At 37.4% G+C, this 144179-nt stretch overlaps 8 protein-coding genes across 10 annotated transcripts; 5 read left to right on the forward strand and 3 right to left on the reverse strand.

Annotated features, from left to right (window-relative positions):
- Positions 1 to 7349: 7349 nt before the first annotated feature.
- LOC102808616 (uncharacterized) lies at positions 7350 to 45925 on the reverse strand. Of its 2 annotated transcripts, none has more exons than XM_085499190.1 (5): positions 45634 to 45925; positions 11028 to 11387; positions 9382 to 9726; positions 8142 to 8589; positions 7350 to 7685 (listed from the first exon to the last, which is right to left on the reverse strand). In XM_085499190.1, coding segments are annotated over exons 1-5 (1170 nt in total). In that variant the 5' UTR covers positions 45650 to 45925; the 3' UTR covers positions 7350 to 7684. The 2 variants fall into 2 exon arrangements, with proteins under 2 accessions (XP_085355316.1, XP_085355315.1); XM_085499189.1 differs by lacking the exon at positions 45634 to 45925 and adding an exon at positions 14196 to 14510.
- LOC100374783 (uncharacterized) lies at positions 18054 to 20426 on the reverse strand. Its single transcript, XM_002737257.4, has 3 exons — positions 20294 to 20426; positions 18895 to 19290; positions 18054 to 18475 (listed from the first exon to the last, which is right to left on the reverse strand). The coding sequence occupies exons 1-3, from the start codon at positions 20358 to 20360 to the stop codon at positions 18447 to 18449; spliced, it is 492 nt and encodes a 163-aa protein (XP_002737303.1). The 5' UTR covers positions 20361 to 20426; the 3' UTR covers positions 18054 to 18446.
- Positions 45926 to 47626: 1701 nt separating the features above from the next.
- Positions 47627 to 62626, forward strand: LOC102808167 (uncharacterized). 2 transcript variants are annotated; one of them, XM_085499191.1, is made up of 12 exons: positions 47627 to 47733; positions 50797 to 51135; positions 51583 to 51888; positions 52396 to 52781; positions 54239 to 54325; positions 55226 to 55682; positions 56069 to 56188; positions 57607 to 57794; positions 58117 to 58239; positions 58737 to 58948; positions 59546 to 59645; positions 60218 to 62626. In XM_085499191.1, the coding sequence occupies exons 1-12, from the start codon at positions 47688 to 47690 to the stop codon at positions 60299 to 60301; spliced, it is 2448 nt and encodes an 815-aa protein (XP_085355317.1). In that variant the 5' UTR covers positions 47627 to 47687; the 3' UTR covers positions 60302 to 62626. The 2 variants fall into 2 exon arrangements, with proteins under 2 accessions (XP_085355317.1, XP_085355318.1); XM_085499192.1 differs by lacking the exon at positions 59546 to 59645.
- Positions 62627 to 69313: 6687 nt separating this feature from the next.
- LOC146745842 (uncharacterized) lies at positions 69314 to 77000 on the forward strand. Its single transcript, XM_085499591.1, has 4 exons — positions 69314 to 69475; positions 71112 to 71564; positions 75218 to 75295; positions 75659 to 77000. Exons 1-4 carry the CDS (start codon positions 69454 to 69456, stop codon positions 75763 to 75765), a joined length of 660 nt encoding a protein of 219 aa, XP_085355717.1. The 5' UTR covers positions 69314 to 69453; the 3' UTR covers positions 75766 to 77000.
- An 8364-nt stretch (positions 77001 to 85364) lies between these two features.
- LOC100374634 (cationic amino acid transporter 4-like) lies at positions 85365 to 90679 on the forward strand. Its single transcript, XM_002737256.2, has 4 exons — positions 85365 to 86945; positions 87513 to 87596; positions 90173 to 90281; positions 90507 to 90679. The coding sequence occupies exons 1-4, from the start codon at positions 85365 to 85367 to the stop codon at positions 90677 to 90679; spliced, it is 1947 nt and encodes a 648-aa protein (XP_002737302.2).
- A 17181-nt stretch (positions 90680 to 107860) lies between these two features.
- LOC146745843 (uncharacterized) lies at positions 107861 to 112053 on the reverse strand. Its single transcript, XM_085499193.1, has 3 exons — positions 111774 to 112053; positions 110568 to 110843; positions 107861 to 110421 (listed from the first exon to the last, which is right to left on the reverse strand). Exons 1-3 carry the CDS (start codon positions 111982 to 111984, stop codon positions 108272 to 108274), a joined length of 2637 nt encoding a protein of 878 aa, XP_085355319.1. The 5' UTR covers positions 111985 to 112053; the 3' UTR covers positions 107861 to 108271.
- A 12424-nt stretch (positions 112054 to 124477) lies between these two features.
- Positions 124478 to 126520, forward strand: LOC146745844 (uncharacterized). The gene is made up of 5 exons (XM_085499593.1): positions 124478 to 124644; positions 124897 to 125313; positions 125574 to 125647; positions 125784 to 125899; positions 126384 to 126520. Exons 1-5 carry the CDS (start codon positions 124485 to 124487, stop codon positions 126499 to 126501), a joined length of 885 nt encoding a protein of 294 aa, XP_085355719.1. The 5' UTR covers positions 124478 to 124484; the 3' UTR covers positions 126502 to 126520.
- A 6550-nt stretch (positions 126521 to 133070) lies between these two features.
- LOC102808390 (uncharacterized) lies at positions 133071 to 135985 on the forward strand. Its single transcript, XM_078011368.2, has 3 exons — positions 133071 to 133182; positions 134918 to 135301; positions 135567 to 135985. Exons 1-3 carry the CDS (start codon positions 133131 to 133133, stop codon positions 135752 to 135754), a joined length of 624 nt encoding a protein of 207 aa, XP_077867494.2. The 5' UTR covers positions 133071 to 133130; the 3' UTR covers positions 135755 to 135985.
- The last annotated feature ends 8194 nt before the right edge of the window (positions 135986 to 144179 follow it).

A 144179-nucleotide genomic window follows, 5' to 3' on the forward strand; every position in this document is an offset into this window, starting at 1 on the left:
ATTTGTTAGAATGTTGAAGTATTTCCGATATACGGCCCCCTAGCTTATATACATTCATCAATCAACATGTCCCCTCATGTTGCTGCTTTTTATTCTACGCCTCAATTTGATTTGCCTCAGTTCCACACAAATCACTACTGTACTGCAGTTGCATCACTCATAGATTTACGACCGAATTGTTGGCTCAACGGATCATATTGCGTCTTCCTCAGCCTTAGTTAAATTGGCTGCTCATTTCCCGGGGTGGACTGGTTTGCTCGGCAGTGAAAGATGAGTACATTCTGCCAACATGCCAAATCTGCTCCAATCATGGCCGGGAGAACAGCGGTTCTGGGCTCATACCACTAATTGAATTTCCATAGACGACAATGTTAACATATGACGAGATTGCTATATGAAAATGACGAAGAAAGTTGAAAATATGGCTCAAAAATGGGAAATCAACATGCCAGTAATCAACCATATGAAAAAAACTAACATGTTGGCCAGCTCAAACTCTTGCAAATCTCAGGTAAACAAGACACACCTACTGTATTTGGATTGCACCAAGAGAAATCACTGGAAAAACACCAAGATTAGAACATCCATTAACACACAGAATAAACCCACAGGTACACAGCCGCTAAGTAGTAAACAAAAGACCACATGTTGGTCTCACCCAGGTGATTACGCCCTCAAACAGGGAGCACCTGAGAAAAATAATATTTAAAAAATTTCATTGGTTCTTGCTGGGCATTTAAATTGACTACGAGCAGCCATTGGTTAATTAGTGGCATGAGACCTTCAGTCACAGGGCTGGTCAAGCCGTCTATCCCGTGTTCTGTTCTTGTTCTCAGTGTGGGTGGACATTTCCGCTCACATAACTACTAAAGCGTGGGGAAAACTAAGGCATAGGAGTCGAATGTACATTTAGCATCTACGATAGTTATCGCTATACCTAATGGGCAGCTAACTTTGATTACGACGACCAGTCTCTATTTATATAAAAGAAACATTGTTTCACATTTTAAAGTGGTGAGATCGTCATCTGCGCACGCGCAGGAATTGAGTCCCAAGCGACAAAAACAACGCACGCTAAAAAGGCAAAGGCTCACGGGTAGACGTTTGTTTGTAAACAACGACACACTATGGTCGTTTGCCGCATGCACAGGTGTTTCCGGGGAATATTCGTATTGCTATAGTAATATTTATTATTCACGAGTCGCAAATGACTACATATCTCATGAAATGTTTTAAAATAATCGATTGTAGATAGTATCATCACAGACACTGCTGGTTCAGAGAATGGTTTGGGCCGACAATATCAGATTTGAAAAAATCATCCGAAAAATCACCCTGGTCTAACTGTGAAGTGCACAACTGTATGAATATCCAGGTTAATACATTGAATTGTATTTTACTTGTAGTACACACCTAGAACGATGTATAACGAGGTCCAATGCTGCAATAAACAGTTATATGCTAATTTAAACATTTAATTTCGTCAAGAAATGGGTTTCTAGTGTTCCTGTCTTTCTAATTTACTTGGTCAAAATTGTGAATAGCATCAGCCTTAAGCTTTTCAAACCTGTCCAAAATCGTTATTACAGATTGCACACAAACCGAAACAGGAAGAATTAGAATCTATTGTACTTACATTTGAAAGACGCTAATTAAGTAGGTATATATTACGTGCAAAGGATATTAGAATTTCTTGGGGAATGAAACGATGATAACAAGGAGGCTTTTAGATGATCCAGGGTAAGGTACTAATAAGTGGTTTCTAGAAGGTACAAAACATGATGGCTTGTGTAGTGAAGAACAGATTAACGATAAAAAGCCAAGATACTGCATTCTTGACGATCACAGTTTTGTGAAAATGTGTGTACTATGGGCAAATACTTGTAAGTATATTTATCCGTCAGCTGAACGGGCATTGGCTATTATATTGTCTAATGGGAGCGGACTGAATGTTCATCTTCTTATTTTACCACTAGTTAGGAGCAACAGGTGGTTGAACCAATGTCCTCACATTGATGAATACATCAGCACATCACACTACAAAGGGAGTATAAATGCCTTAACCCTTCGAGCACGATATTTGGCGCCACATTTTGTCTAATTTTATGCATTTTGTCATTTTTTTTCTGGATATTTTTTGGACCAAATGGACAACGTTTTCTATTAGCTACGTGCCGCAAGCAAATTTTTGAACACGCATGAAAAAAACTGTGGTAAAATATTTTATTTTAGTTAGAACTAATTTTCGCTGAAAAGACTTTTTGGGTATTTTGTATGGAATTTATTTTCACAGATTTTTGACGAGTTGAATGTAAAATATAGGAAAAAAGGTATTTTCACTGGATTTTATTTTTACTGAATTATCCCTTCAGCGAAAATAGCGAAAATGAATTCCAAGCTGATTTTGGTGCTCAAAGAGAGAAATAAAGAGACGTGTATTCAACCTACGTTCTGCCTATGGGGTACACAACATTAAACGATATGCATGTACATGGAGTGTCAGACCTTATGTATGATTGAGTATGCAGAAAATGAGGAAACGCAGTCAGGAGCGTTCATAAAAATGTGTCTACTTATATATAAAAGCTTTGCAAGCAACAACACCAGTGTCAGTTTCTGTCGATGGATGGCCAACCATTTCATGAATAAAAAGTGCGAGTCAATGCGACTTCAGAACCATGGTCTTCAATCTGTGTACTAGCTTCGTAAGCCTGGCAACACTGGCTTATTTACACATACAAAACACACGCTGGCAATTTCCATCTACCAATCAGTGGTCTATTTACATACGAAATCGAACTGGTTGCACACGATGGACTGCAATATGAAATTCCTGTTTCTATTCTCTCACTTTAAATAGAATATTTTTTAATCATAGCCAGGCGAATGCTACCCCTCGCTGAGTACACATATGAACACAAAACACGAACTGACACTTTGAAAGTACAACACGCATATTTTAGTTCCTCTGCCGGTATTCCCCTTGGTGATAAATAGTCTTATATTTTGAATCCGAAATACAACTATTCGCAACTTTAGGCATAGTTGACTGCTATCTAAATAATGAAGGGGTAACTGAACATGTTTAAATAGCTACATTTGTATCTATTGGTGGCGACTTCTGCAATGCTTTAAGGGTGAGACACAACCCTGGTAATCACGTGATCGTGCCAACGACTGCAGCGATTGGCTGATCGCATGTTTATTCTGTCACGCCTTAGAGTTAATGGTAGAGTTTGTTAGACTTTGCAAGGAAGAGAAGGAGAGAACTGGAGAGAGAGACATTACCTCAGCTTACAGTTTGGATGATTAATGCTCGATTATCTGTAATGAACTAATGTGTGAATTCCTTTGGGTCGAATCTAGTATATCTACGTGTAGGTCGTATCAGCTAAGTGGGCTAAGTTCTCTGGACACAACGCTAGTGTATACAACACGAACCTGGGTACATTCTTTCGCGCTGAGTGATTGTCTTAAAGCGACTCTTGGATAGCCGATACTATCTCAAAACAGTTGAATACAATGGCCCCTGCTGAATTATTTTATAGGGGAATTCTATTTTCTTCACTGTTTACTTCCCATGTATTGCCAACCGTGTTTTATACTGTTTTACGTACCTTGACCATACGCGAATTATAGCCAAATCCTATAAATATATTGCTTTGGAATGGAAATATAACATAAAGTGAATAACTATTTAATACAATGAGGAAACATTAATTTGACCACATGTATTGTTGGGAAACTGAAACATGGGAAATGATTGACAGGCAGGTGATATTACGCTGGGCGGTCTACTGACCCGTACGTCATACACAATGGTCGAATCGAATCTCAGACATGATACCTTTGAATTCACGTATATGTACTAATTGATACTGCTATGGCAATAACGAAGCAATTTTGCGGAAGCATTGAACAGTCTAATATACATATATATTCGGAAATAGAACACATGCCTCAATTATAGAGCAAGTGATGCTTTATTTCAAAGCTTCTCAAATGACAGACTCGTAAAAGTGGGTGTGATACAACAATGTAACGTATGATACTACTAGTACAATTAAAAAAAACTTATTTTTCAAAACATTTTTTTTTTGTATTATATATAACAGTGACACGTGTTAAACTATAAGTAATGCGTGCCTCTCTATTCATTATGTGTACAGAGTCTGTCACGACATAATTTACGCTTCTTAATTACTAGCTTAATAGAGCAATATCTAGATTTACTTTATGTTAGAAAGTCAGTAAAATGAAGATGGTATGATTTTAGTAACCAGTGTGTGTAGGCGAATACTGACATATAAAGTAACGAGCAAACGTGTATACGATTATAACGAGGGTGGTTTTAGGTGATCCAGGGTAAGGTCTTATTACCGATGAATAATTTCTAAACCCACAAAAAATGGCTTGTATATTATGAGTTATAACGTGTTATGCCTAGTATGCCCATACGGGTTATACATTTTAAAGTTATGTCCGGGCCTGAAGTGTGTATGTGTTTTAAATGCGGCACTGTTTTGTCTAAATTATTAAAGGGGCACCTTCCAGTTAAGCCTAATCTCACAACAAATTTATTTTCTGTATTAAAATAACAATGGATAATAAAAGATAGATTGTAGCAACATAAACAATAGTGTCCCATGATTCTTTGGTGCAATCCATTAGATTGAGCGGTTCCCCTTTAAACCTGGTTATAACATTTAAACGATATCTGACAAACATCACGTGGTTAATATTACACAGTTGATCTCGGGTGTCATCAATGTCCTTTGTAAGATTACCTCTCAGTCAGAAAGCAAGCGTTTGAGTATGACCCGGAAATATAAATGAGGAGTGTTACAGATGAAGCGGGATGTGCTCACTCTTATCGATACACCTGGGCCCTGGTCTATTCTTTCACTGATTTAGCCATGTTTTGCAATGTATTATCTGTATTTAAGTTGTAGATGTTCTGCGATTTCAATGGTATTTTCTTTATGCCTTTGGTCAGTGGTTGAATATGTTATTTTCACTTTTAAAGTGCAGTTGTCGTCGCGCCACGCATGCGTGAGATATATGGGTCTAATATAAACAAAGATGGCGACTTTGACTGTTGCGTAGATCGACGAGTACAAACTGGAAAGTTACCAAGCTTTAATTACGTTATTTTTAGGTGATTGGAAGGTGTCGACGGAGTCATCGGCGGTAAATAGGGCAAGCCGCGCCCAGGTCAACCCTCGAATTTGTGATTTCCATTAGAAGAGCACATTAGATTGTGGGAAAAGTAATGCGTAATATTGTTGACACGAGGAAGTCCCGTGCTAGTATAACCAACGAAACTAAGATGAGTGTATAGTACATCTCACGATGCTTAGAGTATCAGCCAGCTTTACAAATATGTGATACCAGGTGATCTATTTGTTTATTGCATCGTTGGGCTTATATACTTATTATTATTTTTGTAATACTCTCATATCGCTGCATTAAAAACGGTTCCTTCACATGATTTTCATTTCCTCGTGTGATGATGTTTACCCGTAATGTGCATGTGGTATCTTGCACCGTATCAAATAAGCAGTAATATTTCCTGCTAAACGTTTCGATTGGCATGCAGCATGGTTATTAAATACTCTCATGAAAAATCCCGTTTATAGATATACAAATATTTTTTTTTTTTTTTTTTTGCGTAGGTAGTGTTTTGTTCTTTACTGCAGAAATGTATATGAGCCACGATGTATATTAATGTTCAAATTGCCGCAAGTGTCTACATGAATTGGTTATCAGTTTCGGTTAATCAAGTTTTCGGTATGGACTTCCTTTTTAAAGGTAGTATTATGGGAAACCCGGCATTTTGATTACGCCAGTATTTACTGTTATATTATGAAACTAAAATGTAACTTATTTCAATTCTATAATTATCTCTATGTGAAATATATATACATGCTAAACGAAAGATTTATAATGTTGTTGTTTTTCAAATTCGAAACAACTAAATGTACAAATCCTACCTTAGGCTGAACATCAAAGGGTCGACCCCTACCCTGGGTGAGTGTGCCACAGACTCAATGGGAAGGCCAATTCCACTGGCCGAGATTAATTCACTAACGAATGCGACTTTGGGGGAACCTTGGTTAAAGTCCGCAGGTACTTGTGTTCGACCGGGCCTGGTTGACGCCAGGATAGCGCATTACAAATTGCCATTTGGCAGAGAGATGGCCACACTGCCCTGTCATGTAGATCCAAACATGAATAAGACTTCTGTGGCAAAATGCACTATGTGTCGTCACTAGCACTTGCAATTTGCAAATACAGAAACAAAAGTCAGGAGAGACAACAGTGACACTCAATGTCCGGAACTGTTGCCTGGCACAAAAAAATATAAAAAAAAAATTAAAAAAAATGTTTACTGAATACAAAGAAATTCTGAAAATGTTGTCATAATAATGCCCTGTGAAAATAAAATATTCTGTATTTTTATGAAAACAAAAATAAGCACATAATTTTTAGTACTGTAAAATACTTAATTTTCGCTTGGAATTAATTTTCGCTATTTTCGCTGAAGGAATGATTCAGTGAAAATAAAATCCAGCGAATATACTTTTTTCCCTATATTTTACATTCAATTACAATTGGTATATAAAGTAAGTTGAATTTATAAAGTTATAACACGTTTTCGTGTAACCAGTTGAAATGAGTGGCGTCATAAGCTAGTATTCATCATCTCCAAGCACTCCTTGAACACACACAAATCGTAAGGCGTAATGCCAGACGCTTACCGTGTCATATCATCTGTATTCTAAACTAGACCTGCGCCATGGTTGTACAGGAATATATCAAATGTCACTTAATATTAAAGCGCGGTGGTCGTCGCGCAGCGCGTGTCCGAATTTCATGTAAATAAACAATGTATTTTACACGGGTTATATAAGTCGCTGTGAGGCCCATATCGAACAGGACTCGGCACGACGACTGCCACGCTTTAATTATATGGGAATTCAAAGAGCTTTGGGCCAAATTAAAGCAGGTGACGACCCTCCCGCTTCAAGTGATATAGTTTACCTCTTTCGTGCTCTAATTAGTAATGTCATCAAGATATAAGATCATCGTACAGTTTTTTTTAGAAACATGACTCCAACATTTTATAGAAAAGAGCATACCGTATAAATAAATTTTGTTCTATGCGCATGCGCATTAAAATATTTAAAATGCAAAGGTATACAATAATAATAATATATCTTTAACTTTGAATGGGTAATAATTTTATAGCCAACAAATTTGAACCATATTTCAAATCACAGACATGTTATATATATTCTTTTAAATAAAATATTTTAGTACGTGCTACAAGAATATCATCTGGTAGGTGACTGAGAACATACCATATTTATTCATCGTATACAACAGTTATTGCATAGTATATTACATGTATAAGTAGTATGTAATGACAACACGAAATAACACACTACTACAACCATTTGGGATTATTTGGCTCATTAATACAATAATAAACATTCTTTAAAAATAGATATATGTATAATAAAGTTGTAGCATCTTAAACATTAGAAGAAATGCTGACATATCTTTGGCATACAGGTGGCGTCTGTCTTCTTTGTATTTAATGGGATTATGTGGCTTGCATTTCTTTAGTGTAAATATAACGTGACAGTGTGACGACAGCTTGATGTCGTAAAATAAATGCCCTGAAAAAGAGAGACAACAACAACAAGTAAATAATTGATTAAAGTAGATATTGAGTAAGAATGACGATGAGGCAGTTGATATGTACGAACTTATTATTGGTATGGGAGCCTTTGGTAAGTGTGTCATTTATTCAGTTCGAAGATCAGTGCCCCTGGAGCCCTGTCAATGTACCACTGTATCGCGAAAATGGCACTTAGTAACATAGAAGATCGTACCTACATGCTTTACAATGCAATGCGAATATGTTATTCACTGCACAATGGATCACATCACTCAGTATTATTTTTATTGCGAAGTGTAAAGGGCGGTGGTCGTCGCGCCGCGTTCTGTTCGATATGTGACTCATAGCGACGTATGCAACGCGTGTAAAATACATCGTTTGTTTACATCTTCAAGCACGCGCTGAGCGACGACCACCGCCCTTTAAATCAATACGATAAAGCACAGGAACTCACTATGTTTGCAGGGAGTAATACATGTCCGCTTCGGCCTTCAACGTAGATGTTTTGTGACGTTTGCTATTCACCGATATCGACACATGTCCGGGTCCAATGTCTTCTTCACGGACTGTTGAAATTTTAAACTCAATAGTGATACGTTTTCTCCCGCGATGGATGAAGATACAGGTGTTTTCCTCACATTGACCGTACCCCTTTTTGTCGCTGAATTTCTGAATCAGTTCACCATTCATTCGTTCCACTAGTACCGTAATATAGTCTCTCTTTTTCAGACGACATTCAAGTTCAACAGATACGGGAATAGTGAAGGATCGTCCTGTAGTCACAGTGTAAATGGTGACATTCTGTGGTGGTAAATTGGCTGGCTTACGTCGTCGTTTCGGATGGGATGAATCTGCTGGCCTACGTCGCCGTTTTTTCCTATCCCGTCTATTTTCTGTATTTTCTGCCAATTAGAGTAACCGTTTAGATATGCATATGATATTTATTAGATAATATTTAGTAATTATTATATTATATTTATGCAAATAAAACCGTATCAGCTGATATTGACATATATTAATATGTATGATTTGGTTGGTTATACGCACAGTCGCCGAGTGAACATATAGAACAAAACGATAAAGACTTTTCGCTTTCGATATTGTGATTTTTTCTTCGTTTTTATGCAGAAATATACAGTATTTTCAAAACCAAATTTATTTATGTTAGTCTTCACGTGAGCTGTTGAGCACTCCACATATTTTGTGATTTCACTCAGCTTTTTTCTGTCATAATTCAAGACAAATAAAATGCAAATATATTGAGAATATATTTCTGTAATATTCTTGTGTAAACGCTGATTATGAAAATTATCATTGATGTGAATATAAAAAATACATTTCGTATTTTTTAATTTTCTTATCAAAATCAATTGTTTTCACAGAAAAAAAACACGAAAGAATTTGCCATGTCGGAAACGGAAAATCTTTATTTTAGTGGTATACGTAACACAAAAGAGAAAGTTCCAAAACGTGTTTAGCTGGCTCCCAGCTGAAAACCAACATACATCGAGGGGGAGGGGCGAATTTTCTTTTTTACTTGAAACATCTTTGTCTATGTAAACCATGTCATTACTTCAGGTATAAATTTCAAAACTAATTAACTAAAATGCAATTAATGGAAATGAGACATGGAAAAATCAATACATAAATTTGAATTTGAAAAAAAAATTAAGAAACATTGTGGAAATAATTACTTTTAGTCTTTTTCTCAGATGGCTTTATCAATTCCACTGTGATGCTCGTGGTCATTGGTGGTAATGGAGGCCGGTTCAAGGAACACGTGCATGTAATTATTCCTGTTTCATTGTCAGCCAGTATTATCAGCCTACTGGTCTTTATATCCTCTTCGCCGTAAACGATTACAGTGTTCAATATCGACGGTTGAACGTCCCATACGAGTTGTGTTTCTCTGTCGTCGTTAGCTGCACTACATTCGATCACGTGGTCCTTAGACTGGTCCAGTTGTATGGCTGTGCCATGTGTTACGTTTTGTCTCTTTCCGGACGGTTCTAAATGTAGATAAACTTCACGTTTTGGACCTGTAGAGTGAACAGTTGATACTCAGTTGATATCTAAAGAATGTGAGAATCAACTTATAATGCGTGCGTGTTAGTTAGATCCTAATTGATCAGTGTTTATTGCCCAATAGATTGTTAATTGATAATTAGTTAATGGTGCTCATTTAAAATTGTACTTGAATCGCTAATATAATAGACCATTTTCCATTCACTGCGAGAATCACGCGTTATGCGTGAAATCGAACGTAAAAATAGGACAAACGAAGGTCATAGCGTCGTAGTGGCGTCAATCATCGCGTGGAATTCGACAAACGCGAACATATTTTGGGGGACATTTCCATGCTTAATAATGTGCTGTACACATTTGATGATATGCAATTTCAATTAAGTAAGGGTATTCGAAAGCAATATTCCTCTGTCTGTTTAAAATCAAATCGTTCGATTTTTGCGGCAGACGTTCGACGCTCGTCTTTCATGCATCTCGCGAGATCTCGCAGTTAAACGGAAAATCACCTACTGTTGCATTATAGTGTATCGCGAGAAGAAATGGCTGGAGTGTAAGACACATTGAGGGATCTGTAATGTCTTACTAACTACTGTGTTGTGCATCGTACAGCACTCCTGTGTACATAGGGTGCACTTTTGTTTGCAAAAAGCAATTTGAACTTCGGTTAGTTATGTATGTAAAAAGACAAAAGGGAAAGAGCACCTGAATTTGTTTTAGAATTTATATTACAAATCTTCCTAATGTAAAATTGTGTGAATGGTATTGCTTTATTTTTCGCTTTAAAAACATCAGTGAGGAGATAAAACCAACTATTATTTCCGATCTCAGTCATGTACAGGTTTGGCTGGATCTGAATATGAATACCTCAAAGTATGCACGAAGACAGTACAGCGGAAGTATTGACCGATGCGCAGCGGAGGTCGATGCGCGGCGTACTGTCTGAGTGCATACTTTGAGTGCATACTCAACAAATTTATGAACACACACACAAACAAATCTGTGAACCCTTTAAAAAAAGGAAAACTATTCCAATTCAAAATCGAATATTTAGGTAAAGGTCCCAGATAATAAGATAACAAATAGTTTTACTAGTTTTTGTTTCAGGTTATTAGATGTTCGAATGCCTCAATTCCGAATATTTAAGATGCGTTTTATCTGCTTGACTCATAACACATTTAGAATTCTATGACTTGCAGCTCGTGTACTTGTATTAGGAAGCGGTTGACAGATACCTAATTAATATGCGCAGCATACCAGCCTGAATTATCTGAATAAACCGTCACAAAATAACAATTAAAAACATTGCGGTACTTACTTAACACTCTCAAATTCACTTCTGTTTGCTGCGTTATGTAATAGTCTTTCATATCCCAGTTTACCAGACACAAGTACTTTCCTTCGTCTTCGATTGTAACATTGTGTATGACCATGCGCCCATCATCGTCAACGCTGTATTTTTCGACACTAAGATAACTCGCCAAACTTGAACTAAACAGTTTCAGTTCAAGGAGAATAAGTTCTTCATTCCTCCACTGCAGCCATACATTGCCAACGTCTACCGATCCAGCTGGTTTATCGTAATAACATGGCAGATGAACAGATGCATCACCCGCTATTGCTGTTTGGGATTCTTTTGCCAGAGCGGCTGAAGACTCTCCATATAACAGTATGGCTTCTATAGCAGCAATATAAATAAAAAGAACGTGAGTATCTAAAATTATTTGAGCAGCGCAAAACGACTTGTAGTATGTGTCGTGGGTGCAGAGTAAGTTGCCACTAATATCAATGGCAAAATGCCAATGACAGAATGACATTCATTTTCAAAAGCCCGCTTCTTGTTTTTTGACAGAATAAGACTAATTTGTATTATAAATTTATTGAAACGCGTGAAGAACTACAAATTCTGCCGTGCGTCAGGTAAAACCTTTCGTGTCTGGTCACCGTCGTGCAACTAAGCAGTACAATCAGTTATTATTGTTTATGGTATAGCGTCTAACGCATGTTTAATTTCAGAAGATGTGTCGCATATCAATTTCATCGGTCGTGGGTCAAACCTATAGGAAGGTATACAAGAACATGTACACACTAAGGAGTAACAACTTAAGCGTGAATTATAGCGTGTTTTATCGTTGTGGCGATCGTCTGCTAAAATGTTTTTTCGTATCGCCTGGGGTGGATTTTGTCTCTGCAACAATTTATATGCTGACGAGCGCAGCCGTGATACCGAGTTCCAATCTAACTGTCGTCTTGTTTAGTAAGGACATAGGCGGCGGCACGAAATTTTGCATGGAGGGGGGGGGGGTCTGCTCACCAACCTCGCACCGAAAGCGCAACCTTATTAAGCATCTCTCCCTTAAATTTTTTTCTAATAATTATTTTACTCGAATAATATCATTATTTAAGTAAATTAATATTTAATATGCCAAGATGATTGTTATGGACCATTTTTTTTGCCGATTAGTATGTATAAGCATACGCCACCTAAATGACAAGTACACGAATAGAATATTATCTACTCACATTTTTGGAATAAATCTAAGTCCCAAGCGACGATAACAACACACGCTAAAAACGCAAAGGCTCACGGGTAGACGCTTGTTTGTGAAAAATGAAACGCTATAGCTATCTGACGCATGCGCAGGTGACGATTCCCCTGCTTAACATCCAGTCAACATATCATGTGTCTCGATAACTATTTTATTCAGCACCTAAATTAGTTATTACATTCTTTGTATGTTTGGTATTATTTTAACTTAGTATATCATTGAGACACAGTGAAAAAGTGTAGTCTCTTCAATCATCACTACAATTATTGTTACGTGAGTGGTGTGGTTTGGTTATTGCCTGTCATCGACAGTTGAACTGGGCGCTTATTTTTTTAGTGGCAGCGCCCTCAGAATACGTAGTTTTAATCTTCCTCAACGGTCACTGATGCTGTTATCGAATGTGAATAACGCCCTCAAGTGTTGACTATTTTTTTTTTGGTTTTGTTTGATTTAACTGTGTTTTGATTGCATGCATTGTAATTGAATGATAAAATTATTACGTCACAACATACGTCATTATTTCAATGAATCTACGTATGTTACGGATGCTGTTCACAGGATCCCATATAAAAGAGTATATGTTTTTTATGCATGTTAGCACGAGTCTCGTTTGACTAAATTTTCATTCATGTTTTCACCCGACTTAATTCTCACAAAATTCAGAATTGACCTCGAAGAGAAAACCGTTTCGGGTTCAAAGTACTACAGAAACATGAGAAAAATGTTGGGGAAAGAAAAGTAACTTGCAACAGCGCATACATGGCATGAATTATAACATTACGATTACGACAACCATGGTCAAAATTTTGTTTGTTTTTTTGTTTTGCAATGAATTCAATTGATTTAATGCATTTATAATAAACATATTTCAAAAATGTTTTCGAACAACGCCGTACACACTAAATCGCGCAAGCACTGACCTTGGAAGCAGTCATGCACGCTCGTAGGTACCAGAGCAGACGACAGTGTATTACTTTAGTTTGGCTTACTAAATAAAGTCACCTCCCGTTGTAATCACACTTCCTGTATATCTAAATGTTTAACTTTTCAGTTCCTTTTTCCAGAATAAAACATATTTAAAACCAAACTTTATTATTAATTTTTGCTTATTGTAATTTAAGACCTAAATTAGAAGATCATGGGTGCCGCTGTGCATTATGTCACGTGACCATGACTCGCATACATTAAAAATGGTCTCGTCCAATGATAATGATGAATTCATGACACTGATACACTGATGTATTTAAAATAGTATTGTATTTTGATTAAATAGAGACGACAGCATTGCTTGAGATAACCGAAAGCAGAGTTTATGGGTCTGTCAGCCATATCGCAGTGCCATGGCGACCACCAGAGAGAAGAGCGTCATGTGGTTTCGTATGTAATATTATTACTATGGAAAATGCAGTTTGTCACGAACGCGATGTGTTGAAATGACAGACCAATTTAATTTTTAATATTTAAGTCAATTATTCAAGACGGTAAATTCGATTGGTTCAGTGTGTTTTGAATAATGTCTATCTTAAAATGTAGCATACAACTATCAAATAAGAAACCTCTCTCTCGTTGTAGTCTACGAGTAACTGCGTTGTTTTTTTTCTAAATTAACTTCTGCAATTGACGGAACAAACAATATTTTAAAAGGTTCTCTTCTATCGCAGCGTGATATTAATATACAAGTTCTGAATCGCAAAGCTAGTTTTGAATTCGACATGTTCGTTTTAGGATTTATTTTATATTTCTCAATCATGTTTTTCTAGATGCTTTAATTGAATACCCAGGATAATAAATAATATCGAACGTTTTTTTTTTTTTTTTTTGTCATAAGACGAGTCACGCAATTGATACAAATTTATACGTAGAGACAAAAATGATAACAAAAAAAGAGAAAGCGCCCCACGGGTGAATTGAATGCTGAAATGGTACATAGTACTCACCTATAAAAGCGATCACATAAACACCAAATGCTAAGTGAAACGCCATGACCACGATACCAGGGCGATCTGATTTATTTGGGTAAACTTCTCTTATTTTTATGTAGTTTACTCTGAACACGTGACATCATGGCGAAAGGTACTTTGGGAACGCCTCTGAATTTCAACAAGTAGATTTATGCATAACTAATTGTAATTATTTGCCGCCTCCCACACCGATTAACAAAGAATACAATTAATGACGTTGTTGTGACGTAATATTTCTTGATATATTCTTTAAAAAAAACTTTACTTCTGCTCTTTATGGCACGTTAACCTTGCCAGTTAGCCACTTGATATTATATAAATAAAACGCTATATTTAACAATTCCAGTTCAGGATTTACATGATTTTTATATACCATACATATGATTTTGTTTTAGAAATTTAATGTCTTACCTCCTTTGGTCATTATTACCGGCAGTTTGCCATAAACTTTATTATCTAAAACTTCATGAAGTTTGGACGAAAATTGATCGTTTTTTTTACCTGGTTGGCTTTGTTTTATTTTTTTGAAAACGCAAGATCGATAGGACTAGCTTTCCAGGTGATTTGGATCAAACATTTTTTTGTTTTCCGAGTATATGCCCAGAGACGCGAGAAAGCGAATTTTAATGAAAAAAAAACAGTTTTATTAATCAATGTAATCATGGGAACGACTGTTGCATAGATACTTAATACTCGAAATAATAATACTCATTAATACTCGAAAAGCTTACAATATGATAGATACTCTGCTACAACCTTTCTATCCATGAATCTGACAAAATCGCATGTTTTGAAATGTACATGTATATGGATATGTGTAACCATTATTGCACATTATCAAAACTTCTAAGCGACATACGCTGTTATCGTAAAATTCGGGATTACATGAATCTCGTGTACTGATTAATTAATTGTTGCGCATTAGAATTCCAAGTAAAACAATTTTGTATTTTACATGTTGTATACGTTGTACACGGAGCCTAATTTCAATGCAACGCGAAGCATATCACCAACTAAACTGCTAATAGTCAGGGGTTCCATTGCAAACACTCGCATACACCTAAACAATAATTAATGTTAATTAAATAATTACTATTTTACGGGAATAGTCATGAATATTATGTCAGTTTCAGTATTCTCGTGTGTATTTAATTTGTATTAATGCCTGTATGCAGTGAATGCATTTTTCTCGGCCATAAGAACAAGTATCATTTATGTTTGCGATCAATATGAAGGCATTGAAAGGACTGAACGAACGTGAACGAAAGAGAAGGCAATAACGAACGTTATCCTACAAGAGCGAATGGCCAGCATATTACAAAAAACAATTAACATGCATCATTGAGATAGCTGGCTGACATCAAAAATATATTTCACTTTACTGATCACAGTGTAATTAAAGTGTTTACTATTTTAAAAAAATGTACAAAAGTATGATATATTTAAATCAGGAGTTAAATATTCATAAAAAATGAATTTCATTCAATTTACCGTCGGTTAAGAGTCCCGTGTCTCGAAATCTTGTTCGATAACTTTCAGTAAGAATAAGTTGTAAGATAGTTATTTCGTTAAGCTGGGTAGTCAAATATATTTCTGACTGTGTAAACATGATTTTCTAGTTTATAAGTCATTAATTACGGAACAGCGTTTTAACAAACGTGTATGATACAATAGTGATATTATAGATCATGGACTCAATATACTTAGGAAACGTATAGATGCACCGTGAATATATTGAATATGGCTAAACTAATCGTTGTGGGCTATGTTTATAGACTGGCCTTGTGTTGTTGTATTTCAAATGAACATGACGAACTCGACATGCTTGTCTGACGTAGTTAACACGTAATGGTGTTTATGCTGAGGTGGCGGCACCAAATGTTGCATGAAGGGGCGAGATCTGTTCACTAGGGGGATCCAGGAGCATACTTTCCCTTAGAAATTTTGAAATCTAGATCCTCTGAAACGCTATTTCCTGCAATTTGAGGGGCGACGTTTGCTGACACAAAAGGCTTCAGCTTGATTTTCGAGGGGGCGACCGGGCCTCTGCCCCCCCCCCCTCCATGTGCTGCCGCCACTGTTATGAATCCAGTTATGACACTAGTGTTCAAAGTTATTCAGCAGCTGTGTTATAATTTAACAAAGTCGTTTGATTATCTGACATTTGTGCAATGTTTACGATTCTATTGCGGTAAAACGGGGGATAAACCGGGAGCACGTCTTTTCTTACACTGACAACGCGCATGCACACTGATAACCCTTGACCTCATTAGGAACTGTGTGTACGTCTCGGTTTTTAGAACAGCTACAACAAAATAGGTTAATTGTTGTCAATCGAATGTTCGTCTTAACTTGGTAATCGCTCGTGAAGATTGGATATAGTGCTGCCCACGCCGCATGACTTTGTATAGAATGCATAACTTCCCTTTTAATCGAATCAGTGGAGTCTCGGTCAATGACTGTCATTTTTTCGTCAACACGGGTTGTGGTGTTTCATTTATTACACACAATATACAATTCTGTAAGTCGGAACATCGCGACGATTGGGCACTCAGGACACTGGGAGTATTCAGATCTGACTGGCAAGACAAAATAGGATGAAATTGGTCGACTACTGGCGGAAGAAATGACATATTCTATCGAGGTCACCAAGGTCAGTAAAAAAAATGGCGGACGCCAACGCGGGGCAGTACTGACAGACACCTGTTGCCAAGGGAACCAACTTTATATGTATATATTGTAGAGAGATTATAGGGAATGAGTGTGGTAATAAATATTGACAGTTTCTGATTATATCCTGTTATTTTGCTTGTGTGTAATATAAATAGCCTCTTGTATAGTTCTTACTTCCTATTCGGGAATTTCCAGTCAGTCATTCATTCTTGGGAAAAACCTAATGTCGTCACTGCAAGCTTTCAGGTCGCTTAAATGTGCTTCACCTATTTTCAAAGCCATTTCGAGATCACAGTAATAAGCGAGGCCACGGTAGTTAACGTTCCAGTATTGTATAATATCATAATAATTAAATATCAGTCTCCAACCTCGATTAATATTATGGAAATATTTTTCCATGGCAGGACGTGTGTTTTGCCTATGCAGTCGAACATTTAAGATTATGTATATGTACGAAGCTTAAAATTTGTATAGTTGAAAATGTTGTAATGTTCTTTCATATAAACTGTAAATATCTAAGTCGATGTTTAAACAAATACAACGGTTGGTCGTATCACGATACAACAAGTTTGTATGGCTGTACGATAATTTATGTATCTTCGATTCCCTGTACGTAAATTAGTAAAAAGTGAATAAATAATAATAAATTAAAAATAGTATAAATTAATTTAATATAAATATAATATGTACACAATATTCACACTTATGAAATTATATTCACGAAAAAAAAAATAGTGTTTCAACATTTACACCTTGTGCAAAAATTACATAAATATGAGTAAATATACAGTGTATATACAGCAAAGTTTAAATGGCGGTGTTCGTCGTGCAGCGCGTGTTCGAATTTCATGTACTGGCGTTGTATACGTCGCTTTGAGTCCCATATCGAATAGAACGCGGCGCGACGACCACCGCCCTTTAAGATAATATATCTTGCCAATTTGTTTCCTAAAATCGGCGCACATTTTTAACTGGCCTAAATCACAATTTACATTTTTATTGCATTGATCGTTGCATCTCAGGCCACAACAATAGTCAGCTTGTTTGTCTTCTTGAGCTCCTCATTGCATTGACTTTATGTGCAGATTTTGACAAAGTCGAACTTCGACATACTGGAACTATCGTTAGTATAATAGTAAATATTAGACAGGGAATACATGCTACTTCTAAAAACACATTGTAATACTCAATGAATATCATGAATTAGTTCCATGCACACGGACTTTAATGCTCCTTTGAAGGAGTTGGAGTTAAAGCGGGAGGGTCGTCACTTGCGCACGCGCGGGAATTGAGTCCCAAGCGACGATAAAAACACACGCTAAAAACGCAAAGGTTCATGGGTAGACGCTTGTTCGTAAAAAATGACACGCTATGGCCATCTGACGCATGCGCAGGTGACGACTCCCTCGCTTTAACCACTCACTGGCTTTTCACGAATGTTTTTTTTTTATAATACTGTTTTTTTGTTTTTTTAAGTCAAATCTCCTTACGATGGTGATCATAACATAACCCATGGCCTGTAACAGCTTTGTAGTGCAATTACGTGTGCCCCAGTTATAAACAGGAACGTTTCTTTTCGGTTTCTGTGAACAAAGAATAAAGGTAAAATTAAAATAAAAAAATATGACCGATCGTCACGCCGGTGGCCTTAACAAGTCGTGTTACTGTATATGGTATATTAAAGCGCGGTAGTCATCGCGCTGCGCATGTGCGAGATATGTGGGTCTCATATAAACAAAGGTGGCGACTTTGACTGATCAACGAGTACAAACTGAGACGTTTCCAAGCTTTAATTAGGCAATTTTCATGTGATTGGAAGGTATCGATGGAGTCACCGTCGGTAATCAGTGCAAGACGCGCCCAGGTCAAACCTCATACTTGTGATTTCCATTTGAAGAACGCATTGGATTGTGGGAAATCAATGTTTATCAACACAAATGTCGCACTTGCGCAGCGCGACGACTACCGCGCTTTATAACTTTGAATTGTGGGAGATCCTTACCATTCGTCTGTAAGGTAAAATGTCCAATGCCATGAGTCATATTTCTCCGTTTCATCCTCGGTTTGATCAAAATGTCAATTCGCCGGGGGCCTAAATCCGGCTCTTTCACATTCAATAGCTGGAATTCCACTGTAACGTGCTTCCTGCTGCGGTGCACAAACACGCAGTTGCTGGGTGTGCACGATTCTTTATCGTCTCTGTCGCTGTATCTGCGAATTAACACACTGTCTGCATCCTCCACCCCCACTATGATATCATCCGTTCTACGCAGTCTATCGACTGCCATGGACACCGCCATAGTGAATGGACGATTGAGAGTTGCCGTGTAGACAACATTGTCAGGTGCTAGCCTGAGTGGACGTTTGGGTGTTAAATCAGCCCTTGTCCCGGCAGCTACTGTTGAATGCAACAAAAAATATGATTCTAAAATTTGTTAATTACAGGGATGTGAGTAATTATTTGTTTTAGTCGTGTTGCTTTATAGTGTGGGTTCTCATGAAATCTAAATTTAAAGCGGGAGGGTCGTCACCTGCGCACGCGCGGGAATTGAGTCCCAAGCGACGATAACAACACACGGTAAAAACGCAAAGGATCATGGGTTAACGCTTGTTTGTAAACATCGACACGCTATGGCCATCTGACGCATGCGCAGGTGACGACTCCCACGTTTTAAACTGGTCTTCATAGCTATGTGTAAATTGCAAATGAGAGAAAGAAGTAGTATACTTCTGGGGTCAAATAAAGCAGGGGAGTCGTCACCTGCGCATGGGGATCGACAAACACGTACGTAATTTCGCCCAGATGCTGCGATAACATGAATAGCCAGCCACCACCAGTCGACCCACCAAACGGACAGACAACTTTGATTTTGGACTGGCAACTTTTTCCCATTTTTCTGTTTTGTTTTTTTCCCAATTGTTGTTTGATAATTTTACCAAAATCTATCCAAAACCATCTACATTTTCATGATGTTGATTTTTTTGGGGGACTGGCAGTTGCAAATTCCTGGCTAATGGCCTGCAGGCTTTGGTCGTCGAACAAAAAACTCGGTGACGTCATGACAAAACAGAGCTGAAAACTCAATCAGAAATGAATCCATGGAAATGATTTATGCTATCTGCAAAAACACAGATGTTTTGCGAATAACCGAAACTATTGCTTTCATTATATTGCGCATACACGTATTACTTAAAGGTAGTCGTCGCACAGCACCTGTTCGAATTTCATGTAAACAAACAATGTATTTTACACTCGTTGTATACGTTGCTCTGATTCCCGTATCGAACAGGACGCGGAGCAACGACTACCGCTCTTTAACATGCCCTAAGCATTAAACAGAATGTCGATGGCAATAAAACTTTAAGAAGTTCGTGTTTAAAATGCCAAACACATAGCTTACCTAGAAATATTGATACAAACAGACAGATCATTCCTTCCATCCAAAGAAACACCAACGTTGGAATCATTTTGCACTTGTAGAGTAACAACCACCTGTAATTGAGCAATGTTTGTCTAAAAGAAAAGCGAGAGCTAACTGGTTTTTATAGGCTCCCAATACTAGGTTATATTTACTTCTAAGGGACTATCCCCGGTCATCATCGACCTGATTAGCTATTGACGTCACCATGCAGGGAATCAGAGGAATGCATTATTCACTTACAAACCATGGTTTGCTATATTAAAAGAACAATAATATTGGTAATTTGTTCAGACATTGTGTTCTTTGATATTGTGTCATTGATGTTATGTCTCGTTAACGATTAAGTGTGTACTATTGTTTCAATGGATTTAGTAGTAGGGGGTCAATGGATCGTGAACTCTTTAGTAAATAATACTGCACCCCACTAAAAAAATGCTTTGGCTGAAAATTAATACTTTTGTGGAGTTTTAACACAGTGGGATGGGGGGTAAATATCCGCCAGAGGGGGTGGCAGTTGTCTTGAAACCGAAAATGCATATGTTTATGTGTTGTGTATGAAGTCATTTCAACAAATGTTCGATTTAGTTGATAAACCTTTTACGAGTTTAGGCTAAACATGGATGACGTTGTTCATTTCACCTTTAGCGTCTGTGATGAGTCATTGTTATGGGTGGTACCAGTAAATGTAGAGTTTAAAGATGTTACTTTGACCTTCAATTAACCGTTCTTCCAACGTTAACAAATGTGGTATTATAGCTGAACGTATCGTGCATAGAAGAATGTTTCTGTGTGTCTGTCAGACAATACTATCTATCGCACAACTAAACGAAATAGAGTTCGGTTATAATCGATATACATTTCTTGACCTAATTTGCAAACTCATTAAGCATTCTTCCACTTCCACTGTTTCAACCTGAACAAATTAAGATATGGAGTTTGACACTACAGTTTGATCTCGTAATTTGTTTATGTAGCTTTGTTTGAGTTATTGCATTAGTTTTTTTAAAACGTCAATCTTATTATTCTGTGTTTATTGTGTCGCCCTTGTTAAAACGTGGCGGGACAATTGTGTTCGCAATTTGAGAGTTTAAAGCGGGGGAGTTGTAACCTGCGCATGCGTCAGATAAACATAGCGTGTCATTGTTTACAAACAAGCGTCCACCCATGAGACTTTGCGTTTTTAGCGTGTGTTGTTATCGTCGCTTGGGACTCAATTCTCGCGCGTGCGCAGGTGACGATCCTCCCGCTTTAAATCAAAGATTCATTCTAATGGTTCAATTGCAAAACTTAATTTGTTACACATAATAGACTTTGACACTTTCAGCTGAACGACATGTTTTCCCGCCAAAATTATAGACCAAAATTTTTCACATTTATCTATAATTGTTTGATCAGATTGGCATTTTTTTTAAATCGTGGTTTATCCTTTTCTCCACCAGTTCCCTATTTTTCTATCCCGTTTATAGTCTGCATTTTCCTTTAAAAAATTGGGGCAAAAATAGCCCAATGTTTTGAGTGAAAACGTTTGTCATTTGGCTCCAAAATTAGGGCTCGTTCCCAGTAATATTAAAGAATATATGAAACAATTCTGGTGGTGAAAAGATTAACGTGACAAAATCGGAAATTTGATATTCATTACAATTTAAAATTTATTCCAACTGACGAGGAAATCGGATTCATGACAATATAGTTTCAAAATGAAAATACAATTATTTTAGAAAATCTGATTATTAGTTAATTTATTGCATAATTTTGCCCTTCCGGTTCAAGAACACATCTTGTCCTAATGATGTCCCTAAATCAATCATTTTAGTATACTGGTTTATAATTTTAACAAGGTATTCGACTTTCCACAACATTTTACGAGTACGTGAATACAGTAGTTCTCATAATGCTTGATGGTTATTTGAATCGCTTTCGACACTGTGTGCCACCCACTGCTACTCCACAAGGCCTTTAAACTTGGTATTTGCGGTAGTTTACATCATTGGTTATCATCGTACCCAAGTTATAGGCAGCAGGGTGTAGTTTCGGGTGGTCACGTGTCTAAATGGTTTCCCGCATTGTCTGGTGTACCACAGGGGTCACTCCTGGGGCCTTTGTTTTTTGTTATGTATATTAATAACATCACCTACCCTGATATCTCTGCCAATCGTAGTCTTTACGCTGACGATACCATGCTGTATAGGTCTATTACATCTCCAACTGACAGTCACACTTTGCTAACTGATCTTAATAAGTTTGTAGAGTGGTGCGACCTTTGGAAATTATCACTCAATTTAGAGAAGTGTAAATTTATCACCTATTTCAAGCTATAACTATTCTATCAAAGATATACCTTTACAGCAAGTTTCCATCATTAAAGACTTGGCTGTCTATTTGACTTCTAACCTGCCATATCAATTCTATTGTTTCTAGAGCCTTAAAATCTCTGGGTTTTATTAAACGTTCTTGTTATAGCTTTAATGATATTTCTGTAATTGTTTCTTTGTATCTTGTTTATGTCATATCTATTCTTGAATATGGCTCTATGGTGTGGTCCCCTCATCAAAAAGAGCTTTCTAACAAAATTGAAAATGTGCAATTCAAATTTGTTAAATATTTATGTAAAAAATTACGTGTGCATTGTAGTATTTCATGTTATCCTATTTATTGTAAACTTTTTGACATTCCACTTTTATCTAATAGGAGAACTATTCTTGATCTTCTTATTTTATATAAAATTCAAATTTCTTAATTCTTCTTATGACTGCCTTGCTATTCTTGTCAATATTTACTTTTATGTTCTAAATATGTGTTTGAGACGCAAACTATTTTTTAAACCTGACTGTGGATCAGTCAACTGCAGGAAGCATTCATCACTTTTAAGGTGTATGACATTATTTAATGACATTTCATTTAAATGTAATATTGATATTCTTTCATCTTTATATAGTTTTAAATCTGTACTGTATAATTATTTTTTCACTGTTGTCTCTCCTGACTTCTTTTTTGTAAGTGCAAATTTCAAGTGCTCATGCACTTGTGACACATAGTGCATTTTGCCACAGAAGTCATATTCATGTTTGGAACTACATGACAGGGCTGTGTGACCATCTTCCTATCTAATGGCAATTTCAATGCGCTATCCTATTTTTTTTTTTAAATTGTGGAAAAGTAAAGCGAAAGTCTGTTATAGTTGGAATGACGAGCCTCTCTGTGTGAACAAATATTTCGAAAAGCATTATTTGTCACGTGACATCGTGATTGATGGTGAAGTCTCCTATATATCTGTTTTACAAAACAGGAATGTCACATATGGACATAGATGTACAATGAGTGACCGTGTGATATCGGATTTATTCAACGAGTGTAGTAATTTTTATATGTTCCAAGCCTTCGGTATTCATTTGTATTCGTAACATTTTAATAATTTTGGAAGGAATTCTATTGGCGGATTTTTACATATTTTATGACAGCTCGGTGACAGATATATCGGGGAACTAATCCCTTGCGCTGCCAATGTGAGGTTGGGGATAATTAAAAAAGGGCGGATTCGGTATATGCGACAAAACACAAGTTGGTGAATGTCTGAAATTATCGATATATAACGGAAATAATAATATTCTAAACTGTGAACAAAGGTATTGCAAAGTCGTCAAATGAGTCATGTTTTAGAAAATATGGGGATGACGTCACAATCCAGAATGTACGCAGATTGAAACGTTGACATCATGACTGACTATGTGAAAATATTTCAATTCACTGTCAGTTTCACACTTAGATTTTTTGACGGATGTCTAGAAATTATGTTGTTCAAATAACAGACGTAAGTTAAAAATGCGTTCGTAATATAAACTCGCATATATGTGAAGCATTATTTCAATATCAACTTGTTCGCAGAAATCTTCATTCATCCAGTGTCAGTGTTTGTATAAAAGCGAGAGATGGAATTCATTCCAAATTAGAAATCATAATAACAATGCACCACCGAAACCTTACATAGACTATGCTGGGGGAATTCCAACTACATGATGAGAGCCCAACCCACTTTCCCCGTATATGGCTTCCGACAGAACAGGGAAGTAACTGGGTGTGACAATCTCTATCACAATCATTTATTAATTTTACGAATCCGAATTGCGTGTGATTTGTTTTTGTATTTATTCCGTATCTTAAAAGCCTTATTCCGAAACGTGCATCCAAGTGAATGGAGCGCCGAATAACGATGAACAGAATGATCGCAAAGTATTTATATTATATATATATATATATATATATATATATATATATATATACGTAGAGTAGTGTAAAACATTTTAAAATAGCTACATGCTATTATAGCGAATTTGACTCCATGCATTAATTAACAGAATCTTAATTTAGCTAAAGTGCCAACAAACTCATTGTGAGAATAGACTTTATCTTAAATAAGTGACATCTTGAATTACCGAAATTAGAAATTAGTTAAAATAATATGATAGCTAAAAAATATTTTACAGTATATTCAGCAAAATTTAATGTAATATTGAGAACACAAACATTGTGATACACAATGTGTAAATAAACGTGAATATATTAGATCACGCGGTCAATACGTAATTTAATAGAATGCAGAATATATCATCGTTCGAATAAAATGCTGCATCCGAGGCTCGATGTTACGTGTTTATTGAATAGCCCGATATGCAAAACTTTGTCTTTTGAGTGGGTGCAGTCGCCCAACGCCCAGACATGTGTTGTACACTGACTGCTCACTTCAGTTTTAGGTACGAGGAAAACGTACACATCATAACCATAAAGAAAACATGGCGATTGATAAATATATTTCCTCTCTCGTCAATGAATAAAATAGCGCTATTTCTTTTTTACGATGTATTCACTTACTGAAACATCAAATATCATAAATGTTACTGTCACACAAGCAGTGAACACAGAAGCAGTCGAGTTCTTATATAGACTATTGAACGCCGTGAGGGGAATCCCCGCATACTTGAGTTGTGACCTAGTGTGAGCCACACATAGTACGCGTTAACTGACAGTCAAAAATGTGTGAGACTTACTCTATTTCTAAAGACAGAGAGATAAGTAAATCAGGAATATGTGTATTTACATCGTTCAAGTCAATATCTCGGTTCATTGCTATTTGACTCGAGATTATGTCACGTATTATACGAGATATGTACTTTCGCACTACTCCTTATAAGTGAATTATTGACTGTGTTTAACTTTAAAAATATTTATTTAAAATAAAATATTAGTTAATGTTTGAGAAAATATCATAGTCATATCATATAAATGATTATTATTATTTGAGTAAATGTGGTCGTAGGCAACCAGTGGAACTCGGGCTCTATATCCCGCAATGGAGGAGTATTGCAAGATTAGGGGTTTCCCCCACTGACCTCGAATTTATTCGAAGGTGTGACCAGAACTGCCTGGGGCAGAGGAAGTGTAATCATCCTGCGTCTATTCATTGGGAGGTTGTCATGAAAGGCGGCTCCCCGACATCTGATGAACAGAATGATACTAATAAATTTGTAAACATTATTTGTTTTAAAACCTAATTAAGGTTTCATATAGATGTATTAAGTAGGATTCTACAAATATGCGATTTATATTTAAACTAATTTAGTGATTTTAATTTGTTTCGAGCCGTCGTGTTTGGTGAGGAACAAGTTTAATAAATCTGACATTGTGAGATTAATATCCTGTTTTTGTTTTTTTAAACACAAACTAACGCGGCAACCAAATTTTTGAACGTGTTTTCAACACTCCGTAGAGCGTCTGTCTCCACACCGATTACTGTCAGTTTATCCTCATGAGATTAAAAACAGTTTTATTGGAGCTATCAATATATTTGCGCTTTATATTTAAAAGGGAGAATTTTAGGGAGAAATAATATTAAATATCCCATGCGCATTTCACATTCACATAACACATGGTCAATTGTGTCCATTCATAGGGCAACGTGGTATAATGTTAGTAATATTCTACTTTGACACTTATAACCAATAGCAAGAAAATAACATTTACGAAATTACTAGTTTAAGTTGTTACAAATAATTAACAACAAAATTGATTGTAATGCTTTGAAAAACAATTTATAATGACAATGTTATTATTATAGTGAGACATGAATGAATAACACAAATAGAGCTACTCATTATGTTTCCCGTCACAATTTCTCTGAATTATGTACTTATCTTACGTTCACATATTTTGTGGTTGGAAAAAACGAACAAATGGTGTATTTAATGTATTTGTGACATGATCACTAATAACTACGTGAATTCAACCCTGGCCTTCATACATGTCGTGGAAAATTCCCAATAGACTTAAAAAAAGCGGTGAAGTACATTGAATTGCGGGTTGGGTGAAATTAAAAATGGTAAGCGAGGTACGTGGGGTTTATAGCATGATCACATTATCATTCATATCTGAAACTACTAGAAATAATCAGAATATGATTCTTAACAACCCTTTCAAAAAAATATATCGTAAAACCATAAAGTGGGGATGCCAAAAGGTCATTCTGCGTGCATTATGAACTTTATTTATTATTTAAAATTAGGATTACCATGCACCCTTACTTCCCTCAATCGTTGACAATGCAGCACATAACTGACTTAAAATGTTATATATTGTTTATCTTAGATATCAAATTTTATGTTGGGCCACTAGTCTTCCCTGCAAGCAAAGTTATTATATAGTACAGTATATGTTTGTTGTATACACGGGCTGTGTTCTTTGCTATGATATGATTAAATTACTATGGTAACTACATTTTAACGCTGGTAATGGTCGTTTCAGATTAAAATTAGTAGATGAAGTCCTTGTAGTTACATATCAGTACATAACTACATGCTGTGACTTTGACATTTGACCATTTGTATCTAAAATGTGAACAGCTGTTGTGAAGCACATGGGCAAACGTGTGCCAACTTTGAAGACCATAGATATTTCACTTCGAGTTATATGCTTTACAAATAAAGTACTTACTATGACCTCGACCTTTTACCCGAAAATGTCGTCGGGTCTTGTTAATGCTAGCACGGTTAACATATGTGCCAAGTTTACATGCACTGCGTGTGTTTACCGTGTAGAAATATTGTTTAGTAGACATGGTGTAAGTTTGACCTTTGTCCCCAATTTTTCCATATCTTATTTATCAGATTTGAAGACACTAGCTATATGCAAACAAGACTGGACGCTCCTACATGCACACCGCTTTGCACTAGCATACAAATCACTTGGTACGGCAACGAATCCTGAAATATTGGAGTACAGATACGAGCCTGTACTGAGGGTCGTGGTGTTTAACCATCAAACCAAAAATACGTTTTATGGCTGTAATCATTCAAGGCAACATTAGGAGTTGTTTCTAGGAAATAGTATTATTGGATAAGATTCGTCATGAACTTATTTTTCTTTTCAATTTTCAGATATTCCTTGAAGTCAGCAGCTTCACAAAAATAAGAAACTATTAGTACGTGGCTAGTTGGATAAATTTCTCTGTAACGGAAGTAACCGTCTAACCTATTGTGTAACATATATGATCGACCAATGGCCGAATTCTGTGCCTGTCCGGAACTGGAGCATAACAAATTACGTCGTTCGTCGAAAATATGAATGCTTTGGTAGTTCATATTGCCGTAATATCAGGGTTTCAGTTCCCTTTTACATGTGTCGTGACAAAACCAACCCAATTTGGTGTGTTCAAATAATCCATACGTAGTACTTATAATTAAAACATCATTATTTATCGTATTTAATCAGGCAACTAAGGGTAAACAAACTTTTGGTCATAATGACTGTCGGAGGTTTTCATCAAAACCAGTTTGCTAAGTCTGTGTGACAGAAAATGTATAATGCATTACGATATAGAGATCAAATCGTTCGATATGCACGTTAACAACATACAAAAGTCGGTATGGGATGGAATTGCGGTTGTCGATCTGGTGAAAATCTCATATTTTAAAAACAAAACACAGGTACAATGATTGTAACATTAGCTATGGTATTCCAAAAGGTTGTAACAGCCTGAGTTGACAATTTTAATTTTTAACAAGCTTGAAGCAAGTTCTCAAGTTCATTAGAAGGTTTTTTAAAATTGGAAAAAGAACATGTATTTATTTCGAATAAAATATCACCTGGTTTTGTTGGTAAAGCGTGTTGGGTTGAACTTCAAAACGAATTATCGCCCTTATTCAATACGTGTTGGTTTGTCCGTATGATTAATTTGATTGCATTGCCAGTGTGTGGGCGAGGTGTAAGACTGCATCGGCAGATATTAGAGGGTCCGAGAGTCTACTGTGATAACTATGAATGGCTGGTCTGAATTGGCGGAGAAGTGATACCATATATACGAGTCGTGACAGACATGTGTCATGTTGATTTCACTTCTTGTTTTTAACGTTCCATGTGTAACAATGGAACGTACATTATAATATTTTCCCTTGTGGAATATAAAATGGAATATATTTTCATATTCCGCATATGAAATACTACTATGTTTGTTGTAAACAAAAATATATTATGATAAATCAAATTCATTATGCAATATTAACTATAAACAGATTAAACGGTACTCCTCATTGCCTGTGTAAATCGAAGTTATAATCAGTCGTTAAAACAACAAAGGCGTTCCTTGTTTTATAACTCAAGCTGTACGTTTAACCTGAGAAAATGTTTCAAGAAATCCCGATCAAGCGTGAGAGTGTCAGTTTGTCATTTAAGGTATGCTTTATGTAGTGTAGTGTAGTGTAGTGTAGTGTAGTGTAGTGTAGTGTAGTGTAGTGTAGTGTAGTGTAGTGTATCGTAGCGTGGCGTAGCGTAGCGTAGAAAACGACTAGATTTATGCCACTATTTTATTTATAATGTTGTTACATTGTACTTAAAACGCGTTTACTCTGTCAGTTGTTATTTTGCAGCAACAATCGAATCACAGTATTAAAATTATTGATAGTGATAGTTACAGTACTGTCACAGGTATCCTTTTTATAGTTATCCTAAGTGGTAATTTTATTTTTTATTTTGTGTAAATAATGAACATATTTTCGTTCCTCAATAAATCATTATTATTATATTGAACTATTTCTAAAGTATATTCATAGATCCGTCTGTACGCCCTCAATCGCATGGTATGTGAAATTAAAATGAGTATTTCCAATAAGGTTTTATCTTAAATGAATTTCTCAGCTGCGTTTTTGTTTTCTTTTGTTTTCTCTCAGTTTTCCAGAAATGGTTCATGGCGAAAATCCCAATTCCATATATACATCGGATTGGTAGAGTTGCGGTCAGGAAAATTGCTATGAAACATAGTGTAATACATTTCATTGTGACATTATGTTACAGACAAGAATCTTTTTTAAACGTTTTTACGTCATGTGATCAAGACAGCGCCCAAAATATTCGCAGTATTTTAAAGCGCGGTAGTCGTCGCGCCACGCATGCGCGAGATTTATGGGTCTGATATAAACAAAGATGGTGGCTTCTTTGACTGTGACGGATATCAACGAGTACAAACTGGGACGTTATCAAGTTTTAATGGGGAAATATTAGGTGACGGGAAGGTCACTGTCAGCAATTAGTGCAAATCGCGCCCAGCCCAGATTCCATACTAGTGATTTCCATAAGAAGAGCGCACTAGATTGTGAGAAAAACAATGTTTATCAACACAAATGTGGCACATGCGCAGCGCGACGCCACCGCCCTTTAAGTATTAAGTATAGTTGACTCGACAAACAATGTCTGGAGGTCATAGCATTTTCCGGTTTTAGCGACAGGAATAGTTGTCGCAGCATTCGACGATCATTTTCAAAATACTGTGGTCAGTGCAAAGACAGGATGAGGACAGCTCCGCCCACGTCAAACATTACAACCTTAATCATCGGGTAATGGTATCAAAAACGGACACGTTGATATCAGTGCTGTTAGGCGTAGAGCAGTGCCGTCGTAAAACAACAAAGATGACTCAAAATGTTGTCTACAAACTCGATGCAAATGAAACTAATTGTGAAATGTTCTTAAATGTCAGACTTGTCAACGGTCGCTGATATCTGTCAAATTATGTGGTTCTAAGACTGGTCTTCAGAAATATGTTCGGGCCCCGCGTTCCTTGCCCTGTACCAAACGTATTAATGACGACCAGTCTTTATGAAACTCTAACTAACACAGTTGTCCATTTGATAAAAGGGAGATGTCTTTAAATGTTATTTATTTTGTGGGACGTATCCAGTGAATGTCTTTTTTATAGCCTTCCCTATCCTGGTGATACTGGCATTCGCACCACGGAATTCGATTCACGTGAATGCGCTGTCTGTATTTGCGGCAATCATGTATTGGAACAACCGTCAAATGAGGCTAATGCACCGTTATGCTACTCTAGAAATCTATCCAGAGAGGGGGGGGGGCTTCATACAGAGATTGTTTCTTAAGTAACTTACTTGAGTGGGCTAATAGGACAAGGGATGTGCCCGTGTTATACAGCTAATCTAATGTGACACATAGAATAAGATATTAAAGATAGTGAGTTGGGTACTCACCAAGATAAACCAGAATATAAATAGTAGAGGACACATTGATCACGTGTATTTTCGCCATTATCGACTCGGTCGTTCACTGTTGTTCCTTATGAGGCAAGTTCACGTGTACGTGTTGGTCATAGGAATACTCTTTACGCATGCGTAAATGTACGCCTTGACCTTGACCGCGTTGTAGTGGAACTGAAGGATGCTTGTTGTTTCGCGGTGGGGTTTGAAAACATGTTATTACCGTGCATAGCAACGGCAGTATATTTAGCGTTAACCCCGGTGTGATGACAGCATTATTTGCATAGATAAGAACAAGCCTGAGCCTCTATTATTAGAGATAAAAATGTAATATATGGTAAAATGTGAAAATTTACAGTAGCTCGCCGTCTTTCATCCTCAGTTTTATGCGCATGGCAAACATATGCAGTCAAACGTTTTAGAAGAATCCAATTTTCTGAATAAAAAAAAAAAAGATATTGAAATTATTTATAGTAGTGTGAAGAAGAATGTTGCAATGTACAACTCTCGAATTTTCTGAAAGAGTATTACAGGCCGGTAAAATGGCAGAAATATCAGATAGTTCACAAACACGTGAGTTCCATTGCAATCTGGCCCGATCTGTTCCAATGCGTAAAGCCATGATGGGAGGAGAACAACAAGAAACAAACAAACAAACAAACAGTCAGTCAGTCTCTTTCAAGTTCTACTACACGCTTAAATTGGCACTATGTATTGGGCTTGTTAATAGTTAAAATATCCAACCATTATTCACGCTACAAATAAATTCACAATTTCACTCAATACTGAAGGTGGCAAAGATACTCCAAGGTATCTTCTGCAAGCCGTATGTTATATACGTTCTTAAGTGATCGTACTTAAAAAAAACATGCGTACACACCATATGTTAAAGCGCGGTGGTCGTCGCGCAGCGCGTGTTCGAATTCAATGTAAACTAACAATGTATTTTACACGCGTCGTGAACGTCGCTATGAGTCCCATATCGAACAGGACGCGACGTGACGACCACCGACCTTTAATATAGATGGAAAGACAGCGTCAAACACATATATAAGCTTCAGTGGCAGTTCAACAGTTCTAACACTTCTCTTGATGGAAGTAAATACATTCGTTCTAATTCCCCTTCTATTGCAGTTAACGATACAAATTAGTGGGACTGTATTCTGGAACTCGGGACTTGGTTTGTATGTCTGACACTCCTTTTAACAATAGGGGAGACAACCCCAGGAGACAACGCCTTTCATATCAGAGGTCATTGCATTGTTCAAAGTCGGGAGGTTCGTTCATCCTTCGCACTCAGTGAATGTACCTTTCACTGGCTACCTAAAACTAAAAGTCTCATGTGACTTATTTATAAACATCGATATTGGAGTCATTAACACATTACTAAAAGTTTTGATATAACGACGGAGTTAAACCAGCATTTTTACTTGAAACATCGGGTCACCTGATGAAGGGGAACATTCTTGAATCGACTGTATAAATGATGTCACTTAAATTACGAAAAACCGTCTGAGATCATGTGTGCTGGTTTACGTAAATTCCCTAAATAGTTTTTAAAAACGTTGTTTCAGAATCATGACACGTTTTGTTGACACGACTTACGATTTACTAATCACTCTAGTATCATGCTCACATTAAAAATTGACGATCTTGTATCACGCGGCAATTCCGTGCTTCTGCCACGGATTGGTCATTCGCAAAGCTCGTGCACATAGACTTTCACTAGAAAGTGCTACGCATGGGATTAGGACGCGTGCCAATCTGAAATAGAAAATAGCATGTTAAGATTTTGGATCTGAATGTCTAGAAGTTTGTTTCCTGATCTGTGTGTGCTTATGTTGGTGTACTTAATTGTGGAGGTGAATTTTAATATCACATATACGCCGTACATTACGTATTGTATTGTGTTCGCTCTCTTCAACAAAGGGGGAAACCCCCCAAATAGTATGTGTTGTTCGGGATCATGCACCCACATCAACCAGATGATTCATCCATGCATTTCTCATAAACAAAAAAATAGCATTGGGTTCTACAGAAGTCAATACAGGTGAACTGTTTCAAAAAGCAACGTGTTTGCATGAACACTTTTTAAATACTAAATGTCAAATAAACTCTTGTTGTTATTGATTCGCCTGGTTTGAATCCCTTAATTTTTTTTAGCGAAGCACAGCACAGCATATATTTTCGCTTTTTTATTTGCGAATTTTGTTAATGTTTACGAAAAGCCGTTGTGCCAATGGCAGACTTCCGTTTGTCTGTCTCCCATCGTCTTGTAGCAAACCCGTAGACATGTTCAAGCGTATTTGTTAATGACCAAATTAGATAATACAGTTTTACATCGATGTGAACTATTTATTATCAGATTTGGTAGTACAAATATTTTCGACCTAGATTTCATTTCAATGGAACATTTTTTTTCTTTCCGCCATAATCTAGTTTATACCCGAAAAAAATCATGTCTTTATTTACATGTGACTTTTTATTTCTAAGAATAAAACTTGGAAATACCCACCAATTAAACATTAAACTCAGAAGAGATTGAACTTCCGAGTAAAGCCCATCACCTAGTTACAGCGTGAACACTGGCCACTGATTGATCATTGATGAAATTGCCCAATATTGACGTCAGAGAGTGTGCGTAATGAGAGACGATCCTCGCGCCCTCTGGTGCCAGGGCTCGAAACGTATTCTCAATATTTGTATTTAATTATTTTTTTCATTAACAAAAAAAGTTCATAGTGAAAGACTATTACGCGAATGAGTTAATTAATAAGGTGAGTGCAGTCACAGATTTAGGCCTCACCCAAATACATAATCTGAACTTTTATGAATTTAACACTCCAAAGGCATTTTCCCAGAATCAAAGTTTTTTTTTTTTTTTTTTTTTTTTTATTTACAGTACATGCAAGAAACATGTGATAATGATACTCATGGTGATCGGGTTATTTAATATGACCCGGTCGATTACATTAGCAGATAAATGTATTATAATATCAGGTTATTACGAGGACACCGAAAAGTATGCACGAAGACAGTATAGTAGAAGTATCGACCGACGCGCAGCGGAGGTCAATGCGACGGTGTACTGTCTGAGTGCATACTTTGCGGTATCCTTGTAATAACCTTATTATTATACATTTTTTTTCCTCCAAAGGGTACATGGGAATACCGAAAAACAAAAAGTTTGGAACAGTTTTAGCGAACGTCTTTGTGTGGAGTCGGGTCAAACCCGAGGGGCTGCCATGCTTGTTTTTTTTTATTATTAGAGGGCGCTTACGCGCGTAATCATTCCACACTTTGCAATTCGCATTTCCTAATATGGTAGGATGAAAATACCCAGTGCAATACAGCAACATTACGGCACGCTGTAATTTATGGCGTTACAGTGATAGGTGTATAATAATAATAAATAAGATATAACAGTTTGATCATAAACAGTTTGGTCATATACACGGACAATGTAATTTAAAGAGTACATTTCACATTAACCCAAGTAACTCCAATCACAAGACTGTATATAACCCTTTACCACAGAAAGACATGTGTCCAAAACACATTTAATTAAATTACAGAAAGACCGCATTCCTTTTCATTTTGAAATTGATTTAACATGTCGCTCGCGAGTGCCGCGCAAACCTCTATGATTCGCCTAAAATGGTCGATATTCTCGGGGGCGGACATCCGGGCATTTTCACCGCATGGCAACCATCACGGTGAAAAAAACAAAGGCCGAAAACTCCCAGAAAACGGTACTTTGAGATGGTTATTGAGACTCCCCTGAACAGTGTAACAAGATTACCCCTGCGTGTGCAACATATATACATTTAGTTGTTCAGGATTACTTCTAGGTTGAGTTTGTGTTGTTTTCCACAATTGTCACAGGTTCTTCACTCGGCGTTCCGCGTTCCTCAGCAGCGCGCACAGAGCCCATAGAAATACGTGGTACAGTGGTGCGCGTCTTAGCAACGTGGAACGTCTTGTGACGTTGCTCCGCCCCGAGGATAGGAAATACAGATATGCTACAGCCTGTTGTGTTTCTGGTGGGGCCAGGAACAAATGACGTCACGATATTTGCTATTTATCTGCTGCTGGTTTACGTAAATTCCCTAAATAGTTTTTAAAAACGTTGTTTTAGAATCATGACACATTTTGTGGACACGACTTACGATTTACTAATCACTCTAGTATCATGCTCACATTAAAAATTGACGATCTTGTATCACGCGGCAATTCCGTGCTTCTGCCACCGATTGATCATTCGCAAAGCTCGTGCACATAGACTTTCACTGGAAAGTGCTACGCATGGCATTTGGACGCGTGCCAATCTGAAATAGAAAATAGCATGTTAAGATTTTGGATCTGAATGTCTAGAAGTTTGTTTCCTGATCTTTGTGTGCTTATGTCGGTGTACTTAATTGTGGAGGTGAATTTTAATATCACATATACGCCGTACATTACGTATTGTATTGTGTTCGCTCTCTTCAACAAAGGGGGAAACCCCCCAAATAGTATGTGTTGTTCGGGATCATGCACCCACATCAACCAGATGATTCATGCATGCATTTCTCCTAAACAAAAAAATCACATTGGGTTTCATAGACGTCAATTCAAGTGAAGTGTTTCAAAAAGCAACTTGTTTGGATGAAAACATTTTGAATACTAAATGTCAAATAAACTCTTGCTGTTATGATTGGCCTGGTTTGAATCCCTTCATTTTTTTTAGCAAAGCACAGCACAGCATATATTTTCGCTTATTTTATTTGCGAATTTTGTTAATGTTTACGAAAGGCCATTGTGCCAATGGCAGACTTCCGTTTGTCTGTCTCCCATCGTCTTGCAGCAAACCCGTAGACATGCCCACGCGTATTTGTTAATGACCAAATTAGATAATACAGTTTTACATCGATGTGAGCTATTTACTATCAGATTTGGTAGTACAAATATTTTCGACCGATATTTCATTTCAATGGACCATTTTTTTCTTTCCGCCATAATCTAGTTTATTATTTATTTACATGTCACATTTTTTTTCTAAGAATAAAACTTGGAAATACCCACCAATTAAACATTAAACTGAGAAGAGATTGAACTTCCGAGTAAAGCCCACCGCCCAGTTACAGCGTGAACACCACCGATTGATCATTGATGAAATTGCCCAATATTGACGTCAGAGAGTGTACGTAGTGAGAGATGACCCTTGCGCCCTCTGGTGCCAGAGCTCGAAACGTATTCTCAATATTTGTATTTAATTATTTTTTTCATTAACAAAAAAAGTTCATAGAGAAAGACTATTCCGCGAGTAACATAATAAATAGGGTGAGTGCAATCACAGAAGTCGATGTTGATATATTCAAACGTATTTCGGACATTGCTTTTTATGTGAATGCGCAAAGTTTCCTGTTGTGATAGAAGCTAACTCAGAATCATCCAAAAGTGCGACCCCATAATTCTTGTGTTTGAAAACCAATACAACGTACAATTTTGTAAGTACAATTGTTATGCATCCGAATTTGTTCATTTTCTGTTGCGGTCATGCATTTAAATTCTCGGGCGGACATCCGGGCATTTTCACCGCCTGCAACCCTGGCGTTGAAAACAATGGCTTAAAAACTCGCACTGTGATGAGTGTTGAGACTCCTCTGAACAGTGTAACAAGATTAGCCCTATGTGTGTGTAACATATATAAATCTGGTTGTTCAGGATTACTTCAAAGTTGAGTTTGTGTTGTTTTTTTCGAATTTTCACCGGCTCCACCGGCGTTCCACAGCAGCGCTCGCAGAGCCCATAGAAATGCGTGGTACAGTGGTGCGCGTCTTAGCAACGTCTTGTGACGTAGCTCCGCCCCCGAGCATATTGGGCAAAAAACACTTACTTTTCCTATGAGTTGCGCCCTCTAGCGGCTAAACTCTTCAGAGTCGATATTGTTTTGATCCGTATTTGCGGGTCAGTGAAAAATATTTTATTTTCAGGTATAGTTACATTATTCTGAAAAACGATCAACCACAATTGTTGTTTTGAACTACCTTGCTTTCCCCCCATTTACGTCATTTTGACAGAGCCCTTTGTCGCTTGAGGGCGCAACTTGCAAGAAAGGTGGATTTGTCTCCAGTGTACAAAAGTGGTTCTTGTTTCACGTCACTTTGAATTAAAATTAAAGTAACAAACCATAGGAGGGCGCTGATATCAAACAAAGATTAAAACATTGCATTCAACTTGTATGGCAATTATCTAAGGAGCAAACGCCAAATGAGGGAAGGGGGCTTCAGACAAAGGTTGTTTTTAGAGTAACTCTACGGACTGAGCTAATAAGGTGACGGATGTGGAAATCGGTACGTGAAGGATTTCTAGAAATCTCTTTCATGTACTCTTCAGTGATCTTAGCATCCTAACAATCCTAAATATATTAACACTTGTAACTTATAATGTCCTGTGTTATATCTCATAGACTGATCTATTAAAAATTCCGAGAATGTATGAAGTGATTAATAGTATGAATCGCTTCCCTCTAACGTGCCAGTTTTTAGAAGCGCCACAGGTCCTGCTGCTCCCTGCGAATCGTCAATGTCGTTGGTTACGCCACAAAATAGTCACCCTCGGTATTTATCAATTCATACCACCAGACTAAGACTGTCAATAACATACGCTAGCTTTGTAGTGTGTTTACGATTATTAATCGTTTTCATAGAATTATTGTAAACTTTGTGTTTTTTCCTTTCTCATTTCTCTCTCCAATTCTTGCTGTTGACACAAAGCTGTGTGTTTATGGCCATGTTTACACACTGTGCAAAATAAATTAGATTACTGCAACACTGTAAATTGAAGCTTGTGGTATTTTCTCATAAATGTCAAGAACTAAAAAAATGCACCTGCAACAAGAATTTTGAAAATGCTATCGCTAGCAACACGGTATTCCGGTATAAATCTAAATTAGCTGCGCCCTCAGTCGACGGCTTGTGCCGAAGGAGCAATGTGCACGTATATGGTTTACGCTAGACTGGCGCAGTCGGGCGATTAATTTGTTTTTGTAGTTTAAATAAAATAAAATATTTTAGGAAATGGAGGCGTCAGCGCGAAATACCCTGAAACTGCGAAATCACCCCGACTGGTTTATTCTGCATGGCCCTCTATCGACACTGTAAGACAATCATCTAAGCCAAACACAACGTCTCTTCAACTGACCTCTGACCGAGAAGACGTCGGCTGATTGTAGCAGCCGATTTTTTTTTAATTCTACGACTAGTACGAGTTACTTTTTTTACACATTGTGATGAATTAGAAACGACGACTACGACAAACTCGAATTTCAACGTACCGTCATGTTGGGTCTGCAGTGTGACCTTTACCACGTTCACCTCATTATGCATTTCCGCGCCCAACTCATTATAATATGTGCATTTATGAATATTTAATAGCAATGAATTTCTCGCAGAATAAATCAGTCAGAATAAATCAGATTTAGCGCTAACACCGCCATCATTTTTTTTTTATTTATTTAAACTACAAAAACAAATAATCGCCCGACTGCGCCAGTCTAGGTTTACGGACTTCCAGTCAGCTTGAAAGAAAGAAAATCTGGTATTTTTGCGTATGAATGTAAGCTGTCATTGGTTCAGTAGTTTCTCTTGTCATAACTCTGATTCACCTGCACATGGTGAATGGTCCATGGTGGTCTCCGAAGTACCACAAAATATGTACGAGGTAACAATTCTATAAGGTGTTTTATTTAATTTCGGTTTGAATTAAACTCGAACCGAAATCATCTGAATTTACTTTGAAGTAGTCGAAATACATGGAGATGTTACAAGAATATTCTCATTAAATATAAATGTTAAAACTAGGTGTGGAAAGCACAACGCCATAGGGATGCTGTGAGGGCGTACCCCGAAGTAACTCAGTATCCGACTTCCCTTCGTTGTTAACTACATGTACGTATCCTCGGGCGCGGACATCCAGGCATTTTTACTGCCTGGCAACCCGCGGCGGTGAAAGCAAAGGCCCAAAACTCGCAGAAAACGGTACTTTGGGATGACTGTTGAGACTCCTCTGAACAGTGTAACAAGATTAGCCCTACGTGTGTAACATATATAAATTTGGCTGTTCAGGATTACTTCAAAGTTGAGTTTGTGTTGTTTTCTCGAATTTTCACCGGCTCGACCGGCGTTCCACAGCAGCGCGCACAGAGCCCATAGAAATGCATGTACAGTGGTGCGCGTCTTAGCAACGTGGAACGTCCTGTGACGTAGCTCCGCCCCCGAGGATACACTGGCTGTTCAATTTAACTTGAAGTAATAGGCAAGCTCAATATGAATTTCCCCATCAACAAATCATTCTTTAATTTCCACCATCTGTCAACATCTTTGATTGAAAATCCAGTAGCTAGTGGACCACGTCTGTCTTATGATTTCGCTGCTTAAAATAACACTCTAAAACTTTCAGGCCAGCTACATATAAGTTTGCAGCGGGGAATTACGGTCATGTCTTGTATCTGATTACTAGTATTAGTCACGGTGCAATAAATCAACAGCGGCAATTGCAACGCGGTCGCTGATTGGCTACACTGACTATCAATCTATTGACCGGCGTATAATTAATTTGAATTCGTAGCAATATTATTTTTTTCACCCGGAAAAACATGTTGATGTAAGGTAATATAAAATTAAAATCTTGTCGAATATAATCGACATCACTAATAATTTCTGACTGGATTCAAAACCTATAATCGCTAAACCGTGGAGCACTTGTTTATGTAACATGACCTAAGACAATCTTGAAATCGATATATTTCAACTATGTCGTCTTTTTGTAGTAGTAATACTTGAAGCTGTTTCTATTATTAAAATACTCATACGTTATTATTAAATGAACTATACTCAATGCGATCGCCATGTGAAATAAACCATATGCACCGAGTTTCACACATACTGACTCAGACAAAACATATCACTATGTTTGACAATTACAGAAAGACAGTACAGTAATAGAGTTTATTTTGTAGGTAATGAAATACAAATTATTTGCTTAGTTGAATTTAAATACAAGGCACCCATCATTGACCCCCTCAGCCCAACTACTGAATTCCAATTCTAATTATAAATGCGAACACTCGCATTGCATGTGTATACAAGTAAGCGTTCAATGACGCGCGCCCCCATCGACAAGTGAGTAACCACAAACGGTACTGTAATATAGGTATCACACTACAATTACAATCTTCAAAGGACGATAATGTTTAAACCAGAAATAGGCAAATTTACACACATAGCCAATAAATCTCAACACAACACAATACATTTCAACACGACTCTCTTCAACACAACACGTCAACACAGCACATATAAACACAACAAATCTCAACACAACACAACACGTCAACACAGCACATATGAACACAACAAATCTCAGCACAACACAATACATTTCAACACAAATCTCCTCAACACAACACGTCAACACAGCACATATAAACACAACAAATCTCAACACAACACAATACATTTCAACACAAATCTCCTCAACACAACACGTCAACACAGCACATATAAACACAACAAATCTCAACACAACACAATACATTTCAACACAAATCTCCTCAACACACCACAACAACACAGCACATACAAATACAACAAATCTCAACACAACACAATACATTTCAACACAACTCTCCTCAACACAACACAACACGTCAACACAGCACATATAAACACAACAAATCTCAACACAACACAATACTTTCAACACATAACTCATAAACACAACACGTCAACACAGCACATCTAAATACAACAAATCTCGTCACAATACATGCTAACACAACACATCTCAACACATCTCAATACAACATAACTCTAAGCAACACAGCGCGTGACAACGCAAGCTGCAACCGACTTATTATTAACGCAGGGGAGTCGTCACCTGCGCATGCGTCAGATGGTCATAGCGTGTCATTGTTTACAAACAAGCGTCTACCCATGAGCATTTGCGTTTTAGGTGTGTTGTTATCATTGCTTGGGACTCAATTCACGCGCATGCGACCCTCCCGCTTTAAGACGCAGCACGCAGAATCTTTTGACTCTCTAAATAAGGAAGAAGTTTTATTTCAGGGCCGTCATGTAGCGTGAAAGAACCGTCGTGTTAAATAATAATGCCATTGAAGTCACGTAACAGAGAATGGATGTTCGTTTTACGTATCGATGACTGGTAACTTCCCAGAGGCTGCGGAACGAAATGTTGCATAGGGGCTAGATCTGCTCACCAACCTCTTAGGGGGGCGGGTCATGTTCTCCCTTAAAAATATTGAAATCTAGACCCTCTGAAACACTATTTCCTGCATTTTGAGAGCAAATTTTGCTGACACAAAGGGTTTCAGCTTGATTTTGAGGGGCGACACCCCCCTTTTTTAAGTGCCTTCGCCGCCACTGCTTGCCTGTGTTTTAAAATGAAATACACGTAGCGTATCATGAGTGGGTGAGGCCAGACTTTTTTTATTCCTTGTTTCTCGAGTTTTTATAAGGCAATTTTTTTTGAGGAGGGCGGAAAAAATTAAAATTAATTCTTTTTTTCCATTAGATTTGTGTAATTCTCAAAGAATTGTAAGTGAGATCATTGATCGGAGAGAAGGAATGAAATAAAATGTCATTCCATGTATAACCTTGTTTCTCATCTGCGCGACACTTCGGTACTTTGATCATGATACTCCCACGAAAATACAACTAGGATTTGTTATGCGGCGGGCGGTAAAAAAGTGAAGATAAAAATAACATTTTTTTCAGCATTTTTTTTTGCGCTTACAAGTCGGCGGGCGCGAGAAATTACGCTAAAATAAAATTTCATTTGTATTTCATTTCCGGCTCCTGTTCATTCGGCGGGTTCGCGAAACAAGGGATAATAAAAGTCTGGCCTAACAAAACGACGCGGAAATAAATTAGCGATTCCTCCGCTATCACCCACGTGCACGTGGCGCGTTACCTATGATTGAAAAGATAAAATGCCCTTTGACCCTGAACTGGAAGCTAGTCAGTCAAATAACAACGCGGTTATGCCGACAGCTTATCTGTAAACGGGAAGTAGCGTTGCATAATTGTCATAAAGCCACAGTTTACGGGCGTCGATTTATATTTACGACGCTTCCTCATTTTGGAAAGCTAATACAGTCAGTTCTTCTATCACCACAGTGTGTTCAATATCATTTGCATAATAAATGTAGGAAGACGTGAACAACGATGCATTACTGTAAAAAAACTTTATTTTAGCTTGAATTAATCTTCGCTGAAAGGACATTTTGGGTATTTTGTATGAAATTTATTTTCACTGATTTTTGACAAGTTGAATGTAAAATATAGGGAAAAAGGTATATTCGCTGGATTTTATTTTCACTGACTCATTCCTTCAGCGAAAATAGCGAAAATGAATTCCAAGCGAAAATAAAGTATTTTACATTAATTCATTTGTGCCCGCGCGTGCGCAATAGTCGTCTTAACCGTTACCTACTGGAAATTACGTAATTTTCGCTTGGAATTTATTTTCGCTGAAGGGATAATTCAGTGAAAATAAAATCCAGGGATTATACATTTTCTCCTATATTTTACACTTAAATCACCAAGAATCAGTGAAAATAAATTTCATACTAGTACAAAACACTCAAAAAGTCTTTTCAGCGAAAATTAATTCCAGCTAAAATAAAGTATTTTACAGTACTTGAACACCTTACTTCTTGGATACGCCAATAATCACGTCGGAGGATAAGGAGGAGATGAAACATTTGAATGCCGTGCTTAGTTTCCGGTGGTTGAATATATAACTAATCATACTGGGGGTCAGGGGTAGAACATAGTTCATAAATAACGACACTTTGTCAGTTCGTAATCGCACATTGATTTTTTTCCGTTTTTTCTTCAGCCATTGGTATTACCGCCAGATATGTTTTCACGAGAACCGATTTTTTGAATAAGTGGGGGAAAGAATCGTTAACAGTGAACCCAAAAGAACTTCATTCTCCGAGTGTAAACTTTTTATTTCGGTTCATTTATTCATGCGTGTTCCATTCATTTCATTTGAAGTGTCACTTTGAGGAAATAAATACAAACACTCAGAAACCATATATAGTAATACAATGTGAATGGTTTGGGTCCCGTTTCGCGTTCACATGTGTTTAACGCCCACTCCTCATCCCGCTCTTTGACCCTTGTGGACGGCTTGCGTTGGTTTCGGTTATTGACAAGAAGGTCACCGTGCTTAGACCAAATATAAAATTAGTTCGCGTGGGCGGAATTCCCAGGGATACGCGGTGACCCCATACTCGGCCGGGGTCAGACAAGTTTCAGATAACGCACGTATACCGTGGCGTGTGTATACACAGTCCCGGTAATCAAGTATATCATGTTTTCAACGCATTAGATGTATATATGTTTTTCCTAATGAAATCGCCATGGTGATTTATACTTAAATGTTTGACTTACCTACATGATTCATAAACTTACACATCTTTGAAGTTGCTGTTGTTGTTTTGTATTTTTTGTCGTCGTTGTTGTATTTCTTTTTTGAAAATCTTGTCAAGTTCACGTTGATCACGTGCTATTTCCAGCTATCAGTTCGATGAGGTTAGCGTAGCTTAGTGAGTCGCGCGCCGGGGGGGGGGGGGGTACATAGAACTTGCCTAATGGGGACGTGCCCCTGGTCAAGATAGGTATCAACCCCTAGTTCAACCCCTAGTTTCTGATAGCGGACCCCTAAGGAGATCAAAGAGAAAGCGAACTGTTGATTCTCATTTAACTACCTAAATAACCTGAACTTTGTGTTAATAATATGATCTTATGTAAGTGACAGAGATGTTTCTATGGTCAAAATACATATTTTAATAAATCAATATACAATGCAACTATTGGGTTACATGTGTTTCTATTGGAGATGCTCTTCTGATATAGCAAATACAGTAACTGGGGCACTTTGGTAAAAATATGGGTATAGATTTTGCCACTATCCAGGTATAAAAATGAGAACACTTTTGAGCACACAGGGCCACCTCCCTACTCAGCTATGTATCAACACCCCCCCCCCCCAAAAAAAGGGCGCCTGCTTCCGCAGTGGCGAGGCACCGTCAGTCTTCACATATTGAGTTTTTGCATGTTCGTGATATTCCTGCAATTTACATATGATATTTGGATGATATCAGACATAATAACACAGACAAACTGACGTCCCCATCAAGTGAACCAAACATATTAATATTTCCCTCTGTTCGTACAATCCCTTGTGGGTTTTTTATTATCATGTAGTGGGTATTTTTTCAATATGTATATGGTGAGTGTTTTAGCACTGCACCATTCACAGACAGAAGACAGAAAGACAGGTGAATGGATGATCTTCCGACCTCGCTTCTTCTTCACACGTGTACAATAGGAAGTACTGTTCAGGCGAGGAGTCTGACATGTGTTACTAACAACTACAGTGATGCGAAGCGAGCATTCACGTCCCATGAATGAAAAATTGTCGAAAACTCGCTGTGTGTTATATTTCAATCATCCAAACGGTGTGTTATTCATGTAGTGTTAAAGCGGGAGAGTCGTCACCTGCGCACGCGCGGGAGTTGAGTCCCAAGCGATGATAACAACACACGCTAAGAACGCAAAGGCTCTTGGGTAGACGCTTGTTTGTAAACAATGACACGCTAAGGCTACCTGACGCATGCGTAGGTGACGACTCTCCCGTTTTAACGTATGTAAGAACATAGCGTAAACAAACAAACAAAAAATACGTAAATTTAACACCGGTTTGGTAATGAAGCCAAGTTGTGGGTGAAGGCTATCTTTTCCGCTCCCACGTTACGCTAATGAACAATTTGTTTTTAAAAACCTAATATGAAACTTCATTCTGTGAAAATTATGAAGTTCACTCATGAATTGTAGTGAAAATTGGTTTATATTTTATTGTAGATACCTTCAAAATACTAGTATGCATTTCTGAGTTATTGTGGTTGACCAACGTGCAACGTGGCTTCCGTCTGTTACTCGGTTTTGTCCTCCACTCTCCCAAACAAAAACACAAACAAAACGCAGTAACCGCGGTCGAATTGGGCTCACCCCTGATTTGTTGATCTAAAAACAATAACTCTGATTTACTATTTTTAAAGAATGAAATGTATCTGGGCTCCGTGTATAACAGTACAAGAGTACACCTAAAAGTGTATTTATGTATCCCCCCCCCCTAAAACAACTTTAGACAACTTGGAATCGTCCAGCCCATAAAGGAATTAATAAAGGGCATATATAAACGAAAAAGAGGAAGTCCTATTTTTAAATAAACTTCCTTGTAATGACTGACGTCGATCATGTAATATCATACAGTTTTCAAACAAGACCTGTTTTTGTTCAACGTTACAGACGGGACACCGCAAGTATCTCGATTGTTAATCCTTAGATGGTTGAGACAGTTTCCAAGAACAGTACTTGGTCAATATAACTATAACCATATGCCTAGTGTTTAGAGATTTGTTTTCAATTAGTGTAACCTGCGTGACAACACATCTGTTATTTCGATTACTATGACCGCTTTACCCCCACTACATCGATGTGTAAATGAGCTCTACAAATTATTCCGCTTGAAAATACGTGTTTGATCAATACTACTGGTAACGAGTGCCAAATTACTGAGAGTTCGGATACTGAGTTACTGGGTAATGAATTAACAAACAAATGAACACATTTTTCTTATTACTAGTATTTTCTTACTGACATATAGCAAGAGCCCTTAATACACCAGAAAATATGAAACATCTGTTGCACTTACCAAAAACATCTACCATTTCGCTGCTCTTCGTGATACGACACAACAACACTGACCCGGAAACAGTCTGATTACTCGTATTATAGTTGCCGCTGACGATGCCGTTTTTAATGAATTTGGTATTTCTCCCGCAGTTTCGAACACATTTTTCTTAAACCGACATACAGCAAGAGACCTTAATACACCAGAAAATATGAAACATCTGTTGCACTTACCAAAAACATCTACCATTTCGCTGCTCTTCGTGATACGACACAACAACACTGACCCGGACACAATCAGATTACTCGTGTTATAGTCGCCGCTGACAATGCCGTTTACTAAATTTGGTTCTTCCCCCACAGTTTCCCATTTATTTACCGTGTCTGAAAAATTCATAAAAACAAAATAACACATTACGTGTGTTGTGACGGTTAAGGGAATTTTTTTTCTCAGTGCGCAACAGGTGGGATTAAACATAAAGGGCGTTAACCAACAAATAAACTGCGGGTGTAAACAATTGGTCACGATTGCGACTGTTTTGTACACAAATGTCGCCAGGGTGATACCCGATACAACATTATTACTCATACGAATCTTGTTTTCCCAAAGTGAGTTATATAAATAATTCCAACTTGCATGTGATCTGCATATGATTTTGTGCTAATTTCGTAAATTTCAGTCCAGTCATGTTAGCAATATGGTTCCAAAAACAGCATTCGTTAAAAACAAAATGGCCACCAGTCAGCCATTTTGAATCAAATCTGGGGACAAAAAAATACCTGCATATAATCAAGGATAAAATATGTTCATGCACGACCGTGATCCAGTTATAAATGCTTGATTTTTATGTTTTTTTTAGTACTGTGTGATTTGTTGACTCAGGAACACACACAACATCAAATAAACCAGAGAGCTTTCACATTTAACTTTCTTGTTTATTCCGTACATTTTTCACTCGGAGGATCAGGTGACATATAACCACATTGCAAAAGTATGTATTCTGACGCATGCAATAAAGTTGTCCCAAAAACGTCACACACGGATCATGAAACAAATGCGGGTGCATATGTACGATATTGTGTCTGATGTATGTGTCAAGTTTGAATGTGATCGGTCGGAGCATGTATTTGTTTAAACAAAACGGCCACCAGTCGGCCATTTTCAATCCGATATGAAAGACGTGCATCAATGAACCATTATGTTCAACGGACTTACCAAGTTGAATAAAGTATGTTCATGATGACTGAGATCCGGTTCCGGATTGGCAGAAGTGCTTGATTTTGATGAATTTTAGCATCAAAATGGTGGTCATTCGGCCATCTTGAGTTGGATCATGAAACATGATATGATATGATGTGATATGATGTGATATGATATGATATGATATGATATGATATGATATGATATGATATGATATGATATGATATGATATGATATGATATGATATGATATGATATGATATGATATGATATGATATGATATGATATGATATGATATGATATGATATGATATGATATGATATGTTGTGATGTGATGTGATGTGATGTGATGTGATGTGATGTGATGTGATGTGATGTGATGTGATGTGATGTGATGTGATATGATATGATATGATATGATATGATATGATATGATATGATTCGTACTATTTTTTGAAATAACATAATTGTCTATAATTTTAGTTTAGCTGTCTATGACATGGAGTAAAAAGGTTAACCACGAGACTTGGAAAACCTACTTGTTTAATTGATAAATATTGAGTTATTAGCTCAACTAAACTAAAAAGTTATTAGCATTTACGCTGTAAATGAAAAAAAACAGATAATAAAAATTACAATAATAATCTGCATAACATTTCCATACCGTACACAACATTTTTCATTAAAACATCATCACTAACTTACCCCCCTTTTCTCCCCCGGATCAAATCGACTTAGATCATTTTCGTAGAATCACCACTGCCCTTTTTAACAACCGAATTTGCATCTGATCACGTGATTGTTGAATCGTGAGTGGGGTGAATCGTGGCTTACTCGATGTGTTAGTTCTTCTCTTTAATTACAATTAAGGCAGACATGAAGCCGTGCGTTAAAGGCAGCATTCTGGTGGTTTATATTCTGGGTGAGTATGATATTTAGAAAAATGGTAATCATATACATTGTATATACGTTTTCCTTCACCGTATGGACGGTGGGTGTCACCAGTTAGGTGTATACGGTGGAGTATCCCCTTAAACACAAAACAGTGACGTTTGTTATGCACGCCAATGAACATAGCACACGGTCTGGGTGCGACTTTTAGTGCATTTAAGGGCACGCTTGGTAGTTGTTTGGCTTCCATTCACGGGACATGATGGCAAGGAAAAACGAAGTTTTAATCCTAGCATATGCCGCATAGACCAGTCATCGATGCCAGGGTATGTTAAAAAAAACACTCGTTAGTTCCTCGTTCTTTGTTATTCAAGTTGCTCGCAGCTATTTAACGGGACTTAGAACTATGTTTATTGTACATATGTACCCACGCATGGATCGGTGGGGCATGTTTGTATACTGTGGTTGCGGTGCACAACACATTTGGTGTTGTTCACCACCAAAAATGCATGCTGAGTTAAAACATGCGTAGTGTTAAATATGCAATAATTCTTTTTGACTATGCATATATCGCAAAATCACGTAGGAAAAATCACGTCCTGTTTCGGTCGTCACGAGGTGTTTAGCAACCCAGCCCCTCTCCCCATGTGCCCGCATTACCACGTTGGCGGACGTACTTGTGGCCGAGGCATATCCATACTGTGCGCGATAAAGTTCTCTCAATGACTTCACGACTTCACGACTTCCCTCTAATGTGAGTGTACATAACGGGAGCATATCGTGCAGACAAGCTCGAGTTAATAACAAGGACGACACTTCCATGTGGTAAAATACCCGTGCATTCAACGACAGAGGAAGTGTTCCGTATCCTGTTCACGCAGCAAGCTGAATATGAAAAGAGAACGGAATAGATTAACTATGTGCCTACATGACCGGAATGTCAATTGATTCGAGTATCACGGCGTCGATTTCCACACGGGGCTTGCATATACTTGGAGGGGGGGGGAGTCCCGCAGTTGACGCATACGGTGCCCGATTATTACTGCGCAGCCGGTATGTTTGACCCCCACTTTCAAGATTTTTGAAAATGTTAGCAAAATTCCCTTCTTCTTTCCATTGACAATATCCATTCAGTGAAGCCCGACACTTGGTAACGATGTATCAAAATCAACCTAGCTAAGTGGTTCTATGCATAGAACATTAAGCCCAGCTAAGGGGTTTTACTGGCTTATTGCCTCGTTATCACGGTGTCATTTAAGGTCAAGCACATGTAGGATGGGGCAGGTGATATACTGGTACACTTCCGCTTTTTCGTATATTTATTGATTTAACAAGCAGCTGCAAAACATTAAAAATCACTTCTCTTTGTCTATGTTGCCTGTCATAGAAATTAGAGATTACTGTTCGTCGGGGGACGCGCAAACATTCCTATACCTAACCTCAGAGTACAGTAGCCTGAGACTGAGACACACTGCAGGGAGATTATGTCAGCTTTATTTGATATTAAAACTTAGCATCGATTGTGTAAGGCGACAATTATATACATGTTAACATACGAACTCGTTTGGAGGCAGCTAACCATATTTTTGTCTTTATGTTCTAAGTAATTATTATTATTATTATTATTATTATTATTATTATTATTATTATTATTATTATTATTATTATTATTATTATTATTATTATTATACATCTGTTACCGCAACGCCATAAGTTACAGCGTGCCGTAAATTTGCGGTAGTTTACCCCGGTATTTTCATTAGGAAATGCGAATTCCAAATATGGAATGATTACGCGCGTAAGCGTCCTCTAATAATACAAACAAACACTAGCCACTAGGGTTTGACAGGACTCAACCACAGTCCCTCTATCCCCGGTCTGGAAACGGTCATTGTATTAGGTGTGAATTGGTCTCCTTCCCTGGCAAAAGCGCGTTGCGAGTATGGACAAAGCATTGTCATGTGATCAGTACCCAGTTTTTTTATAATTTAGTTGTTTATTCCAGAATTCGAGCTTTTTCACATAATTTTTTAATCAGGATATCTTTATAAGGTCATATTTTAGCCGGCGAGTAGTTCTTTAATTCATCTATTTCACCAGCAGCGACACATTTTCGCAACAAATTTTCATACCTTTACCCAGAAATTTGTCGTGTTTGATTTTGCGGGTGATTGAAATGCACTCTATTTTATTTGCCATACTACTCGGAGCAAAACCAATATCTGTCTTCGATTTTGACATTTTATGATCAAAACATATCATTAAAAATTGGTGGGCTGATTTGTTATTTGTCACACCGCATTTTATTAATGTTAAATTGGGCGATTTATATGGATACTTTTTCGATCGTAAATGCGAATGGCGACGTTTTGTAATTACAATGTACGCTATTTTGTACTAAAAAAAAATCATTTATATACAAACAGATAGAGGGACTGTGACTCAACACAAAGAAGCTCGCTGATTTTTTTTGGATTTCGGCATTCGCATAATGTATCATTGGGAGGTAAAGATGTATAATAATATAACAGAAAATATGTGTCTCGCATTCCGCAACAGGGGGGGGGGGTCTCTTATTTCTGAGTCAATGTCTACAATATCGCGGTTGGTTCGTCCCACGAGCTCGATGCCTCCATCGGGAGTGACGACTTTGATTTCGAAGCAGTAGTTTCGCAATAACACACCGATTTATTAGATACATAATCGTGTTCTTGGTCTAGCGGGAATTCTTGTCGAAAATCACGTCAACCAATTTTCTCAAAGTTTGCTGTTAAAAATAGCCATTTGTCGTTCGATTTGATTTTGATCTGCGCATCTATTACCGCTATTAGTTTTGTCATGGAACTAGGGGTTTATAGTTCCATGGTTTTGTAGATAAAGATGCGCGCGCACAGGGGTGCACAGTGGCGAATAGTATGTTGACTGTTTCCAAAGTTGCATCAGCTTGTCAATAGTCTGATTAGTTTGTGCGCGGGAGAATGGTGTGATATAAAAGATGATAATGGGCAACAAAGGCGCAAATCCTATTGGCTGAAAGGACTTTGACGTATAATAATACCGTATCATACTAAACGTTTTCTTCTTGTCATGATAGTTAATATCCTGACCAGTTGCGAGTCGTCATTGGGTATCGAAACTCGTCTTTCTGAAGAGGTACAAGAGGGCGCCATCAGCGTTCGTCTTCCATGCAAGTACAAAAATCCAGTAGAGGATTCAGAACCCGACTTCTCCATTCAGTGGAGACGAAGGGAAAAGGTACTCATCGACGGCGACCACTCATCTAACCACTCCAAGTACAGCATTACGTATGAAGGGAACCTGGTAATCGTCAACATCACCGCCGCAGATGAAGACACGTATATGTGTCTTGTCAATTGGGACTTTCGAGATCATTACGTAACAGACCGAACATTTGTCACATTGAAAGTACTAAGTAAGTTTACTTATTAAACTTGTATATGTTTTCTTTCATACTAAGTTCGGAAGGCACTAGGTGTATTCCACACGAATACATCACATACTAACGAAGAAGCACATCCCAACTAAACATTAACATCATAAAGGCAATATGGGTAACTTTGACTGCATTGAGTATTTGTATCCATTATTGTGAATTGTTAGAACTGGACTGTGAACTGTGTGTTTCGATGTAATAATCACACAAATATGACATAATAATCACGTACTATTATTTCAACACGCATGCGCATTGAATCATTTATTATGCCACCAAGCGAATATGTTGTACATGATTGTTTTTCTTCTTCTAAAAAATCATTTTTTTTTCACATACACATTGTTTTAATTTTCAGTATATCGAAAAATCTCTGAAATACAACTGAAATACAAAGTGTAATACAGCATATCGTTTTTTTCCTAGAATTACGTAACTCATTTCAAATATACGCAGTTGACGGAGACGCAAGCGTCGAACTCCCTTGCACACTGACATACCCAGCCGACGTACCGTTCACGTTGGAATGGAGGATGGAAGGAGAAACTATCTTGGACTTTGATGGTCAAAGCCAGACCAGTACTGTCGGCAGATACGCGCTAACGCGGAATAGAAATTTGACAATACACGACGTCACCACGGAAGACAGGGGTCATTATATGTGCCTGGTCAGTTGGGACTTGGAAGACAGATACGAAACACAGCAAACTGACGTCATTCTGACGGTGACGAGTGAGTAATTTCATTTTCTTATTCTCGTTAGTCACGGAGGTTTGGACGCGTTACGGTCAACCTGCCACATCATTCCACACGGATCTCTTTCCGTATGGAAATCATTGTTTGTATACAAAAACTCGAACGCGTGTGTGATAAATTGATAAATACTGTAAAATGACTAATTTTTAATTTCACTAATTTAGCATTTCGGGCATATTCAGTGGGTTTTTAATTCATGGTTTTATCATTGAGATAATGTGTTGTATGCTCAATTTTACATATTCACTGGGTTTTAATTTAGCGCATTTTCCAGTCAGCGAAATCATAAGCAAAATTAAAACTCAGTGAATAATTAATCCTTCTACAGTATAAAGAGGAGGTACGAGTACAAGAAATCAATCGGTATACATCAATCACGCGTGTCCGAAACTTTTGTGACCAAAAAACCCGGGAAAGCAAATGATGCCAAAACTTCCGTTGCCGAAACTTCCATCATATTCTGTATATATTTGTTTATTATAGCAAAAATCGCCACGGATACCGAACACGTGGTTGACGAAATAACGGAACAACAACGGGAACCAATCAAACCATTGAGACGTGACCACACACCGAATACTGCGCCCACTCTAATTAATACATCCCAAGTAAAGACGACGAATACCGAAAGAATTGTGAACAAGTTACGAGGGCCAGGTACAGGCACAGTTACTCCTTCCTGGCATTTGGAATTATCATCAGACAATGTCGTTGACCAAGTTGCTGGGAACAATGGCCAATCAATTTTATCGAATTCCTCAGTTTTCATTGGAACCGTGCTAACGTTCTCGATCATTGGGCTGGTCTGTGTTGCGCCAATCGTTGGTGTTGCTGTGTATTTGTGTAAAAACAGGAAATTCCCTAACACGGTAAGTATTTTGTTGTATAACGTACAAGTAAGAAGTGCAAGTTGCAGTTTTGTTTTAAAATTGTGTTTCGTACTCTTTAAGCCGTATAAAACTTAGATGTAAATCACACAGGAATTGTGGGTAAATGTGCCAAATGGATTCGCATGTGGTAGACTGTTAAAGTGGGAGGGTCGTCACCTGCGCACGCACGAAAATTGAGTCCTAAGTCCTAAGAACACACGCTAACAACGCAAAGGCTCATGGGTAGACGATTGTTTGTAAACAATGACACGCTATGACCACCTGACGCATGCGCAGGTGTCCACTTCCCCGCTTTAATATGTACAGGACATGCACGTCACCTAGACAATTTGATAAACATTCGTAAAAAGCGCTTGTGTATAGAGTGCGACGAAACTTTTTAAATTTTAGAGTGAATACTAGTAATTTCAATAGATATATCCAGGCAATAATACTTTTATGTTTAACCATTTTTTTTTGTCGGAGATTTACATAAATTAAAGCGGGAGGGTCGTCACCTGCGCACGCGCAGAAATCGAGTCCCAAGCGATGATAACGCTAAAAACGTAAAGGCTCATCGGTAGACGCTTGTTTGTAAACAATGACACGCTATGGCCATCTGACGCATGCGCAGGTGACGACTCTATCGCTTTAAAAGACATGAAAACATATACTGAGAACACAAACCTTGACCTTTTAATCAGTACAGTTATGTTGACATAAAAAAGTTTGACATTTCTCGATATATGGTACTGCAACAGACATTCTTAATGAAGTTTTAAAAAATACACAATAAAGTTCTTATACTGTATAATACTTTTGCTTGGAATTTATTTTCGCTATTTTCGCTGAAGAAATGTTTCAGTGAAAATAAAATCCAGCGAATATACCATTTTCCTATATTTTACATTCAACTGGTCAGAAATCAGTGAAAATAAATTCCCTACAAAACAGTTAAAAAGTTGTTCCAGCGAAAAATAATTCCAGCTAAAATAAAGTATTTTACAGTATATACTGCTGCATGTATAGGTACCGTAACAGATGGAATATGGATACACGTATTCATAATACGTGTTTCTTCGTAATGTATTTCTTCGTTATCTGGTTTTACCAATTATTGAAGACAGTGTTGTAAACTTAAGACTCTTTCCATTTATAAATGTTATTAAACAATGAAAGTGATAACAAAAATGTGTACGAGTAACTAGCACTAAGTCATTTGGTGACGTGTCACTCTGCTTTTTTTTATTACAGATTCGATCCCATTTGATTTCCATTTGTAAGTGACATCAGCAAAACACTTTTGATGCGCATGCGCATTAACAGCAAAAACTAATAAAGTGGAGCAACACAATAATGGGAAAAAAAAGATGAAATACCTATGGGGACTTGAAATTAGAAGAGAAAAGTAAATTTTATACTAGTATTCTTTCTCCTTTTTTTATTACATAACGCAGAGCATAGAGGACCCCACCCCAAGTCGAAAAATATCCGAACCAGACAGCGTCACGGAGTTAATAGACATTAGTGCAGACGACGATCAGGTAAGTACAACAAGCGCATCCGTATAACTTGTTCCTTGTTCCGTATAACAGTTTGGCTCAGAATTGTCAAGTACTGGTCATTGACAATTATGGCGCCAGCGCATATTGATAAATTGTTCTCCTTAAGTATTCCTCAAAATCTTAGAGTGGGAAGGTCGTCACCTGCGCACGCGCGGGAATTGAGTCCCAAGCGACGGTAAAAACTCACGCTAAAAACGCAGAGGCTCATGGGTAGACTCTTGTTTGTAAACAATGATACGCTATGGCCATCTGACGCATGCGCAGGTGACGACCCCCCCCCCGATTTAAAACAACCTCATTGGTCAGTATTTACATTTTGACCCCTGTCCGCCAAAATCAACCTTTATCACTCGCGACCTTTGTACACGTCAAAACAACTGTATCATCATGCTAGCTACTCTCCGATTGATCTGATCTGTGTAAGATGGTGTATATGAGCATTTCTGCGATTAGGGGGATCTTTAATACAGTTTATAAGTTTATAAGATTAAAGGGCGGTAGTCGTCGCGCCACGCATGCGCGAGATATATTGGTCTCATATAAACAAAGAAAGTGACTGTTGCGCAGATCAATGGGTACAAACTAAGGCGTTACCAAGCTTTAATTAGGTATTTTGTTAGGTGTTTAGAAGGTGTTGAAGGAGTCACGAGCGGTATTTAGTGCTAGTCGCGCCCAGTTCAAACCTCATACTTGTGATTTCTATTAGAAGAGCGCATTGCATTGTTGGAAAATCAATGTTCATCAACACAAATGTCGCACATGCGCAGCGAGACGACTACCGCCTTTTAATGGAAAAGTATTGCAAGCATTATATTCGTCAATATTCTCTGACAATATAGTCCTGGTATATTTGCAAATCAATATTTTATTCACATTCAGGAGGTGTTCCAATCACTTTCGACCCTCCCTCAAACAAGTGGTATTCCAGCTACTGCTCACTTACCTGTTAGCTACTCGCAATTAAGCATCATCTTGTTGGGTGGAGGCGATGCATCTGCATATGTTGATAATATACGCGGCAGACAACGACACAATACCTACCCGCCGCCACTGCTCCGTCCAAGGGATGACTCGAGTCTTCGCGATTTAGTGAACTTCCCGCCGGGTGTAGGCTCAATTGACACCATCGACAGCGACTTGACGTACAGAACGGATAGCACGTACCCATACTTAGGAGGTGTCGGGTACGTCCCTGTGAAATCTCCATGTAACGCATGCCGTCGCCTTCGATTCATTGAGAAGATCGGGAGTGGAGAATTCGGAGAAGTCCACAAAGCGACAATTCACTCCTCGTCGGGGATGACATCTGGCGCCGTAGCAGTGAAGACGGTGAAACGTGAGTAGAATTTTATTTTAAATACAATCTAATTGCTCCTGGTAATGAATGTCAACGTCGTCTCTGGTTTTTGTTGCAAGTGAAATTGCATAGAATTTCACGTATCATATGTATTATGTTTGTGCTACACATTTTATTTTAGTGAATGATTCCATTGACTTTGAGTCTGTGTCACACTCGTTGAGGGCGGGTGTCGAGATCAGGGTTTATCCCCAGGCTGATTTTCGGGGTCTGGTTGAAAAACCAACACACTACCCGTGAACTGTTTTCTCTGATATATAAGCAGTTAGTAGGGTTATATTATGTTATACTTCATTGTGAACTTTATTATACAATGCTAAATTTTAACAACAACACAGTTCTAAGCGTAAGTCATGTGTTTTCAGACCCCGATTGTACAAGTGAGCAAGCTTCTCTCACAAGAGAATGTGAAATCCTGGCGTCGCTGTTACCCTGTTCTAAATTCATCATCGCCGTGATTGGATACTGTGTTCACCCGCTGTCCAGTAAGTGAATAAATTATCTCATTCCATGTATGAGGGTCGGCAAGGGGTATTTTCGTAAGCTGCAATCAATTTTATTTTCGTAATAATGTAATTTAAATAAATAAAAAAAAACGTAAATTCGTAGACATACACAAGGTGTAAAATGTAATCAGCTATTTTATTCGTCCGTAATTTGTACAAAGATCTTATTTTTTGTAAGCGTATAAAGCATTTTTCCGAATTGAATGTCCAATTTTGATTCTTAAACCCAAACTATAAAAAAATATTCTTAAAATGTATAATGTAATTAGGAGTTTGCTTTATCTGTAAAGTGTAAAAACCCATTTTTTTTACTGTGAATGGAACTTTCATTTTATTTCCTGTAAAAACGTAAAATACTGTTTTTAATATTAGTTGTATGAGGTGCAATAAATGAGTGTAGTAATTGTATACTAGTACATTTCAATATTACGTAATACAAATCTCCGAAAATCTGATTGGTCCATGCAAGCAGATTGAACTTTTGACATCATAGCCTAGAATCACAAAATACGCCGATACACTTAAATGTTAATTGTTATAAACAATATTTCTTGAAATATTATTATTATTACTACTATTATTATTATTATTAGTAGTAGTAGTAGTAGTAGTTATAGTATTATTATTATTATTATTATTATTATATAATATACATGGCCTTTAATGCATATAACAAAAATAAAAGTAATTTCATATTCTAGATTTTATGGAGTTGTAATTTGTCTGTTAATGTGTATCTATATATTACATTATTTGTCGATATCACGAAAATATAAAACCGACTTTATGATTGTTCTATTACTATTTTCACGTGGTAGAAATTGGTACATTAAATAAATGTTGTTTACAGTTGTTTTACCATTCCAAAATCAATGTTGAGTTTTCATAATTCTTCTAAACTTAAAGTGAAGTGTCTTCTAGCGATATTGTTGTACCAAATCTTTCGAGAAAATATTAAGTTTAAAAATATACCCATGTTAATTACACAAACGAAAGAATTATAGTGTTTTTTTAACCATGACAAGGGATAAGCTGGTCATATCTACCTCACATCACAAGTAATAAACAGTTATACACAACAAATTCAAAGTTAATGCTTACATGAAACTTGGATACTCACAATACGGCATACGTAATTAAAGCGGGGGAGTCGTCGCCTGCGCATGCGTGAGATGGCCATTGTTTACAAACACGCGTCTAACCATGAGCCTTTGCGTTTTTAGCTTTTTAGCGTGTGTTGTTATCATCGCTTGGGACTCACTTCCGGCGCGTGCGCAAGTGAGACGACCCTCCCGCTTTAATCTTATGATCAGTTTTAATACGTTTACTGGGTTTTATGTAAACTTATAAAGTAGACAATCAGTTTCTGACTCTATTTCTATTGCGCATTGCTCCAGACGCGGTTAAATGCATTATTATGGAGTTCTGCGAGAATGGGAATTTGAGGAACTATCTCCGGAAACATGGGAACCAAAGCTACCACAACCGCCGTGAATATGGTCCTCAGATAATATTGACGAGCAACGACTTGATGAAATTCGCGTGTCAGATATCTGAGGGCATGTGTTTCTTGGCGGATTCAAATGTGAGTAACGAAATCTTATCGATCGTACACATTATAATTATTTTGCGTCAAACCCTAGTCTAACTTTCGGATTTGTATTAAGTTGGGCGATGGGGTGGGGGGCTAATAAACGGATACATGTTGAATAACTGAATATTGATAACTAAGATCAACCCGAATGTTAGAGTCACTCGACTGGGGTAAATTGTTTCGATATAGGTCCCACATCACAATCAGTTTGCACCTTCTCACTCCAAGTAACGGACATTTATAAACTTGGGCCAATGGTTGTCGGCAATGTTGCCTTCATAATAAGTCACGTGTGTGTGTTTATTATTGACAGTGCCTGCATCGTGATTTGGCAGCCCGTAATGTGCTGATCACACGGGATAAAGATTGTAGAATAAGCGATTTTGGAATGGCCAAGCAGATGAATACTGATGGTATTTATCTAAGGCAGTCTCAGGTAAATAAATTTGGGAGGGAGCAGGGGAATATATATTTCAGTCTGGTATATCTACCATAGAGGTATAAATTCAGAAGAGTCTGGCAGAGGCGTGTCGGAGACGTCAATGCGGGGGTCGAACAATATGAATATAGTCCACATTTTTACCTGGAATAACGCATATTATTATACATCTGTCACCATAACGCCATATGTCACAGCGTGCCGTAATTTTGCGGTATTTTACGGGTCATTTTTATTCTACCGTATTAGGAAATGCGAGTTCCAAATATGGAGCGACTACGCGCGTGAGCGTCCTCTTAATAACAAAAACGAAGATGGTGCGCGTCGGTCGATACTTCGCTGTACTGTCTTCGTGCATACTTTTCGGTATCCTTGTAATAACCTCGTATTCATTGAATATACCGGAATAATCATGCCTTAGATCAACTATAGTACGAAGCATACAGTAATTCATCGTGTCTAATACATTGTATCTCATGCTCGCCATATTTCAGGTACCCTTACCAGTGAGATGGATGGCACCGGAGTCGATCAGGGACCATGTGTACACGTTAAAAACAGAAGTATGGTCGTTCGGCATCGTACTCTGGGAAATCGCAACTTTCGGATCCACGCCTTACTCCGACATCAAAGACGCATACGAAGCTCGGACGAAAATTTTAGAAGGACACAAACTGGAAAAACCTAAACACTGTCGGCCAGAGATGTAAGTCAAGTGCAATTCCCACTTCATCAATCTATTTTATTATTAAAGCGGGGGAGTCGTCACCTGCGCATGCGTCAGATGGCCAAAGCGTGTCAATGTTTACAAACAAGCGTCTACCCATGAGCCTTTGCGTTTTTTAGCGTGTGTTGTTATCATCGCTTGGGACTCAATTTCCGCGCATGCGCAGGTGACGACTCTCCCGCTTTAAATATGACAAGCCTAAAAACATGTTTCCTGGCTTACACGTTTGTGATATCTAGGTGAGGCCACTGTTGACTAATATGGAATGCCGAATAAACCTTCATTTTACTGACCAACTAATTATAAAACTTCCAGTCTAACACACAATATTGTTTTTCAAAAAATTGAAAACACTGGTATATCTGAGGACATGGCGCCCCATCGGCCACTATTACAACAACTATCACCTCTTGTACTAAAGCCTGGGGCAAATGCGGTGAATGAAACCACCCGTCTTCATTTCAAAGAAGATGGTGGCTTTTCGAAAGAGCTTGAAGCAGTTTTCATGTTGATTTTAAGTGATAAATAAATTTAACAATTATACAGAAAATAATACTTTGATTACTGTTATCTCAGATTCGGACTAATGATGGACTGTTGCCATAGAAACCCTGAGCACAGACCAGCTTTCCCTGAAATTCGTTCAAGTTTATTAATGATGAAAAGTGACGGATTGGTAGGTTTCAAAATACTTGTTAATTTTATTTATGTTCCATTCATTCTAATTTATACTGAAGATATACGCTGAAAATGGCGTATGTATTAAAGTGGAAGTGATGTTGTCAAAACGACAGTGACGTTAAAGCGGGGGAGTCGTCACCTGCGCATGCGCCAGATGGCCATAGCATGTCATTGTTTCCGAACAAGCGTCTACCCATGAGCCTTTGCGTGTGTTGTTATCGTCGCGTGGGACTCAATTCCCGCGCGTGCGCAGGTGACGTCCCTTCCGCTTTAATGTTTAATGTGTTTTTTTCGAATTTTTTGTTTGGAAGTCTTAGTAATATATTGAAGGATTGCGAAAAATAAACTAGTGTTATAGAGGCAATAATACGAAGACATGTGAAATGTTGCTTTATAATGTATGTTGGTGGATACATTGGGGGAATCTGAGTGTTCGTTCGATGAAACAACGAAATACTCTAAAGCGCGGGTGTAATATTTATTTTGGTTCTCCGCCCATAGAGGGCGCGTTTCAACGGATCTGTTTACTTTGTCTAATTCTTTTATGTTACTTTTTGTTATTTTCAGGAGTACATTAATGTGGCTGATTTCGATACGACTCTTTATATCAACCTTGACCTGCATTTACGACATCATCCGGAAATACTTTAGAATGTGCTGTTCTGCCAATCCACTCATTCGCCCTCTGATACGTCGAGAGTTTATGTGACGTCAACATAACGTAAAAGGGTGTAACCAGTGTCGTTAAAAACTTTAAATGTGTTTGGATGCGTAGTCGGTTGATGTTTAGGATACAAAACACCGTGGTATTTTTTATCAGATCAAACTGTATTGATGCTGTGGAAGAGAAACTTCCACTAACGTCACTTCAAAGCTTCGTCACAAGAGGGCGCTACTTAATAGAAAAGCGCATTCAGAAATTCTACACTGCCATGTGAACATTTCACGAGCAATCTAATACATACTAGTAGATATGACTAGAGTAGTCTAAGATGTAAATATATTTTTTGGTATTTTTTGATACAGTATGTTTTTTGGCACATTCCACTCACTGTAAATAACCACGCGCACAGAAAAAAAATAGAGTCAACCGGTATACATATACATATCCGGCCTGTTCTTTTACTGAATCAGAAAAGCGACATCCTTTGCATCAGGGTTCCTTGTACTTCATTTCATATTGATTTAAAAATTTGAATTTCATCCAAATTTATAAAAATATTAATTGAAAGCTTTATTGAATTTGTTGGAAAACAACGAAAATATGCATTTGCACTAAAACCAACATTATGTCCAATAAATAAACCCCTTTTTCGTGACTTTAAAGTCACACGTCAAATATCGCACAAATAGAAAAGTATTCATTAAAATATAAACAAAAATAACTTTAACTGTTAAAAACGGCAATATCTGTATTTTGGAACATTTTTTGTTTAAATATACCCATATTAAGAAGACAATATCTCACCGAAATATTGTTTTAGACAGAAATTCAAAGGGAACATACAAAAGGCTATTGTCACATAAAATGCGATGTGAAAATTAAGGGTCGAGTAGTCGCCATTTTGTGAAGAGGACTGTAGAAAATGATGACGCACGACGTATACTAATTTGGGAAAGGACACATCAGGTCGTCAGTGGGAGACCGACCGTCGGAGATACAGAGGCTTAGTTTTCCTAGATAGCGATGTATTTGACTTTTCGCCCACAGCCACCGGTGAATTGGAAACTTTTACTGTAATCCCCGGGTTTCGCTTGACAAAACTGGTGTTCAATAGATGATGATCTTTGGAGATCTGAACGCAGCCAGGCGGCCATCTTTTCCACTTGCAAGTCGGTATATTGCGTATATTCTATATCGGCGATGGTCATTTGTCATAAATTGGCACTAATTAGTACGCAAAAAGGGTGTATTACAAGTAAAAATCGAAGCAAAATTACCCATAGTTATCAATTTTGCTACTTCAAATCTTTAGTTGTTTGATATATAAGGCTTTTTTGAATTACAATTGGATTTTTGTTATCTTACTTAGACAAAGAGATGAGAATACCAACAATTCCACTGTTAGCATTTTGTCTTGTATGATTTTGTATATATAAATACATTGTACAGTATTATGGTTTATCATAACCTGAAAACAATGAAATTGTCTTATACGCATGCGCATGCGTATTAATGGTTTTGATTTTTCATATAACGAACACTGCTGTATGTCCTGAAAATGCCACATTTTTTTAGTTTATGATAAATCATAATCAGATTTGGTATACTATATGGAGTTTCGAAAACATTATTAAAAAATATATGTTTTCGTCAATATTGCATATTTAATAACACACTGTATCGCTAGGGCCAGTCAACTCGTTTTCACTTTATTAAGTATTACCTCCGACAAAAACGTGAATTACTTTATCTAGAGTTAATGCTATTTTTTCTTGGGTACATGATAGATCATGTGGGCTGACAGTATTTAGATGGCTTATCAGACAAGAAATGACATTGTATTTTATTTTCCACGTTTAAAGTGGGGGGTCGTCACCTGCGCATGCGCGGGAGTTGAGTCCTAAGCGACGATAACAACACACGCTAAAAACGCAAAGGCTCACGGGTAGACGCTTGTTTGCAAACAATTACACTCTATGGCCATCTGACATATGCGCAGGTGACGACTCCCCCGTTTTATTATTTCCATTCATGTCATTGCTAAGCTGGAAAAACTCGTCTGGCATCAGGTGAATATTAGGATACACGTACTCATGTGAAATATGTGCAGTTATTTGCATAGTATTTGCATAATGAAACGCTGTGAACTGTTACAGCGAGTGTACTCTCTCGTTACGTCAATATGCATTTTCTCTGTGAAAATTCACCACAACGCAGCTAATAAAGCATTAGGTGCACAAAGTAAAGTTTATTTTATAATGTCTCACGGGGAAGTTTACAGAAAATCAAATAAATCGACCTCAGAACAATAATGAATAGTAGTTTTATTTTTTTAAGGTGAATAAGGAAATAGACGCGGAAATATGTTATGATGGATGTATGTGTGTACAATGTATTTAGCTCCCACATCTTTAGAACGTTCATTGTGGATGGTGGGTGACTCTCTCTCTTAGCATGTAGTCATTGGATGACCATTTTCTCAAATTGAAACCGCCTGACGTCATCATTTCATTTGCATGTGTATCAATAGCCTCATCGGTGTTGTTTACACCAGAAATGACATCGTCAACATAAATATTGCATTACAAATCCCTTGCGATGGCCGAAGTGTAGTAAGTATCGACATGAGTACTTACAACAAGGTTAAGAATAAAGGGGGTGGGTGTCATCCCAAAAAGAACAGACTTAAACTGATAGGTATCGTCTTCACTCGCTGTACCGCCTGAATCTGGGAGCCACGCAACAGGGTTTGAATAAAATGTAATCAAAATGGATGTCAAGTCATGGAGCTCTGTTTAGCCACTGAATGGTAGGTTGGTAGTTTCTCAATAAAGTCATTTGATTATTGCTAGTTTCGTACCATGTTGCTTGTGCGGTTCAGAATAACCTCATAGTTGACAGGTAGTTCATCATATTCTCGTTTCCATGGCAACTCAGCTACATAATGACCACCATCACGTCGTAAGTGTGTGGTTTTGTACGTTTCATAGTCAATGTGTTTGTCATGTTTGTAAACATTGTTTTGTTTACATTCGTCAGCTGATATGCCAATAGTTTCCAGGTCCCAATATGAGTCTATAGCTTTCTCCTCATAGCGAGTATCTGTGATTACATGCAAAACTTGAGCGTTTGAGGTAGGTTGGCCATTGTTTTTTAGACCCAAACAACATATATCCAATTACAAGTAACCTGTAGAATGCTGTGTGGGTAATATTTTTATATTGATTTTTGCTGCATTTGCAGCAAATAGTTACCAAACAATGAGAAATCTATTGGATTGAATATACCTCTCAGGTGGCTTCACATGCATAGTTCAAGCCTGCCTAACCGGTGCTTATACCAGAATTTAGTTACAGCTTCATGTTCCCAGTAATCGCAATAAATTGACATGACAATAGAAATTCATGAAAGACTGGCACTCCCATGCAATTAACAGCGAGTTAAATTCTTGGGATTGAAACATATATTTTGAAGTCACTGATGTAGGCAATGAATAACTTAAAGTTGACATAAAGACGAGGTAGTTTATGATTTAATCAGTGCTCAACTAGAGGCTGAAATTATAATTAATTTGTTTATTTCAATTTCTCCTGAAGTCAAATAGAATACACTGGTGAAACACGATAGTACCCATGGGCGAAAGAATGTTTTGGGATGTAGTTTACATTGTGTATGGAGTGGTAGGGTCGGGTGTAATTTGTTCATTTCCAACTCTTATGAAGTCACGTAGAATTTCACTTAATTTATTTTTGCTGACATGTTTTCAAGTATTACATGTGAATCCAATTTTCACTGTGCTGTGTCTCAATAGAGTGTGAGGGAAATGGCATTTTCACTGGAATTTATTTCAGGGGGAAAATGTTTTCAGTGATAATGAAGTATTATGACTGAACCACATATCCTCTCCCCGTGGCTTTCATTGCGTATGGAAGTTATTTTCACGAGTGATGCGATGTATCCTGCTGCCTTTCACTTTCACGAGCGAAGCCACTGGGAGGGTATGGGGTTCTGTTATTATTACATATGTCCCATATTTGATTATTTCATATTAAAGAAAGAACGTGCAACAAATCGGGATAGAAATTTAGGTCGGGGAACCCAATTGCCCATTAATATGCTCCAAGACAGTGCTGCGACCTAGCAACGCGTGTCAGTGTAGAACGCGTGTCACTGTACGTGTGAAAATAAAATAATCAGACGTCTAAACTTGAGTCATTGTCCGAATAAATACTGCTCAAATTGACTAAGTGTTCAAAACGTCATAAAAAAGACGCCGCCGACGATGCGCGTCGCACAATCGTTTTGCTAGCTGTCAAACAACTTGTCAAGTCAAAACATCTACGCGCCAAAGTGAAAAGGCTGATTTTACTGCGGGTCCAGGCTGCGGGTGGATGTTCAGAGAGCCCTTCAAGATTGATAAAACTCAGTTTCCAGGTGGTCAACATACATTAAGTTCTCCCAAACCTAGTATTCTATGTGATGTACATCTAACATGCCAAAAATGAACGATTGGTGAACGATTTGAACCTGACAAAAATAGCCGACGGAAATGTGTTTACAAAATAAAAATAGTGATTACTTGATTTAGATAACAGGAAGGGGAGGGGGTAAAAGAAAAGTTATATAACATTTTATTATTCAATAATTTATTAAAATACATAAGTTTGTCCAATTCCCTGTGATACAACACCTCAGACATAGCTCATTGTACTCGGTTTGAGTGTGGGTACAAAGTTACTATATGAATTTTTTATATCTTTTTTCATTAATGAGAAATTTGACCCCAAAGTTAGAGTAACTGTTCACCAGGAATGGCTTTTTAACTCTTCTGTGATTTTTTTTTGGCTTGGCTGATTTTGTTCAAACTTGATAGGCAGATCGTACCATCACTAATTGGAAAAACAATCCTGACCCACCGGTACCATGGCAACAGCCAAAATCTGTTTTTTGAATACTTTCGCCCCAAATTTATTACCTCCTACCAGTCTTGTAATAGCAGTGGCCAAATGATCATGCCTTTTATTCTGGCTACGTTGCGCACTGGTAAGAGATCACTGGCGCCGACATTGTTATACTGTCAACGTAATCCCAATTGAACTTTGAATAAAATCTAAATGCTGCCTCCAATCTAGAAAATACTATCGCAAAACGGTTGGAAATAATACATTTAACGGCTGAATACGTCCTAGCAATAAAATAAAGTGACTTCTAAAGACTGAATGTTATTTTGCGAACCTCGTATAAGGTGCCTGGTTTTAGTTATAAACCGACGTTAGCTTCACGTTCATGTCCTACCATCATGGTAACAGCCGAAAACATATTGCTTGTTTTTTACCGGCTTGTTTTCATTGGCAACCGAAGTATTTTTATTTTGTAAATAAATGTTCGTCTGCTATTTTTATCCAGTTTAGCAACATTTTTTGCATATTAGGTGTACATCACATGGAATACTACGATTGACAGAACTTGGTGTATGTTGACTGAGTTTTATCATAGTACGAAGTACCAGGAGGTTTCTGCTGGCGACGTTGCGGCGTTACTCAGTTCCAAATAAAGATTACCAACGCCAAATGAGCAACATTTTAACCGGTAATCAAGATTCATTCAATCCACGGCTAGCAAGCAACATCAGAAGCGAAGTTGTAGCATGCAGTACTAGTAAGTCATCCCGTCAGTGGAGTACCACAGTAGCACGGCATGCTTGCCTTCAGCATTGTATTCAAATGAATCACGTGGTGTGTCGTTCTCGTTCAAACCCGGAATTCGATCAATAGGGGAGTTTCAGTAAAAAAAACACATTGCAAATCATGCAAGTTCAACATTTTCAAACCAATATACTAAAACAGGAATGCTCAGAGTGCAAAAGTATGATAGTTATTACTTTCCAGTATACACATCTCTGTTAATACTATCCCTCACATATTCTACTCCCAATTACTCCTGCGTATAATGGACTAGCATCTTTTCATGTTGACATTCAGACTAAAATCATGTGACAGGCTGTTAAAATTGGCTGTTGCATACTCTTTCGCCGGTCTGGGAAATGTGTTTAATTAGCTCTCATTCAAGCAACAATGCAGATTTCCCAGTGGGAGTGAAACTATTCGAATCTGCCACTAAAAAATAGGGGTGTTTTCAGCAAAAAACGAATAACCCTGGAATGCACACAAAATACTGAATTTCGGAACAAATCGTGCATTACTTACAGCAGCAGAATACCACAGAAATATCAGACGAAACATGAAAACACTATATATTGTATTTCGGCCTGAACCCTCTATATTGCAATTCAAGGAATTAACCCCTTATGTGCATCCATTTCCCACCTTGGTATCACCCACCCCTGAAAACAAACTCTTAATACCACGCTGAAGCGTTTGGTAAATAGAATTGCCCATATTTAAGACCTTGTGAGGGCGCTGTAACCGTAACAAAATTCCTAATTTTCCTTAGGGGTGGATAGATTTGCTTTTTTGTTTTGAAAACGCTACAGATACTCACCACGGAACACTGCTGCGTACCTTTATTCTACAACAACTATTCTAAAAACAACTACTGATCCTGTATCTTGAATGACATAGTCTCCGACCATCCCCCATTGGTAAGAATTACACAGAACTTGCAGTATGACTGATGTACATCGATAAAGTATTCGCCACGTAAGAAATTAGCGTGAAAGCCTTTAATTGACTGAATAAAAAAATGAAACAAAAGAACACACTGCGTTCGCACTTACGCCGTCGTGGAACTTCAGAATCCGTATTTTGAAAGAATGAATGATAAGTCAGAATACTATTGAAAAGGTATAAATCAAAATAAATAAAGCGATTAACGAACATGATTACTTCATAGATAAACGATTCAGTAATTACTCCGACACATCTTAATGTCTTAATTACAATACAAAATATACAATTTAAAAAAAAGGATATTGCTACGGGCGTCAATGTTTCGCATTCACAGGACAGATTGTATTCCGAGAGTGAAACAAAGCAACACAACCAGAATATGACAAATAAATGTTACTACATGTATTAAGACATAAATTAAAGTTAAACCATAAACAGAATAACTGTAAATTACATACTGGTCTCCAATAAACATTACCTACTAATTCACACCGTATAGTTCCGTATAGCGGGATTTTAGTGATGTGTTATGATAGCGACTTCACGTTCGCTTTTCAGTTCACACGCCGTTGTATTATTGTTTATAGTCAGCAACTTGCATGTTTAGGGTGGATATTATAAACATATATTATTGTATTCACTCGTAGCGACTTTGCGAGGCTTTAACCGTGAGAGAGAGAGATCACCAAATAATAATGATTTTACAGCGTAGAACCACTGCAGGTTGTCTTGCCCACAGGAATTGTCTTGAAACATGTATTAGCTGTCACGTCGATAGTTGCGCTGGACAGTATGGGAGCTGCACTGCAGCGCACAGCACTTTTCTGGGGCTGAGCCCAATCGATGGGTTTTCTTTCATCGCGTTTTATTTGAAGCGCAATGTATGAGGGCGTACTTCGAATACGTCAGCTGCCAGACCTGCGTGTATCCACGGAGCGGAGCTACGACACGGACTTTCTTCGTTGCTAGGACGCGCACCACTGTACCACGTATTTCTAAGGGCTTTGTGCGCGCTGCTGTGGAACGCCGGTGGAGCCGGTGAAAACTCGAGAAAACAACACAAACTCAACTTTGAAGTAATCCTGAACAACCAAATTCATATATGTTACACACGTAGGGCCTATCTTGTAACACTGTTCATGGGACTCTCAACAACCATCGCAAAGTACCGTTTTCTGTGAGTTTTTGGTCTTTGTTTTTACCGCGAGGGTTGCCAGGCGGTAGAAAATGCCCGGATGTCCGCCCCGCCCCCCGAGGATAGCTTTGTTTAGTTCTAGATCAGGGGGTCAATAGATAAGATAGAAGACGCAGAACATTGAATCATATACCAGTCGCGTTACATCATCTCCAACTCCACAACTCTACCGATACAACGTGTCAATAACTCGAAACTTGCTTGTTTTAAGCACTTGACTACGCACTATGTTACGACTACATTTTCATACTTAGTTCCGGTCAAGTATGTATGAAATGGACGTTTTTATCACGGTCTTCAGGTAGGAACTAGTTTCGTAATTATGTGTATAATAACACAACTCTTATTTTCTCAGATAGTAAGCCGTTAACCTATTTTGTGCTATTTTGTGAATTATCCCAAAATCGAAAATACAGTGAATTTTGGCCATATGTTTCATTTTGTGTTTCTTATGTGTGTTTATAGCAACCATTCCTTATCTACCGCGCGTTATCATAAATGTAAATAGTTATTTATTATACAGGTCACACGTGGATGTATAATATAATGCATTAAACCAACCATGAACAAATATTCGGAATATAGCTACGTAGACGGATTTGATATGAATATTCATTTTGGCAAATTCATCTAAATTAACGGGTAACACAAGTGGAACTATTTCGGGATGATTGGATTCGCTTAAAATGTGCTACTGTAGGGTAGTATTGTTCTTAATTTCCTCATTTCTGATATCAATACAAGAAATTATCAGAAAAAAATCTAAAACGAACAAATAAAATATTTTTGTGAAAGCAAACCATTACAGTAGCACATTTTAAGCGAATCCAATTATCCCGAAATAGTTCCAATTGTGTTGGGTGTTAACGTTGTTGTTGTTTTCAAAGGAATTGGCTAAACTGTTACAATGTGCTGATATATTGTAATAAGCCCCGAAAATAATGATTAGGCTGGCGGGAATGAGTTATTCATAGTTTGGTGCCTGTCGTCTGCGCCTAAGTAACTGCGTATGTTCATGTGATTTTCCCAGATAATTATTTTCTATTTGCAAAACTTGACTTTTGAACCCCATTCACGTGCGTCACTAAGTAGCCGTGTATGTTCACGCGAGTTTCTCAGATGCCATACCAAGACAGTGAAAGTAGTTATTTGCTATTTGCAGTACTTGTGTTTAATTGGGAATCCCCGGTGTACGTCACTAATTTAAACAAACAAACGGACTGTATATACAAGCCGCTCGCCATTCAATCAGGTGTACAACATAGAAACATCGTCGTTTTACAAGAAGTCTTCCTTTATAATAGTCAGATCGAGAATGTCAACACTTATACATTTAGGTAAGTACGTTTTTTCGATTCATTTACTATGTTGTATCCATATTTAAACTGCAACTGTTTGTTTTGTTTTTCTGTTATCTCATGGTAACGATCCGGTGTTGCTTGGAACAGAACACAACAAGTACCTATCATGTTCCCGGCAGTTCAGTGACGGTGGTGCGGGGCTGCCTACCGACGCAATGCTACTATGGGTGTTCGGGAATTTTTGAGCTGATCACCGAGCTTGAATGTGCTACTATCGAATCGAAAGAATGGTTTTGCGTGATAGTAGTCACGGGTTCTCTAGCCATTAAGCCCAGTCGGCAGTGTCGCACCTTTCGGTTTGAGGCTTTACACGGTCGGTGTCTCCATACCATACATACCGTGGGAAACCACCTATTGCATCCATAAGCCTACTCAGCTACGTTATGCGGTCGGGGAAATCCATGACTCATACGACAGGAAGTTGTCGACAGACGAAATTAACAGAAGGTGTTGTCTCTCATGCGGACGGAAACCCTGCGTACTGCTATTTGTGTATAAAACTGACGCTCCTTGCAATACTATGTCACCCAATGACCCGATGACCCGTTGTTGCGAGTTCCATGTAGCGCGTGATTATCGCGAGACTTTGATAACAATGACACTCCGATTTGCACTACTGCTTTAAAAAACGATGGGGTGTGTTGAAAAACAACTAATCGTGGACGCTCAGAACACATATAGCTACCTAGTTATCTTAATAATAATTATATTAATATAATATATTATTATTACGAGTATGCTTTCAGAAGCGGAAAACGGCTTCGAAGTAAAACAGTTTTTTCAGTGTGAGTGTTTGTAAAGCCACCGACTCCATTGTAAAACAGCGTAGCTAATGTGCGTTGTAAAAATTGGAGGTCGAATTCTTTTGTAACTAGGCGACTCGGAATTCAAAACTGGTTATTTTTTTATTTTAAATAACTGGTACTTAAAAATGTGTAGAAAAAAATGGAGTTTGGAAGCAACCTTAAATTAGACAGCTACAGAGTTACGATAAAAAACAAACTATGAGCTCTGTAATTAAAGTTTTCCAAATTCCAAGTTTCGTTTAAGTTACCATTGCCTCAACAACGAAATAGGGTGACGTAAATTAATCCCTTTAAAAGACAAAATATGCAACATGTGCAACCAAGTTCACTTTGAGGATGGATCGCATTTTCTTATGGAATGTCATACTATAAAACCCACAGCATTTTGACGGCAAGCCAACGTATATACGGTATGGTGCGTTGTGTGGGTGTGATGTTGAGTCTCTATAGGACCCCCATTTCTGAGCACATTGGGTTGGTTTAAAGGGCGGTGGTCGTCGCGCCGCGTCCTACTCGATATGGGACTCATAGCGACGTATATAGACTGGCGCAGCCGGGGCGATTAATTTGTTTTTGTAGTTTAAATAAAATAAAATAAAAAATCGCGAAATGGAAGTGTTAGCCCGTGATTTCGCAGTTACAAGGGATTTTGCGCTAACACCTCCATTTCGCAATTTATTTAATTTAATCGCCGCGACTGCGCCAGTCTACGACGTATACAACGCGTGTAAAATACATTGTTTATTTATCATTTAAAGTAATAGTAAAATACAAGCTAATGAAATATCAATTATGATTACTTATAGGTGTAATACTCAGCATTTGTGGTGCAGTCCTTGCGATGCAAATATTTCCTGATGGGAGAGATGATCCGTGCTACAAAGTGACAAAGTACATGGATATAACAGTTCCCTTTTCCGTATGTTCGACGGAGTCTTCCTCAAACGGTGTCGTAAATTGGACCGTTACTTTGACAAAGATTGACGATGTTCAAGGAGAAATAACTCTCGCCAGACTGGATGTTTCCGGTGCCGCACGGGGACGTGACGTGCGAGGGCGTCATGAATTGGTATATGACACGGGAAGCTTTGACCAGGGCTTTGACATGGCGGCCGGGTATTTCCGTATTACAAATGCCCACCCATCTGACGCTGGTCGTTTCAAGTTGACTGTTTTACTAAAAAATCCCCAAAATCGAAGGATTATTGCAAGCCAGGGTACAATGCTCAGATTGGAAGTATTGGAATCCCACAGTACCGGTGAGTCTTGAACTTGAACTTATGATTATAACCAGTTTCATATACATATTCCTGCTTTTCATAATCCAGTTGTGTACATTTAAATTACAGTGTTCACTCGTACTTTGAAAGAGCTATGAGCATCCAGAGTTATTGGGGAACCAAAATTGTTGTAATTGCCAATTACAAAGTACAGTAGAACGTCGATTATCCGGACTGTTAGGGCAGGGAGCTGTAATGAGCTCCCTGGTTAGGGGGATATGCTTTTTGTTCGGTTATGCAAACAGCTCGGATATGCGATCTTGTGTGGGCGAGCTCAAATTTACAGGCTCACGTACACACAAATTCTAACGCACGTGACTGTAATGAAATCAAACAATAGTACATGTAGAGTACGTCATTAAAAACATTTTTATTTAATCAGTAATACATTGTAATACAAATGTTGCATGCTGGAATGTTAAAAAATGTTTCAAAATGTCCGTAAAATGTAGCGATAATAAAGTTCCTTTGCTTCTTTCTTGGGAAAACCACAGTCACTCTACTACTGAACGATCGTCATAGGCTGTTTTCGTTATCTTTCGTTTCAGTCCTGCACTTCCTGACAAAATCCAGCAGCTTTTGTTTTGCCTTGATATCGGATATCGTCGATTTACCAACACCATACTCGGTGGATAGATTGCTTGCGGTTTCGCCACGTTCTAGTCGATTTATAATTGACACCTTCGCGTCCAAATCAAGCACACTGCGTTTGCATTTCACTGGGGGTAGCCATGCCAACGCAGATAAAAGACGCTGATAAAGTAAACAGGTAAAAAGTCGCTTCGTATTCGCTGTGTATAGATTGGCTTGATGTTACCAGATTGCTAGGGGATTTTCGAATAGTAAACTGCTATAAAATGTCCTGATTTTATTGGATTCAGCAAAGTTTTTAACACCTAGAACGATTGACATAATAAATTGTTGTAAAAATCCAGGTTGGCTACTGTGATCAACGGACGTAAACACTTCGACGCTGTGAACCATCAAACGGCCCGCCGACTGTGGTCATTGGTTGCCGTTGTCTGCTGATCAACCATCAAAGAGGCACACCAAGGGGTTGTCGTTTCGTCTCTCTTTTTAACTGCACTATTAAACTGGCGTCGCTTCTGTGGCAAGACATCCCAGAAAATATTGTCTTTCTTTTTTTATTCCGAAAAGGATGTGACTTCTGATACTGGACATTAAAATTAAAAATCGGAAAAAACATGGGATCGGCTCATGGCCGCGAATTAACATTATGGCACTTTACGTCTGTCAAATAACGGCCAAATAAATACGTGTTTCTCTCATGAAGTTGACGCTGAATGTACGCAAAGGAAGCCGCTCATCCTGCCACTGGATAGCAAAGAACGTGGAGATGATCCGTGCTACATCGTGACCAATAATAAAATTATTGGTTTTCCAATTGTGGGCGTGTCTTTTATTTCAATGCCAAATGTGCAACACCAAAGTCCCGCCGTTTATTTTTCATGGTTGTTCGACCATAGTCGTCTGCATCAGTATCACGAGTTCTAAGTTTAGTTTACTATGTTGGTCGCTCGACACCATAATCACCGCCTCCCTCTCGGTACCTACGCCCAACTTGAATTGGTTCCTTACCCAAAATTGGGCAATCAGCTGTATCTTTCATTAGAACACTTGGTAAATCATTCACAAATATGTTGAATAATGTTGGTGATAGTGGACACCCTTGGCGAGTGCCTAACTTACTGTCAAAATAATTAGTGTACCCATCTTCCAATCTAACACATGATTTTAACTCCTTATACATACTGTTGATGACTTTGATGAACTTGTCACTCACCCCATTTCTGTACATTTTGTAAAACAGTCCATTCCTCCAAATTGTATCAAAAGCTTTTGCCAAATCCACAAAACACATATAAAGAGGCTGTGATTTTTTAATAATTTTGCCTTTTTTCCTTATTTTGTTATGGTTATTCATAATAGACTTGAGAACAAATACATGATCAGAGGTCCTGCAGTCTTTCTTAAAGCCAATTTGATATTTAGATATAATATTATAATCATTAAGGAACTTGTTTAGCCTGTTATTCGGAATAATCGAAAACAATTTTCCTAAGCAGCTCGTTATTGTTATACCTCTATAGTTTGAAGGATCATCCTTGTTACCTGATTTATATATTGGTACAATATATCCTTTACTCCAAAGGGATGGGTATTTTTCACCTTGTAGTACTGTATTAAATATTTTGAGTAAATGATGTTTAATGTACTTAAAACTGAATTTTATCATCTCGTTTGAAATTTTGTCAAATCCACATGCTTTTCTATTTTTCAATGTTTTAATTGCCTCTTTGACATCCTTTTCCACTATTGGTTTATCCAGTGTCATGTTGTGTACTTTATCTTTCCTCTTCTTTAATTCCTCTAATTTCTTTATAATTGAACCTTCAAATTTGTTATCATAGTTTTGATCATTTGTAGAATTCAGTTTTTTATAAAAATTAAACCAGCTTTCCGGAGTTATCAAATTGTCCATACTTTGTTTTTTTGATTGTTTCTTATTGAATGACTTGATCAGATCCCACAAATCTTCATTGTTACAATTTCTGTCTTTCAGATGAGCAATTTTTTTCATAATTTGAGACTTTTGTTCATTTTTCTTTTTTTTAATCATTTTCGCAGTGTTTTCTTTGTCTTATAGTATACCTGTCTCATGTTTAATTCCTTTGGATTTGCTTTCATCACTTTCCCTAAACGATAACTTCATTTCGTAGTTCACTGCATGTCTTATCGAACCATGGTTTATGTTTGCGTTTACATTTGAATGCTGATAAAATATGTGTTAACTTATTTATGTTACAATTCAAATCTATGCTATTATCATTCATTTGATTAATTAATGAGTCTAATTCTAATTTAATATTTCCACTACTACATGTTGATAACAGCTTTTATTGAAAGTGTTGCACCAGGAAATCACACAAGACGACTGTAGTATTTATTGTTCACAGTTGACTTTTGTATTATACGGAACACAGCCAGACCTGCATACAAACTTTGAGGGACACACAGTAGGTTCGGATAACCGAACATTTCGGATAATCGACGTTCTACTGTATGGTGGGAGTGTGTACAAATCTTCTGCTATCTGAGCAGTCGCTGGGTTGGTGTGGTTTGTTTGCTTGTGTATATATCTGGTAGCATCGCTATCGAATACGAACACAACGTCCAGCATCATCAATGAGGTTTGATTGACAAACCTCAGTGACGGTGCTGAACGACACTTACACAAAACGTAAATTGCAATTGACGTCACAATGACGCATTGGTTGTGGAATATGGGCAAAACGAACCGAAGCATGCGCACTGCGTACGGAATATGCAAATAACCTTTAGCGAGGTTATGACGTAAACATATCTCATGAATATTATTTTAAAGTGCAATTTGGGTAATTTGAAGACTGTACACGCTTTCTATAATACTAAAATGGTCAATTTAACAAGCGTTAGTGGCTGTTCCCGGCCCCTATGGGGCGAGCGTTATGTGTGATTCAATATGAACGCAAAATTCCATTGGTCGCCAACTATGCACATTTGTAAATGGGCCAGTGTTGCTAATTGATCCTTTAATAGGTAGCTTACTCTTTGTTCTTTATCTTCTAAAGAACCGTTGGATGAGAGATTAATTGAACCATCGTCCGTTGCTGTCCATTTTAACAACGTGACAACAACCCAAGATTCCAGTGAGTGTTTTCTTTCTTTCTTTCTTTCTTTCTTTCTTTCTTTCTTTCTTTCTTTCTTTCTTTCTTTCTTTCTTTCTTTCTTTCTTTCTTTCTTTCTTTCTTTCTTTCTCTCTTTCTTTCTTTCTTTCTTTCTTTCTTTCTTTCTTTCTTTCTTTCTTTCTTTATTCATTAAATTTTGTATTAATTTTTTTTATTTATTTATTTATTTATTTATTTATTTATTTATTTATGTATTTATTTATTTATTTATTTATTTATTTATTTATTTATTTATTTATTTATTTATTTATTTATTTATTTATTTATTTATTTATTTATTTATTTATTTATTTATTTATTTATTTATTTATTTATTTATTTCAGTTACTAGATCCACAGCCAATACAGCTGAAGGTGTCTCACTGGTCCTGATCATGTGTGTACTTTACTGGTGGCAGCAATTTTATGGTATTAATGTCGCCATCTTGTAAATGTACGAAGGGAAACTTGCCAAAACAAATCTGCAAAATGTGTGTGTGCAATCATGAAAGCAAATGAGAGGTCGATCATGATTATGCTGCCCCTTCTGACTGATAACGCTCAACACAACCAACTAGAGCTATACCATAGTCTGACGGTTGCTTTGCGTTTTTGAGTCGAAAAAGGAAAACAAAAGAAAAAACCCACTGGCGCCGTGCTAACGTATGTCGTCACAAACATGATAAGAACCAATTACGGGTCTGTTGAACATATAAATAAGTCCGTCCACGTGCAATGTATCTTAAGTATCAATTATTTGAATATTATGTGTTCAAATCTTGCAACGCAATCAAAATTTCATTTGACAGTACTTCTAGAGGTAAACATTGAAATCCTAAAATATTTTTACAGAATTTTTACATTTAATATGATATTTTTTAATTTATTGTTGTAAATTTCAAGTATTCCATTTGTTCAATTTACTGATTGTGCTCATCCGTCCAGTATTATTTAAAGCAGGGGGAGTCGTCAGATGCCCATAGCGTGTCATTGTTTACAAACAAGCGTCTACCCATGAGCCTTCGCGTTTTTAGCGTGTGTTGTTATCGTAGCTTGGGACTCAATTCCCGCGCGTGCGCAGGTGACGACCCTCCCGCTCTAAACTTTTCTTGTTTACAGTTGATGAACACAAATGTTGAAACATTATTTAACACATTACAGCGCATCCGCAATTTCACATTAAAGCATTGCATTGGAAATGTGATTGCTTACTTACGACCACCACCAGCGAGCAATCCATCCATGTGGCTAGAACAAATTTGATATAACACAGTCGAGATATACATGACGCGTGTGGTTATATAATACATATATAAATAAATACGTGCACGCTCCTCAGCCATTACGATGTAAGTGGCTAGAAGAAATGTCATTTTTTTAATATCACAAAGTCGGTATATACATCACGCGTGTCTACCTTAATAATAGTACGCACATAGTTATGTGTACGCTATTAACCATTATCAACGCGTAACTAAGTTGTAAGTTATAAGTTATACGTGTATAAGTGGGGATTTACATTCGCTTTAGTTAAATTTATTCGCAAACATTTACATTTGATTGTGATATGATCTGCTTAATGACCGAGTTATTATTTCCACGAGTTTTAATGATAATTTACACGTGAATGATTTTGTATATGTGAGTATGAATTTATAATATTTAAATAAAGTTTGATTTCTATTTATTTATCTTGAAGCCAGTTTATATGACGCCTTGTTTCACCTTTCACCCCGGCCCGGCAGTTTATTCATAGCTAGACTCTGCCCAATTCCGATTTCGAAATATAACAGCAATCGTCGGAATCTGTATTTTGAAAAATGATAACGCAATTTTAGTGTCCAGTGTCTATTTTTCTATTCTCGCAACTAAGCGATTGAAGTCATTTAAATGGCTTGATGTGGGGTTCATAGCGACGTATACAATACGCGTAAAATACATTGTTTGTTTACATGAAATTCGAACACGCGCTGAGCGACGATCGTCGCCCTTTAAAGCGGGAGAGTCGTCACCTGCGCATGCGTCAGATGGCCATAGCGTGTCACTGTTTACAAACAAACGTCTACCCATGAGCCTTTGCGTTTTTAGCGCGTGTTGTTATCGTCGCTTGGGACTCAATTCCCGCGCGTGCGCAGGTGACGACCCACCTGCTTTAAATCACCGTCCCTCGGGACGATAGCAGGGCAGCCGCATTGAATCGCCTTTTAAAGTAGTCTGTCACGCAATGACAAATTTATCACTTTGTACGTACCCGCCAGGGTCAGGTAAATGAATAATTGCTCTCTGGGGCAGATAAGAAATTTGTATTAGTACTGAGCACAATTCCACCTATGAAAATGGTTTGACCTTTGACACGCGGCGTAACCACTTAACTCTTGCTGTATTGTAAGGGGGTGAGACCTCCGCAAACAACAGCAGATTGCACTAATTACAAAAGGAAAAATTACGTGTTTCTATATTTAGAACTTTACGTCTATGTGTCACGTGTGTATTTCCCCACTGACGACAATAAATGTGTATTTCGCCGTTGTTTATTGTATTTTGCTACCTCCTAAGTAGAGCGAAACAGCTATTGAACTAATAACAATACTGTAGAATACTTTATTTTCGCTATTTTCGCTGAAGGGATGATTCCGTGAAAATAAAATCCAGCGAATATACTTTTTTTCCTATATTTCACATTCAACTCATCAAAAATCAGTGGAAATAAATTCCATAAAGAACGCCCAAAAAGCCTTTTCAGCAAAAATTAATTCCAGCAAAAATAAAGTATTCCACACTAGATTTGAACCATGACTGGTCCATGACAAAAGCAAGAATTAACGACGGATCGGACTTCAGATCACGAAACGAAACCTGGTTCGCATTATCTTTGAAACTAACATGCGGTGTTTAGACAAGTCGCGAATCGGATCTAAAGTATATTAAAGGGGCATTTCCAGTTATGCCTAATCTAAAAACAAATTTACTTTTTGGATTAAAATTACAATGGATAAAAACAGATAGATTAACTTTGTAAACAACATAAACAATAGTGTCCCATGATTCTTTGGTGCAATCCATGGGATTGAGCGGTTTCCCTTTAAGAATAAGCCTACTAAAGCGTTGCACACTGGACTATCTGTATCTCTTCAACATCATGTATACCCTTGCCGCCGGCCGGTAACGAATTCCATACTTACTAGTACCTCTAGTTTACCAACTTATGAAGCTAATCTACGATTCCAGAACTCGGTAGAAACCCAGAATACAACAATCCGACTAAATATATGCTCTCTGTTAGTCAACACATTTCTTTCTTTCAGGTATCTTAGTCTACAATATCTGAAAGGGTCTGTATCACGATATTTGATTATTACATTCACGCAGATCAATCACGCGCACAACCATCATATACTAGCACGTCTTAAAAGCGGGTGAATCGTCACCTGTGCATGCGTCCGATGGCTATAGCGTGTCATTGTTTACAAACAAGCGTCTACCCATGAGCCTTCGCGTTTTAGCGTGTGTTGTTATCGTCGCTTGGGACTCAATTCCCATGCGTGCACAGGTGACGTCACGGTTCCTTCCGCTTTAAATCTTCTAGTTTACATACTGTCAATGATCGTTATCGTGGCGTTAGCTTGTGGGAATCTCTACCCATTAGAGCGTCTTTTACTAAATTTTATCGAGGAGCAGCTTGATCATCAGTGACTCATTTTGTTTTAGTTGTCAATTTTATTGGACTCCAAGGTAGATTAAACACATATTTATAGTGTACTCTCACTTTATCTGATGTCTATGGGCTATCCCATAATGTGTGTAATAAATAAATTACTATCATGATTGGATTCATAACTACCACCATAATTTGAAAAGTCGTAGTTTTAGCCTTGGTCATGAGAAAAGTGGACGCGATAAGGGTAGATAATAGAATGGGGAGAGGTTACTGAAAGTCTTGTTGAATTTATCGATCGCGGTGCTCATTTGCGATTAAGATATATTGAAAAATTAATTCGACTTGCTCAACTTACAATTTATCAGTTTGGATAATGTGTCATTCTTGAATTCGGTTGTTTACGACTTTAATTTATTAATTACATTATTTTTGTTTCATCACTTGTGTACACCTAGCCGGAGTGTCGAGATATATATGTTTCACATACAATGATTTGAAAATTATATTCAGATCATAAGTAACACAATTACATTTATTTAAATTAATATTGACGATGAAGAAGTTCACAGATGGACGTTCATGTTCATGTTCGTATATGTGCGATATTGTTTATGCGTGTTTTTTGTTTTTTATTGTGGAATATAATATTGGCATTACTGACATAGAATACAGGTAAAATGTTACCATGACAAAATGGCCTGTTGGTATAATGTAGAAGTAAAAGCATACATTGTTAATGTCTTGATTTACCGTGACGTATTTGGCAATTCTCATTGAATGTCAGGTTTCTAAACTGCCAAAGTTAGTAATGAATCTTTTAATGTGTTTAATGCATGACACGTTCAATATATCAGGTATATCTAGTCTACTATAAAACACTGAACTGATCACCCGTGATATAAATGATAACGTCCATTGACGCATTGTAGTAGCGATGTTTTCAAGAAAGGGTAGGTGTTAACAGAATGGAATTTTTGATATTTTACCCGTGAAAAAAACCGTGTATGAAGCATTTTATGTTATTTCAAATCTGCCAAACCACAAAAAACATCAACATATATACGATCTCCTCGGGCTCGTGTCGCAATTTATCCCCCATTCATAAAATTAGAGTATGTGGCAATGGACGCGATTTATCTATTGAGGGCGCCGGTCTTCAAGTATGACACAATTGGCTGTCTTGTTTACCAAAATTGGAGCGTTTCTCAGTGTCAAGATGTTGCAAACCTCATCATTTTGGTATTCTCATATGAAATTCAAAATTTTCATAAAGGATACAAGATGGTATCCTACTTACGTCTGGCTAACAGGAGGAGAGAAATTAACTGTTCGAGGTAAGTAATTCTCGGCAGCAAAATTGAAGTGTGTCGCCCTCTCGTTTCCAAATTTGGAAATGATGTTGTTGATAAAACAAGTAATGGCAGATCTCAGGGAATGAGTGTCCAGTATTTTGGCATATTTGGATGTTTTAAAAGCGAACTACCTAGCGAAGTTTAAGTCATGTTGGTTGTTGGAGAGTCTAATATTAAAATGAGAGGGGCATATTGAACCAAATGAATTTTTGACATGTGGCGTTCGTTTTTGAGGTATCAACTGTTTTCACGTGACGCGATAATGTATAACATGTATACTAATTTGAATATGCATATACAACATACATACTGCTTGATTACAGTGTATAACATAGCTAATTTGTGTTTCATTTCTAATAATTTACAGTCAATCGTTCATTTTCCTCAATTGTCTATGGAGATAAACGAGTTCAGACGTAACAAAGACACAACCTAGAAGACGCATGATTTAAAGAAAAAAATGTTCAAATTTAAGAAACGAAAAGTTAATCAGTTAAACAAAAGTTGTTTTGTCCTCTGTTCGTATAATGACTCTATAGACGACTTTCCCCGAAGTAAAAGAACAACATGTCGGTTTGTTGATAGCCGATAGAAGGGAATTTTATTTTTGTTACGTTGATTGGTGCACTCAGAAGAACAATGACACGCGTGCAAAATTTACGTTACACCCCAAAACGACATGCGCGCATGTGAAACACCATATCTTTGACTTTCAGGAAAGTCGTCTATCCCACCAGTTATTACTCCGCACACGCTTTCACGCTGATTTGGTCGCTGTAGCTTCAACATTAAAACGAAACATGTCAGCAGCAGAAATTTTGCGTCCGTAAACAGCGGCTTCACAAAGCTAAGTACGGGTAAAATCTGATCTGATTTTAAGACGCGGTAAGGGTCTGGCTGGCCCTTAGCGCGGGTTAACGAAGTGTACGCGAACGCTATTCCAGGGCTAAGCGCCTTCTGAGGCGACTTTTGGGTGTGAATATTATGTACGTGATCAAATATATATGCAACTTTCTCATTTCCAAAATGGCAACCGAGCTCAGTGTGTACAAAACTTCGTTCCCTCGCAAAAACTGGAGCGACGAAGAGACAAAAGCTTTACTGTGAGAATATGGAAAGACAGAGGAATGTTGAGACAGTTGGACTCCTCACCGAGGAACCGAAAAAATGTTTACCAAAATATGCAAGCTAAATTAGAAAGATTTGTTTCGTGAACAGCGGCTTAACAAAGGTCACCGACTGATGGAGCCCCTTAGCTCGTGCTAAGGACTGACCCTTCCAATTGGGTCTAGTCCAAATGCAAATATGTGAGATAAGCCTAAATCAGCTTACATCTTAGCCCATACTTCGTGCAGCGTGAACACTACTACAAAACAAGCATAATCTACCAGTGAAAACAATCTGTCAACTGTTTTTTTTTTCCGTTGAGCTCATTGTATTCATTGAATTAAATTACAACAAACGACGGTGCATACACTTTGGTTAGAGCTATTTATAACAGCTATCCAGTAATCCGCATTATAATAATATTATTTCGAAAACTGGCAGCAGGGCAGGGCACTTTAAATTTGATACGCTGTGGATGGGAAAGTTCTTTTGCCTTAACACACTGTGCACTCCGCAAATGGGAAAATGATAAGGTAAGACGAGTCACTACTGAATTCTGGCAAATTAATGTCAGCCAACTGGTCTCTCATACCAACTCGGCTAGATCCATTTTTGTGTGTCGGCAATATATAAATTCGTTAATCAGCAGCCCGGCCACCCAATAACCGCCATGTGTCCTGCTACATAGAGCGAACGGGTGAGTGTACATCCAACTGATGCGCACGGTTGAAATGTGCAACGTTATTACATGCTTATTTCATGTTTTTTTTAATGTCTGGGGCTTGCCAACCGCGTGTTAAGAGGATAGCATACAGGTACATGAAGGACCTCCAAGAAGGTAACAATAAAAAAAAAACTACCGACCACGAGTTAACGTAATTTTATTTACTCGTCTGAGGCCAACAGGCTTCATGCTCCTTTTTCCGCTTTTCAATATGTCTTAATTTCAGATCAACAACTCCGCCTGGACCACAACTGTTTTTTTTAAAAGATGTTTATGTAATTAGTGTTTTGAATTTTATGAATATTGTTTATTTGATTTAAGGGTATTATAGTATACAGATGCCATATTGCGGTGAAATGATTAGAACCTATCGTGAATGCTATGACTATATTTGATATGTTATGAACAATGTGCAAAGAGGTTCTCTATTGAACATTAAGGTCACTGCGAGGTCAGGTCGGGTCACGATCTATCAGGAAACAACAGGGGCTTATATGCGAATATATTCACCACAATTATGAGTTGTTACAAATTATTATTAACAATGTGTTTATTTTCACAGTTTTCTTTGTCTGAATGTTAAATTGTGGTCCCAAGTACAATGCTTGTTATAATATTAATATTAAATTTAGAACAAAAAATAACCACGCCACACAAAGCCATCGTACACCTACTATGTATGAATTGTGTTTTAAGCCTACTATTATATTCTACCATTGAAACTTTAGAATAGCCCATACCTAATTTGCTTATTTAGGCATAAAAATGACGCAATGATCATGGACGCGACCACTATCTCAACATAGGTTATATAAGCTATGTCTAATACAATATGACCACATTTCGAGTTCATTTCTTCTTTATACAACATTTTTTTTCAATTGTTCATACTCCCACATTGATAACTCACGATACCATATAGGCCAAGCGATAACTATTTTTAATAAATCCGCTGGAGTGGAGCTATTTATAACAGCCTATGTATATTGACAATTCGTCATCCTTCAAATTTATTTTCAATATAATGGTAATACAATTTATAAAATTGGTAGAAGAACACTCCAAAATAGAGAAGCTCTGGATGTGACTGTTTATGCTTTAATGCGCTGTACACTCGAGACAATTAACTGACGTTATTGGGGGAAATGATATGGTAATACAATTATCTAGTTAATTATAACGGGGCACATAAATGTCAACCGACTGGTCTATGTGATCTGACAAACATGCGGTCAGCCTTGACGCGTTTTCTCACACCAAACTCGATTTTGCGATCCAACTTACTTGAGTAAGTGACATTCAACCTAAGCTGAGCATTGTGACACGGGGAAAATTAATTAATGTAATTTTCCCGTGCAGGTTTTGATCCACTATTAGCCACCCATCCAATAACCGCCATGTATCCTGCTGTATAGATGAAATAGAATGAGTGTCCAACAAATTGATGCGCCATTGTTTCGCTCCAAACAAAGTAACACACATAAATTCCAATGACCGGAAACTAGATATGTCTGTAACTTGGCGCAATTCAATTAAATTCTAATGCACGGCGAGGCTCAGTTGGATAATTACAGATGATAAAAATGGTCATAAATCTCTCGTGTTATCTTTCCGTATTTAGTATATGCCTCCGAGGTTCGTCTGATTCGACATTTGGTATTGCCTGTATTATAAATGTAATCCTCCTGATTAGTGAAAATCTGTGGTTTTTCCTGTTTTCATTATACGTAGTAATGCTTTCTGAATGTGCACCTTAGTACGCCACATATTGTTTTATTGGGCGTGAATTTAACACTGATTATCGGTATATACGAAACACAAACCAGAGTCTTGATAGTTTTACCATGACTTTTCACCATATTAATATAAGAATAATATTTTGAACAATAAATCTTTTACCAATTCAATATATACATGAGTATGAAAATTGAAGAAATCCGAAATTTGTATAGAAATTATTGCAAAATCAAATGATCAATGATATTTTTTTTCAGAATTGATTCTAATTAAAATATCTTTGATTCATTATAAAAAAATTTTGGAATGTCATATATTGCAAATTACTATTAGGATAAGGTGATTATGCACTATATATTTCATTTAAAACATACATCATTATACAAACATTGAAATTTGTTTAGATAATAGTATCAAATGATCTATACAAAACACAACTATGAAAGTTAATGAAAGGTATTCCACAACTTGTTGATGCAGTTAGATTTTTTTTTCATTTCCCAAGATAATTTAAGATCGCTGGAATGTGCAGCATATAAGATGCATCGTCACCATGTGTAGGTCACACACAAAAACACATTTGTGAACACATTTATTTTTAGTTTGCACATCTTAATTGAGAACTTATCTAAGGAAGAGTAAAGTCTAACAACATAATACTCCCAGATGAAAAAAATCGGCAAATGTAAGAATATGCAATTTACAGTTTTTGTATATCACTCATCATTCTCTAAATATTCACCTTTTCATCAATTTATGTAGTTCGCCATCTTAATTATCCAGCAAAGGATCATGGGTAAAGTATGACATCATACCCACTGTTGTCAGAAATAGAGAAAATTATTTCATCTATAACTTCAAAAGTTGAACTTCAAATTGGCTGGTACTGGTACCAAACATGCATATAAAATAGTTGTCATGGCAACATAACTGAAAATATTAATTTTTGTGTTTTTCTACCAAATGCTCACATCTCCTTATATCTCCTAGAGAACAAAAAAGTGTAATTCTTTTTTTAGCGACTAAAATATTTTTCTTCGTTTTTGGCGATGTCTTCACTTTATGGGTATTTGTAATTCTATGTTCTACAATAATTATATACATGAGTAATATGCACACCACAAATTTGAACTAATTCGCGTCAGTAATTCTCACTTTATAGATGAAAGCATTTTTCTCAATTGTAAACAACAATGGATATGATGTCACCCTCTACCCACAATCCTGTATAATTAAGTTGGCGGACTACATAATACTGATGAAAAGTTGAATATCCAGAGAATGGAAAGTGTAATTTGTTTTCGTTCTTGTGACGTATGCTATACAATTTTTCCATGAATATTATGACGTCATGAATATTTTAACCTTTTATAACAATTGTTGTTGTAGGTTAACATAACTACATCTTTTACGCAGAGGAGCGACACATATTGAAGAGTTACGTATTCTTATTTTAAACAAGAATTAGCTAACATGATCTTTGGTCCAGACATGTGGAGTAGAATTACCCGTACAAAAACGTTGATATTTGATATGAACGAAACTCCCTTGAAGAGATGCCTCTCTACAATGGATTTAACTATGTTTGGCATCTGTGCTGCAGTCGGAGCAGGTCTATATATACTCACTGGTACGCTTGCAAAGAACATTGTTGGACCTGCAGTCTCAGTATCTTTACTCGTCGCAGGAATTCCTATACTTCTCACGGTACTTTGCTTCGCTGAACTTGGTTGCCAGGTTTCTCGTGCTGGATCGGCCTATTTGTACACATACCAAATAATGGGGGAGTTCCTAGGTTTTTTAGTGGGCTGGGCTACTATTCTGGAATTCGCAGCTGGTGCCGGGGCATGTGCACGTACGTTGAGTGCATACTTTGATGAGCTGATTGGATTCAAGATTCGCAACTTTAACTTAGGCCACATAACCTTCGGACCAGTAGACCATCCACCATTCGCGGATTATCCAGACTTGTTTGCCTTAGTTTTAACTATCAGTGTTACCCTGTTAGTTGCCTCGGGAGCGAGGATTACGTCAACCTGTAATTCTATACTAGTCTTCATAAATTTATGCGTTATATTGTTTTTCATATGCGTTGGTTTTTATTACATGGATATAGGCAACTGGCAGACAGAAGGTGGTTTCGCTCCGTATGGTTATAAAGGTGTTATATCCGGTGCTGCATTGTGTTTCTTTGTGTATTCCGGAATAGAAGTAATCACCACTTCGAGTGAAGAAGCAAAGAATCCGACTAAAAGTATACCAATAGCTATAGGTATATCATTTACAGTTGCTGTTCTGACAAATGTTGGTGTTGCTGTCATGGTAACGCTTATGATTCCTTATTATGACATCAACGCTGACGCACCACTTACGGATGCGTTGCACTCACGTGGTCTCACCTGGGCCAAAAATCTAGTTGGAATTGGTGCTCTGTGCGGCATTAGTGGCGCATTAATTGCAGGTATGAACGCTGTCCCTAGGGTAATTTATTCGATGGCCACAGATGGCCTTCTCTTTCCTTCTTTGGCCAAGGTCAACAAGCACAGCCAAGTACCTGTGATTGCAATATTAGCATACGGTGTAATCTGTGGTGGTCTAGCAGTTTCATTCGACATAGAACGTCTAATTGAAATTAAATCTCTCGGTTGTTTGTTATCATATACTGTGGTTGCGGTGAATGTACTAATACACCGGAGTCAACCAGCCAGTACTGGTGCAACGCAAGGTGTTATGAAGACACCACGAAAGAAAGAAAAACTTCTGCTGTTAAAGAAAAAGGAAATTTCAAGACAAGATATTACAGACAAGGGTGTAACTTCTGAGCATGTAGTTGTTTGTTCGTCAATTCTTCAAAATTGTAATTCTGGGTTAGCCATGTTCGTAATGGTTCTGTGTATGCTGCTATTAGCCACAGTGATCAACTATGCGGGAGATTTAATACTAGTCGGAAATCCGTGGATACTCTTCTGTTTAATATTACTTGGATTAATAATAGTTTTATGTCTTGTTGTAATCAATGCACATTGTAAGAAGAAGATTCAAGGTGGGTTCATGGTGAGTAAAGAGTAACTAATCTTTCTAATGATAATGTTTTTTTTCTACTTTGTGCATAAGCTTCGTTTAAACGTTATTTCAACATTGAACATCACTTTACTTCACACTTTGGCCTATTGCCCCTCCTCGAACATAGGCCATCAACGACAGTTCTCCAGCGTATGTGGTCCTGTGCTGCAGTCTCAAGCTGCCCCAGGTGGATCTTGAGTGCCTGACATCATCGTTGAGGTCCTCCGCCAGGTGTTTTTTGGCCTTCCTTGTTTCCGCTTTCCCTGTGGATTCCATGTCAAGGCTTGTCTGGTGATGTTGGATGGTTGCTTATGCAAAGTGTGGCCAATCAAACTCCATTTTCTCCTCCATGGGAGGCTGCCTGGTTTGCTTCTAGAGCTCAAGATCTTATCCAGCCAATGAATTTTTAGGATTTTTCGCAGGGATCTGTTTACAAAGTCTGTACTTTGTGGGTTGTTGCCTTTGTGGTACGCCAGGTTTCTGCTCCATATAACAGGACAGACTTTACATTTGTATTGAACAAACAAAGCTTGATGTGTCTTCCTAAATGTTCCTTAGTTGGAGGAATGCAGCTCTTGCTTAGCCAATCCGAGTTTTGACATCAGTGTTTGTCCCACCCTCTTTATCAACAACACTGCCACGGTAAGTGAAGGACTCCACCTCGTCAAGGGGTCTATCACTTGGTCTGATCGGATCCTCTTTCACAGTATTCACTTCCAGGACCTGTTGCTACGTTGGTGGTTTTATTCTGCATCTGCTTGTGGTTATGGGACAGAAGGGCAACATCATCAGCGAGGTCTAGGTCTTCAAGCTGTATCCATAATGTCCACTGGATATTATTTCTTTTGTCATTTGTCACTTTCTTCATTATCCAGTCAATGACAAGCAGGAATAGAAATGGTGAGAGTGAGCAGCCTTGTCTGACACCTTCACTTCAAAGCTATCTGTCAGCTTTCCTCCGTGTACCACCCTGCATGTCATTCCCTTGTATGAGTTACGGATCATTCTGACAAACTTCAAGGGGACCCCATAGTGCCTAAGCAGCTTCCAAAGTGACTCTCTGTCTACACTGTCAAAAACTTTCAGATAGTCCAAAAAAATTATATACAGGGAGGGGTTCTACACTGGACTGGACTGGACTGTTCAACTATGACCCTCAGTGTAGCAATGTGATCAGTACATGATCTGCCTGTTTTTGTGCCAGGCGACAGTTTCGGACTTTGAATGACCCTATTGTCTCTCCTGACGTTTTTGTATGTTCATATTGCAAGTGCAAGTGCTGACACAGTGCATTTTGCCACAGAAGTCATGTCCTGTTTGGGACTACATAACAGGGCTGTGCGGCCATCTCCCTATCAAATGGCAATTTAATGCGCTATCCTGGCGTCAACCAGGCTCGGTCGAACACAAGCACCCGCGGACCTTAACCAAGGTTCCCCTAAAGTCGCATTTGTTAGTGAATGAATCTCGAACAGTGGATTAGCCTTCCCATTGAGTCTGTGGCACACTCACTCAGGGTAGGGGTCGACCTTTTTGATGTTCAGCCTAAGGTAGGATTTGAACTTGGGTCTACCGATCATGAGTCTCACGCGACAACCACTATGCTACCAGTGATCTGTTCTAACGGAAGCCTGCCTGGTAGTCACGCATTTGTTGGTCAACCAGTCCTTTCAATCTCTCAAAGATAATTCTATTGAAGACCTTTCCTGGTACTGAGAGAAATGTGATCCCTCTGTAGCTGGAACACTGACTGAGGTCCCCTTTCTTTGGAATTTTGATCAGGTGGCCCTCTTTCCACTCTGCTGGGATTTCTTCCTGTTCCCAAATCTTCTCAAACTAAGTGTATAGCACCTCTACTGAAAAGTCCAGTTCTGCTTTTAGTGTCTGTGCTGGAATATCGTCAGGGCCTGTAGCCTTTCCATTTTAAAGTTGATTTATGGTTATGGATCTCTGCTTTGGTAGGTTTGTCACAATTAATGGGCAGGTCAGTGTCAGCTTCAGGTATGGTAGGTGTAGGTGTATTGCAGGTCTGTTGAGCAATTCGTCAAAGTGTTCAGCCCATCTACAGAGCTGTTTGTTCTTGCAAAGTATTGCATTGCCATCCTTGTCTTCAATTGGTCTCTCCGTTTGCCTGAATTTGCGTGCAAGCTTCCTTGTGGTTTTGTAAAGCTGCTTCAGGTTTCTCTTTGCCACAGCATCTTCCGCTTGTTTGGCCATACTTTCTACAAAGGTTCGTTTGTCCACTTTGACACTTCTCTTAACTCTTAACTTCCTCAGCTTTTGCTTTTGATGCTCCGATTTTGCTATTATTAATTGCTGCTTTTTTTCCTTCCTTCCATGGATATAAGTTTCAGCAGATATCCACTCTTTCTGTTGTGATTTTCCCTGTCACAAGTTGTGCTTATTGCCCTCTTAATCACATTCCAGTGGGTTTGGATGCTTGGGATCTCATTTTAACCATTGTGCAGATCAAGGAGAGATTGGTATATGTTGGCTAAGGTTAGTTTGAATTTTTTTCTAATCTTTTTTAGGAAATTGACATTATACCTTGGCTTCCTTCTATCCTCACCAGATCCGCTATACATCTGCTTTAGCTTGAGTTTCAGTTTTGCTACAACGAGGTGGAGATCTGAAGCAATGTCTGCTCCTCTCATCACTTTGAGATCTTGAAGTGATCTTCTGAAGGTCTCAGAGCTGCAGATGTGGTCAATTTGATTTTCAGTGATATGATCAGGGGACACCAATGTTTCTTTGTGTATCAGTTTGTGCTGGAACACACTGCCTCCAATGACATCTCTTCATTTTCATTCAGTTCACCTATTCCCTGGGTTCCCATTACCTCTTCGTAGCCGATGTTGTCCGCTCCAATTTTAGCATTACAGTCACCCGATCAGTCCTTGTTGCTGTCATTTGTAAGGGCATGGCATTGGACAATGTTCAATTCGATCTTCTTGATTTTAGAGTCAAAGGATGCGGTGATAAGGCGTGATCACCTTGCCTCCCATCAATCAATGCCTTCTGTTCCTCCTTTCCCAGCATGAGTGCTACCCATTTTGTATGGCCTGAGTAAAGTAGCATCTCTCCTGTGAGAAGTCTTTCTTGACCAGATTGTAACCATCTTGTCTAACAGAGTCCAAGCAGTCCCAGATTGTAGTTGCTCATCTTTTATGCAACTCGTGCCACCTTTCCACATTGTTTTAATTGTTTCCTTATTTTAGGTTCCTTGGGTACCACTCCTACCATCTCTTAGTATATTATGGAATTCATATCTCATGGTTCACGTCTCTCCTGTCATTTGGATTCAATATATATGCTGGATTACTCTAGGTAAGCTGTAATTGTAGGCTGTAATTTTTGTCGAAATGTTTGTTGAATATTTCCTATATGCCTGATATATTTTAATACCCAAGTCATTATGTCGGTAATATTTGATTCATCCGAACCATGTGTATGTACAATTTAATATGTACATTGCCACGAATTTGTTTGGTGTGTAACATTTGAAAGTTCACCCTTACAAATCTTATCCTATCTTGCAAATATTTTTTAAAGGTATGGTGCTGTATTTTGCGTACGCCATACGACATAGTAAAGAGGATCAGCAAAGAAAATGGGATGACACTAAGAAAGCTTATTATGTGGAGCTCCCAACAGTTAAACCAGGAACTTTTCAACACTCATTGGAACTGCAGAATATCGCGATGTTTGATAACAGTAACACTTAAAGATGCAGGGCGGGTCTGTCGGGTCCAAGAATGCGGGCTAATTATGCATTATTTTGTATCTACATCAGTAAAAACTACTTTCTGTTTAAAAGAAATCAAATATGGCGGACAAATCTCGTAACTAACCTCACACAAAAAAATCTCACACTTGAATGCGATTTACACATAGATGCTAAAAACAACCTTTTACGTAATTGGTTATATCGTCGCCGAAACAGAATTATTTTCTACACATGATATCCATTAATACAAATACTTTCCTGCACGATGCTCAACAGTTTGTTATTATGAGTTACCTCATTTGTTTTAATATTAGATTTAAATACACGTTCACTTCAACTTATTCGTCAGATTGGACACGTCGATTTTACGGGTAGATGAAACTTCTGCTTCCGAATGACATTGGTATTTTGAGAAATTATCTCCAATTATTAACCAATTGACGCATCGACAGTCAAGTAACTGACCATTTAACACATGGGGCATATGCGAAATGAGTCCCGTTGATACGTTTTTATTATTAACACAGATGCCCAGTTTGTCAACATAAATTTAGATATGTTTATATATGTTTATATATGTTTATATATAAATTTATATTTACCGGGGTATATGTATTATTTGTTTGTGTATTGTTGGGAATCATGCTAAAACATGTTTATCTCATAAATTTTACTTTAATTTAGTTGATTATGTGTTTCTAAATGAATGGCGAGTTTTAGAATGAAGACTTTTGCAGATTAATAATGTAGTAAAATGTTGGCACATGCTAATCAAAATTAACTTTTTATATTATACTATAGAATCTGTAAGTATATGTAATTATTATACATCTGCCATAAGTTACTGCGTGCCGCAATTTTGCGGTATTTTTCGGGGTATTTTTATCCTACCATATTAGGAAATGCTAATTCCAAATGTGGGATCATTACGCGCGTAAGCGTCATTTAATAATAAAAACAAACATGGCTGCCACCAGAGTTTGACCGGACTCCACACAAAGAAGTTCGCTGATTCTGTTCTAAGTATTTTGGATTTCGGCATTCTCATGGTGTATCCTTGGAAGGAAAACATGTATAATAATAAGGCTATAACGAGAATACCACAAAGTATGCACTCAGACAATACGCCGTCGCATCGACCTCCGCTGTGCGTCGGTCGATACTCCAGTCGTACTGTCTTCGTGCATACTTTGAGGTATCCTCGTAATAACCTCATATTATTCTACGAAAATTTCATAAATAAAATATTTAATACAGTGATCAAAATTAACAACCTATATTGTTTTGATGTCTGCACATTCACATGTATTTTAAATAATTCACACAGTCAAGTATGAAATATTTTTAGAACATCTTTAGTGGTTCGTCAATCATCTGTATTTTACTAGACGTCAATACATTAGTTACAGAGGATTTCATAACCATTTGCAGCACCTTCTCTATTCATTTATTGATATGCAAATTAGGGTATATCTTTGTTCTAATTTTAACATAAAAATACTCAATTAAATGAGTACTAATCATCAGGCACTCGTCAGATCTTTTCATTCTAAAAATGTCAGTATCTGAATGTAGAATTAGAAATTTAAAAGAAAACCGTTATTCAAACTTGTTGTGACTGTTTATTCTACATTTTCCAATAAAAATATGGTGGTATCCGTTTCATTTTCGTTACAGTACTCATTTTAATGTTCAATAAGGGGTTTATTTACTTAGCAGTCACATGACCACATGAAGATTGTATCTAACGTAACATCGATTGTTAATTAGTTGTCTGTTATGCACTTTCATAAAATGTAAAGTTTAATATTATTTAAAACATTTTTTCTGAAAATAATTAGCGTGCATTTTACTTCCTGAAAACCTTTACCTCCTACACTTTAATTATAAAAGAAGATTAAACAATACCTGGCTTCATGTTATTTGGTTCATTTACATCGCTGTATCAAAGGAAAATAAGGAATAAAACTCAATAGCAACCTTATGGCTTTACAGATATTTAAGACAGATTTGGACGAAATATAACTACCTTTGTACAGTATAGTGTATGTACCCACCATCAACATACTGAGAAATCAAAAAATATATGTCAGAAACTATTTATAGTGTCAAAGATGGCCGTTGTAAGTTAAATACTTAATCAAACGCATCAATAAAAACATTCTTTATTTTTTACAAACTTTAAATTTCAGGTGACATAAATGAAGAAGGTGAAATGAAAATATAGGGTGACCCTAAAAAGTCGAGAAAATATCCTTAAAGAATTGAGTAAATATATAATTCGTTTGATGATGTTGTATAATTTTTTGCATAGAAAGATCAAGTATAAACATGTTGATCAGTGAAATAGAGAAATAAATTACATCCGTTCTACAATAAATGTTTTGAGGTCGAGAAAAATATATTAATACATTGACACTTATTTTTAACGTATTTTGTTATTTTATGCATATTATTTGAAAGCTGTGAATAAATCAGTCTGCATAATTTGCATTAATATTAAAATAATTTAAATATAATGAATTATATATTTTGATATTATACATTCTTCATCCTGTCCAACTCCAGGCATACGCATATTTTTCCAAATGTGATTATGCATTTTCGTGAGTGGTAGGAGCCCGAAAAATGATGTGGATGCTTAATCACTGTTAATATTTTGGAGCTCTTCCACAAGAACATGAGATAAAAAAAAGTTTTCGAATGGGCATTAACTACGAACACAATTGGAACTATTTCGGGATAATTGGATTCGCTTAAAATGTGCTACTGTAGGGTAGTATTGTTCTTAATTTCCTCATTTCTGATATCAATACAAGAAATTATCAGAAAAAAATCTAAAACGAACAAATAAAATATTTTTGTGAAAACAAACCTATACAGTAGCACATTTTAAGCGAATCCAATTATCCCGAAATAGTTCCAATTGTGTTTGTAACGTCTTATTCATTCAGTTTGAGATGGGGTTACAAATAAGAATTTGTGTTGGATTTGAAATGGTTTTTCGAAAGAATGTTTTTTTATCGTGTTTTATTGCAATACAACGTTGCAAGTATTATTACACACTAGAATAGTCTTAAGTAAGTGACTAACACATAGCTATAAGTGAACAAAAACAACTGTCAACAATCCAAGACGTTCTTTTGTTGGTTGTGAAATTTTCAAAGCAAAACAAACATTTTAAAGACACTTAATATATAAGTGGTTCAGATTGAATACAAACTTTGGTTTTCCGAGTTTCAAGTCTAACTATCAATATGTTTATGACAATATTATCTGTTATTTCTGCTTCCAGAGCCACAGTCAGCTGGCGCACACGTGATAATAAAATAATTGCGATATTTACTATATGAGAGCCGCCATCTTGAATGCGGCATATAACTAAATAAGACACAAGTTGTGAAACGCGTTTTTCACATTCATACAAATCAGGACAAAAATACCAATCTTTCACAGAAATACGATCCGTTGGGGTAACATTAAGCCAACCGATAACAAAATCCGACCGAATTCGTCGTTTTTGTGTGGACACGAAGAACATAGAACACTTTCCTGGTGTATTTGAAACCAAATATTGTCATTCCAGCTCAGCAGCCAAATCAGCGACAGCCATACAGTTAGATGACAATTTCGGTTTCAAATACCCCGGGAAAGTGTTCTATGTTGAATAATTATGTTTTTCTTGAATATAGCATCAACCTGCATTAAATTATACCTGCATGTTATGGGTTGACAATCTTCCGTTTAGCAAACAAGCTCAAGAACAAAAAGTCAGTTGTGGCTTTCGGCTGACCAGTCTTGCAAACAATATCTGACCCTTTGAAGATTCTCCCACTTTCTGTTCCAGCTAAACGAAACCCATATTTAAATAATGAAGATATACCCTAGTAGAGTACGTTTCAAACACTATATTATAGCATATTTTAAGATATCGACCTTTTCCGCCCCTCTCACATATGTTAATACATATAGTCTAAAACATACATTATTTCGACAATATATTAAACAGAAAAATCAACTTCCGACTTATGTCAAGCAAGGGGTGTGTGATCTGTCATATTTAAAGTCACAAAAATTGAAATTTGAGTCCAATGTTTAAATTTCTATTTTGAATTCCACGCCCTCAGTTCGCCAAAGTGTTATTCGCTCGTTTATTAATTCACGTTGACACAGAGAGAACGGGTGATCCATGCACTCTGGATATCGGAGATATCGTTAGCAGAACAGCGCCACCACTGTCATAAAATTCAATTCACATTCATCTCCATGGAAATATAGGCATGCACCTTTACTCAAAGGCCAGAAGCAGTTGCCGAGAGTATTATAGTGCAGTTGGAGAGCCTGCTTCTAGAATTTACGTTATATGCCTCTAGACAATGTGATCCTTCGAGGTCGGAGTCACAATCTCGACATCAGGACTTGTATACAAAAGAAATGGTACCGAATACGGCTGGTGTCCAGCATGGAAACAAATCTCTCCCAAGAGATTTGGTTAACAATGAGAGGCTTGAATATGCATTCATTCATAGACCAATCCATGATGCATGAGATCAGTAATCGAAGTGATCATGTACCAGCTAATGAGATTCACTGTTGGGGTCACCAGGTTAATGAAGGTGATACTGTTTCTCACAGCTCAATGCCACCCTTTGTATGCTAGTGGACGTCGGGGCAAAATGTCTGCGGTTGAGACGTCCGTCCGTCGGTCTCGGAGGTGAAACGGCTATTTCTAGTGTAATTGAATGTATACTGCCTGGTTCGATCACCGAATAAATTCGTAGTGAGGTAAAGCATATATACATCTATACAAGGCAGAACTCGATACATGGACAAAAGTGGAAAATTAAACGTAATCTTGTAAATACCTTTGTATTTACTTTAAAACCCACTCTATCGATTTGTTATTTGGATTACTTGCCATATTTCTAAACGTGAACAATGAACAGCTGCGGAACCACCTGTTGATCATTTCACTGTAATTGCAACATATGCTATGCAGTTTATTCATGACAGCTTCGGGGTTGTATTGAAATGGAAACGATGTGAGAGTAAATATTAATAAGATTACATATGAGAATTGACTTCCCGGCTGTACTCACATGATTCATACAAAATAGTTATACAAAGTCCGTTTTAAAAGACGATCGCATCACTGATACTACACGCCAGTTACTCACAGGACATAACATAAATTTCGACAAAATAATGAATAACACATTTGCTCGGAATTAATTCAGTCTAGCGTAATAGTGTATCTAACTAGTTCATCAAATATAGGGGGCAAGGGGGATAGCTGGTACAGGTTACAGAAAATAAAAAGGTAATTTTACATTTTTACAGAAAATAAAACGAAAGTTTCATATACAGTAAAAAAATAGGGTTTTACACTTTACAGATAAAGCAAATTCCTTCACATTTGTATAACATATTTGATAATTTGTGTTTAAGAATCAATATAGAAATTTGCGTACAAATTACGACATTTAATTTGAAAAATGCTTTATACGCTTACAAAAAATATTTTTTTTTTTTACAAATTACGGACGAATAAAATAGCTGATTACATTTTACACCTTGCCCACGTTTACGAATTTACGTTTTCTATTTATTTAAATTACATTATGACGAAAATTAAAAAAAAAATAATCATTACAGCTTACGGAAATACCCTTTGCCGACCCTCAATATAGTAGATCACACTGCCATGTGAAATAATATCTTTAATTGCCAACAAGTGTCCGACAATATTTACGGGGAACGGAATCGTGGGTGATTTAAACGACTTTGAACCAAAATAGCACACATTTCATTTATGTAAATGATCGAGCGCCTAGTAGTAGCTGCGATAGTTCTTGTTCATATTGAAAAAAAAAAACTGACACGGGACGATAACTGAAAAAATTGATAGAATGATGTGATGTATCTGCACCTGTGTAGAACTAAACACTTGCTCAAATCAACACAGGTGATTGGATCAGAGGTAAATACTAATTTAGTTTGAACCCCCTTCCCCAGTGTACAGATCAGAATTACCTCTCCTGGGCCCACATGTTAAGAAGATTACATTTGCTTAGAGTCGCCCAGGAATAATACTGTACAATGGGTTATAAATATCTCAGGATTTAGGTCACCAGCAGAGTGTATAGTTCACGTGATCGTCTCGTGTATATGCAAATTAACCATATGGTGCCGGCAGTTATTTTTAGGTGTATATATTTATCGATTACGGAGGTGGTGCTGTTTTGAAGACAGAGAATCAACTAGATCACGACACGCATTGGGGTAATTCCACGGTGATGGAAGTAACATTCAGAGGGTTTTGAAGCCTTTATTACGAGATTATTACCTCATGGAATTTGATACTGTTTTATAGACTTGCTTATGCCACAGGACGTTACATCCAAAGGACATAGCTAAAAACTAAGTAACTTTATTTTTAGATTGTCTGAAAACTTTGAATTTTACATTTGTATTTCACACCTAAAAATTAACTCAATATGGTCACGGAAATGTACAAATTGCAATTTACTGTCAAACCCCAAACTCAACAAAAATATATCAACCACCAATTTGTGATGGATGTTACGTGGTTGGTGTTACAGTTTGACCTTTGGTACAGTTCTTGAATTCATTAAGGTTTTTTTTTACATATTGTGAGGTGTATTGTCCAATAATTGGCAACAAATTCTCATTAACTCACTCATACTTTTCAAATTGATGGTATTAGCATGTTAAATCAAGTAAAAATGAACCATAAAACAACTTAAATTGAGAAGCATTCAATGGTTAAAAATTACTCTTAGGGGTCTAAAGGCTTGAAAAACATGTAACATATATTTGAAGGCACATTCATGAAGGAACATTTTAGGTCTAATTCAGAACATTTTTTTTTCTAGGAGGCTAGAGTACTTGTGAATAAATTCCTACCATATATAGAATAAAGGCAATTTATTATTTTTCCTCATGTTCCTTCTTCCGTGGAATTGCCCGTTGTGGACCGTATAGACGCAGACACCGGCAGTATATTGATACGTGTATTTAATAAAGCGTACTGTACTACATGTCTAATACAAGATGAGGATAAATCCGCTAAATGGCATGTGTCTATTTCACTGTGTTTAAAGGGCGGTGGTCTTCGCACAGCGCGTGTTCGAATTTCATGGGAATAAACAATGTATTTTACACGCGTTGTTCACGTCGCTATAAGCTCCACATAGAACAGGACGCGGCGGGGAGACCACCGCCCTTTAAAAAATCGTGGAGATAGTAATAGATCATGAGGGAGAGGCAAATATTAATAATGTATTCTACGTGCGTTGTATACGTCGTTGTAGATTCCCATATCGAATACCAGTGTGACAGCTGCCGCCTTTTATCGTCCGACGTCATATATCGTCATTTTACCTCAGACAACTAATAAATGTATTATTTGTCTGAGCTTTTACACACTGTGCACCCAGTAATGATTGATTTTCAAATGTTAATCCTAAATCATTTTTGACTCCCGTGTGCGAAGCAAAAAAGGGAGTCTTTGCAGTTACCCTGTCTGTATGTCTGTATGTATGTATGTCACTTTTTTTGTTCCACCGTTATCTCAAGAACCACTAATCAAATTTTGGTGAAACTTGGTACATAGATGCTCTGGGATAATGCGCAGAGCTGATTAGGTTTTGGTAAATATCTATGAATATTAATTACCTAATTTGCATGATAATTAGCAGATTTTTAGCTGTTCCAAGACTGTTCCACTGATATCTGAAGAACCACTCATTAGATTTTGATGAAACTTGGCACATGGATGCTCTGAACTAGTGCGCAGATTTGATTAGTTTTGGGTAAAAATCTATGAATATTAATTACCTAATTTGAATGATAATTAACTGATTTCAAGCTGTTCCATGACTGGTCCTGTGATATTTGAAGAACCACTCATTGGATTTTGATGAAACTTGGCACATGGATGTTCTGAACCAATATGCAGGTTTGATTAGTTTTGGGTAAAAATCTATGAATATTAATTACCTAATTTGCATGATAATTAACTGATTTAAGCTGTTCTATGACTGTTCCACTGATTTTTGAAGAACCACTCATTGGATTTCATTGGATGCTCTGAACTAATGCGCAGATTTGATTAGTTTGGGGTAAAAATCTGTTAATATTATTAATTACCTAATTTACATAATGATTAATAAATTTTCGGCTTTTCCACTGATATCTCAAGTACTAATCATAACATTTCAATTAAACTTGGTACATAGATGTCATATGACACTGCACAGACCTGATAGTTTTTAGGGTAATATCAGTACATATTAATTACCTAATTTGCATAATTAATTAATTTTCAGGTTTTGATATTTCGAGTAAAATTGATCACGTTTCAATGAAACTTGGTACATAGTTACTTGAGGACTGTGCAGAGACCTAATTAGTTTTGGGTAAATATTTGTGCATATTAATCACCTTATTAGCATAATTAGTTAATTTTCAGCTTTTCACCTGATATCTCAAGTACTAATCATCACATTTCAATGAGACTTGCGACGTAGATATTCTAGGACTACGCAGAGACATTTTAGGGGTCAATTCTGCAGACACTATATTCATTCGTTTCAGGCCTTCATAAATACCGTCGTCACCTGCGCATGCGGCAGACGGCCATAGTATTTCGTTGTTTACAAACAAGCGTCTACCCAGAAGCCTTTGCGCAGGTGACGACCCTCCCATTGTGTATGTTACAGATGAAGTGCATATATTTCATGAATTTACGCAAGCTCTGCGATCATCATGTATCACTTCTCCGCGGTTGCTTTTGTTTTCCAATAATATGTGAATAATTGAATAATGACGACTCTATGTATTATTGTATGCATCAAATAAACGAGAGCTTATCTGGGATATAAATTACTCGCCAAGACGTCGTGGTGGATTTCATACTCAGCGGTTGAGAAGGCTATGCCTGGCTTTAAATATATACCCAGACCATTTGAGTATTGAAGGCATTCAGTAAGCCCTGCCCAATATTCTGCAGAATTGTTGTACTAGGGAAGGGTCACCAAACCCTAGCACTGGATCCACATCATTGCCAGAGTGGAGCGTGACAATATTCATTTTTGACTCCCATGTGCGAAGCACAAAATGGGAGTCTTTGCAGTTAGTGTGTCTGTATGTGTGTATGTGTGTATGTGTGTATGTGTATGTGTATGTGTGTATGTGTGTCCGACTGTTCCACTGCTATCTCAAGAACCATACATCGGTTTTTGATGAAACTTGGTGCATAGATGCTCTGGGCCAATGCGCAGATTTGATTAGGTTTTGGTAAAAATCCATGCTCGTTAATTACCTAATTTGCATGATAATTAGCTAATTTTTAGCTGTTCTATGACTGTTCCACTGATATCTAAAGAACCACTCATTGGATTTTGATGAAACTTGGTACATAGATGCTCTGAACATATGCGCAGATTTGATTAATTTTTGGTAAAAATCCGAGCATATTAATTACCTAATTTGCATGATAATTAGCTATTTTTTAGTGGTTCCATGACTGTTCCACTGATATCTAAACAACCACTCATTGGATTTTGATGAAACTTGGTACATAGATGCTCTGAACTAATGCTAGGTTTTGATTAGTTTTTGGTAATAATCCGTGGATACTAATTACCTAATTTGCATAATGATTAGTCAATTTTCGGTTTTTCCACTGATATCTCAAGTACTAATCATCACATTTCAATAAAACTTGGTACATAGATGTCATACGACACTGCACAGACCTGATAGTTTTTATGATAATATCAGTACATATTAATTACCTAATTTGCATAATTAATTAATTTTCAGCATTTGATATAAGTAGTTAGCATTACATTTCAATGAAACTTGGTACTTACATACTCAAGGACTAAGCAGAGATTGATTGTTTTCGATAAATATTTGTGCATATTAATCACCTAATTTGCATAATTAGTTAATTTTCAGCTTTTCCACGGGTATCTCAAGTACTAATCATCGCATTTCAATGAAACTTGGTACATAGATCCTTTAGGACTATGCAGAGACCTGATTAGTTTTAGGGTAAATAATTGTGCATATTAATTACCTAATTTGCATAATTAATTTTCAGCTTTTCTACTGATATCTAAAGTACTAATCATCACATTTCAATGAATCTAGAATTATGCAGACCCAATTAGTTTCCGGTAAATATTTGTGCATATTAATCACCTAATTTGCATAATTAACCAACTTTCACACTGATATCTCAGGTACTATACATCACATATCAATGAATGTACATGGATGCTGTAGGACAATAGACAGACCTGAATAATTGTGGGTTAAAATCTGTACATATTAATTACCTAATTTGCATAATTAACCAATTTTAAGCTTTCACACTGATATCTAAAGTACCGTAAAAACTCCAAAATTTCGACCGGTTTTAAATAATTGGTGTTAGAAATGTGACGTGTTTTTAGAGTCAAAATTAAGGTGCATTTTCGGACGGTCGAATTTTTCAGAATAGAAATCAGCAAATGAAAAAATGGGGATGATAGACAGTGTGCTTCATTAGTTTTTAAAAAATGCAATGTCCGTCAATTGACGTAAACTTCCTCATGTTTCACGGTAAAAGCAAAGGTCGTGGCCGAGTTGTAACTCAAAATCTAAACAAAGTCATCAATCAGTGAGTATTATGACAAGCAAAACAAAACATCAAGACGCGGAGAAGAGGTCAGCACAAAACTAATAGGTCAAAAGACAAAGCTGTCTCGCACTACCTAGGAAAACTTGCGAATGTTCGAAGTACAGGTACCCATTGGACAAAAGATACATGGAAGTTTAGCAAACTATCTCCCCGACCCAGTGCAATGTATCCGGTTAGAATCAAAGCTCACGTGTCCCTAGCCCTGCGTACAGTGCTGTGTGTACGAGGACACGTTTGGTTGATAGATGTCCCCACCACAGCCCTGCGTACCTCCATAGACAAAGTCCGGGACTTTGAAAAATATAATTGTTTTAATGAAATAACATGCCCAGGTACCAAAAATGATGATCGATCAGCAGATATATCCAGAACTCCCAGTTCGGAGTCCAATTGTGGATGGAATCGGCTACTTTGCCCTAAAAACAAACACATTCTCTTGCGTGAATGAAATTAAAAATGGCGGCGTTTGGTGGATAATTCCTCCGGTATCAACGCGTTTACATTTTGTCCGTCTTTACTAGTCGCTTTTTAAAGACATTTCAAGTTTCAGATAACTTTGTAATGGTTGTTACAGATAACTATCGTCATTTCAACCGATTTCGGCTGGGAAACTACTTATTTTTAACTTGCGCACCAATTACGGTGCGCTCCCGGACTTTGTTTATGGAGGTTCGCAGGGCTGTGGTGGGGACATCTAACAATCGAACGCGTCCCCGTACACACAGCACTGTACGCAGGGCTAACGTGTCCCTTATTTGAGGGACCAAATTCTGCCATAAATTCGCCCTTGGATTAAAAAATAAAATGGGATTTAAGAAAATAAAATGGGACTTTTAAGGTGTATTTTGGCGTCATTTTTCGGACATTTCAATCAATCCTGCCGGCTAAAATAGAGTAAGTTTTACCGTAGTCATTGACGTCTGTCTATTCAAGAGTACACTTGTATGATTTTTATCGTGACTAGCGTGAGCGGGTAAGCTTCCTTTCGAGAATGAGCTGTTATCACTGTGAACAATGTTAAATTATTCTTCAGATGACCAGTTTATTTTTTAAAAACAACTAATTTTTTTATTTAAAAAAAATCATGCCGTTTTCGCATCAAAATCCAAGCCAAAATATCTACCCCAGACCATTCGTCCCGGTGTTATCGCTATCGCCACATATCTAAACATGTGGCGATAGCGATAACACCGGGACGAATGGTCTGGGGTACAAAATATCGTACTACAACATCAATCTCTTCCGCATTGCGTTCAATAACATTAACATATTTAAATAAGCTATGGTAATTTGAACACGTTGGCATCATCCAGCTTTTTGATTGGTTAATTAGCGATTTGACCTATTTGACCTAAGAGAACATGGCGGATATCCTACAGCATCAAACGTTTATACGAGACCGGAATCATTCGCTTACGATGAAACTAAGTTGACTTTTATTTGTATTTCATAACCATTCAACAAATTTATTTTGTGTACATTATTATAATCACTACTGAGTACAGTAATAATCAACAATTCAGAAACGCAGCATGCCGAGATTTTTGTGTTCGTTTTTATTTGAAACTTCGTTTATTTAGAATATATTTTCGTTACCAATAAAATAAAAATCTCTCAGTCAATCAGAAACCCGGATTCATGCCTTCGAGGAAGGTCCCGTTTGAACGCTCACATCGGTTTTTTTTTTCGTTTGGGGGAAAACTAAAACTGGTCGCAATTTTCGAATAAAAATGAGTCGGCAATTTTTAGTGGAGTCGAAAATTTGGAGGTAAATAAAACACCGAAACCCGGCAAATAAATAAGCGGCCGAATTTTTAGAGGGGGTCGAAATTTTGGAGTTTTCACGGTACTAATTATTCCATTTCAATGAAACTTAGTACAAAGATGCTCTAGGACAATGTACAAACCTAATTAGTTTGGGGTAAAAATCTGTTCATATTAATTCCCTAATAAGCATAATAATTCATAATTTTTTGGTTCTAATCACATTTCAATTAAACTTGGAGACATAGATTTTCTGTTACATTGTGCAGACCTCATTAGTTTTAGACTCAAATCTGGTCATATTAATTTTCTGATTTGCATAATTAGTTTTCAGCTAAGTAATTTCGAATTATATTTAATGTGTTTCCAATACTCTCAGCACATGGGAGTTCTTTCTAAGCTTTCTTTGATTTTTTTGACGGCTGCTCGGTCAAACACCGACATGGAAATATGCCACAGCAAAATGAGGTGGACGCGTCCAGGCACAATAAACAGAATGCGAATGTGTACACTAACATCGATTACCTGTAGTACACGACAATTTAATCAAATTGCGTGAAATTTGGATAGATCGGGTTTCTGTTAATTATTGTTTTGGTTTGGTTTATCTGTTTGATCCAAAACAGTGCAAATCTACTTTATTTTGCTAGTAAACCAGACTCATGGCGGTGTCTATGTGGGCAGTCAACGGCAACATTTCAATCACGCCCACTCTGACAACGCCGTAGATCCAGGACTAAAATGTGGCACGAAAACAGAACAGTGGATCGGCACGTTAAACCATATGCCACTATTATATCGTTGATTAGATATAGCGGTCAATCAAAATGTTGGTAAAAACTTGTGACACGTATATCTGATAAAATAAAACATTCGCTTTAATATTAAACAAAATTACATTTGTTCCACGATTTGTAGTAATCGTTTTATGTAAATATATCAATAGTTATTATTTATATTCCTGTATCATGGTATAAACACAACCCATGTTTGCATTCGCACGACCAAAACAGAAGTCCCTTCGCTTATGGTCGTGTCTGCAAACAAGCAAGAACGGATTACCAAATACCCAACTCTGTGTACAGGCGACGGACGTACGTATCATAACATTCCGATTGCAAAGCCGTTGTTTCCTTCGCAGTCTAAATGGCCCCTGTGGCTATTGTATTCCCTAGTGAACAGTTGTTTTCGAAACTTCCGCCCACAATTTCGTTGACGAGGAAAAAATACATTCAGAAAAATGTTACATGTATATAGAGTTCCTATTCATGCATGCAATCACAAAAATATGAAGCCCATTGAGGATACTTAAATAACTTGATGGGAGATCTTAAGTTATCACAATATGAGATATTCGGGATATCGTGTTATAGTTACGAGATCCCACTTTAAAAATTATTGTCAACCGAACACGGGTAACAATGTGATATATTTTTTTATGACAGCATTACGTTACACGCACGCACGTCGACACACGCGTACACATCCAAACAGCACGGGGGTCGACTGACAATTCCACAGGTGGCCGCGAATAGCCGATACCCCCCACCCCCCACTTGTACAATCGATTTAATGTTAACAACTGAGTCGTCCTTTGACCGACGATCCCCCCTGTTATCTGGACCTTACGTTACACCACTGATGGAATGGGATTCTTACTGAAAATAAGTCTAGACACATAATTCATCGATGTCTAGACACGTACTTTTTAAATCATGGATGTTGAACTTGTGTTAACCCCTCTGTCTGGCACGGTTCCAACTCGGCTTTTATGGTCCAGAGACCAAGGCTGTGACGAAAACTGTCAAAAAACAAATATAGGGGATTTTTAATTGTTAATACAGTGACTCAGTGAAAAACGGAATTCTAATACTGCCCATTAGTACTAGCTCATTTTGATACAAAAAATAAATTCACTGGATTTTAAAATAATAGTTAAAGAGAGTCTAGACACATGTACGGAACTCACTCGTCGTACGTGTTTGTTTAGCCTGTGCTAAATTCGGCTTGGCATGGTTCTATCAGGGTAAATTCTCTTTCTCTCGGGTTCTCCACACTTGTCAGGGGGGGAACTCGTCTCGTCTCTATATCTCGTCCCCTTGAGGTACGGGATCGGGAAAGTCACTTATACTTTACAGTCAAATAAGACACACACAACGAAATACGTTTCAGCTCTCGTCTTAGTCGGTCAATCGAGCACTCTGTAAGACACAGCGCCCCGGAGAAAGAATCCCCAAGACTCTCGCAAGGCTGAACCAAGACTCGCCCAAGACTGGACTGCGTCAAGGCTCGCCCCTGGACTCTCTCGGACTGCGTCTGTCGTGGAGTATTCGCCAAGACCAACTCAAACTCTCTTTATTCATTTTCAAAACTCTGACCAATTACAATGCAGTAAAAAGACTCTAGGGCGTAACCTTCAATCATAAAGCCAATCACACTAAGTACTGAATACGTCATATCTTTTGATTAATCGTTCACTACATTAATAACTACGGATGTCAGAATAGCGACGGTATCTTGTAATTAGTTCCAAATCACCGAGCCAAGTTCCGTCCAAAACTTCAAATAGACCTAAACGATGACAGACATAACACAGCAATTCGCTAATAATCAGTTAATTAAGTCGGTCAACAGATACGCGAAAACAAATTCATGACAGTTCCAACAAGAATTATTGGAAGATTCGAGAATATGATGCAATTGCCAAAACGGAAGGCAAACCCCAATTACCTAGACTACAAAAACAAACCAGGGACTGTGAAAAAACGAACGAAAATGATTTGTCTTGACCAGAAAAATAATAAATCATATAGACAATTTCAACCGTCGTTGGCGTTTTAAAACAATTCTGGATTGGCACACCAACTCGACTCCGTCGAAAATGCGATCAAACTGAGACTTGGCTTGGTTCCAACGAGGATCCTTTGTTTGGGTAGTCACGTGACGCGTTAACAAACACGATGAAAACCGATATTGCACACAGGGGCGTTTCTTTTGATTTTCTAGGGAAATCATATTTGAACGATCAACTGCGTGAAGAGAATGTTTGTGCAAAATTAAGCTCGTTTTGGAATTGTGTTCCTTTGAGCATACTTTGATAGATTTGATGTTATTGTAATAAACATATTAAGCGCCGCGCACCGCTTCCTCACAGACTCAGTGCATTGACAGAAGGGATGAACTAGAATTTATACTGGTTTCGTTTACCTGTTTCGGTAAAGGGACTACCCCGTCTAGGAAACTGTCTAGATACCATAATGTCCATCATTTTGCTTCGTTATGAAAAAAAAATCCAATTTTCGAAAGATATTGATTCAGTATCTATATTTGTTATTCATACTCCGGGGCTTAATTTCGAAATCATAACGGCGCATCATTATACTACGGCTTGCATAAATTAAAACGGCATCGTCCAATCAAAATACTGCATTGCACTCATATACTGGTATAATATAATTCGTAGTGATACTGTGCTATCGGCCAGATTCAGTCGTCACAGCTTCGCGATCGCGGTTGGAGGTATTAATTTTATTTTTAAAATCTATGTTGTCGATCTACAAAAATTAAGATATTTAAAAAAACCAAAGACATAATATATATTAAACGTCTGTGTTGTTAGATTATTACAGTTGGTTCTTAATCATATTCATCTTAAAACCGCATTTGGGAGGTTTAACTAACCGATAACATTTATTTGCATTACGGTTTTCCCGCGGTTTCAGTAAGTACTCAAATGCAGACGAATGTCGACCCCTGAACCAATGTATCGAAAACTGGGGATTCCCCGGCAATCGGGACTTAAGGATGTATGCTACAAAATAAAAAACCCATGGAAAATCGTTTAAAATACTACAGGTGTACAGGACATGTTACTCTAAACTCATAGAAAAGAAAAAAACATGGGGTTAATGTACTAATTTTTAAGATACACAACTCACAATTATGCTGAGTCAGCATTTTTAAGTAGCTTTAATAAATAACTTAAGTTGTCATTTATACTCGGTCTTAATCCACATTTTTACTGAAATTGGTTTTATCCTATCAGCACATAATATGAGTTCATATTTAAATTCAATTCTAATGAATTTAAGAAATTACCTATTTAAAGAAAACAATAGTTTCCTTCATTTGGTTTTGTATTTTAGATAAAAAAATTCATAGAAACTGTCCTACAAAAAATTTCATCCATGGAAATCTCTTGAAATTGTGTATATGTCGAGTGCTTATGAAGTTATTCCATATTATACATTGAAAATGGTATGTTAATGCACTACTTTTTGAGAAATAATTAGTTTAATTGTCAGTTTCAATAATCTTGGTGGCCATGTTGGATCATTTGCGTGACCTTTGACCTTTGCCAGTCCCCTTGTCAATATACATACCGGGGTACATCAAATATGGTCATGTACATCCAACATCAGTAGATTATATTGTTTTATATATGAAGTACAGTTTATATATATTGGCTGGGTGCTTGGGAGAATATTCTTACCTTTCATTGGAAATATAGAAATTCAAAGTCAAGCCACTATTAATGCACTGAAGTATTATTTTCTTCTGAGGGATACTGATGAAAGCATTGTATTCTCAGTTAGGGCACAGGTGTGTATGGTGGTGGGGAGGGGTGTGGTGTGCTGTAACATACATACAAGGCAGAGTATGACTAGTGTTACCATACATGAAGTGACAAAAAGATCAGTATTGTTTAATTGTAAGTAATATTTATTTTGTGTTCTGTTTTTTTAAATATTCATATATCGATAAATAAATAAAAGTGGTCCATAAATACTAATATAATTAAATATTTCACATATTTTAAAATCATATAACACTTGCTTTATCATTTTATTAATATACAATTGTATGTATTTAATTTTTTTTAAATCTGGATATAAATACACATATTTAGATACAATAACCTTCAATGGACAAAAAAAGTGTTTTCTTTTCAGAAAATATGCCAACATTGCATGAATAATCCCATTTTCACCCTATGAGACATTTACATACCAAATATCAGTCTAGTGTTCTCAAAGAAGTCATGTAATGAATGGATGGATTAGTGAACTAAAAAAATATCACAAGAGTCATTAATCATTGTTTTAAATATAGTTACTTCTTTTCAAAAAACTGCGATAGTGACAAGAATGTTTTTTTATGTTTGGTTACCCGTGGATGACCAAAATAATCTTCACTAAGCAACTTCACCAATCCATCTATCCCTCCTCTGCTATAAGCCAAGTTCAAGTGACAAAAAGCCAGACCAGAAGCAGCTATTTTCTCAGCCATACACTTTGTAATTACCTTCTTACTTATTAGTTGACTAAGAGAAGACAGATTTTTCTTTTTACACAATAGAAATTCAAGAGCTTCTATAATAAAATCAACAGAGAAGCTATGTTTACTAATATGGCTGATGTCAACATTACATTTACCAATCAATTGTTGAAGCATATGTACATCATGTTTTGCATTGTGAGCACTGTATTCAGTGTGTAAATAATCATTAACCAGGTTTTCTTCAGAGTAAGATGATCGAGGTGGTAAAATTTCACGAAATACAGAGAGCGTATCAGAAAAGCAGCAATGTTTATGTTTCAGTTTGTCTAAAAGACCATATCTTTGCACAGAACTAACCAGAATCCTAGCATCAAAATTCTTACAGTTATGTGCAACTAACACAGAATTTAATGGAATCCATTCTATAAAACTCTCAAGAGCATCTTTCTGTGATAATGTTGGTACTAAATTAAAGTTATGAAACAGTTTACCACATGTATATGTCAACCCAGTTACATTGGATGCTGCTGGATGTATTGGCTGACAGGGGTCAACATACTCATCAAATATTTTACCATCATAAGATGCAGCAATCTGACAAATTGAGGAATCAATACCAAATGATGTTGTTTCAAGATCAAATACAACAACAGGAGAATCTTGAAGTATTTTTACTGGAAAACTTACAGGAGCATTAACTGGTTCAGGAATACATGTAATATCAATGTCATTTCTAATTGCAATGTTTGTGTTGTATGTGTCACCTTCTCTTAACTCAGTAGCATTACATTTTTTGTTTCGCTCCTCTTTTAATTGTATACGTCTAAGTTTGTATTTTTTGTTTTCTGTCTGCATCTTTCTTTTTCTTGCTTTATTGTCTAGTTTTATTCCCCTCACCTGTGAAACAATTCCAGGAGATAGTCCATTTTCTTTGTTAACACTACAAACATATGTGTATCCACTATTTTTCTGTGAAACTGCTGCTGCAATGCGGATATTTAAACTTTCTGATTTACTGTAATGTCTGTTTTTTGGTGCTTTAGAAGCAACAGTGTTATGAAAACTTTCATTGGCTTGTGTTGAACTCATAAGAGAAAGTTTATTTGCACATGCAGCATAAATTTCAAAAATAGATTTTAAATCTTTACGCAATTCTACCCCAGAAAGATCTTTACCATATGGAAGACGTTTGTGGCAGTAAGTATCTGGCTGACGTTGGTAACCACACCATTTACGATCACATGATTCATGAGATCCAAATGCATGGGGAACAATGGCAAGCAAGTTTTTATTGATTAAAGCTGGCCTACCTTTGTTCTGAGTAACAGCATAGGAAAAACATGTTTGAAAATACTTGATAACACGTGGTGTTAATATTTTGTGAGTTTTTGAAAGTTCATATAATTTATTTCCTAGACCTTTTTTGGTGTGGTTCATATCTGGTCTCTTTTCAATATCTTGGTTAATTTCTGTTCTTAGTTTATGAATGGTTGTTGTATCATCATCCATAGTTAAAGATACTGTTTTAGCACTAGTTTTGTTAATAGTTTTTACCACTTCAACAGCAATATCTCCTTCCATAGCTTTGGAACTCCCTGTCCAGTTTTTACGACAGTCATGTTTTCTTGTGTTCATATCCCCATTTTCACAAATTTTGCATCCCTTTGAACGCACAGCATATCCCATAATTTTACCAGTTGCTTCCCCTATAGCAGCACCATGACCTGACAGACTGTTATATTCTTTGCCAGAGCCACGGCGCTGCCATGCACCATCAAAGGAAATATCAACTTGATTTTCATGTGAACTAAGTTTTTGTTCTTCAGTAAGAGCTTTAACACACAGTCGTTTTGCAACATTCTCAATACCAACACCTGCTTCTCTTTCTCTTTTCTTTAATGTCTTGTGGTGTATACCCGGTATATTCAGTGAGGCAAGGAAGTTATTCACATGAGTCTCTCCCATTCCACTGTGTACCATTCCTATGTTATGAAATAAGAAACAACTTAGATTAACATTTTATAAGATTAGTTTTTGCTGCCCTACATTACTAAAAGTATGATCACCAATATATGACCATAAGAGGTTAATAATTGAGATGAATCCTTAGTTTGCCTGTAAATCTTACCGGTGGCTAATTTGGTATTTACATCAAATATAGGTAATCCTTGGTTTGATTTGGCATTCCTATGTGTCGAACCTGTATACACATGGTTTACAGCACCACATCTCTGGCAAGGTATATACAGTACACTACCAAGACCATATCGTCTCTCCTCCTGGCAATCCACCAGAACAAGGTGTTCACAACACACAGCACAGGCTTTTAATCCCTCAGCTAGAACAGACAGCTGTACTATTCTGCGTCCAACATTCCAATTTATAGCACTTTCTGAAGTAACTTCTGTAAAGATAAATCAGATTATCATTACAGTCATCATGTAAATAAATTTCATGCAATTTGCACTACTATACTGGCTAACAGATATTGACAACAGTAAGATGTTAACATACTATCTGTGCTATTCGTAAGAAATGTATGAATATTTACAGAAATAAAAAGAAACCATTATTCCAAAATCATCATTTCCAAAGGAGCCATAGGCAAAACAGAAACTCTCTCACATTCAGATAATGTGAAAAATAACAATAATTTTTAGGTCATGGCTTATTTTCAGAAAAAACATTTATTGGGAGAAAATGTCCAAAAATATATATTACAATGTATTTAGAACAAAAATATTTGACACAATAACAAATAGAAAAAATAAAATTCAAGTATCTACTATAATATGCAAGTATTTTAATTTTAATTTCCTTAACACAGCCGCAAGTTCATCATGTTACATGTTAATTTTTTTCTGAAGAGTAAACAGATGAAATTTCAATGCTCTAAATTTATAACACTGGGAAAATAAATATGGATTTCAAAACAGCAAAATATAGAAAATATTTGAACATGCTGTTTATTCATAGTTAAAATTGTATCCCCTTGGTTATATGGAAGTGTGAGGACAATCATGCCCTCAAATTGGGGGTTTTGTGCGTATAGTTAAAATTACCAGTTCGCCTTGAAGGCACCTCGTCATAATTAATGAAAGCTGCAGACGACGCGACAGACAAACTTCGTTGTCAAATATTTTTTTTATCACAATTTCTGTATTTAGTGAAACAGGAATTAGGAAAAAATAAACACTGTTTCCCCCAAAATAAGCATAATCTGATGTTCATAAAAACAAATAAAATGTGAAAATATATTGATTCGAGTTGTGGATAACAGTTGCAGACGACTCAACCAAAGTTTACGTCGTAAACTGACACCGTACGTACGTACCTGAATTTGATTCTAAAACTACTTCAGCAACTTTCTTATGTTGGCGGTTCGCCTGGATAACTGCCAATCTTCTTCTCTTCTCTTTCTCGGTCAAAAATCCTTTAAATTTGCGTGCATTCGGCGATCGCGAAGCGTACTTGTTTGTTGTGGCAGCCATCTTGAAAGTCTGCTTCAAATGCGCAGAACGTATGCGCAGTGCATTTCCGCGCATACAACCTTAACCATTTTCATAATGCACATCGTAATTCAGGTCCGGTCTTTTAGTTTATTCAAAAAAAAACGACAATGCTGTTGGTCATTTTACTCGTTTTCTATCGGCTTAATCAATAACTTTAAAATAAGCACGAGAGTGCTTAAGTAAAAAGATGATGCAATGTCTCAAAATGAAATGGTTTGTTCCTCCGTGACGTCACGGGTAGAATTCAGTACAGTAATATACTAGTATATACCGCAATTTGAATGTACGCGCCGATTATTCAGCGAAATAGACGAACCTGTGTCCGTAAGAAATTCGTTATTGGTGCTGGGTCGAACTGATGTACTTGAACATCATATCCCCGACAGGTACGTTAATCCTGAGTTGTATTTCGTCGCAAGAGAAATATTGATACTCCCGTGACGAGTGGAAAAATCCGCTAATTTAATATGCATCGTTGGTCGGTCGGTCGTAATAACAGATTTTATTTTAAGCGCATGTTGCATATCCATTTACGCTTTGTTTTCTACACTGTTAGTCACTAAACCGCGTTCAAGTGTATTCTGCAAATCAGCAATTAAATTGCATGACTGTACATTTACCGGTTGCCCTCTGTATAGTGCATAGCACGTGGTTATGCTGTTGTAGTTCCTGTTGTAATCCCTGTCGCATTGTTGTGGCTCAAACCGAGCTCTGTGTTGTCAGACTGTATTGTCAGCAATGTAAAGAATAATTTGAACAATAACATTAATTCCGTTTACAATCGTACTTAACGTTTATAGAGGAGGGGCAAGGGGGTAGCTGGTACACTTTTACGGAAAATAAAAAGGGCTTTTTACAATTTACAAGGAAAAAAAAGAAGTTTTTTCAGTTTACAGTGAAAATTGAATTTTGAAGTGAATTGTGTCATCTAGTCGTTTTACAGTTTCGAAAATGTAATTTTATTTGGATGTAAATTCTTGTACGTACCGAGAAAAATGACACATTTGTATAGTGCACGTAAAAATATTTGATTGATTACGTTGTACGTTTAGCCTGTGATTACAGAATTACGGAATTAATTTTTTTCAATTTACGTTGTACGAACAAAACAATATTGCAATTACGTTGAACGAAAATAACCTTTGCCCCCCCCCCCTTATAGTAAACCTGGGAGCAAACTACACCGACCGGCGGGACACTCGGATATCCGCGACTGTTTTTTATTCGAATCACATGATAACACATTGGTGCTAGCACATGTTACAAACGCATGAAAGTGTATTAAATCGCATATATGAATATGCACTGAAAGTTACTAGTACAAATAAATGAACTATCTGTGAACCCGAGTCTACGTGTAGAAACGAATGTCACGTGCTTCGTCTGATATGCGCAGGTAAAGAAAAATCACCATGGCAACAGACGGAAAAGGTGCCATCATCATACGCAGAGAGATAGTTGAAGACAAATCGACGTTCAATCTGAGGTACACGGTGAGTTCAAAGTGAATTAAACGAATGATGAAATATGGATAAGAGTTATCAGTAGTGCGAAAGGAAAGGTATATTGATTTGAGAGATGCAGCTGTGTGTTTGTTTACTGTGTCACTTCTCAAGCGTACTGTAGACTGCAAAGGTGTACGAACTTTCATTGTTCACAAATTGAAAGGACACGAGTGTAGGATGTGTGGATTTCAGACACAGCCCATTATATCGGCATTCTGGTTGATTGAACTTGAAAATTTGTCGTCCTGGGAACGGTGAGCTTGATGATAGCGCGATAGAAAGCTAATGTCGATACACAAAAACGGTGCGTGTGCGACGCTCGGTTGGTGGTATCGTTTTAAACGCCGTCAAGTAAGGCGAGCCTATCCGTGCGCATATCGATATATCGATACAGCCAGCGAATATGAACAGTATAGGCAAATTAGAAATATCAACTTTTCTGAACGGTTGGAATCATTTGTTATCGTGATTTTTATCTAGGCCATCTATTTTATTAGGAGAGAGTAGAAGGGGTGGCCAACAAAGGTATTTCAAATCAACCACCCTAATAGGAAAGACATTGGTTAGCATGCTTGGATCGTTGCCAGTTACACCTATCTGCCGCCGAAATAACACCGGATGTATGTTTGCTAAACGGTGTTTACTACAAAAGGTCGTTTTGTTGCCGGCGGCAAAACATCGTCAACTCCAGGCCCCACAGGGTTTATAACAAAAAGTGAAATACATGAAATACAGTTGCGAACAATTAATGTTATGACTATTATTACAAATACAGATGCTAACACTTAATGCTGTGACTATTATTACAAATGTCTTGCTTTTTTGAATGGATTTGAATTTGTTTACGCAAGTACAGTTCGTAAGCGTGTACAAACAGTCGCATTGTTTGTTTGTTTGTGTACGCGTAATTCAACGCGACAATTTAAAGGGCGGTGGTCGTCGCGCCACGCATGTGCGAGATATGGATCTCATATGAACAAAGATGGCGACTTCGACTGTTGCGCAGACCAACAAGTACAAACTGAGACGTTGCCGAGCTTTAACTAGGTAATTTCTTTGGTGATTGGTAGTTATCGAAGGTGTCACTGGCGGTAACTAGCGCACGTCGTGCCCAGGTCAAAACTCCTACTTGTGATTTCCAACGCATTGAACTGTGGGAAACCAATATTCATCAGTACAAATGTCGCACATGCGCGGCGCGGGGAGTCGCATGCGACAGGTGGTCGTAGCGTGCCGTTGCCAACAAACAAGTGTCTACCTATGGGCCTTTGCGTTTTTAGCGTGCAATGTTATCGTCGCTTAGAACTTAATTTCTGCGCGTGCGCACGTGACCACCCCCTCCTTCTCAAAATGTTTCACAAATACTAGAATTCAAATCAATAATATGATATTAAAGAAAAAGAGTTTCACTATAGAAAGCAATGCAAAGAAGCAAACCATTTCCACGATATTTCGGTGACCTGATGGCATAAACCCATTATAATGAAAGTACAATGAAGATAATTTTCTTCGATTTAGCTCAAACCTCATAAAACACAATCTGTCGCGATCCATGCGCTCGTCTTATGAGTCGCAACATTGCGCAAGATTTTTTTGCGACATTTGTGACCTTCGATGCCAGTCGGCTGTGCAAAATAAAATATGCAAAGGCCTTCGGCAACCACGAGACTAAACACTAATGGAAATGTTTTACACGCGCACTCATTGTAAAACAAACTCAGGGTTAAATCGTCGAGGGTCAGTGGATAGAACCCCTTGTGACTATATTGAAAAAATAAAGTATGTTACTTGATAGTTCAACTGATCCGTTTTCTGTATATTAGACCTAAGAGCGAATTGGAACAATGCCAACTGAACCCGCTTATCATGTATTCAGCTGACGTCAGATCATGCGCATTTTATTTCGTCATCGCCGCAAGCATTGCCCAGTTTCTCATAATAGCTTGGCCAGTACGTTTATTTATATTCCAGTTGGACTGTGCTATATCATTCCTCAGCTCCTGAGAGCGAGGTTATTTGTAGTTACGTTGGCGTTCGTCGCTGTGTCTGCGGAAGTACTATGGGAGATTGCATGATGGCAGTGAAAAGTCTTTTGATCAGTAGGATAATTTTAGAAAAGTGAAAACTAGAGTGACTGTGAAATAAAGGTTGGTTTTAAATATAAAATATCATGGAATCTGGATGAAATAAGGAACGGAAATTGAACGGGTATGAAAGTAAATGTGGCAAGAATGCAAGGTCAGATTCCGGGGGTCAAAATACGTCACAATACATCCATCATCAGCCATCGGCTGTCTGCTGATCTGCACTGGCTCGGAAGATGAATTCTGATTGGCTAAAAAAACAAAAGACTTGTGGCGTTGAATGCACGTTCATTCTCAGTAATGTTATGCAAATTAGAAATTCAAACTAGCTAATCATTTACAACCTTCCGAGCCAGTGCAGATTAGCCCTCGGCTGTCAACAACTATGGATGCGGTAAAACTCTTGATTTGCAGTTTGCGTGAATGGCCGGAAAAAAAATCATGCCAATTCTGTGCTTCAGTAAGAGTATTTGCTGCTTTTTGTGCAATGGAAATTAATTCAAGTAATGCTGTCAAAGGACATTTCCTTCTAGTAAACAAAACAACCCTGGGACGTTTATCTTGAGAAATTGAGAAGACGAAGTTCTCTTGGGACAGTTATTGTTGTGAAACAATTGACATACTTCTCCAGGGTATCAAGGGTAGTTTTGATTATTAAAAAAGGGAAACTGCTGCTTTATGGAAAAGCAAAAAATGTCAATGTCAATGACCACAGTAATTCTAAATCGATGTTGGTTTTAATTGGTGTTGCCTGGTGTAGAAGTAATAACATTACGATGTTTTCGAGTTTAATAGTAAATTATTAATATTAAGAAATCAATAGTAAATGGTAGACTCCCTTTTGATTAACATCAACCAGTATAACCTGGTTGACAACAATGAAATTCTAACAACAAGGCAATTAGGTCAAATTAATAAAAATATACAAACATCATTTATATCAACTTGGAAAAGTGAATTACAAAACGACATTTAATCAAACCAAAATGAAATATAAATAAATTAAGAACATACAGAGAATTAAAAAACAATTTTGCTTTTGAAACCTACCTTGTTACCCTGCAAAATATTAAGACTGACAGACACAACGGAATACCCCTTGCTAATAGATTATGTAACCTTTGTGATCAGAATCAAGTAGAAGATGAGTATCACCTAATGATGTCATGCAAAAGTTATACCCACGATAGAAATGTCTTATTTGAAATGGCAAAAACCAAAATTTGTCACCAAAGACGCAATTCATAGCCTTGCTAAACAACAGTGGTCTAACACTCCCTGTAGCAAGGTGCCTAAAGTAGTGTTTTGAAATAAGACAGCAACCCCAGTGACAATTTTCGTTCAGAGTTAAGTTTTGCATTTTTTCTATCTTTTTATTGTATAATAATTTAGTCTTAACATTTTGTTTCTCTGTTACAGTAATGTATTAGCTTAGTTTTGTGTATGTTTTTATTTTATATTATATTATTTATTTAATTTTTTTAACCTTTTATTCTTTCTTAAACATTTATAGCCATTGCCAATCCCTCCGGGGAATGTGTAGGTGTTAATAAAATTAATATTATTTAATTAATGACCCCGCACATTATTGATTGGCCTTGGCTAGTTGAAGCGGTTTTTAAATGGGCGACTAGAAGTATTCGCCGTGACTCAAAACTTTTCATTCGGGTTAATACAACGCTTACATGTTACTGTCAGGAAGGTTTAATGTCTTGTTTGTATTTGCACAATGTGAAAGAGGGGTTTATTGTCAAAATGTACTAGTACATGGGTGGTTGTATGCATATTGAACTATATAAAATTTGAATTATGTCACCAGACTGTACGTTTTGACGACTCGTATGCAATTGTAAGATTATATTTCTGATATACTCGAAGTGAATCTCAGATCTGTGCTTTTTATAAATGTTATGGTTCGGTTAATAATTTCCTGGAAACTGTGCAGAAAATCACAGACTTTCATTATTTTTTGTTCATAGTTTTTCTAAATTTCAATTTTTATTGTTCATAATTATTTACAGCAATAACACTTGTTTTCTGTTGTGAAACCATTTCCAGTTATTATGAATGTGTACATGACAGCTTTCCCCCACACAATAAGACATGTATGGATATGTACGAGTATGTTTGTTGGGTTAATATGCCACTTCTTTATATCCCACAATGTCTGGTAATTCTAACTAACTACTATTTCGCAAATTTGCGTAGCCTTGCTTCTACTCCCATACTGTCCTTCACAGTGCAGGTTAATGCAGATATATTGTAAATTACACAGAGGTAACACTACAATACATTTCCCTTTACATTCCCTTGTATTACATAACAGTCTTTGAGCTGAGGCAGTTATGGTTCTACAACCATCACCAGTTCTCTTGTTGTTACCTGTATCGGTATATGATGGCGCCATGGTTCACCAGATAACACAATGGTGGGTAAACGTCAGTAGAGAGACCTGCGCAGACACCGTACAGTAAAACCGACTTACACCGTGGAGCTAAAACCAATTCACGTTTTAAATTCATGCTTTCACTCAGCCTCGGCATGTGTTCGATTGAAAGGCAGGGTCAAATACACGTATAAGTATTGCAAAACAATGTCAGAATATACAAGCAAATAAATACTGCGTTGAGGACTCGGTAGGTAATTTTTGAAGGCTTGAAGTTTAGAATTTCTCTTTAGATATTTGTTTAATAAAACAATCGAAACTATTTCAATGAGAGTGCCAGCTTGACATGGCCAGATTCTGCTTCATTTGTTGTTCTAGGATAAGCGACCAATACTAAAATCTTTCGTTTTTAAACTGGCCATAAGAGGGCGCAATGGTAGGTCGTATAATCGAAGTTACAGCCTGAAAACGGTTTGAGTAAGACACATTTGTTTAGACATTTTATTTTGTGTTTGGGTGGATCTTTGGTTGATTTGTCGATTGAATGGATGGCTACTTGGTTCAAGTTGCATGAATGGTTGGTTGCAATGGTTAGTTTATTGTTTTGTTAGTTGACATTTCATGTAGTTAGTTAAATGGTTGCTTGCTTTGTTGGTTGGTTTGTTGTTTGATTCATACATGTACTAACATACTCCCATGGTTGATTGATTGGTGGTTGGTTTGTTGGTTGGATTGTTGTTGAATGTTCGTTGAGAGTGAATTTTGGTGAGATTTTTGATTATTAGATTTATTGCTTATCGATTGCTTGATGCCTGGATCGATTGTACACTTATTATTCGATTTATTGTCGATTGGTCGATCGATTGATTGATTGATTATGCATTGTTTCATGATGTTGGTTTAATTGATTGGTTGGATAATTTGGTAGATTGATTAATTGATTGATTGATTATTGGATTTTTTTGAATAACTGTTGGTTGATTGTTTGTTGATTGCTTATTTGCTTTTTTATTGTTTGTTTGTTTGTTTTGTTTAAATTGTTTACATCACGTAATATAACTAATTCCTGACTCCCTAACAGATAGAATAATATTGAATATTAGTTACCCATAGCAACAGAACCCATTGGACAACAATATAACCATAGCACGTGACCAATTTCATGGTCGTCACAGCAGTACCAAACTCTCCGTTTATATGACATCATTCTGTTTTGAATTGATAAACAAGTTAAACTTATTCATATTTCCCATGAGTCGCTCACTCACTCGTCTGTGACGTCAAATGACGTAATAGTGTATAACTAATGTTCAAAATGACGTTTGGTTGTGTAGTAGTAAATCTCTCACAATATGAGAACAATGTCGGCACTGTGCACGTGCATTCATTTACGTCGCTAGAGGGCGCGATTTATAGGAACAATGTATTAGAGATCAATCTAGGCCAATCAGATCTCTTGTTGTGACCCCTCAGCCAATCACCGAGACGATATCAACACACGATACGTACTGAAGAGTTCATCCATGCATAGCGATCCAATGATTAGTAAATGGAGTAGAACCTTGAATACATTTCTTTCTGTAGAATTACTACGTCAGAGTGAAAAATGGCAAACAATCATGGGAATTGGAGAAACGATATTCAGATTTTGTAAAACTATATGAACGGGTAAGTATTGTCATGTGTGGAGTAGATAAACATGTGCGGGTATAACTTGTTTACTGTAGTTTGCAGAACATACATGGCAGAACGAGCCATATTTTGTAGGTAGTGCAATATTTGTTGGGTAGTGCCATATTTGGTAGGTAGTGCCATATTTGGTAGGTAGTGCCATATTTGGTAGGTAGTGCCATATTTGTTGGGTAGAGCCATATTTTGTGGGTAGTGCCATATTTGGTAGGTAGTGCCATGTTTGGTAGGTAGTGCCATATTTGTTGGGTAGTGCCATATTTGGTAAGTAGTGCCATATTTGGTAGGTAGTGCCATATTTGGTAGGTAGTGCCATATTTTGTAGGCAGTGCAATATTTGTTGGGTAGTGCCATATTTGATAAGTAGTGCCATATTTGGTGGATTGTGCTATATATGGTGGGTAGTGCCATATTTTGTAAATAGTGCCATATTTGGTAGGTAGTGCCATATTTGGTATGTAGTGCCATCCATATTTGGTGGATTGTGCTATATATGGTGGGTAGTGCCATATTTTGTAAATAGTGCCATATTTGGTTAGTAGTGCCATTTTTGGTAGGTAGTGTCATATTTGGTTAGTAGTGCCATATTTGGTGAGTAGTGCAATAATTTGTAGGTGGTGCCCTATTTGGTGGGTAGTGTCATATTTGGCCAGTAGCACCATATTTGTTGGGTATTGCCATATTTGGTTAATAGTGCCATATTTGGTGGGTAGTGCCATATTTGGTAGATAGTGCCAAATTCGGTAGGTAGTGCCAAATTCGGTAGGTAGTGCCATACCTGGAAGATAGTGCCATATTTGGCACGTAGTGCCATATTTTGTGGGTAGTGCTATATTTGGTAACTAGTGCCATATTTGGTGGATAGTGCCATATTTGGCTGGTAGTGCCATATTTGGATAGCAGTGCCATAATTGGTAGTAAGTGCCATTTTTGGTAACTAGTGCCATATTTGGCGGATAGTGCCATATTTGGCTGGTAGTGCCATATTTGGCTGGTAGTGCCATATTTGGATAGCAGTGCCATAATTGGTAGTAGGTGCAATTTTTGGTTAGTAGCGCCAGTTTTGGTGGGTAGTGCCAAATTTGGGTAGCAGTGCCATATTTGGTAGGTAGTGTCATATTTGGTGGATATTGGCATATTTGGTTAATAGCGCCATATTTGGTACGTAGTGCCATATTTGGTGAGTAGTGCCTTATTTTGTAGGTGGTGCCATATTTGGTGGGTAGTGCCATATTTGGTTAGTAGCGCCTTATTTGGTGGGTGTTGCCATATTTGGTAGATAGTCCCATATGAACTGGCAGAATCGTCCTACAGCGAGCGCAGTGATGTTTTTTGTATTTGATGTTTTTTCTGCAATAGTTCCACTTTCAACATTTTTTTAGAGCTGTTGAAATATGCTTGTGGTCAATATCAAATTATTGTCACCTGAGATAAAATATTATACAGAGGCATTTTAAAAATATGCTGTTGTTATTTTTTTGGACATGATATATTATGTATATTCGGCAGCTCAAGGCAGAGATCCTATCAGCATTAGAAAACTTGAAATTACCACCGAAGAAGACTGTCGGTATCTTCAGGAAAGGTGAGCATTGATAACCGACAGAGGGCGGTATAGTACGAATCGATAATACAAAGGGTCAATGGGGTGAGTACAGTACGCTGTCGACTGGTGGAAAGCTGAACTATTGCCGCCGTACAAGCGTGCGGGATTAAACTGTTAGCCAATTTATAAATCATTATTAAAACCGTTCTTTAATTTCATCGATTGCCACTAAATCGATGTCTTTAGATAAATGTCTTTAGATGAATGTTTTTAGATAAATGTCTTTAGATGAATCATGTTTTTAGATAAATGTCTTTAGATGAATCATGTTTTTAGATAAATGTCTTTAGATGAATGTTTTTAGATAAATGTCTTTAGATAAATGTTTTTAGATAAATGTCTTTAGATGAATCATGTTTTTAGATAAATGTCTTTAGATGAATGTTTTTAGATAAATGTCTTTAGATAAATGTTTTTAGATAAATGTCTTTAGATGAATGTTTTTAGATGAATGTTTTTAGATGAATGTCTTTAGATGAATGTTTTTAGATAAATGTCTTTAGATAAATGTCTTTAGATGAATGTTTTTAGATGAATGTCTTTAGATAAATGTCTTTAGATGAATGTTTTTAGATAAATGTTTTTAGATAAATGTCTTTAGATGAATGTTTTTAGAAGAATGTCTTTAGATAAATGTCTTTAGATAAATGCCTTTAGATAAATGTTTTTAGATAAATGTCTTTAGATGAATGTTTTTAGATGAATATCTTTAAATGAATGTTTTTAGATAAATGTCTTTAGATGAATGTTTTTAGATGAATGTCTTTAGATGAATGTTTTTAGATAAATGTCTTTAGATGAATGTTTTTAGATGAATGTCTTTAAATGAATGTTTTTAGATAAATGTCTTTAGATGAATGTTTTTAGATGAATGTCTTTAGATGAATGTTTTTAGATAAATGTCTTTAGATGAATGTTTTTAGATAAATGTCTTTAGATGAATGTTTTTAGATGAATGACTTTAGATGAATGTCTTTAGATAAATGTCTTTAGATAAATGTCTTTACATTACCAGCCATTTGCATTTCTCTACAGCTTTTCTAGACAAGCGTCAGCAGGATCTGGACGTATTTCTAAATAACTTGGCATGCCACGAATTCTTGTCGAAATGGTGAGTTGAGAGGAAAAGGTTGAGATACCAGATTATTCCGAAATTATTATCAACCAAAAGTTGAATACATCAGTTTATGTTCACTGGATGTTTACTAGTATTTAAAAAAATGTATAATGTATGTTTACACCTTTATTATAAGCTCGTCGACAAGAGAATTTCTTGGGATGACTCCTGCATCTATCAGTACTGGGCAGCGCCACGTAAGTATTTATATAAGGCTTTAGCGTGAAGTATTGCATTACTCACTCTGTAACACGATTAGTTGGTTGAATGGTTTGTGGGTAGCTGGTTTGGCCGGTCTAGTCTTGCCAGGTCAGGTTGATTGATTGGTTAATTAGTTAATTCTTTTTTCGTTCTTTCTTTATTTCTTTCTTTATTTCTTTCTTTCTTTCTTTCTTTCTTTCTTTCTTTCTTTCTTTCTTTCTTTCTTTCTTTCTTTCTTTCTTTCTGTCTGTCTTTCTGTCTGTCTGTCTTTCTTTCTGTCTCTCTTTCTGTCTCTCTGTCTCTCTTTCTTTCTTTCTAGTAGCAAGTCGTAACATAAGATAAAGAAGATCGATTAACTTACCAAGCTTTCTCTGTTTTTCTCATCGAAGGAGATTTCCATTATCTCACCAAGCAATCGTAGCCGTGCTTCTACCTACTCTCAAGGCACTACCAAAGGTAAAGTATCAACTGGAAACAATAATCGCGCCCTCTGGCGACAAACTGATAGAAAATGACCGTTGACTCATACACCAATTTTCCGGAAGTCTTAGATACGGGGGGTTTGCATGCACGGCATGATATTGTGCATGTGGGTATACTAATCAAGGTGATACCAGCATATTGACTTTTGATCATAACATTCTTCACATCATCATACTATCAAAATAAGATTCTTGTAAAAAAAAAATATATAATATTTAAAAGTTTAATTTTGATTTTCACGGTACTCATAACCAAACAGCAATATCGGACAATGATAAACTCACACCGGCTTAACCAATATATATGTTATGATTTATTACTTTTATATTAAGCTTTTATTTCGGGCCAAAGATTCCATAAAAAATACACTAAAACATACAGAAATAATACAGACAACGTCGAAGATTAGTCCGAAAATTCGATAGGATAAAAATATCACTATTAACGCAATTAGGAATTAAGGCATTATCGCTAATAAGTGGGCGCTGACTGGAATTATAAAACACATAATATAAATTACTTTATCAATATTCGTTTACAGATTCGTGCGCATCACATCTTTCTCGGTCTCATTCGAAATTTGTACGTGAATGGGTTGGTAAGGAGAATATTTCTCCCAGAACTAAGCAGTTACAACGCTCAAAATCTCTCGGAGCTGTCGATGCCGCTTCCAAGGAGCGTTTCCATGGTGACAATGACTTATGGGAAACGTTTAAATTGTTTACCGATCTTGAGTCCCGTATAAGCACTGTATTTGAGTTTATTCAGAAAGAAGATGGGTTGGATCGAGCCACCATTACAAGACGTGAACGACTCCAGTTCAACTTATTGGACGACCTGAAACAGATCAGGAAAAGATTTATGCAAATGATGAACAGTAAGTATGTGTACGACATGTTTAAAGCGTCACATTTGTCAATATGCACCATATTCCATTGGAGTTCCATGCGACGTACACATCACGTATGAATTACGTGATTAGAGGGCGGTAGTCGTCGCGCGCGCATATGCGACATTTGTTTTGATAAACATTGATTTTCCCATAATCCAATGCGCTCTTCAAATGGAAATCACAAGTATGAGGTTTGACCAGTGACTCCTTGGATACCTTCCAATCTTCTGAAAATATCTAATTAAAGCTTGAAAACGTCTCAGTTTGTACTCGATGATCTGCGCAACAGTCAAAGTCGCCATCTTTGTTTATATGAGACTCATATATCTCGCGCATGCGTGGCGCGACGACTACCGCTCTTTAATTTACATTAATTCAACTACTGTGCTGCTGTAACTCACTTGGGTGTACTGATTATGTTTCGATAGACAGATGTATTTATTTTCACACATCGACTGATTAACTAGAAGTTTAACCACACATAAATTCTGTTTCACCATCACAGGGAAAACTCCAGACATGTATGCATCGGATTTAACATCAGATGAACAAGTCATAGCACAGTCACTGATGGGAACAGATAGCGGCAACCAGCCACCACCGTACGCATGCGCACTAGCACAACTACCGTACACGATGACATATATCGATGCAGAAAATGTACAAATCGGAGATGGAACCGCGATGTACTTGAACGAGGACCAGACATCGGATATAGAATCTGAAAAAGGTCAGAAAATTTTCATAATAGACCATTATTTGCGCCCTCTAATTAACTTCTGTCGCGTAAATAAATGTAAGAGGGCCATTCACAACGTCCATATTGTTTTGACCATCCTCGACATTATGGCGGCAACATAAAAACGCTTCTTCGTTTGAGGACGCGATTATTTTTAGTATGTACTTATTTATTGGCAAATATGCAATAACTATTTATGTAAATAAGACTTTTTCTTTTCTTTTTTTTCTCGCAATTTCACAGCTCCATCAAAAGTAAGGATGCTGACATTGAGATTAAAGTTCTATGACTCGGAATGCAGACAGCTGCAGAAAGCAGAATGGTACTTCAGTGGGCTCGGACTTATCCCCGAACTGAAAGACTACTTCCGAAACTTTCCCGGCGTCTTGTACAGAGGACAAAAATCAGGCAGCGTGCTGATAGAGCTCCAAGTGTTGACAGAAGAGGGCGCTGTGCGTGTGAAGGAAAAGGTCGACTGTGGTGAATTCGCTCGAGTTATAGCCAGTGTTGCAGCGAACAATGACAAAATGCAGCAGTGTACAGATGGAAAGGGAGTCTTCTGTTCCGTGGACATTGATCGTGAGCACTACCAGGAAATTCTGGATAGCTTCCATACTACGAGGGAAGACGAAAACCCCGATACAGATAAATCTGATGATGGTAAGACGATCTAGCACGTACAACTCGCACAACATGTCACATTCTGCAATAAAACTAATCAGGAGAGCAGGAGTTGGAATGTGTCAAGTGTCTAGCCTGCATAGGACCCGTGGGGTTTACTCCAAGTCAGACATGGTACCCATGTATTTAGTTACCCCCTCACTAGGCATAGGACATAGCGCAGGGAGATGTCTAGACGAATTATCCATACTTGGTGCATCTAGTAACCATGGCGTGATTTGTATTTTGTCTCATTACAGGCGATGCCGATCCATTGCCGGGTGTAACCCCTGCCGTATCACAGGAGCCGATGGAAGTGTCGCCAGTGGCAAAGGTACGTTATATTTTTTCTTACACATCTCTTCATAGATCTTTAACACAATGACGTGGAAGGTAATTATATTTAATTATTTAACTCCATGTGATCACGTATCGACCAAACATTACACAGAATGTATGTTATATTACAGCCATGGTTTAGCGGTACTACAGCCTCGGAGCAAAAATCCATGTTCTCGGCTGCTCTGAGTGAAAGCGAAGATGAATGGGGTAGCACCAGTCCGCCAGTACGCGGACATAGAATGAGGTATTCAATGTATTTGAATAGATTTCTTATATATGACCCCGTTAAGGTCACACATCCGGGTAATTGCGGAAGTGTCCACAAGTAAAACGGGAACTCTGGGTACATATAATTTAAGGAATAAGCTAACCTAGAATCTAATGTCATGTGTCGTTCCACTGACGCCTAGGTACGGCGCTAGTGTTATCTCACCCCTGTGCATAACGGGCCATTGAGTAGAATATTACCTCGTGTGTAGTCAGAAGTAGCCTGAAGTGGTTAACTTATATTATTTCGCAGTCAGTGGGTATATTGCGGAGAGGGACTACGGAACCACGAAACAATAAACTCACTCAATCAATCAATAAATCAGTCAATCAATCACTTACTTACAGGTCACTCCCTCACTCACCGTGACTCACTCACGATGTAGTACCACAATGATAGTTCGGCTCAGTGCGTCACGTCGACTAAAACATACATATATCGACTTTCCTTTCTTATTCAGGGCTTCGTACAGTTCACTGAGCTCCCAATCATCATCAACCATAACCGAACCGACCACCAAGAGGTCAAAAGTCAATCATTCTTCGCATGACTTCTTCAAAGAAACCAACGTAAGCTAATTTAAATAAATAATTGTTACAAATATCGCCGAGTACACTATATAAACACATCGAATGGAAGTGATTGGCTCCCTTATGTTGCAAGCTACAGTGACGTCATGGAAATGTGATGTACTACTTGTAGTTCCTATTATTGCTTTCAGATAAAACGGTTCGTATTTACGAAGGAAAGTGGTCTGGCGTTAACACCGTCAGATCTTAACGATGCGACAGCGAAAATCGCCCAGTTGCAGGGTAGTCCACGTGCCGAATCCGGCGACGGCGGAGCGACAGCGAAGTCCCCATTCGACGACGATATTGGCTTTTTGAAGAGTTGCTCTGCACCACTCGGCAAATTGAAAAAGAAGGTGAGATTTGTAGTAAGTTCGTTCGTCGAATTAGTACCCAAAACACACCTTGGAGCTTCGTGTCACAGATATCCGATTCTCATATGTCATTTTAAAGCAGGTGAGTCGTCACCTGCTCATGCACACAGACGGCCATAGCCTCTGCGTCTGCAGCGTGCGTTGTTGTCGTCGTGTGGGTCTTAAGCCCGCTCGTACTTTAAAGCGGGAGGATCGTCACCTGCGCACGCGCGGGAATTGAGTCCTAAGCGACGATAACAACACACGCTAAAAACGCAAAAACTCATGGGTAGACGCTTGTTTGTAAACAATGACACGCTATGTTCATCTGACCATGCGCAGGTGATGACTCTCCCGCTTTAAACAAGATGAGCATAATCATACAAACCATCACGTTCGTGTCAACCGCGTTTCATAGATGTCAACAAAATAAGTGTTACCTTAGCTGAACGAATATGCACACCAAATTTGACGTCATCATTGAGCATACGAGATTGATATTTTGTGAACACGTGAGCAATATTGTGAAGGAAGCTAGAATTGCCACGAGATTCATCGTGAGCCAATTCTTATTAAAAGGGAAAACATTTATTTTTCAAACTGAACTAAAAATGACATTGAGTATTCTTGAATATGGTTGTCAAAATATCTTTATGGTTTAACTATTTTTCGGGTTTTTATATTTACTAATATTTTTTCGGTAAATAGGGGTGTCGGGATGTCATCTACATGCCACTCCAAACAATGTAAATGTGTTAATTTTCAGGTGCGATGTAATGCAGAAATCACAATACGGAGCGGTTCGATTGAGTTGGTCTTATTGTCAGGCGCTGGGTCCAAGGCTTTCATTGCAGTTCGTGGTAAAAAGGACAACAAAGTCAGCTTTAAACAAGTTTGTCTGATTTAAATAAGCTTAATATACTTTTATTTGCGTGTTTTGCTTATGTGGACATGCAGGTGGAAGTACGATTAATATTGTACTGGCTTTAGAATTTTCCAGAATATTCAGGGATTCAAGAAAAAGCATATATATTCATGCAATATTAATGTTACTTGAATAGACCTTCGGAGAAAATGGCCGCCGAGATCTCGTTTACAGCGAGTTGTTTGTGCATCTCAAAAAAGTGTTCTATTCCGCTATCGCGTCTTAGACTACTGTTCTGAATATTATAGTTGCATAGGTAGAACAGGTAGAATAATAGCCTAGTGGACCGGCCTTCGGGTCATTCTGCGCATGCGAGTTCCCACGGTGATGTACTGAAGACATAGAGACAGCCAATCAGTGATGACACTGAATTCCGTGACGTTTACGTATTTATGTAGCGATTCACTAGCCCATTCGTAAGTTATTGGGAAGAGCGCTCTTAATGGCTGAATTCCAAGCTACGGAACTTGGGACGCCATAACAGAAAAGAACGGGACTCTATTTTGGGGCAAAAACAAGTCTCGCGTCTCTCTCGCCCTCAACGAGATTTCAACGGCCATTTGCGTCAGAGGCATATTCGAGTTAACTATCATCGTTTCCTCTGAGATGAGCGTTGCAAATTAAGAAACAAAAAAGATTGTGGATCAACGGATAATCTCAATAAATTGAAGATCAGCATTATTAGAGGTAGCTTTGATTTAGTGTCCTTTATCGCAGGATGTGTGCCTGCAATGTTTGTTTGCAAGATTGTACATTCTTATTTCAAAAGTAAATTCATACTCCATTAATATTTTTAGAATAGAAATATTTATATTTCATAAATAATTGTGCATTTGTAAAATAATTTTACGCTTTTGGAGCATATATGTATATTTTAGGTAGTCTACCATTGTGGAGCATAAATATGTATTTTTGAAATATAAATTTACGTTTTTAGAACAACAACGCATTTTTAATTTCTTTAATAAAAATATTTATTTTTTTGAAAATTATAGTGCATTTTATAATAGAACTTTTAGAACGTAGATTTAGATTTTTGGAATACACATTTACTGTTTGGAATAATTAGGAATGTGCACTCGTGCATGCAATTCATGTTTCAAATAATGTAAATTTGTTAAACAGTATTTTTTTAAATTTATATTGTTTTTCGGATTTCATTGTAACATTATTCGTTGTTCTGGTAGATGTTAGCCGCATATAAACGATGATTTGTTTGTCTTATTAACCATCACGATGACTGTAATCAAACGTTTCATACTATAGACCTGTTGTAAGAGTGGGCGTTATTCATTCGATAGTTGGCTGCCCTCTCTGCTCAAACGCCGTCATCATGATGGATCCTGCTTTTGCGAAAATCGGTTGGATGAGTGAGACAGACTCGGCATAAACGCAATACGCATGCGTACATCGGCAATAATCAAATTGTGTTAAATTATATGTTTAACTGAGATTTTTAGAGTTTTAGTCATTCATATATTACATGTATGCGTTTGGTTCGTCGTTTGTTTAGTCGAAAATAGTAGGCGTTAATTCGCTGTGTATCCACCACGTTTTGCTATAGCATGATCCATGTTTGAGTGGGTCGCAGAGAATCGAATGTAAATAACGCCCACTCTGAAAACGCCGTGGACCATGGGCTAACTACTAATTGACCTTCCTTTCAAGTTCCCGGGAGTACAATTTAAGGTCAATGGATCAGATCAAAGAATTGGTTTCTACTGATCATCGTTCCTATGCGCTATTGTGTAGATCATGAAGTTGGAAAGATCAAAAATCTGTGCTGATGTTCGATTAGAAGGAAATAAAAGTAAGCATGACCATGATAAAATTTGCCGTTTTTTCGAAAACAGTATATTTCGAATTAAATGTTATTTTGGTGGTAAACGAAACTGCAAGAACAATGCAACTTACTAGTATATTATTTTTAAAACACGTTGTTCTCAGTAGTCGATGTACATTGTGACAGGCACTGACCAACGTTAGTTTGTTACGTCATCATAATTATATTATTAGAAGTTCATTTTGTGTTTTGATAAAGATCAACCAATTATATATATAAGTTGGTATGCAACATTAATCATTCTCTAGCACTTTTTATTTTTTTTTACGCTGAAGAAACTCGAGCTCTAAATTCGTCTGGTTCATTTCGAATGTATCTGTGTATTTTACGCGTTGTATACGTTGCATGAGACCCACTTCGAACACGACGCTTGTTACCCTTTTTTTATTTTGTCAATACAATTCACTTTAATCTGTATTTGTTTTGTTTTGTTTCAAGTGTATTGTCATGACATCATTTATTGGAATACACTGCTATACTAGTATATTTTTGTTTAATTTTGTAAGACTTTTGTAATTGACAATTATTTTGTTTATATAGCTTAATTTCTATCACCTTCGCGTTACATCGTATTCGTGTTACTCTTTATCGCTGGGGTCATGAATTCTTATTCCACTGAATCACTTCTATTACTGTCCAAAATTGGTTGTAATATAGCGCCCTCTATTGAAGTATTCGAGCGTTTTTCTTTTTTTTTTAATTGTGTTGTTTTAAATTGAGTACTGATTTATACACTAATTTACATTTTTTATTTTTTTTTTTTATTTTTTTTTTGTTCTTGTAATGTTCCTAATTGCTCTATTTAACTTGCGCACTGTCGGAGAATGAGTAACTCGCCGGATATAACATGTTTCACATTACAATTATAACTTGTATCAAGGCGCGTGATTTTCAACTCTGTGCCGTCTTTGGCGAGTGTAATTGTAATGAGAGACATGTTGGTTGCATATTTCGGCAAATTAATGACTAATGTTTTAATTATGTGACGTAACTGGCAGGTGAATTGATTTACAGCTTATATTTACATGTGTAATATGCGTTTTTTTGTTTACGAAGTAGTTATCATCGTTAGTTTTAGAAAATAAACATTATTATCATAGTTCCTGTCGTGGGTTCCTATTGTTTTAAAACAAGTAACGCTGTATTACGGTATTCTTATATTTGACCTTGGTGTTGTATTTTGGATTTCACCGAAGACTGTTTGAGAGGCGAGCTGTGTATATATTTGAAATCGTAATATCGTCCTTAAAGGGGAACCGACCAATCCCAGGGATTGCACCAAAAAACCATGGGACACTATTGTTTATGTTGTTTACAAAGTTAATCTATCTTTTGTTATCCATTTTAATCCAGAAAGTAAATTTGTTGTGAGATTAGGCTTAACTGGAAGTGCCCCTTTAAAATCTTGAAATTGTGCACTTTAACATGTTGTTTGTTGTTTTATTCAGAGCGGACGCATGAAAGTATCTGGTACTTTATTTTGTTGATCATTTTGTAGCGAAAGTCGCGTTGATTTGAATCAATACTGAGAAATAATTGTAAACTCATAGTAGCTGCCGGCTGATAAACTAGAAAGTAAAGCAAGTAAATAAAACCAAAATATAAATTCTATGTCAAATCAAGGTGAACATAGACTAGAATCAACACTGACGCTAAAAATAACAGTATAAGTAACGAGATCGTCAGTCGGTGAAACAAACATACTAGCGCGGTGACAGAAATCGCAAGAGATACGCGCGACGTTGATAACATTAGCCGTGTTAGAAGTCGGTTAGAACACGAAATTATCTCTCTACATGGTTTCAAAGTTACTGGCGCTATGCGCTTGTGATAGAAAGGGCGTTTTTTTTAACATCCACGAAAAGAGCTCAGCCGTTGCAAGCTTTGGTCGTCGAACCGCGTTGTACCTGAATGTAAGTACTTTTCTTCGTTCAGTAAGCGTGTACGCGGACCACATTATACTAGAATCTTGCTGACTGAAACGTAAAAAAAAACTTGAAAGACATAAAAGTAAAGTACACCCGCGAACTGTCACGAATCTACTCTTATTTTCGTATCAAATGATGGTATTTTTTGCGTCAGTATTTCCGGGTTAACCCCGAGTCCTTGACTGAATCAGTAAGCGACAGAGAATGTTTCCTGTATAATTGCCGTCTGTCATTGGGGTGGGCTAGCGGGGTGTTTTTTTCACGCTTTCACTGTCGATGGTTTGAATCGAAGTAGACGCATACCACCAGTAATTAACTTGACTACTATGAAGTACAATGTAATCTATTCAGACTTATCACATGCATGGAGGTATTTTTGCATTCAATGATCATCCAGTTTCAAATAAACTTCCGCCACTGGTTTTAATATATCCGCATTGCCAGGGGCGGATACAGGATTCTTTTATGGGTGGGGGAGGGGAAGGGGTTCCAAACTTTAAAATCGCCAGACTAACTTAATGATTAAATTAAATTCAATTAAATGAACTTTTCAACCGGACCTCCCCCCCCCCCCAGATCCGCCACTGATTACACTTAACCTGACAAGTTGCCGTGAGTGGCGCCTTGTACTGCTGTGAACCCCAGTCTAGGGCGCCACTCACACTCGGACTTGTCAGACTTTACATTACACCCGGCAATACGATACCGCGTGGTTAATACATAGCATAAGGCATGTGTATTTACAGGCACGATATTCAAAGCATGTGACGTTTTCTAATCGGCAATATTAACCAGTCCGAGCTGGTCGTGATGTAGTCACTGAAAAGGGCACTCCATATGTTATACTTACAGTACAGTACAGTCGTGACAGAATTGCAGCGGTTTGGACGGAAATGAAATATACATTTACTAGGTTGGACGTCCGACAAAACAAATAAAGTAGGCCGGGAGACAGAAACAAAAATGCTAGACTGCATATACTGATGAGAAATTTAGGATCTATAAAATAAAAAGTATTATTTAAAAGAAAAAAAACTATCAATTGCATTCTCCTGGAAATATGGAGCTCTTTAATCTGTGAGCAATATCTTTTAGTCTGGAGTTGCACTTTAGCTATTATGATTTGAAAGTCTCTGTCGAGAACGTGCAGAAATTTAACTAGCCCTCTCTCCTCCACTTTTCCAATTACTGATGTACCGTATACTACTAGTATATTATTCTATATTGTAATGTGTTTCGTTGGTGTAGGGAGTATTTTGTCTGGACAACGCTTGTCCACCATAACCCAAAATTAACACGACTATAACTACGATTTGCCTTCATAATCACACAGAATATCAGGCGTTTTACATCCCCTACCCTTCCCCGCTTACCCACACCCAAAGAAATAGGAGATTTCCGCACGACGCTATCATATAATTGGAAAGTTTCTTTTCTTCTATCAACAAAGGTTTAATCTGAAATAAACACATTAGCATGATGCAATGCGAATTCTAGAATCATCCAATCGCATGAGTCATCCGCCAGAATATACACCTAAGGTTCTTAGTAGAGGTACTTATTAAACGCGTTGTTTCAAGTTATTGATCATGGACATAACATTGACAAGGCAACTTATTCTTTTCCTGGTTCTTTTTCAAGGTAGGGTTACTTTTTTTTATTAATTTCACATTCACTGTATCATAATTACGAGATCATTACGTAGTATTAAACACACGTACGATACACGCGTCGCGGTCACGAACGGACGGACAGCCGGACATTTTCACTACCTGACGATCGTCACTCCCAGAAAACTGTACTTTGTACTATGAACAGTGTAAGAAGATTACCCCCCTACATGTGCAACATATATCAATATGGATTATTTCAAAGTTGACTTTGTTTTCTCGACTTTGGCTGTTTCCACCGGCTTTTCGATCGGCGTTCCACGGCAGCTCATACAGAGCCCATACAAATACACGGTACACTGGTGCGAATGTTCTGTGGTTTAGCTTCGCTCCCATAGAATACGTGATCGATGGTGCGCCGCCGTCAAACTGTAATTATTTAGAAAGAAGAAATTATCAAATTTTCCGCATTTTGCCAACTTGAATTAACGGTAACAGTCGGAGCTTGGCAAATTGGCCATTTTTTATCTGTAATTCGAAATCAGAAGCAGCGACACAGACAATTCTTCATACCACTTGAGCAACGAAAGCGAAAGGGGATTCCCCAGTTGGACTGTACCCAACTTAAAAACTGTCAAAATAGCATTATTGGCCGTATTTTTAACGATGACGTGACCAAGACTAATATCAGGTGAGTTGACGAAGCCAATCGTTGCCAGCGATCTTGAAGTGGGGAAGTCGTCAACTGCGCATGCGCCAGATTGCCATAGCGTGCCATTGTTTACAAACAAGCATCTCCCCACGAACCCTCACGTTTTAGCGTGTGCTGTTATCGTCGCTTGGGACTCAATTCTAGCGCGTGCGCGCAGGTGACGCTCCAAATTTTCAATAACAACTCTTTCTCGGTGTGTTTGCGTCTCTGTATAAGATTGTAACTCACAAACGCTCGCCACATTATATCCCATTGCAGATTCGTCAATATCTAAATAATCCCATTTCAATCAAACTCAAACGAAGGAGGAGGTCTTCGCGCAGTGCGTGTTCGAAGTCTAGGCTATATGAAGACTATTGTCTGAGCCCTAGGTAAACAAACAATGACAATGTATTGTACACGCGTTTGTACGTCGCTATGGAGACCCATAGCGAACAGGACGCGGTGCGACGAACACCACTTATGTTAATGAAAACAATTATTATAAATTGCGCTGGAAAGCCGGAAGAACAAATAACAAAATCGTATTACCTGAACCATAACACTGCAGATACACCATACCTTTGAACATGATCACATTAACTACAAGAACAAGTGTGCACTCCCCTCCCTATGAAGCATAACTTCAGTGATTTCAAGTACGCCACTAAGCCTTGAGGTTGGTACTGACATAGTTTTTATGTATCAAAATTCTAATACATGTAATACATCGCTATCATGATGCTAATCTATCAACTCATTATACATCTGCACGTGAACCAACAGCGTCACGGTGTTCAGTAACAGAGCCGCTGTACACAACTGTGCTAGTTACATCCGGGTATATAGTTCATCTTCGTCCCGACGACTCGCTAGATAATTCCTGATATTGATTCATTGCCAATACATTGATGTATTGACCGTGACTACTTGCGACGAATTAAATGGACTCGGTGATAGAGAGCTTATTGACTCCGAGTCCGAAAAAAATACTACAGTTTTGAGACGAACTGGGATAATCCACAGAATACCACGCCACGCTTATGAATCATAGGAAAATTTCTTTTTCTTACAGTTGTTGGCGGAACGTTAGCGACCCGGACAACACCTGTAGCATTGTACCCGTACGATGAGTCATCTATTACTGGGAATGACGTCATCCTGACGTGTCAGAATTACCAACCATCAGCACAATATACTTACAACATCGTCGAGTGGTATAGAATTATCGACGATCAAAACGTTCCGTGGGGTCAACTACTTCTTGCCGACATGGAGAACAACAACGCTGCTTGCTCTATCGACCACAGATACGACATCATACAGAACAAGGGAGATCTCGTCATAAAGGATGTAGTTTTCACTAGAGGGCGCTATCAGTGCAGGAGGATTTTCCGATTGTCAGACAGTTACATAACTCGTTCCTTTGAAGTGACACTCCAGTTGACGAATAAAAAACGTAGGTATAAAAAAAGTACAATTTAAATGTTCATATATTAATCATTATTTGAGCATCAGGATTTGTTCAGTCGAATATTGGGGATACAAATATTTATCTATTTTTCTGATAACTTTGAACTAATTAAACATACATTTTAATTACCTATCGGTAATTGAAATAATTATGTTTATTTTATAAAAAGAGACAAAATAGATGTATCTATATTATTCATGTTTATTCTTTTACAAATTAATTATGATTATTTTTATTATTATTTTTTAAGCTCGCCCACGTATATCAGATTCTTTAATGTGGTTGATCGGCAACGACGATATTGGTCACCTTGGAGATGGAATTGATGATCTTCCGTTCTACCGTCACGAAACTCGTTTAGCGTATGTAGTTGTCTTTGGATGCGCAGTGATTGTCATCGCATGTTATTTTTTGTTGAAAACACAATTATCGAGCTGAGCAAGGCTGATATTGTCATGATCCCGCGTCGCTGGTACCAGCCTACACATGCACCGAGCTCACGTCATGCTGTAGTCTACTTTTATTATTCAGTAACGCATTTTGCTTTACTTTAATCGTCACGGCTACTTCAGAATTCATGGCATCCTATAGGTAAACAGGTATAAAACAATATTTTAATTTTTAAAGCACACAATTTTAAGAATTAAGAATAAACTTGTTTTTTACAGATATTTTGCCATACGACATTGGATGTAGCAGTTGTTGTTCCTGGCCTGTTACAGTATGTGCACATTATCGAATTGTCTTTTGAATGCGGACGCTTTAAAAATAGGTCTGATTGATTTACTTAGATCTCGATTGTACTTATGGCCGCCGAACTATCGTTGACGGCGAGAGTCATATGACTCCCCCCCCCCCCCCCCCCCACACACACACACACACAAAACGTCATCAATGTAAATTTGTTTGTGTCCAGATTTCAACTTGCTGGAAGCATTCCCAACTAGGTGTGTACCTGCCCCCCCCCCCCCCCCCGTTCCACGTGACCATATTATTTGGATCTGTAGACGCGATGGCGGCAGAGAATGGAACGGTATTTGTCTGAGCCAAATGAAATATTTGAGAACGGAAGAATCGAGACGCTTTTCAGGTCCTTGGTTACAATTAAACTCCCAATAGACGACACTGCCTGAAGCTTGAACAATTCACTTTGGTCATTTTACACATGGAGCAAATGATTTAAATTCCAAACAAACAAACAAAAAGTTTTGTCTAGTCCGCCATTATAACCCTTTCACTAAAATTTCGCTCACAACAACACAATATTTATTTAACAGTTTGAAATACAACAATTCCATCTCTATGAACCCAGCCAGGGTTCATTTAATTGGACGTTGCCTCACTGTCATATCTTGGTAAAATACACACTATAAATACTTGGCAGCATGTGTGTGGGGTTAGGGAGGATTGACTCATTTGTTGTATTATCGCTGCTGGCGCTATATCGAACCTGACGGGGTGCGACGGTCATCGATCTTTAAATAAAACATTTGAAATACACCCATACCACCCATTGCGAAAGGTGTCAAAATAGATTTTATTTATGGGTACCTACGTGAAGACGCGCCTTGATACACATTTGTATTGAGGTGCGAAATCTTTATCTCAGTACGCCAACAAAATAATACCATATAGTTTGCTTTTATACACGCAATCAATTGAAAATTGAAACGATCGCCAGAGTTCAAACGCTTGAAAAAATAACCAGGTCTGCAAATCAACCCAATGAACCCAGAATATAAAATTTCATTGAAATCCAATGAGTGCCACGGTCTTGAGATTAGCAACATTATCACTTTATAAAAAAAGTATTTATATGATGTAAGACAAAAGATAATTCCGTTTTGATTAACTTTCTTTTTTTCGACGACGTTATCGGCCACGTGACATCCGTCTATTTTTCAAAAAAAATTATGCCAGTGACCAGAAGACAAAAATTTTGCTTGGGTTAGGTACTTACTCATACGGTATGGGCATTGAGTAACGCTGTCTATTGTACTGAGTAAAACGTCTGTCTGCATGGAACCGCGTTGTTGTTTTCAGGTGAGGATTTGTTCACGCTACAGCTATGCATCTGTGTTATTGCAACGGCACACGTAGTTATGATCACTATATTATTTTGTTCTATTTTGCTACAGCTTGGAATAATATACCCCAATTCTTATTTGTACAGCAAACATGTTTTTGTAAAACGACGAACTTATTTGTGTTGGCTGTACTGCTATTCAAGGTATGAAAAAGCATGTAGAATGTACATAGGTGGAAAGTTTACTCCTAGCTTTTTTCAATTTTTCATATCTTAATAACAGCTCATATCTAATCATTGATTATATATGTATGTTCTTGACTATAAACCAATATTATTTGGCTACGTCTATGATATTTTTCTATCAAATTTCGCGTGAGTCGAAATGACACTTCACATAACGTTTTTATAGTATAATTGAATATATCATTCATTGAAACAGTTTCACTAATTTTCCTGGGATAAATACAGCTCCATTATTTTTGAAGTATAGATTTTGGCGTTAGATTTTCTAAACGACTATTAAGATGGTAATATTTCAAGTTCACACGCCGACTTAGATACTTAGATACCTTTGCATTGGATTTGCATTGAACTATTTTCGCACCTGATATATTAATTCCCAATGTTTGGGGAACGCGTTTTCTCGATATACTGTAAAACATGTATTTATAGCTAGCATGTTATTTTAGCTAATTTAGCTAATCTGTAATTTCGCTAATTCAAGATGTCACTATTTTAAATAAATTATATTCTCACAATGAGATTGTCGGCACTTTAGTTAAATTAAGATTCAGTTAATTCATGTATCGATCCAAATTTGCTAATTTAAAAATGGCATGTGTCTATTTAAACATGTTTTACAGTACTTTGTCTATTTTCAAGTGTTATTTTGCTGAAATTAGGTCCCTGTCAATACTGGAGTTTAAAACAGCTCACTTCAGCAGGTGAACCCTTTACCGAGTTGAAAAAAGCGGACTGGTTTTGGTGACACACCCGTCTATGCCATCTCAATTGAAGTCTTCACCACGGTGGTGTGTTGCTATTGTCATTCAGGCCAGATTTTTGTATTCCTTGTTTCTCGAGTTGTTATACATTTTTTTGAGGAGAGCTGGAAAAAAATAAAAATAATTATATTTTTCCATTAGATTTGTGTGATTCTCAAAGAATTGTAAGTGAGATCATTGATCGGAGAGAAGAAATGAAATAAAATTCTATTTCATGCATAACCTGGTTGGCAATGTCGACAATTGTGGCACAATTTTCAGCATTAATGAGGGATTTCTCGGTTTCATGGCGTGTCACCACAAACCACGCCGCCGCCATGTTCGCCTAGTAGTCTCAAGCAGCACGCACAATACCCGAGATTCACTGTTAACCAACTCGCATAAAGTATACTTCTGCGCGAGACTTCGGTACTTTGATCATGATACTCCCATGAAAATGCAACTTGGATTTGTTAGGTGGCGGGCGGAAAAAAAATGAAGATAAAAATAATTTTTTTAGCAATTTTTTGCACTCACAAGTCGGCGGGCGCGAGAAATTACGCTGATTAACAGAAATAAAATGTTATTTTTATTTCATTTTCGGCTCCTTTTCAATCGACGGGTTCGCGAAACAAGGGATAATAAAAGTCTGGCCTTATGTGTAGATCGTGGTTATGACATAATAATTATTGTAAGGAAAGCTTTTTCTTGATTTCCAAAGGACGTTTTCATCAGCGGGCCTCTCTTAAGAAAATGTCTTAAAATAGTTGACCCCGATAACAGGCCGAATCACTTTAGAGCAATACCATTATAAACCTTTTCTATTGAAGTGCTATTCGTGCGCGTTTGCCTAGCGAATGTGAACAATAAGAGGTCCATATATATTGTTCCTATCTTGATAAGCTTTGTAATCTGCAGTAGTATATACCATGAGGGCGATCGCAAACTCATCGCGTATATGATGTCGCCTTTTGTGAGTCACGAGTCTAAAACTTACATAAATGAAATATACCTTATTAACCTATTAGAAACTGTTATTAAGTTCACATAGTGCTATACAAATTATGTGACATCTTATTTCATAAGATATAGAATGAATAATTTCCAATTAATATATTACTACTGTATAACGCTTATTAACCAGCTATAAAATATTACTTTAGTACAACGTTATTTTATTGGTTAAATAAAGTAGTACTACCTCATAGCAGTACTTTAACTACCAGAAAATACATAAAACACGCTTTTGTATTATTTAGCCGTAACGTGTCGTTCTTTTAAAGCGGGGGGGGGGGGGGGTCGTCACCTGCGCATGCGTCAGATGGCCATAGCGTGCAATTGTTTCCAAACAAGCGTCTACCCATGAGCCTTTGCGTTTTCAGCGTGTGTTGTTATCGTCGCTTGGGACTCAATTCCCGCGCGTGCACATGTGTCGACCCTCCCGCTTTGACTGAATCCACGTCGTGGTTTGATTCTAGCATGGCAACCTGTTCCAAAATCGTCATAAGTGTTAAGGTATAATAATCACATACGCGCAAGGTCTTTCACCACGGTTAAAGCGGGACGTCGTCAACTGCGCACGCGCGGGAATTCAGTCCCAAGCGACGATAACAGCGCACACTGAAAAAACAAAAAAACGCGTGCGCAGATGACTAATTCTCGCTTTACTAGTTCACCAGTACTTATTTACACCGTCAAAATCGCCGATATCATCACAGAATATCATTGAGTTGCCAGATTACTTCTAGCTACGCATTCTCTTCGCTTTTTAATGAATTTACATATCATTGATATTATTCTTTCGTCAACTTTTTTTTTAAAAAGTGTACATATCACATTATATGGACATTTGTATAACAGTGCATCACACATTTGTACAAAATGCGTCAGTTTAAAATTATATTTTTCCAGTACGTGTCATGGGTGATTACAAAATGTGTCAATCGAATTCAGTCAGTTATTAGAAGGCGTGGTCAACGTTATTACAATTTACGTCAGTCATTTGTTTATTTCACTGTCTATTATTATTATTTTTAGTATCAGTCTTGAATATAATAGCGTAATTTACATATAATTAACGCAACTTTTCCTTTAAATCTAATAATAGAGTGAAGTTACAGGCAGTTCCATGCTTTCCAGTGTTGACTATAACATTGGCATACGGCGATCTGATTGGTCAAAACGGCCGGCCCAGTCATGTTAGAATATCAATTTGCGATTGTACGGAAGGGAGCTCAAAGTTTTTTTCTTGCAACAACTCGTGCCATAAGGATGTCAACACTTGATGTGGGTCATTCGACTGGCGTGAGTTCTAGTTTCCGCTGATACAGGGTTCAATTACGAAAATAAGGTCGCGTGCACTTCTATTATCTTAAAAGTCAATATCACACTTCACGCGGACCTGAATTTACGATCTCCTCGACAAGATATGCGCATACATTTATCTGGTTACCATGGCAACGTTCACGGTGGTGAATACACGTGCCAGTCAACATCATCATTCAGCCTGAAAGATCAACCCCGTTTTGAGCAAATATTTACATATTTGGGTCACGTGAATAAAACACCCATTTCGTCCAATGGCTGGATAGCAATGAACACACACTCCACGTAGACCCCAGGACACTCGGCTCATTCCAGCGATGCCTCGATTGTTAGTAGTTTAGTTTAGCCGAGTTGTCGATCATTCAGTGTAACATCGTCTACGAGTCAGTGTTCTCTTGTCTCAACTAGTCGGTGACTAGTATACAGCGGTTACTCCAAAATCGTGTTCACTAGCAGGTGGGTTGAGAACATAATTCATATTAATATTGCACGTACTATGTGATATTTAGTCCGGTGTCAGGTTTGGGGAAGGCAGTTTACGTTACAAGACAGAACTATAGTCGCCACACTGTTCTTCGGAACGTACATCCGCGATTATTGGATAAGTGAATGTCAAGGGCCATTGAGTAATATGGCGGAATGTGCGTATGAACTACTTTTTTCGCGTCATTTAATTTTGAATGATTAATGCAGTTTTGATAACTAGCTAGATTTTGGTAGCATGTCCCTGCGAATGAATATCGCGTGGTTTAGCTGCAGCCCCTTGACAGTGTCCACGCTAGTTGCATGGAGAGGGGCGATTGGAACTGCAGCATAAATCTTCTGAAGGTCAGTGTTAGAGTTGACATTGAGTGGGCAACTGGCAAATGATGACAGTTCCAGGTGTGTTCAAGTATGTATATGCTGACACCGATTATAATATTATTATATAAACAAACATAAACACCTAAATCAAAACACCGTGGCGCTAATCCCTTTGTGAATGCGACTACTATTCTGGCTTAGTGGCGAGTGGCGTGGGGAATGAATTTTGTCATACGCCCGCCACTATAATGATACAAAAAAGTAACGAATAACCGCATTTTAAAGTTCAAAATACGTATCAAAAATTATGAAATGTTCCTCCCATTTTTATTTTGTTACTTTGCAGGTTGGCCATTGAAAGGTGCGTTTGAAGCGACCGCGCGCAGGTTAACGCGCCTTCACCCACTCTTTTGTAAACTGTCGAGTGTGGTATTTTTTTTTTTTTTTATTCTTTTTTTTTTATTTTCTCTGTACAAATTTTGTTTTAAGAAACGTCTGCATATCTCCTTCACTAAAAGGGTTCATCCACTGGGAGCTCCAGACAAACTCTTCTGGGAAAACGTTTTTTAACTAAATGTCTCTTACCGACCACTACAGTATGTTATCGCGTATTGACTGACCATGAAGTGATTTGTGAGTATGTTCTCCCCGAGGACCACTCCAATATGCCAACACAGCGAGTATGCCGGTAAACTAGACTAGACACTGACCCAACCATCGACCACTAGCGGTTTTCAAGTGCGCGTGATATTACGTCCGCAATTTGTAGCCTCGTTCGAGGTCGGTTCGTGGCACGTAGCCTCGTTCAAAGTCTCTCCATGGCCTGTACGGTCAACAAGCGCATGGAACTTCATAATTTCGTGGTACATCTGCGAAGCAGTGTTATAAAAAAAACATCCATATTTTGTGGTGGGATTGGTCAATCCACCATCACGTGACATTATACAACTTTAGGTTGTTCGAAGAAATTAGTTTTCCAACTTCCCCCATTCGTTTGGATGACCTTCAGGCCCTTGAAAAAAAATATACGTATACATACATACACTATGATAGATAATTATATGACAGTTTCAGTGATTTATTACACGAGTCGCAAAAAAAAAAATAAGAATGAATACAATGGCGGATTATATGCCGTACTCGATGCCAATAATCCTACGTGACAATAAAACCTGCCAACAGTCTATTGTCATCCGCATCGCTACTGTGTCACTCACGAATGTAATAAACTCTACACTTTCAGTCCATGTGTGCGGAGAACGTAAAATATATGGAATTAAAAACCTTTATCACAAATGTAATAAAGTTCTTATTTAGTATGGTCGCAGTTATTTCATTTGTGGTTGTTAATTTTACAGTTCATTCATTACATTGGGGTGGGGCAGCTACAATAAAGGCTGAACAAATTCTAATATAACACTTCGATATTGTAAAAATATTTCTTTTTTGAAATAAATCCCAAAAGCAACTAATTTTGACACAAAAAAACAACATAATTATATTTAGATTAATTCATGACGCAATGTATTTTATATGTACACCGTTGGTAATTGACGTAATTACTGATTACACATGAATATTTAAAAAAACAAAACGTAATTTGATATGTTCTCTATATTTTTGCATTTCATTTGTCATGCATTGTGCCTGAAAGAAGTTGAGAATGAAATTACGAAGTGTGCAGTGTGTAAACAATAACCGCCTGCCAATGACAGTTAAGAAAAGGGCAAATAGAATATTTCAAACAATGATGATAAACACTTCGCTGGGCGCCAGTTTTACAAATCAGTCATATTGACGTAGTCAGCAAACCCCCGGTGCACCCGTGACCTTCGGACACAACCACCATATTAAATCTTGGAGTTGATGAGCCTCGGGTGAACAAAGTGCAAGTCTCGCAATACGTGCAACATCGCACAATGACATTCCCGTAAAATTGACCCCTGGCAATGAACCTATTCTACGCTCGGTCGTTATTGTAGTCCACAACTGATCGGCAGCATTCTTTCAATTTCATATCGCCAAGTAGCAGCATTTACGACCAGTCAAATTTTTTACTCTCATGATATTTAAAGTGGCCACACAAGACTAGGCGCGAACCAATGTTCGAGCCTTATCAATCTGGGCTGGATCATTAAAAATACGCCCCTGTTGATTAAAACAACTAGTTTGTTCAGCGAAGTCAATAAAAAATCGAATTAGGGGTCAGGTGGCCATTGGCAACTACTATTACGCCGGTTAGACGGTAGAACAAATGTGATCATAATTATGTTTTCATACAGTTTTGAGCTGGATTGTTTTGTTTTTTGGTAATTTTTTGAAAGTTTTTTTTTTTTTTTTTTCAAATTGTCATCTGTCTGTCATCCGTAAAGTTTCTAATGGTCAACCCCATCGCGCGCAACTCGTTATTTGTCATGGGCGTGTCCTAGGTTACTGGTACGGAAACGGAAACTGTTCGTTGACACCTCCTTCAAAAACGGTTATCCTTCAAACGAATCTACTCTAATATCACCATGGAAACACACAGATTCATCGTAATTACATTTGAATATAGTAATTATGTTTTACATATTCATTTTAATTTGTATGAATGATCTGAACATAACCCTTGAACAAACAAAACAACTTCAAGTTGCTAATGTTGTTACTGGGCGATGAACAATGTACACGTTTTATGAAGTGGTAATGATAACAGGCTTGCCTAGGAACGTACTCCAACACG

This window comes from Saccoglossus kowalevskii, chromosome 5 (assembly GCF_978046115.1).
Source record: "Saccoglossus kowalevskii chromosome 5, keSacKowa6.1, whole genome shotgun sequence".
NCBI lineage: Eukaryota > Metazoa > Hemichordata > Enteropneusta > Harrimaniidae > Saccoglossus > Saccoglossus kowalevskii.

Excerpts from the sequence above, each read along its gene's own strand:
- LOC102808616 (XM_085499189.1), bottom strand. The coding sequence starts at position 14,241 with ATGGCGTTTCACTTAGCATTTGGTGTTTATGTGATCGCTTTTATAG. Across the intron at positions 11,388-14,195 it reads TTATGTGATCGCTTTTATAG|AAGCCATACTGTTATATGGA; the intron begins GTGAGTACTATG and ends TTGCTGCTATAG. Across the intron at positions 9,727-11,027 it reads AGTGAATTTGAGAGTGTTAA|GTCCAAAACGTGAAGTTTAT; the intron begins GTAAGTACCGCA and ends TTCACTCTACAG.
- LOC100374783 (XM_002737257.4), bottom strand. The coding sequence starts at position 20,360 with ATGATTCCAACGTTGGTGTTTCTTTGGATGGAAGGAATGATCTGTCTG. Across the intron at positions 19,291-20,293 it reads GTTTGTATCAATATTTCTAG|TAGCTGCCGGGACAAGGGCT; the intron begins GTAAGCTATGTG and ends TGCATTCAACAG. Across the intron at positions 18,476-18,894 it reads TTTTACCTTACAGACGAATG|AAACCGAAAAGAAACGTTCC; the intron begins GTAAGGATCTCC and ends CTTTGTTCACAG.
- LOC102808167 (XM_085499191.1), top strand. The coding sequence starts at position 47,688 with ATGAAGCCGTGCGTTAAAGGCAGCATTCTGGTGGTTTATATTCTGG. Across the intron at positions 51,136-51,582 it reads TGTCACATTGAAAGTACTAA|AATTACGTAACTCATTTCAA; the intron begins GTAAGTTTACTT and ends TTTTTTTCCTAG. Across the intron at positions 54,326-55,225 it reads TTAGTGCAGACGACGATCAG|GAGGTGTTCCAATCACTTTC; the intron begins GTAAGTACAACA and ends ATTCACATTCAG.
- LOC146745842 (XM_085499591.1), top strand. The coding sequence starts at position 69,454 with ATGTCAACACTTATACATTTAG. Across the intron at positions 69,476-71,111 it reads GTCAACACTTATACATTTAG|GTGTAATACTCAGCATTTGT; the intron begins GTAAGTACGTTT and ends GATTACTTATAG. Across the intron at positions 71,565-75,217 it reads ATTGGAATCCCACAGTACCG|AACCGTTGGATGAGAGATTA; the intron begins GTGAGTCTTGAA and ends TATCTTCTAAAG.
- LOC100374634 (XM_002737256.2), top strand. The coding sequence starts at position 85,365 with ATGATCTTTGGTCCAGACATGTGGAGTAGAATTACCCGTACAAAAACG. Across the intron at positions 86,946-87,512 it reads AGATTCAAGGTGGGTTCATG|TTGGAGGAATGCAGCTCTTG; the intron begins GTGAGTAAAGAG and ends AATGTTCCTTAG. Across the intron at positions 87,597-90,172 it reads TTATCAACAACACTGCCACG|GTTCCTTGGGTACCACTCCT; the intron begins GTAAGTGAAGGA and ends TCCTTATTTTAG.
- LOC146745843 (XM_085499193.1), bottom strand. The coding sequence starts at position 111,984 with ATGCGCGGAAATGCACTGCGCATACGTTCTGCGCATTTGAAGCAGACT. Across the intron at positions 110,844-111,773 it reads AGTTTTAGAATCAAATTCAG|AAGTTACTTCAGAAAGTGCT; the intron begins GTACGTACGTAC and ends TTATCTTTACAG. Across the intron at positions 110,422-110,567 it reads AAATACCAAATTAGCCACCG|GAATGGTACACAGTGGAATG; the intron begins GTAAGATTTACA and ends TTCATAACATAG.
- LOC146745844 (XM_085499593.1), top strand. The coding sequence starts at position 124,485 with ATGGGAACAGATAGCGGCAACCAGCCACCACCGTACGCATGCGCACTA. Across the intron at positions 125,314-125,573 it reads TACAGATAAATCTGATGATG|GCGATGCCGATCCATTGCCG; the intron begins GTAAGACGATCT and ends GTCTCATTACAG. Across the intron at positions 125,900-126,383 it reads GTACGCGGACATAGAATGAG|GGCTTCGTACAGTTCACTGA; the intron begins GTATTCAATGTA and ends TTTCTTATTCAG.
- LOC102808390 (XM_078011368.2), top strand. The coding sequence starts at position 133,131 with ATGGACATAACATTGACAAGGCAACTTATTCTTTTCCTGGTTCTTTTT. Across the intron at positions 133,183-134,917 it reads TTTCCTGGTTCTTTTTCAAG|TTGTTGGCGGAACGTTAGCG; the intron begins GTAGGGTTACTT and ends TTTTTCTTACAG. Across the intron at positions 135,302-135,566 it reads CCAGTTGACGAATAAAAAAC|CTCGCCCACGTATATCAGAT; the intron begins GTAGGTATAAAA and ends TTATTTTTTAAG.